At 43.6% G+C, this 144179-nt stretch overlaps 2 protein-coding genes and 1 long non-coding RNA gene across 7 annotated transcripts; 1 reads left to right on the top strand and 2 right to left on the bottom strand.

The window, feature by feature from the left end:
* Positions 1–3276: 3276 nt before the first annotated feature.
* LOC127689080 (uncharacterized) lies at positions 3277–14687 on the bottom strand. Of its 2 annotated transcripts, none has more exons than XR_007978831.1 (5): positions 14575–14687; positions 13453–13605; positions 12612–12769; positions 9965–10092; positions 3277–8026 (listed from the first exon to the last, which is right to left on the bottom strand). It is a non-coding gene; the product is annotated as an uncharacterized LOC127689080 (long non-coding RNA). The 2 variants fall into 2 exon arrangements; XR_007978830.1 differs by having other exon boundaries at positions 13453–13679.
* Pou2af3 (POU class 2 homeobox associating factor 3) lies at positions 7877–17265 on the top strand. 3 transcript variants are annotated; one of them, XM_052188347.1, is made up of 5 exons: positions 7877–7948; positions 9785–9879; positions 13557–13611; positions 14969–15198; positions 16628–17265. In XM_052188347.1, the coding sequence occupies exons 1-5, from the start codon at positions 7942–7944 to the stop codon at positions 17000–17002; spliced, it is 762 nt and encodes a 253-aa protein (XP_052044307.1). In that variant the 5' UTR covers positions 7877–7941; the 3' UTR covers positions 17003–17265. The 3 variants fall into 3 exon arrangements, with proteins under 3 accessions (XP_052044307.1, XP_052044308.1, XP_052044310.1); XM_052188348.1 differs by lacking the exons at positions 7877–7948; positions 9785–9879 and adding an exon at positions 10253–10635; XM_052188350.1 differs by lacking the exons at positions 7877–7948; positions 9785–9879 and adding an exon at positions 12638–12700.
* Positions 17266–51842: 34577 nt separating this feature from the next.
* Positions 51843–77707, bottom strand: Pou2af1 (POU class 2 homeobox associating factor 1). Of its 2 annotated transcripts, none has more exons than XM_052188352.1 (5): positions 77443–77707; positions 58419–58549; positions 57893–57935; positions 57541–57767; positions 51843–53832 (listed from the first exon to the last, which is right to left on the bottom strand). In XM_052188352.1, the coding sequence occupies exons 1-5, from the start codon at positions 77456–77458 to the stop codon at positions 53518–53520; spliced, it is 732 nt and encodes a 243-aa protein (XP_052044312.1). In that variant the 5' UTR covers positions 77459–77707; the 3' UTR covers positions 51843–53517. The 2 variants fall into 2 exon arrangements, with proteins under 2 accessions (XP_052044312.1, XP_052044311.1); XM_052188351.1 differs by having other exon boundaries at positions 57541–57806; positions 77443–77663.
* Positions 77708–144179: the final 66472 nt, after the last annotated feature.

A 144179-nucleotide genomic window follows, 5' to 3' on the forward strand; every position in this document is an offset into this window, starting at 1 on the left:
GATTATACACATCTGTGGGAGTACAATGTGATACTTCAATATGCACGTTCTGATTTGCTTTCTGTTGCCATGATAGCCAAAAGCAGCTTGGGAAGCTCCAGCTTAGTCCATCGTGAAGGAGAGTCAGGGCAGAAACCTGGGGGACCCATGGAGGAACATTGCTTCCTGGCCTTTTCCCCACGGCTCCCTCAGCTTTTTGGTTTTGTTTTTACCACTCAGAACCTCCTGTGGGAGGAGGGGTTGCGGCACTACCCACAGTGGACTGTGCCCTCACACATCAACCCTTTACCAAGAAAATGGCCCCACGGACTTGCCTGCAGACCAATCTGATGATGTCATTTTCTCAGCTGAGGTCCCCTCTTCCAGATGATTCTAGCTTGTGTCAGGTTGACAGAAAATTAATACCCAAACATTATCCAGTGATCAAGTCATGGCAATTACCACACCTGTGGCTTCAGAACATTTATCCTGTCCTGGTAGCAAAACATTAAAATCCTTTCTTCAATGATTACAATAAAAATAACAGGAGCCATCTCTTCTAGGTTTTTTAAAATATTGACTATGTCATTATTGATGTAGTCACTCTGCTGTGCAGTAGTATGCTGAAACTTGCTTATCCTAACTTAAGTTTGCAGCCAAAGACCAACTTCCTTCCTAGCTCCCTTCCCTTCCCCACCTTACTCTCTGTTAATCGTTTCTAACAAGGTTTGTACAATGTATAGGCCTCTATACATCTATACAGTGTCTACAAATGAGGTCACGCAACACTTACTTCTGGGCTTATTCCATTTAAATGTGTGCCCCTGAGTTTCCTCTATATTGTCACAAATCACAGAACACACAGAGAGAAGGGGGGGGGGGGAGAGTTTTTCTTTATCTGTTTATGCAATGATAAACGCTTGGGTTAATTTGAGTGCTGGTGCCTCTTCAATAGCCGAGAGTTCTCAAAACATCAGAAACAGCAGACTCATAGCCCACAGTCCTGACAGACACTATACTGAGCATACACCAGAAGGAAAGGTCAGTCTAAGCTCCACTCTGCTGAGTGTCTGCTCACCCAGGAAAGCTGGCAGCATCCACCACAGCAGAGGAGAGCTGCTCTTTCTGGACTCTTCTGCCACTTAAAATCTCTCTGTTCTGGTTCCCAGGAGCTCTGTAAGACCCTCGGCCATCCAGCTGCTCCTCAGACCCAAGCATCAGGACCCTGCACTGGGAGGAAGAAACCTGGGACTTTTTTAGATTAGGGATCTTCACAAGGGCCTGAAAGTCAGTTTTCTAGATTGGTTGTGTAAATGTTTTAGTAACAATAGTTATGTAGTACCCACCGGGGAAAGTTACTAAGTAGTGATAGTCTAATGTAGTTTCCTTAAATTATGATTCCAGCATCTGCTTGGCTATAGTTTTCAGTATCCATCATCTTAGTTCACTTTGTATTTCTCTACTGGAGCATTTTGTTCATTTATCTTGTAATATTCTGGAGAGACATTGGTTCTTTAACAGAGCCTGTCCACCAGACCTTAGGATGTAGAAAGAAACAGAATGCACCAAGGTGTCTCTGTTCCTCTTAAACTGGCTAACTTGGTTCACACTGTCCACAAGGTTAACCCATAACAAGGAAGACGCATACAGCCCGTTCTCCATCTACTGCCCATCACAGCTGTCAGGACCACAGGAGAGGGGGATGGGGGAGTTAGAATGAGGCTGATAAATTCCAAGTGGTGGGTTATTTGTAAGGACTATGGGTCACTTTCATATATTCTAATTTGGTCCTTTTTACTGTTCTAGAAATGTCTTATTTTAAAAAATGGAAACAAACTACGAAGTGCTGTCAGGGAAATTAATCACATCTCCCCACACTCCCCACACTATTTCCTATACAACATGTGGATATCAACCACACCTTAGGTTGCACAATACCAGAATGTGGAAAAAATGCATTCCTCTCTCTCCTCTCCCCCTCCTTCCCCCCTCACCCCGCCCCCACCCCTCCCACCGTGATGCCTTCTGACTCATAACCTCCCACAGAAGAACCAAAGTAAACTGTGAGCCTCAGCTCAGAATGCCATCTCTTTTAGGCCTTGCCAGGACTCAGGGCATGTTTATGGTTTAAGTTGGTTGAAAATGTTGATGTCAAGTTCAACCTACTTAAGAAAACACCAGAAGTCAAAGGTGAACCGTAAGGACCAGCAGGGAGGCTTAGCGGGTGAAGCCTGCTGCTCTGAGTCCTTGTCCCCAGGTCCCGCCTGGTAGGAAGGGGAGAAGTGACTTCCATGCGTGTACTGTGACATGCTTACACCTCTTAAGCACACACCCCATGCACAAAATCGTTAAGTGAAATGTAAAATTTGCCCGTGCAAAGCCTGCCTTGTTGTAGACAATCACCCGGTGAATCACTGGACACACAAGGCACGTTGTTGAAGTGTAATTCTCTTACGGTGTAATTCGAACCCCAAAGGATGAGAGAAGGAAACCACATCTTTACTTTGTTTGTTTAATAAGCACTTTTAAATGATCATTATGACTTTCCATGGCTGAGTTAATTAAACAATGGCAGGGTACTATTAAAGTGCCCTGAGAATAAGTCCACAAAGAGGACAGAACTACTCACCTCGGCAGTAAGTTACGTGCTCGCATAGAGAGAGTCATAGACACAAAAGAGTATCTGAGGAGCTACCTTTCCAATATGTAAATTTAAATATATAGTCAGGAATAAAGCCATTTATATTTAAAGTACCAAAATAGTAACTGACCTCAAGGATTAAGTCATCCTGCACTCTAATGATACTATAGTGACTCGCCAAAATTAACTTTAGAGTCAACAGCTGGGTTCTGTCTAAAGTGCCTTCTTTATTCAAGCCACTGTTATACTGTTTATCTTATAGAACATATTCACAGATCATGGACTCTAGAAAGATCAACTACCTATGCTCTAAATCAATGATTCTCAACCTGTGGGGCGAGGCCCACCCCTGGTGTTACCTATCAGATATTTACATATCTGTAGCAAAAATACAGTTACAAAGTAGTTAGGAAAATAATTTTATGGTTGAGGAACAATATGAGGAATTGTATTAAAGGGTTGAATTATTAAGGTTGAGAACCACTGCTCTAGACAAAGAGTGATTATCTAGTTAAAGATTCCAGGGGCCCTAACAAATAGTATCAAGATATCAGCTCTTCTACAGTAAGAAAAGTAATAGAACTTTCCCACTAATCAAATAGCTTACGTGGAAGGATCCAGAAGTTCCAATGCTTAGAAAGCATAAAGCAAAACTATGATCACTCAGCCATTTTATTTCCCAACTTTGGTGAAATATTCACAGCTTTGCACGACAACATTCTTGATACATTTTTTTTGTTAGAAGTATGGTGCAATAAAAATGTTATAAGTAAAACAGTAAGTTTGTAAGCAGTATGGTATGGTACTTTTCCTATATAAATAATAAATGATCAAAGGTTGGCTCATCATAACCTTTTCTTAAAGGAAAGTCTAAATTCTGAATACAGACTATGGGGAAAGACTGACTATGTGTACATTACTACACAACCTCCATCTCCTAGTCTTCTTGGTCACTGACACATGGACCCATAAACGTGCTTCCCAAGGACCCATAAATACTTGCTTCTTCTATGTCGTCAACATTTTGGAACTTGATATTTCCCACAACACTTGGTAACAGTGTCCCAACACTGAGGTGACAAAAGAACTTTGCATTACTAAAGAAAATGTAGGGCTATAGTCAAATTTGGAAGGAATAACTACACCTTTTCTTTACACTGAAGGCCTTTTAATATGCACATGTCTACGTTTAATAAAACCTGTTTCGGAGGGCAGAACACAAGGCTGTGCAGTGTCATTTGCATGCAATTAAAAACGTTCAACTTCACTCATTAACAATGCGCATCCACTCACCCTGGGTGCTGCTGAATTTAGGAGGGTCAGTGACAAACAAAAGGATTTCTGAGTTTGTGGCATGGAAAAGCAAAGATCTGAAAAGCTGATTTAGGAAGGATGGGGAAAACTATGGACAGGGGCTTTAAGGAAAGAAGGCTTGGGTGAAAAGGAAGTACTGGATCAGTCAGGGCAATTAACATATGGTGATTGAATAAATGGTGAATGAATGAATCGATGGATGAGTAAATGAATGAGTGAATGAATGAATGTGCAAATGAACCAACAATAGGAAAATGGTAGTGAGCACATGGGAGAATGGAGCCATTGCTGGCAGAAACCAAGGCTTATTATCTTTGTACCCCTGGTACTCATTACTGTGCCTGGCACCCACCTGGTGCTCAAGGAATGAACATCTCAGTGGATTATAACTCATTTAAAGGCAAAATCCGCCTTACAAATAGTGAGACCCATCTCCTCCACACAGACTTTCCTATGAGCCAGCAATGGAACTACAAGCTAGAAAGCCACTGGTCATGATGCTACTCCCTCTCAGCATTTCAATAGCCTCTCCCACATCCAGCATTAAGATAATGTTATAAATGAAGGGGCTGTGACAGAAGACCAGACCCCCATTTTTTTTACAACCTCAGAGGGATTATTGGGCCTTCAGGGAGGCATCCCAGAAGCAATAAGCCACCAGGAAGAGGGTTCTGGTTGGACAACCACAAACTACAGTCAGCATAATGACCAGCTTATCCTCACTATTAGCCAGTTGCTTCTTCAGGACTGCATGTTTCTGGAATATTCTGTCATCAGCATGCTGCAGTCTTCAGTCCCTTGGACACACTGATAACACAGCAAGGGCTTTGGGTGATATTTACAAAAGTCTGAACACCAGTTCTGTTACTATGCAACACTGGCCTGGCACCCAGGATGTGGATTCTGAGCTAGGGATGTAGCTCTGTTGTAGACTGCTTACCCAGCATGCTCTGGGTTCTATCTCAACACCGAGATAGACAGACAGATGGATGCATGCATGGGTGGGGGGGGGGTGAATGCATGGATGGGTGGATGGATGGATGGATGGATGGATGGATAGATGGATGGATGCATGGATGGGTGAATGCATGGATGGGTGGATGGATGGATGGATGGATGGATGGATGGATGGATGGATAGATGGATGGGTGAATGGATGGATGGATGCATGGATGGATGGATGGATGGATGGATGGATGGATGGATGGATAGATGGATGGATGCATGGATGGGTGGATGGATGGATGCATGGATGGATGCGTGGATGGGTGGATGGATGGATGCATGGATGCATGGATGGGTGGATGGGTGGAAGGGTGGATGCATGGATGGGTGAGTGGGTGGATGGATGGATGGATGGATGGATGGATGGATGGATGGATGGGTGGATGGGTGGATGGATGGATGGATGGGTGGATGGGTGGATGGGTGGATGGGTGGATGGGTGGATGGGTGGATGGATAGATGCGTGGATGGGTGGGTGGATGGATGGATGCATGGATGGATGGGTGGGTGGGTGGGTGGATGGATAAATGAGCAAGTGAGCAAGCAATCAAGAAGGGTACTGAGTTTTATAGGCATTTGGAGTTTCAAAGCAAAAATGGCTGGCTGCTCTAGATATCATCACCACACAGACACATACGCGAACACACACACACACATCTCACAGAGACAGAGAGAGAGATACAAAGGGGATCTACTGAGAAAGTATTGTCTCCTTCCTCCTGAAGCATAGCTTTGGCTCTGAAATGTCTGTACGTAGGTTTTTCCGTTACAAGAATAAGAATCCAAACGTTCACCTCCTGAATGTTGAGCTGACCTGAAGTATAGATAGCACAGGGAAGATTCTCAAAATGGGCCTGTGGAAATAGTTTTCTGAAGTTATTTGTCAGCAACATGATCAGACTCTGAACCTCAGGAACTGCACTAGCACATAAATGCCCCCAGGATGTTAACCATGGCTCAGGCAAAGACTTCTGGGAGAAAGGAATACAGATTTCTTTGCTCATTGTTACCTCTGTAGTCACCAGGCTTCTAAAGAGCCTATGTCTTCCAGTCTGTGTTCTCTCTGGAGAACCCAATCAGCTTCAATGTCCTTGATATATCAAGGGAAAACTAGGAGCTCAGGCCACCTATGCTCATTTCTATGTGAAAGGAGAGCTGAAGAAAAATATTTAGTGTAAAAGAATGAGAAAAGAAAAACATTGACTAGAGGAAGGGAGGATGTAGTGCCAGGGAGATGGTTTCTCTCAGATCCTGTGGTCCTTTCTCTGGTCTGGTCCTCAGGCCTATCTTTGCAGAAATAGGTTCCAGTGGCTGATAAACACCAGCTGGACCAAGTACAACAACATCTCCCCCTACTCTCCACCACCAGATGCTACCTCAAGAGTCCCCAGCCCTGACTCTTTCCCAGATATGTGGCTCCCACCTGCCTGGCAGACAGGTCTACCCCAGCATGCATTTATCATCCCCAGAGAACCTTTAGCTGAGCTGTTTGTTATATACTCTATATCTAATATACTATATCCGATATATTTTAATTTTTCAGATATTTTTCTAAAGGCTTTTGAATCTAAAGCTTGCTTTTATGGGCTTTTGTTTGGTTGGTTGGTTTTTTGTTTTGTTTTGTTTTGTTTGCACTTCAGACAACTCGGGGATTAAAGAATAGAGGTCTATACCATCACTTTACCTGCATTCTTGGAAATATCCTAGTTATTTGCAAAGGGGACCCTTTTGTCTCCCTGTGACATCTTGACCTGACATGAAATATTTCCTGATATGGAAATATCACTCCAGTCTCTTCATCCTTCAAATCACAGGACAAAGAGCGACTCAGGCAGAGCTTCAGAAATACACATCAGCACGGGCCTACGTTATCTGTGAGGCGTCCAAGAAGACAGCTTGACTCCAAATTCTTCCTCCCTCTCTCTTCAGAGCCTTCCAATAATAATAATAATAATAATAATAATAATAATAATAATGGTAATAGTAATAAAATTTTAAAAACCCACACCCTTCCTCTAAAAGAAGCAGGAGTTCTATGAGGTAAAAAGGCTGGGGTTCGAGGAATCAAAAACAAGCCAAAACATTGGAATAGAGCTTGCCTCAATGCAGCAGTGGAATCCTGGCCTAAAGGAAGCTTAGATGGTCTAGGCATGGACATCTCAGGACAGCTATGATGGTCCAGAGCTCCGAAGAGCAAAATGAGCGCTGATGTACAAGGACTGCTTGCTGGATCCTCAGTGTCTGTGGCCTAGCATGAGGGAGGATGCAGACAGGGAAACCTTGTGGCCAGGCAGGGCCAGAGGAATACAAAGTGGCAAGCTTCAGCCTCCGATGTCCTCTGGCCTGCAGCCTGGGCCCAAAGTGACTCTTTGCTGTGCCACACCCTCTGTCTGCCATGTTCACTCTCCAAAACTTGAGGTTTCCCCCTTAAACTGGAAACTGGACAAGTGAGATTCAGTGTGGCTGTCCAACCTGGCTCAGGTGGTCCACCGGGCACAGCCCAGGTCAGTGGGGGCTTCTGAGCAGCCTTTGAGGCACTGACATAGAGCATCTTTGAGGACACCTGCTCTGTCTGTGAGCAGGTGGACAAAATGTTTAAAATAGAAGAAAAGCAAGGGTCAGGACCCAAAGGGACCTCACTCTCTGTTTCTCTGGACTCTCTGTGGGGTGCCTGTGTGCAGGATTTCTGCAGAAGATAGTCCATTTTGTTAAGCCTTTGAATATTCAAATTGAAAGTATCGCGCAATCATTGATTGTCAAATCATGGGTTTCTAGAGGTTTTAAATACTTGGCATGAGGGGGGGAAAACTCAAACCTATACCCGAAGGTATAAAACATTAATTCTGTGTGTCTCCTGATCCAGGGACCTGGGTGCTGCCTCGTGTTTTGTGAAACTTTAAAAATGTCGCATCTCTGCCTTTTTCCCTGCACAGGAGCCTTCCTAGGTGCTGAGTCTCTGAAGCTGCAGCATCCAGTCTCCGGCCCAGCTCCTGCTGACCAGGATGTCGGGTAACTCAGATGCTTCTCCAGGGGTCGGGTCATGAGGGCCAGGGGCACTTGGATCCGAGTGTATTTCCTCTGCTTTTCCTGCGTATAACAGAGAGGCACAAAGTCAGGGAATAATAGTCAGGGTCGGGCATGGATCCAGAGAGGACGCGAGCCCGCTGCGTCGTCGGCTCCCTCTGGGTGCCGGCTCCCCAGAGCAGAGGCCCAGAGACCCATAAGGCCACTCCGGACAATCGTGTCCCCCACGCCCCTGCCTGTCCTTTCACTTTTCCACCTTGGCGTCCTGGGAATTTGGAGGCGCCGACCTTGTGAGCCCAGAAGCGGCGGCGCGGGGGAGCTAGAGGCTCACGGTGAGCCCGGGGACTGGAGCAGGACGCACCGGCAGGGAGCTGGGCTGGGGCTGGTTCCGCGTGGACCCCGAGGCGCGCCCCCGCAGCCTGCAGATCCCAGAGCCGACCCAGTCAATGGGGATGGGAGGGAAGGAGCCTGGAGCGGAGTGGGCGCGTCCTGGCACTGCAGCAAGACAACCGGACCGGGAAGAACAGGGCACTAACTTTCCTAGGGGATCCTAGCTCTCAGGATCTGGCTGGTGGCTGGGGTCTCCCTGCTGTCCAGCCGCGGTCCCTACACTAACCAGGCGAGGCGCTGGTGGCCTGGTACTGTCGTCAAAAGCTAGGCCAGGGGCCACTGTGCTCCGCCCCTCCCCGTGCGACTAAAAAGCGCCCTCTCCAGGGTCAAGGTCGGGGTGGGAGTCACACTGGTCAAACCCTATGCGGGTCTAGCCTGGCCTAACAACCAGCCAGACCTACTCACTGCGCTCTGCCGGGGACCCCCGGGCTGTCACCGGTCCCTCCCAGCCGACCCCCGCCTAGCCTGGCGGGCCACTTGGGCTCTCCCAGGCCTCCGGCCCAGCTCTGCCGGCTCAGGGGCGGCCCCTTCCGGAGGGCTGCCTCCAGGCGACTGCGCGGTCCTAGGGAGCCTCAGGATGCCTTTGCTCAAGAGCAGCGGCTGGAGAACTCTCCGCGGCGGAGTTCTCCAACCACCTGCACCGGAAAGGGAGGGGGTGGGAAGAGATGAAGAGAGCGACAGAGTCGAAGATTAGAGGGAGAAAGGGGGTGAGGAAGAAAAGACATTTTTGAAAAAGAGAAAGAACCGACAAGAGAACATTTCCCCAAAGTTGGCCCCTTTTCTGGGGTCAGTGCAGGACCAGGACAGACTGCCCGGACTCCTGCAGCTTGTCTCAGGGCTGGCTTCCAGACCCAGGGCACTATAATTAAAGGTTGTACTTCCCCAGAAGCCATGCCTGGACTGATAGAGGAATACAGTGGGGGAGTGGGGAGTGGGGGAAGGGGAGTGTCGTTTTACAATATGACATTATGGTGAGGTCTGCAAGGTCAGTTGTAAATAGAGAGCACCCCCAGATTCACAAGCTGAGCCAGAATCCCTGATTTTACTATCATAGCCAAAATAGCAGGCTTGTTTGACCTTCCTCCACATTCCAGAGCAGAACAGCTTGTACTGTCCCGAGGATGGGGCCCAGCTAGGGGTGAATAACTTCATAGATGTCACAGGAACTGTTCCCCCCAGGACCCTGAAGTACCTGCCTGTGTTCACATTTTCTAGTTTGAGAAATGTGGGTGCTTTCTAAAGTTATCTTTTCTTTCTTTCTTTCTTTCTTTCTTTCTTTCTTTCTTTCTTTCTTTCTTTCATTCTCTTTATGTGTTCTGCAAAGGTGGAAACTTGGCCTTGGGTGTCCTAGCCTTACCAAGGGAACCCTCACAGTATTCCCTTGACACCCAAGCTTTGGAATTGACCCCTGACCTTGTTACCTCTCCCCAGAAAAACCTAAGGTGTATCAGGGCGTCCGTGTGAAGATGACCGTGAAAGAGCTTCTGCAGCAGAGAAGGGCGCACCAGGCCGCCTCCGGGGCAACAGTAAGCAGCACCTTCTCCATTCAGCCCTGTGTCAGGGAAGATGTGGAGGCCACCTGCAGAGACAGCCCTGCTCAGGGATTCTTACATCTGGTCCCAGCTTCATCCCAGGTCACCACAGACAGCCACAAAAACATGTAGGATCTGGTGTAGGGCTCGGGACTGTGGGAGGCTCATCTCATTGCTCTAGCCCAGTGGGGAAGGCTTCCTGGTCCTCTGCAAGGGAGAGAGGCAGCCAACAGGTTAAGTATGTTTTTACAGTGTTAAGAGAGAGTATAGGCACAGTCCCCACAAACTGATTGAAAAAAAAAATCTCTCCCAGAAACCCACATAGGTTCTCTGTAATTTAAGCTCTGAGGTCATGTATATGAAAAATCACCAGTCACTGGAAGTCTCTAGAAGAAAAGGCCTCTCTATCTCCAGAAAACACAAAACTATTACAGAACTGGTCTGGGTAGTCATAAGGCACCCTGACACCTCACATTCGTTACCTGAGTGCTCGGGGTAGCTGCAGGACCATGTAAACTAGGCGTGCTTGTCCACCAAGAAAGAGTTCAATGGGAAGAGTGTCTGCACGTGACACTGTTATTGTTTGTTGGTAGGTGTGGGTGTGGGGGAAAGTTCAGACAGGATTCCAACCATCTATGTTATTACTGGTCTCATCAGCATATGATCCTGTTCCAGCTCCGTGTAGGACCTCATGAATGGGACTTTGGCACCTCAAGCAATAGGAGGGAGAAACTATGGAGGGATGGTGAGGTAGGTTTCTGAGCCAGTGCCTGGGCTTAGTTCTCAGTAACTCTGTGGCACATGTCCACCAACACATTGACTTACTAGAGTCTTTTTTGTCTGGTCCCCTAACCTTTCAGTTGAAAGCTAGTAGGGTTGTATAAAGGTTAAATAAGTGCTTAGGGGTGTTCTCCACAGTGAATGCTCTACAGATCCCTAAAATAAATTCCGACCAAGGATGGATAGGGAGTTTACACTAATGTATATTATACCTTTCTCTCAGAACTTAGAGTTCAAGTATACTTGCTAAGATTTGATACATACAACTAGAGAAATTAGTTGTCCCTGTTTAGAATTTCAGGCAATAGTAGAATGTCCTTACAATACAAAGGGGGATTTGTAGTGATTATTTGTTCAAAGTATATATATATATATATATATATATATATATATATATATATATATATATATTTCATTTGATTATAATGATCAGATAACATAATAGATCAGAAATCTGTATTCCTCCATGACAGCTAAGATCCAACGTCTTGAAGTTAGTAACAAGATAAAGGTAGAAACAAGATCATCTTATTTTTCAGTGTTGGCTCTCTAAACACATCTTTCTGCAGAGCCATCCACACTAACAGAGGTCGTAATAACCTCAATGGCTCATAGCTATAGCATTAATAAAACCAGGACCAGGAGCTTTGGTAGAACTCAGCTCCAGCTCTATCCAGAGCATCCCATTTCGGCAAAGCAATCCTGTGGCTGTCAGGTCCTTATAATTGGTCTGATCACCCTTGGCTCATAGCGGAGTATAGGGCAAGAGGAAGGATTTCCCCTCGGTACTTAACCAGGCTCTGTCCTGGAGAGAAGTCTGATTTGGCATTTTCTGAGTTCCCCATGAGAATGAAGCAAGCCTTCAGAACCAATGTCTGTCAAGAGCATACGCTGCTTGCTGGAATGTGCTCTACTCTGCTTTCTAGAAAGTTCTCATCACTGCCCTTTCCAGCTCACAGGAGTCATGCACATAGAATGTCAGTAGGAGACCCAGATGTAAAATCTCTTTCTGAGTGAGAGCAAACAGAAGGATTTGGGGATTCTGGGACTGCTGCTACAGTGTACCCAGTCAGCGAGGGTGGTAGATAGCATCCCAGGGAGAATAATGTGTGCTTGCTCCATGCAGACCTTTCTAGCTTAACAGAGACTGCATCCAACTTGGTCCAACATTAAAAGACATCTCTAGGAAACAGTAATCCAAGAGAGAATGAATTGTACCAAATACTGCAAATGAAGGATAAATCTGCCTTAATTTGCTATGAAATTAGAATAATAACTGTTTGAAACTTTAAGAAACCAATCACGAGTGGCAGTTATAGACTAAGGTAGATATCTAAGTCTCAGGTTGTAGCAGAAGAAAGAATACATGTCAGACTGGCAGTACAGTTAATTTAAATTTTTTTCAGCCTTATCAGTACACACACACACACACACACACACACACACACACACCACTTCTTTGCCCTTGGGGTAAAGAGAAACTTGAGTTGGTGCTTACCTAAGATAAAATTTACCTTTCTTCTTTTTAACCACTCGTTTTCCTTTGTTTTGTTTTAATAGGCTTAATGCACTTTTATATATTGTCGATTGTGGATGTGTGTGCTGTTTGAAATAAGAGAGGCGCCATTCTTTGTATTCTGGGAGCAAGGCAGAAAGTGAACCAAGGGCCAGAAAGATAATATCAAATAGGACATTGTAAACATACCTCCAGGAGATAACAGGATAACAGGGAAGCAAGCAAACAGGTCAATGGGGGAAACAGGGGGTTAAAATCAAGCTCTACAATGAAGAAGCAGATTAAAAAAAAAAAAAAAAAAAAAAAAAAAACCTCCTTCCAAGTCCTTCAGCTCAAGCTGCAGCCAAATATTTGCATAAAGAGCTGGTAAAGGCCTCTAGCTTCCTGGTTCACGACATTACAGCCTGGATCGTTTACAAAATTAACACACCTCCTGTTTGAGCAGTGGCTGGCTGTGCAGTGCTTGCAGTGGTTCAGAGAACTGGAGTGAGTCTACCCCTGCAGCCCAACAGAGGAGTGGTGAGCTTCCCTTCCTAGCCCAGAGCAGCAGCCATGGGCCCTTTAAACTTTAAAGCCACCACCTGAAATCTAAAAGAAAAAAAAAGATAACCTGGATTACTTGGTCAGCATAATTGTCCTTTCAACTGGAAATGACAAGCTGCTTGACTTTAAATATTTGAAAGGCTCAGCCCCATGAATTTTCAGTATTTAGGTACTGTAATTTTAAAAAGCAAATTATATGGAAAATAGAAAAAAATTTTAATTTGCAAAGAACTATTTTTCTGGCTATGAATTCAAATGGTTATAGGCTCTGAATCACTAAATACTTCAAAATGTTTTCTTATATTTTAAAGGCCATAAATGTGAATATTTTAGCCTCTCATATTCAAGAAATCTAGGAACAATGTCTAATTATTACTTATTTCTTTAGAGAAAATTAATTCCTAGGACAAAGAAACCAAGTAGTAGGTACAAACTTGAAGAAAATGTATTGACTATAGTCATAGATGGTTTAAGTAAATGTTAACTCTTACTCATTATAAAATAAATTGCTTAATAGAAAGGCTGCTTGCTGGCTTTTCTTGAATTGTCCTATTTCTGTTACAAAAAAAATGACTTACATTAAACCTTATCAAAATTAATAACTTAACATTTTATCAAGGAATCTGATATTCAGGGGGAAACAATGCCCAAGTAAGCAAACAAAAAGGCAAATCTCAACTATAGTGTTGGCTGTGTTTAAAGTCCAGTGTTCTTAGAAGAAGGCTTACCGCAGAACAGAAGCAGCTGTCCCCATCCAATTCCCTGCCCAGCTTCCCCAGTGGGGAAGTGCAGCCCTTCCCATTGCTTCAAGTTCCTCTTCTTGCCTTGACAGCTGTCAGGAAGCAGCAGTATCCACCTTCCAGACACCACCACGCCATCGCCTGCAGGTCAGTACAGCCAGCTTTACGATTTCCTCAAACCCTTTCAAAAGTCCATCTCAGAAGCCCTTCAGAGCCTGATTCAGGGGTTAAGAGAGGCACCACCATTTAATTGGAATCCAACCAATCAGAAGGTGACTCCAGATGCAAGCCCAGAAAGGAAAGAGAGACTCAGTTATGTCTTCATTCTGAACTGTCTACTCTGTACCAAGACTCTGTCCTTTCCATGTATCCCAGTTGCTGGTCTCCAAGCAACTCGACTTCACTATAAAATCAGGGTTTGCTTTAGAATCTTCTCATCTTCTCTTGGTGTGGTATGGGCTGCAATCAGACCATCCTACACAATGCCTTCGCTCTTGCTTACTTAGCTTGTGGTCGACAGAGGCTTCCTTCCCACTCTCTACTTTCTTCCCAGAAAGCCTTTCAAACAAGTGTTAAGTTTTCCCAGCCCCAAACAAATAAGTCTATTACACAAACAGTCCTTCCTATGCCACCCAGCAGCTACGAAGTTAAGGAGGTCTATAGAAGGAAGCCTGTGCCTATGGCAGTCGCCACCAAACGTCACTTTAACTGAACCTGAAAGGAACCTGAGACCTTTAATGGGCTCCCTCTAGACCTCCCCTCCCCACACTTAGAACCTTTAAGGCTGATTATCACACACTGGGGATATTCGGATTAACTGGAAAGGGGGCAATGCTTTTTTCAGATTATCCTAATTGTTCTCTATCATATTTTTCCCCATTGTACCCTCACCTTAACGTGTCCACAAATCAGACAGTTCTGCTCTTTGTACTTCTGAGCTAGGTGCTATTATTAATTTGTACATGCTAAGCTTGTAATAGCTTATGCTACATGCTAAGCTTCCAAATTTAGCATGCACATCACTGTTTATATCATTTCTCAAAACCCTCTTCTCAACAATTTAAGTTCCTACATGAAAAGTTTAGGTAAGCAACAAGAGTGTAGTAGTACCAGAAGGTTTCCCAAAGGTTCCCCACCACCACCAATAAATTCATCAGAGAAGTTTCCTTGAGCTGCAGATGGAGTTTAGTCATTAATGCTTTTATAGCCCCAAAGGCGGAGGCTTGTGCTCTTCCTTGAATGTGGCATTTAGATACTGGCTGGGCCACATGCATTCTTTTATTTCAGCCTAACCATATTGAGAGCTATCTATCATGTTACTGATCAGATTAATTTCTCTGGGCCTTGGATTAACCTAACACAACTCACACAGTCCAAATTCCAAAAGTGTTTACTTATAAGGAATTTCCCAAACTTCCCTCTAGATATAATAACTAGAAGAAAACTCTATCCAAGCCTATTTTGCAATTTTAAAGCCAAAATCATTTCCCTTTTTTTCTTCTAGGACTGTATTTTGAGCCTGAACCAATGTCTTCCACGCCCAGTTATTTTCAAGCCCGAGAATTTTCCACCTGTGTCTCTTGTGAAGAAAGTCCTAGCTGCCTCGACCAGATCTTCGAGTCCTACCTTCAGACAGACACACTCCCGGAGCCTTTGCTCAACTCTGCACAAATTGATCCCCACTATTTCCCAGAGAGCTGTCAAGTGGCCCCTTTCTGCCATACCCAGAGCCTGGTAATTCATCTGCATCCTTCCTGGAGCCTGATACTTGCTAACTGCAGGGTAGAGATGCTTTGTAGAAGTGTTTGCATCATCTCGTGAGAAAGCATACAAATGTTATCAACCAGGAAATAGTCAGGGAAGCATTTTAAAGTTCAATGTGTGGGCACTGTGATGGACATAAACCTTTTGAATGCACGTATTATGACTTCCCATTTAAATGGACGTCTGGCAATAAAAAGGTGCTACTCTTAAAAAAAAAAAAACACATCTGTTAAGACATCTGTTTATTTGGAATTCAATAGTTTCAACAATAGCCCTTAGATTTTTAAGTCCTTGAAATGGATCGAGGCTACTTAGATGTGACACCAACATTGTAATGGGACCTGGCTTAACTGCAGAACTGGCTCTACTTACTGGCTGGTTTGGGCTGCCACAGGCAAAAGAACTTATTTAAGCCTGAGATGGTTAATATTTAAACATATGGTATATGCCTTAATCTAAGCACTTGGGAGGCATGGATAAGAGGACTAGGAGTTCAAAGTCAGTCTCAGCTAAATAAAGAGTTGAGGTATAGCCTAGGCTACATGAGACCCTTTTTCTAAACAAGATAAAGCAATCCTAATCTTTAAAAGAATTTAGATTTTCTCTTCTTGATGGATCTCAAATGATCAAAACTGTGCTTTCTTTAAAATGAGTAAGACTGCTGTTTTTAATGTCTTAGGGATTTATACTTCTTTAAAAAACTTTGTAAGGAAGAAATATGAATACTTTTCTTTTTCATTTGTCAAAAGTCTATTATTAGGGGAACCTGAATTTAGAGAAGATAGGAAAGAAACTCTACAGAATGGGCATGCATATTTTCATAGGGACATAAAAGGCAGTTTCTGCTCAGGTTCCAAGGTTGGCCACTGTAAACGTGCTTAAGATGTGTTAGATCTCTGGCAGCTATCAGGGGAACACACTGGTGACAGGAGGGTGTGCAGTTTCTCATCCTTGCGTGTTGTAGATGCTGGGCCCACAGAAGACTTAGGTTCTACTTCTGTGTGTTTACCTGACTCCTCATGGTCAAGGGCGTGAAGAAACGCCCACGGTGCCACCTGCAGTGTCTACTGTGGCATGCAGCACCATCTGACGTGCTGCAGGTGACCTGAGACACAGTGAGATTTCGTGGTTTAAGAACAAAACATCCTGCAAGGTTTTAACAAAGGAAGGCAGTGGAGCAAGGCAATTGATTGTTGGGAAAGAGAAAAAGAAATCTGGGATGCGGTGTCATGAAATCACAGTCTGCAAATGAGATTACTTCCAAGGACTTAGGTTAAGGGTTTGAGGCTCATTCTTAGCCCTAATTTTCTCACTTTGCACGAGTAAATCCACACTGCTCAATTCCTTTAATCCTGTCTAAGTGACTGAGCTTTTTGTTCCCTGGTTTTCGTTTCTCTAGATTCCAGGATCGCCTTCAGATTCCTCCAGTCTCTCTGGCTCCTTTGACTGCAGTTACTCACCAGCTCAGCTGCCTTCTTACACTCCAGAAAATTACACCTCTCCTCCTTCTCTGGATCCCCTACACTCCAGCCTCCCAGAAGAAGGCTATTTCTGCCAGCATTGGCCTTCTCACCCCCAGGACAACCATGCCTCCCCAGCCACCCTCTCCTCTGTTTGCTACTACGCATCCTGTGAGGCAGAGCATTTGGATGCCCTCAGAACCACAGAGTTCTTCTCCTACTCTGCTATGGACTGTATGGACTTGGTCCCTCCAACGGCCGCCACTGGTGATTTCTATAAGAGGGAATCAAGCTGTGATGCCTGCTATAGTTAATAGAAAACACACTGGAATGTGTCATGAGTGTGTCACTTTCTCTACTACATCTAGATGACACTTCAAAACTTTCAACCCATTCACAAACTTCCCCACATATGGTTTACATTTCACTATTTTCAATCACCTGATAGCTAGCATAGGAATGACACAATGCCCTCAGACTTGGTCTTGTGACACTCTTATTTTATACACTCAACTGTTAAATTTTTTTGTATGGATTTTGCTAGTGCCTTCCTTCTCAGTATAACGAACAAACTCTTTTGTAAACTAATAAATAACTTTGTATAATACACATTGTGTTGGTTTTTTTCAATTTCCAATAATAGTATCATTTGATTTCAATATTATCAACTAACCAGGAAATAACTAACTATACTTGAATAGTTTCATCGTAATTTATTTGTGCATTACAATCATTCTAATATATTGAAAAATTCCAAAATGCCATAAAATAGAGGGGTAGGCATTGCTAAGATGCTGAGAAAGGAAAAGCCTGCTTTGGTTAACCAAGGATGTGCATTTTGGAGCAGCATCAGACAAAAATGTGATGACTCACTTACCTCTCATATCCAGCATTTGTCAATGGAATGTTAATGTGACCAAAAGCACACACTTTAATAATACCCACAGCAGTGTCAACCTCAAGACAACTCTTTTGCATTTCCAAAGTACTGTTCTATCAACTTTCTCTGCAAATATTGAACTTTGTTTCCTTGGCGTCTGTTGTAGAGTAGACCCCGTGCTGGGTTTAGATTCATGTTTATCCCCTCTTTCTGAACTTCTGCCTTAGATCCCTAAATATGTCTTACACATGCTTACACAGGGATTTATAAGACTGGCTGTGATGTTTACAACTGACTTTCAAGAGTCTGAGTCCTCCATCAATCTAGCGAGGAGCCCAGCTGTCTTTTAAAGTCAAGAGAACAAACTTGTACGGTGTCCAACTGCACCAGTCAAACTTCACCCGTTAATCTTGTTTGCTCATGGCATCTGGAGTCCATAGAGGTGAAATCCGGAGTGCATATCCCATGTCCCCTCTTTCAATATGTGGTGCAATACTGGAGCCACAGCTACAGTTCTCTGCGCCCTTGCTGTGTGGTCCACTGTGTGCAAATTGCTCAGGCACTGTCCCATTGGTTCATCATAACAACACTGAGAATACATGAAGAGCCTAGGGCTCGGAAAACTTAATTCAATGGCCTAGATTCTCCCAGACAGGAAGCATTCAAACCTGAGTCTAAAGGAACCCAAAACTGCTAAAGCCCCAGGGTAGCAGGAGGGCCTAAAAGGAGAAGCTGGCTCACTGATCCTCAGGGGCCTTCTCCTTATGAGAAGACAGGGGTGCTTTCTGAATGACACCATATCTTCCCTCCCTGAGGACTTAGCTATGGCTTGGGCAAACATGACAAGTTCTAGCCTGCCTCAAAGAATGGTTGTGCCATGGAGATGGAACAATTGCTGCCTTTCTGAGGTGCCAATAAAATTAGGCTTTTAATGGCTTGAAATTAAATTGATACTGGCCTGAAGTCAACAAATACCTTTTGTGTGGTCCAAAGCTACTTCATACTCTCCATTGAGTATGGCTCCAGCAGCTGACCCCAAGAGAGAGCAGAGGAGCAAACACTGTCCAGTGATTGATGTTAATACGTCTCTGCCCTAGATTCCATTTCTCCTCCTGTTCCTGTTTCTCCTCTTCCCCCTTCCTCTTCCTCCTCCTCCTCCTCCTCCATTTTCCTTCTTTTTCTCCATCAGTTTGTGATATTCTGAATCAATTTCCTTCCAGTATTAACAAAGGATTTCTGTGACACCCTTATTTTCTTTATCTCTCTCTCTCTCTCTCTCTCTCTCTCTCTCTCTCTCTCTCTCAGGCATGCACACATGCTCATCTGTGTGTGTGTCTGTGTGTGTGTGTGTGTACTACTAATAGATATTGACAGACAGATAGATAAACACTTCTCCTTAAAATACTGCTTAAGATTTTAGATTTGAGGCCAGACAAGTAACATATCACTAAGTGGATGAACTCTGCCCACACATCTGCCATAGCTCACAGGGAAGCCCTGAAATGGTGCATTGCCAGCAACACAGGACAGCCTAGACCAGTCTAGAACAGTGGTTTTCAACCTGTGGGTCAGGACCCCTATTTGGTAGTCAGAGATCAGATATCTTCTATATCAGATATTTATATTACAATTCATAAACATGGAAAATTACTGTTATTAAGTAGCAATGAAATAATGTTATGGTTGCGGGTCACCACTACATGAGAAACAGCATTAGGAAGGTTGAGAACTACTGACAGAGACCATCATCAGCATGTGCCTGGAAACATGACAACACGCCTATGTCTCAGTGTGAGAAAGCATGACAAGGTAAGTGTGGGTTGTGACCAGGTGTCTACATGTCCTGCAAGTATATACGTTGTTTATCCTAGCTCTTTGCCTACACTGCATAGTCAATGTCTGGTCTTTTAATGGAAGGGCCTATTAACATAATGCTAATCACTTACTGGCTCTGTCTTCTTTCTGTGAACCCGTGCTTCCTAGATCATCTATAATCTGCACACAGCCACACTAGCATCAGATTCTTAATGTCTCAGTTCTATAAATGATGAGAGTGGAGTTAAGGAGATGAAAAATTTGTCCCATGTCAAAATACTTCTAATAAGAGTTCTTATACACAGGACACCCGAGGATATGGTCCAAACTCCCAAAGTTTCTTCAGTATGTGCTCCATACCTAGCAAAACAATCTTTTTAGAATTTCACCTTTCACCATAAACATCATAGCTGTATCTTAGTTGACTCCTCACGCAGCAAAGATATTTAATGAAATTATAGTTGGAATTATTATTAAATGAATGGATAAAGCTTTTATTCTAGAATTATCTGCCAGTGTGAACCTAATGCTAAGTACATGCTTTCACAGTGCAAAGGTGAGTATTAAAGAGACTCAGTTTTAAAAATCGATATCTGTGAGAAGTTCAGTTTGGATGAACACACACTTGCTTTCAAGTTCTCTGGAAACTAAAATTATGGGTCAACTCTTAAACCCAAGAGAGATAAGATGAAGCAGAATAGAAGGTAGTGAATGTTTGTAAACTCTTACCTCACACAATGACACCTAGAGCAGACATCTCAGTGGCTAGTCTAAGCCTGTAAGGAAACATTTGATAGCCCTCTGTAGATATACAAGGTCAACTGAATGATGGAGAGGAGCTGCCTATTGATACATGCATTTTTATTACTAACTCATTAATCTAAAAAGATTAATATTTAAAACACATTAGGCTACTGTCAATGCAAATAACTTTATGAATAACCAAAATCAAAATAAACACAGTCTCATCATCATTGCCAAATTCCTGAGCCTACACAATAAACCCCTCTGTCTTAGTCAGGGTTTCTATTCCTGCACAAACATCATGACCAAGAAGCAAGTTGGGGAGGAAAGGGTTTATTGAGCTTACACTTCCACATTGCAGTTCATCACTAAAGGAAGTCAGGACTGGAACTCAATCAGATCAGGAAACGGGAGCTGATGCAGAGACCATGGAGGGATGTTTCTTACTGGCTTGCTCCCCCTAGCTTGCTTAGCCTGCTCTCTTATAGAACCCAAGAGCACCAGCCCAAAGGTGGTACCACCCACAAGGAGCCCTCCCCACTTGATCACTAATTGAGAAAATGCCCCACAGCTGGATCTCATGGAGGCACTTCCCCAACTGAAGCTCCTTTCTCTGTGATAATTCCAGCCTGTGTCAAATTGACACACAAAACTAGCCAGTACACCCTCATAGGACACACTGGTAACACTGCTCTGGAAAGGGACCCTACCCTGACACCCCTTCTCTTGCACATAACAGTAAGAGGTGACCTGCTCGGGAACAGAACTTGATCAGTGAAGTATTGTAAAACCTTGGAGATAGATTTTAATGTGACCAGAGGACACCATTTAAAACCCATGTTGTTTAAGGCAGAGTATTGACTTCTACATTTATGCTTCCACTAGACTTTGGCAATATGTGGGGACTAAAAATATGAACAATTTTTAATACAGTTTTGCATGAAAATGAAGCATCAGACTCATTGCAAACAGGAATCTGTGCTCTCTAGGCAAGACATGAAAGTTTGTTTTGCTTAATATAGGCAAAGAACATCTTTCAGGGCTTTGGGAAATATGGAAGTATAGTCTCTCTCTCTCTCTTTCCCCTCCCCTTCCTCCTCCCTTTCTTCCCCTCCTGTGTGTGTGTGTGTGTGTGTGTGTGTGTGTTCCAACTACTGTCACCTAGGTAATTAATGGGGAGGTAGGAGGAGGAGACAGCTATCTGCCCCTTATCCTGTAGATTAGGCATGGAGTAACACAACTCCCCCAGGGCTCTCCTAGTGAGATCACCTCTCCCTCCCTTGTGTACATTTGGCAGAGCAGCACTTTGCAAAGAGTTTTGCTAGGATTATCAGAGTCCTAACATCACCTAATGAGGAGAGATCTGAATTCTGGAGAGGGCTTAGATTGAAAGCAAGCAGTATCATCTCTCCTATGGATTATGGTAAGGAATTTCACTGTGATTGTACAAAGGATCGGTTCTGTGCAAGAACTCACCAGAAGGCAGGAATTGCCATGGGGAATTAGGGTCGTCTTTAAGTAGGCTTCCTATGAGAGGTATAATTCAGGGGTGGTTTTCTTTTGGATCATGAACTCAAGCCTATATTGGTACATTATGTTTGAACTCTTCCTCTCTTGCATCTTATTGGTTAACTCTTTTTTTTTTTTCAGTAAGGTGTTGCTTTTGGATAAAGAAAAAAAAATAAAGTTGATACTAGAAAACAGAACACCCTCTCACTCACCCTCTCTTCTTGAAACCCATGTGGAATCAGTACTGTCTAATTTCAGAGACTCATGATGGAGGGCTCAGAAGAAGGGACCCATAGCCAGTGAGGGGTGGCAAAGGTTAAAGAAATGGTCAAGGACATCAACTAAGGAGCAATAGCTCTAAACCTGCATAGAAGAGAAAGGTGGTCACCATGCAAGAGGTTGGAGCTTGTGTTTTCATGGAAAACATGTGGAGAAGGTTTTTACGGATAGATAAATAAATAAATAAACCCAAAAGTATCCTGCTCCTGTATATTGAACATGGACATTCAAGAAGGGTTTTGATCAATTTGATTGGTGATATATTTAGGACTAGGAAGGGACTTAGAGATAGATCATCTACTTCAGCAGACCCTAACTACTGCAGCACATGATGATCTCAGGGGATCCCTAAGCATTCACATCTAAGCTGAGTATGATGGTGTGCCCTTGTAATCTCGAGCTGAGGAGGTCTGAGCATTGTTGGCCAGCCAGCCTAGTCAGCTTGGTGAGTTCAAAAGCAGTGAGAGAACCTGTCTCAAGCAAGGCGGACAGCACCTGAGGAACAACACCTTGTCTTCTGGCACACACACACACACACACACACACACATACTTTGTTCTATCATCTCACCCAGCCCTAATCATACACACCTCTTTCTAGCTTTCTGAGCTCTCTCTCTCTCTCTGTGTAGTCCCACCTGGAAATCTAACTGACATTTAGAGTCTTAGGACCTACGCATGAGAGGACATACTTTATGTGTCTTTCTGAGCCTGGATTACCTCATTTAAAATATTTTCGGGCTCTACTTACTTTCCTGAAGTTTTCATTTTTCTTCATGTCTGAATAAGATGCCATTGGTTTTTGTTTCTTTTGAAAATTATCTGAAGATCTTAATTCACAGAGCAGAGAACTTGGAGTTCAGTCAAGTCTGGCCTCATTTTACAGATGAAGAAATTGAGTCAAAAAGCAGAATGACTTATCCCAATAGGGGGACCACTCTTCACCAGAGAGGGCAGATGACCACCTGAGTTCCTGTGCATGAACTCACCTCTACTCCTTTGCGGGTTATAGGCCAATAAAAAAGCTGATTCCCTGGTAGGGAGGCACAAGGCGGGTGAACCCAAGGAGTGTGTGCCCATTTTAAGTCACCCAAAGTTTTGTTTTGAACAAAACAAACTTTTAACAGTCATTTAACCCCCCCACTCTCTCTTTTTTAAATTTATTGAGGGGTAAAAGAGTATGTCATACATCTTGGGCTACCTTCAGTCTCTCTTTGTAGCCAAGGTCGATTTTGAATTTCTGATGCTCTTACTTCCATCTCCCAGGTTCTGTGGTACAGCTGTGATAAGTGAACTCAGAGCTCTGTGCAGCCAAGGCAGTCACTGGAGCAGCTGAGCTGCATTGCCAGCCTTCTGACAGACTTAAAGAGTCATGAGACACATGGGCCTTGGCAAAGAGTAAGCACAGTCTTCCTGTGTTATTGTTATTAAAGAGTGGTGGCTTGGAGGGATTGTGGGTCTGAAGTGCTGTAGACATTCTTCTGCTTGCTCTATATTCCAAAGAGACTTCCAGAGACTGGGAACATAGTAAGGCTTGTCAATGTGACCTGACATCCTGCTTTCCCAAGAGTACCCCTTCTGTTCCCACTTAAGCCTTTGGTCAGGCAAGTGAGAGCGCTCACTCACTCAGAGGCCTTCGCTGTCAGCTGTCAGCACTCTCCTGCACTGAGTAAGCCACTTGAGTTTCTTCCTTCCCCACTAGCTTCCTGCTCCCCACACCCTGAGACAGCACATGGGAAATAGCCTGAGGAAGGTCAGGATGGGCTCCCTCCCAAACCTGTCTTGGTCTATCCTTTTACATACCAGCCTCTGACTGAAAAAAAAAAAATGCAGTCAGGACATTCTTCTGAACTGCACTGAAGTCTGGGCCTTGGGGGAGCCATAATAGATGTGGGGAGCAGAGAAGGGGTCCCCTCTGGAAATGGCTGTGGCAGATTAGAACTCTGAGCCCCCAGCTCCATCAGCTTCTTATTCAGCTCCCAGAACCCACTTTTGCCTCATGGGCCAGTTTCCAATGTCAGTGTGAGGAGCCAGATTCCCAGGAGCACCTTGTCCCTTGTGCCACTGAATTTACTAGGTCGAACTAGGCACAGACAGATAGAATCTCAGGACAGCCCCTTTATACTTCTTTCTGGAGAGTTTGAGGCATGCGTTGGCGGCCAAGCTCAAAGGCTAAAGCATTCTTTCTGTTCCTGTGTCCATAAGAAGGCAAACAGAAGACTCAAGGCTTCCATGGATCTGGATGCTATTCTCCAAACCTTTATTTCCCTTCCAGATGGACCAACAAGGGAGGGCCACCATCTTGCTTGATGGGCAGCCATTTTTGCTACCCCCAGGATCTTGGCTGAGAAACAGGAGCTCAGCGATTAACTGGAGGAGGCCATGTGTGGAAGACTGAGTGAGCCTGATCATGTAGTAGCCATGAAGACCTGCACTACAGGATCTGCTCCCACTCCCACTGAAGACCATGGAGGATTCATTTCCGCCCTTCTCAGACCAAGTAAAAGAGAGCAGGGGCTTCACCTTCCCCAAAATTAGCTCTACTTCCACATAAAGCAATATAGTCCAGACCTAGACTCTAGTGCCAGGTTCAACTTGAGTTTGACTCTGACCACTTACTTTGTGACATTGGGCAAGCACCCTAACCTTTCTGGGATATAGTTTAGAAACCAAAAGTACACAAACCAATAAAGTAAAAGCTCAACATTTAGAGCATGGGCTTCACCCTGTGAACACCTATTTAATCCTTGGTGGGGAAGCTGTTTTGGTTTGGTTGGTTACTTGGTTGGCTGTTGCATTGATCAGGAGAAGAGCACATCTGGTATTATTCCAGAAGTCCAAACTCCTTCCCACATCCCAGAGCAACCAAAATTTCCCCAAATTCCCCAAGATGTTGAAACACAAAACTTTATTTGGAAGGATAAGTGTACTGGCTGGTTTTGTGTGTCAGCTTGACACAGGCTGGAGTTATCACAGAGAAAGGAGCTTCAGTTGGGGAAGTTGCCTCCATGAGATCCAACTGTGGGGCATTTTCTCAATTAGTGATAAAGGGGAGAGGGCCCCTTGTGGGTGGTATCATCCCTGGGCTGGTAGTCTTGGGTTCTATAAGAAAGCAGGCTGAGCAAGCCAGAGGAAGCAAGCCAGTAAGAAACATCCCTCCAGAGCCTCTGCATTAGCTCCTGCTTCCTAACCTGCTTGAGTTCCAGTCCTGACTTCCTTTGGTGATGAACAGCTACATGGAAGTGTAAGCAGATAAACCCTTTCCTCCCCAACTTGCTTCTTGGTCATGATGTTTTTGTAGTCATAGAAACCCCGACTAAGAAAATAATATTGTCAATGGCATAAAAGTCTCAGGAAAGTCTTTGTTACTTCACTATTCTGCCTCTACTAATGTGCCCCACACCCCAGCTGTTCTTTCTGGTGTATCAGATCCTGTTAGACTGCAACCAGCCTCTATTTCATTCGTTCCCTATACCCAGCTATGCTGGTTAGTTTTTTGTCAACTTGGCACAAGCTCTGGTCATCTGGGAAGAGGAGACCTCAACTGAGAAAATGTCTTCATCAGATAGGCAAGCGGTGAATGTTGGAGGTCCCAGTACCCTGCCTTCTCTGAGCAGGTAGTCCTAGGTTATATAAGAAAGCAACTGAGCAAGCCATGACTAGTAAGCTAGGGAGAAGTGTCCCTGTGTGGTCTCTACTTCAGTTCCTGCCTCCAGGTTCCTGCCTTGTGTTCCTGCCCTGACTTGACAGATTGCAGTCTGCAAAGTAAAGCAAACCCCTTCCTCCCCAAGTCCTTTTGGACATGGTCTTTATCACAGCAGCAGAAAGCAAACTAGAACACAAGCAATAAGGAAGGTGTTGTTATCCTATTTCCAGATGAGAAACAGATTCCGAGAAAATCAAAGGCCCAAGTTAATAATTTACGTGACCAAAATGCCAACATAAACCTGTAGGACTCCATAGTCTAGCCTTTCCTCCCCTAAGAAAGGTCACTGTTCTGGAATGGAATTCTCCTGCAGCAACAAACAACTGGCCCATTCTTTATCCTGCTCAGGACTGCAGCAGAATAAGAATCATCCAGTCTGACCACCAAATGCTGAAGAGGAAATCTCTGTAGTAAAACACAGTGTAAATACAAAGAGCCTAAGAAATCTGGTAGAATATTATCATGGTCTCTGTGAGGGACCTGTAGAGTCCTGATTCAAATGAAGCCTTTGATTTGTGTGTGTGTGTGTGTGTGTGTGTGTGTGTGTGTGTGTGTGTGTAATGGGTGTATATATGTGTACACGTGGTATGTATATAATCGTGTGTGTATGTATACATATGTGTGTGATATATGTGTATATGTCTGTGTATGTGTGCATATATGGATGTGTGTGTGCTCTATATGCCTAGTTTTTATTGTTGTTTGTTTTGTTTTGTCTGTTTCTTTTTATCATGGCTTCTGAGATTGAACTCGGATCCTTGTGCTAACAAAGCAAATCTCTGACAAATGATTCACTCACCAGCCCCTGAACTATCAGCCTGAAAATCCTGAGGAAAAATTGAAAGGGGCATTCCTGGAAAGGGCTTGGAGTTCCCAGCTGTTCTATACTCACAGGACATTTATTGTATTGCTACCACATACAAAATTCTGTGCTGGTGGAACATTCTACAGGTGGAAAGGTGGTCAGGACTTATTTCATCCCTCTCAAAGAAGGTTTGTGCTCCCATGCCTGTATGAAATCCTTTCTACCAAATCAGAAAAGATATAAAACTGAAACATGGAAAAATTAGAACATAAGCAGAGATCTATCAAGTCTAAGTATTTAATAAGAAGTCATTATCTTGCTTTCCTCTCTAGTATTCACACAGATATCTACCTATTTTATTATGCTGTGGCCCAGCCCTTATCTTGTGGAGTAATTTAGAAAATTGCTGAAGCATTGGCTTGAAGTTGGGCGTTGTGTCACAGGCTCAGTACTTAAGTGTGCCAAAAGATTTGGTTTCAGAGAAACTTTACTGTTCAAAAGAATGGGCTTTTTTTTTCTTGTAGTGTCAACCTTGAAGAGTTTATTTAATGTCTATGCCATTCTCTCCTTTGTGAGAGATGAGGATAAAAAATAGTATTTACCTCCTGGGTTTGCTGTGAACATTAAATAAGACAAAAAAATATTTGTGGGAGTTGGTGATTGTCATCAGTCGAGTGATGAGTGGATAATTTGTTTTAATAATGACAGGTTATACTCCTGTAGAGAAGAATTTAGCTGTAAATGAACTCTCCTTCCTTTCAGTTATTTCTTCTTTGAAAACATAAAACCCAGATGTGTAGGGTCCATCCTCAGACACAGAGTCCTTGCATGTGTCTGTGTACACAAGGATCCGCTGGGGATCTTGTTCGGGTAGAGGCTCTAACCCTAGTTCCCACAAGCTCCTGATTGGTCCTGATGCTGCTTCTCAGCAAACATGTTCATTCGTGTGGCTATGGCAACTCACACTGTAGTCACAGTACCCAGGGGAAAATGATAAGCTTCTGTATGTCTACTCTACTCTAACACAGCCCTAATGCAAAACGTGAGGCTTGTTTTTCATCTTTGAGTTCACTTGGAGTTGGATTGCCTCCATCCAGTCTCTGATTCCTGAAAGCATCCTAAAACTTCGGGACTACGATTTCCTTTTGGATGTAGAAAAAAAAATTAAGGGACAGAAAACAAAAGTAGACAAGTTACTCCCAGGTTTGAATCCTCTCAAGATACATGCTTGAGTAAACTAGCCTCACTTTGCTTGTGTGTAAGTGAGCATGAAAATGGTACTCCCCTGCCTCCTGTGTGCTCCAGAGAACAGTCACTAGGCTCTCAGCCCTATACCTAGTGTGAAGCCACAGAGCAGAGGCAGAGCTATATAACCTTAAGGTTTCAGTTTGATGTTTCCCTGGAGATTTTTTCTACTCTCTTACAACTCTGCATGATGACCATAAGGTATAGTAATGAAAAATCAAGATTTTGGCCTTAGCAACACTGTTAGAGAATTAACGCTCTGCCTGTTTTGTTGGTTGGTTTTGCTTTGCTTTATTTGCTTTATAACAGGGTCTTACTATGAAGTCCAGGCCAGCCCGGACCTCCTGATCCTTCTGTTTTCACCTCCTGGTCCTAGGGTTGCAGGAATGTGCTACCATGTTAGTCTTCATGGCTCTTCAGATGGGCACAGTCAGCAGCTCCAAGTTCTGTGATGAGTTTAGTTTTTCCAGCTACTACAGATTCTTGTTGTCACCGAAGGAATAAAGAAATACCAAGGAAGGGAAACCTGAGACTTGTCTACTTGGTACCCCAAACCACTTCTTCCCTCTGAGAAAAAACTTGTGCAGCCAAAACAAGCATCTGTGGTTGACATCATGAGGCTAAGGACAGAAATCAGCTGATCCTGAGAAACAAGGCAGCCATCAGCTCCCTGAACTGTCCAAGCCACAGCCAGCTCAGAGCAGATCTTAGGGTGGTTCATGGGCAGGGGAGTGAGCTTGCCTCATCTTTACAACAGCATCCAGGAAGGTCAAACCTGGCCGACAAGTGTTTCTGGAAAGTCAGCACCGGTGTCAGGCTACTGTGAGCTCAGACATGGCTCAGGAGGCTCGAAGCACTGTTCAGGACACAAGACTGTTATAAGTTAGGAGCCAAGTCAATAGATAAAGAGAAAATGGAAACACTGGAGCATGAGAAAAAGAGAAATCAGGAAGCCAGGGTAAGTGAATATAACTAAAAAGGGAAAACCCAGGATGATGCTAAATGCATCCCCACTGCCCAGGAAAAAGAAAAGACTCTCCAGAGAAGCTTGATGGGCACTGGCAGTATGTCTGTGGAAATGGCAGAACTGAGTATGCTGTAGCTTAACTGTCTCTCTTCCAACATCTAGTTGTTGCCAACGTGACATAAAGATGTTAATGCCTTTAAGAGACGATGAGGCAATGAAGTGATGGGATTGGGTTCTTTGAAAATGGCCTTGGGAGAAATCCTTCTGCTTGACCTGTTTTCTGCCATGTCCAGGGACTCAGGGTCACAGAGCCACTTGGAGACACAACAGCCTACCACTGCTTTGATCTTAAACTTCTCAACCTTGAGATCTGAATACATGTCTATTCTGTACAAATTGCCCAGCTTTGAGTGTTCTGTTAGAGTAGAACAAACACACCAAGATAGAGCTTTTGTCTTTTCTTCCTTCTACTGACAGTCCATGAAGCTTGAGAAATAGCAGAATCCTCCAAGGGCACTGAAGTGAGGAATAATACACCAGCTTTTATTCCTGAATTTGAGACCCCACCCCAAGCTGCCAATCAAAGCCTCCCTAGGCCTAAGCCATGCATCCACATCTTACATCTTCCACATTTAGAGCTGAGCAAGGCCCAACGGGTATCTCAAGTTCACAAGCAATTGAATAGGAAAGGTTTGCTCTTCCTGGCCTAGGGCACATAACCATGGAGTCCCCAGCCCTTCTTTTTCTTCCTCTTTGGGATGAATAGCAGGCAGTTGCCATCTATTCTTGCTACTAAAGACAAGGTCAAGTGACAAAATGCTGCTAGAGATATATACAGCAAAATATAGTGGTTCTGTCATCTGTGAATTCCCCTTTCATTTTCCAATAGAAAATAGTTCCTATTTGACCCACAGGCCTGCCACTTCTCAGTGATCACCCAGATTTCAGCATCTCAGAAAACAGCCCTAATTAACCACCCCCCACCACCCCACAACTCTAAGTTCTAGCTAGGGGTGGGCTTCAGAACTGGTGGCCAGTCAGCCACTGTTTGAGAATAAACACTGCTTAAGAATAAATGGATTCAAAGTGGAAATCATTAAAATTAAAGCCTTATGCTTCTCTAGTGACTCTCACTAGTCAGACCCTCCCCTCCTAAAAAGGTCTCCGTGGAAACATGTGGCAGTCCATCTTGAAGCTTTCTTGACAATAGCTGCCTAGAGAATTTTTACATCTTAAAATAAGCCTATCTGCCCAATCTGATCCTTGGCAATCAGCCAGCAGTGCCTCATGTAATCAGCCAACTTCTGATAAAATGTGAAGTTTGGACCTGAGATTGTTCTCAGAGATATACTATGCAAATAACCAGCTGGATATCAGCAGAGCCCACAAATTTAAGTTGTGGAAAACACAGTCATTGATGACCCAGGAGAAAAGTTCAGTGTCTCAAGCTAGATATATGGTCCAGACATCTTCCAAAGGACCCCCAGTGGGACCTGACTTGATCTTGGAAAATCACTTGATTCTTCGACTCTGAGTGGTCTTGAGCAAGTCACTTTTCATAATATATGCAATATCACCAACTTCTTAGGGATACTATAAATGCCCAGAGAAAGAGAAGGTAAGGAGAGTCAGTCCTTCTAGCCTAAAAGATCAGCCTTCTGAGTTGTAACAGAGGATGAAAACATGAAGGAACTCGGCTCTTCTCATATAAGAAGCATGAGGAGACAACAAGATACTGTGATTGGCAGCTGCAGTTTGGTCAATCTATGAGCCCCTGAACAAAATATGTAAGAAACACATCCATGACAACCACCATGGGACATGGTTTCCAAGCAGATTTGAACCAAATCCTTCCGCTAACAAGGCTGTACATCCTAAATTGCCCCAAACAACACCATTAACCAGGAACTGGTCTCTACATACTTGAGTCTATGGGGACCATTCTTACTCAAACTACTATAAACGTTTAATGCCATTAAGTATAGTAATGCTTGTTGTTGTAGTTGCTACTGTTGATGTGTGTGTGTGTGTGTGTGTGTGTATGTATACACATACATACCTAGGGTCTTATACATGCTAAACAATTGCCCTGCCACTGAGCTATTTCAAAAGCATATAAGGATTTTTATCAAGTTCCCATCAGCATAGCTCAGGATTTTTCTAACAGCTAATACTCAGTATGGAACAAAGAATATTTCTTTTTAACATTTTTCATAAAAAAATGGCAACCTACAGAAGTAAGTATACCTAACCAAATTTAAGGGCTTAAGCAATGTCAGGAGAGGATTCAAAACCAATTATTCTTCTACAAAATTAGTACTTGGCCCAGGATGTCCTCAGTCCCCAATAGTACATCATCACGTTGAACCAGACAAGGCTCTCAAACATGCAAATTCTCCTGGGTAGACAGCAGTGCAAATGCTCATCTTCCCTGAGGGAGTGCCCCAGGTGGCCACTTCGCTATGGAATGAGTCTAGCCTGATAAGAAGGCAAATTCCTGGTGCCCTGATGACTAAGGATTTTGAACATTTCTTTAAGTGTTTCTTAGCCATTAGAGATCCTTGTTGAGAATTCTCTGTTTACCTCTGCACCCCATTTTTAAATTGGGTTATTTGGTTTCTTGGTGCTGAAGTACAAATCAAAACAGCTCTTAGATTCCACCGTACACCCAACAGAAGGGCTAAGATAAAAATCTCAAGCGAAGGCATAAGCTGGCGCAGATGTGAGCAAGGGGAGCACTCCTCCATTGCTTGTGGAAGTGCAAACTTGTACAACCACTCTGGAAATCAATTCTCACCTAATTGGTTCTGTTAGGATTCTGTCTAAGTTCCACCCCACGTTACCTGGCAACAGCTAGGTAGGCCTGGCCTACTATAAAGAGGGCTGCTCAGCCCCTCCCCCCTTACATCTCTTGTGTTTCTCATTCTCTCACTCTCAGCTTCTCTCTTGCCCCCTCTTGGGCTCTCCTCCCCTCCCGCCTCTCTCCACATGGTCATGGCCGGCCTCTGCTTCTCTCCTCTCTCCTCTCTGCCTTTCTCTGCCTCTACTACCCTCTTATCTCCCATCCCATGCTCTGAATAAACTCTATTCTATACTCTACTGGTGTAGGTCTAGTCCCTCAGAGGGAAGGGATGACTCAGCATGGGCCCATTGAGGAATCCCCTTCCCCCACGCCACCATATACCATATTTTCTAGCCTCTTTCTCTTTTTATGATCACAACAGGTTCTACCTCAAAAAAAAAAAAAAGTTCTACCTCAAGACTCAGATATACCAATCCTGGGCATAAACCCCCAAAAGTGTTCTAACATACCACAAGGACACTTGCTCAACTATGTTCATAACAACTTTATTCATAATACCCTGAAACAAGAAAAACAAAACAAAACAAAAAACAAACAAAACCCAGATGTCCCTCAACCAAAGAATGTATAAAAAAATAAAAAGTGGATTGTTTATACAATGAAATACTATACAGCTATAAAAAAAGATAATATTAAATTTGCAGGCAATGGATGGAACTAGAAAATATTCTGAGTAAGGTAACCCAAACCCAAAAGAACATGTATTCACTTATATGTGGATATTAGCTATAAAGTACAGGATACCCATGCTACAATCCACAAATCCAAAGAAGCTTAGTAACAAGAAAGGCCAAGAGAGGAGCTTGAGTCATCTGAGGTTGATGGAGGGAGGAAACTGAATAGGAGAAGGGATAGGGAGAAGAGTGGGAAAGAGGATCAGGTGTGGGCAGAGCTGGGGGAAAAGGGCAGGAGAGTGAATGGAAATCAGAGGCTGAGGGTTTAGGTATCTCTAGGATGTGCCAGAGACCTGGGATGAGGGAGGCTCCAGTGAGTCTATGAGAATGACCCTAGCTGAGACTCCTAGTAGTGGGGTATATGGAGCTTGAAGCAGCCACCTCCTGTAGCCAGGCAGGACTCCAAATAGAGTGAGATGGACACTAATTCACCCAGGAAACCTGTACAGAGCCATATTGGGGTGTCATGCCACTTGGTAGGAACTCGACATTGATCAAAATGAACTTCCTCTCCCAGACTTTGTTGAGCAGGGATTCCTGTGCTATTCAGGATCCTGCTCTACCTAGGGTGGAGTGCTCAGATTGAAGGTGAAGTTCATTATTCCTCCAGGTCTACAAATTCCTGAATTAAGCAGGTGACCCACCCAGCTGCCTGAGCAGTGGAGCCAAGAACCACCAGAGACTTCCCCGGAACTCAGCCGCGAGTCTTGGGGAAGGGGCTTGCCCAAACTGTTAAATGGTCTGTGTGCCATTAAAGTTTGGGGCCTCGATCGGTAAACTATCGTCCTGGCCCTCCTTCTTTTCGCTATTTCCCCAATCCATCCCTCAGTTTCTGTTCCAGGAACCCAGTTCACAGTAGCTACAGAATGCAACAGAATAGCACCTGAACGTGGGGCTGGATGGGAGATTTCCTGAGGTGACCCTGTCTTCGTGAAGCTTCACAGAAAATAGAAAAAGATGGTATCCTGCGCGTATACTAGCACAGAGACCCACAGCCAAACATTAAGGAGCTCAGGGTGTCTTGTGGAACAGTTGGGGGAAGGATTGAGAGATCCAGAGGGGCTAGGTACTCTATAGGAAGACCAACAGAGTCAACTAACCTGAACCCTTGAGTGTTCCCAGAAACTGAACCAACAACCAAAGAGCATATATAGGCTGGGCATAGCCAGCCCCCCTCCCCACATACACACATATACTTGTAGCAGATGTGCAGCTTGGACTTCATGAAGGTTCCCCAACAACTGGAGCATGGATTGTCCCTGACTGTTGCCTGTCTGTGGATCCTGCTCTCCTAACTGGGCTGCCTTGTCTGGCCTCAGTGGGAGTAGATGTGCCTAGTCCTGCAGTAACTTAATGTGCCAAGGTGGGTTTGTATAAGGACGAGGGTTCTCCCTTCTCAAAGAACAAAGGGAGGGAGTATGGGGGAGGGGCTACATAAGGGAGGGACTGGGTGGAGAGGGACACTACAATCAGGATGTAAAGTAAATAGATAGATAGATAGATAGATAGATAGATAGATAGATAGATAGATAGATAGATAGATGGAGAAAAAGGAGACAGCAGACTCAGAAGTATATCCCTGTTACCTCTCAAAGCCCACCCACCCTTCTTTCAAGGTCAGCTCAGACCTGTCCTCAGTGGAAGAGTTTCAAATGCAAACTCTAGCCTATCTCTTCCCTTTGTCACCTTGAACGACTTGCTTCAAGCTTCTGAACCCTGGCAACCTTCTCTGAATAAAAGGAAAACAAAATTGTCAAGCTCTTTGGAATATGAAGAATTGAGGGCCCCATCCTAGATAAACTGAAAGAAAGTACTCTTGCCAGAGTTTCAATTTTTCTGATCACCTGCCTCACCCAATTAGCATTTTATTGAATACTCAGTTTGATTCTATTTAAACTATCACTTTCCAATAAAAGGTTGTTTTCTTTACTTCTAGAACTCCTCAGAGCTAAGAACCATGGTTGGACTTTCTCTTAGCTCCATATAACTTCCCCCCTCTGCAGACACCGCATGTGGACTGTAATGTGACCCACCCTGTTGTGGGTGGGTTGGAACGTTCCAGTATAGTAGCAATACTGTTCAACATTCTGCAGTAGAGTCTTAAACGGTAGTGTGCTACATTGTTGTGTTTTACACCCTGCCAAAATGGAACAGATTCTGCTTAGGTTCACTCTGCAGGTAATTGAGTCTTATGTAGTTAAGGTTTTCAAAGGTGCAGCATATGGGGGAAGGAAACCAGGCTCTAAATCTACAACCTGTCCAACTCTGAAACTCTTGCTTTTAACCGTTCAATATCTTCATGCCAGTTACGTGGTCAGGGTCCATTCCCCTGGCAGAACAGAGTGTCCCTCCAAACAGAAGAAAGATAAATAGACAAGGAAATACCAAAATAAGCTCTGGGGAGCCAGGCTGGGGTTGTCTTCCTCTATTGCCTAGGACTGACCCACCTCCCCTGCAAGCCACAGCCTAGTTCATTCCTAATAAACACATAGAGGAACTGGTGTGAGATTCAAAAGCAAAACAAACTAAAGTTTCTTATTAAGATTTTCTCCTTGAATACTTCCTTCTCCAATAGCCAACAATGACCACCAGATACAAAAGGCTCCATTTCTATAGGAAAAAATAATAATAACCTTGATTTTGAGCTCTTAGTTGTAAAGGAAGAACAAAGTGCTCACTTTAGAGTAATAATTCCACCTGTCTGTTACACCTCAAATTAAAACCATTTGCATATTTGCTAGAGGGTTTCCTTAATTCTGAAATTCATCTATTATAACTTGAAAGCCAAAAGGGAGGAAAAAAATAACATGGAAGCCAGTCCAGACTTGTTCCTGGGAGATGCAGCTGAAATGTACCGGACTCCACCTCGGTGGCTGTGGGTGCTCTCCCTGCAGACTGTGCCTGTGGTCTGGTTCTTGGCTCAGGCTGCCTTCTTCTACCCAGCCTGCCGGAAAGGAGCCTGACTTGGCTCTGCCACTGCTGCTAAGCCCTAGACCCAAGCTCGGGATTGGCTGCTGGCTGGCTATTCTGTCTCCTTTATGAAGCTTATAGATCCCAAGAAGTCTTTGGAGAAGGTGGTCTCTGGACCTGTGTCACACTCACGAAGTGACTCCAGGGAGCAGAAAGTAGAAGCACCTGCTATAATGCAATTAATTGCCTCTCACTAAGGTAGGCAGCAGATCAGATTTCAGTATGGCCACCTCCAGGACAGGAAGCTCACTTACCTCTATCAGGAGACTCTGATTTCCCCCCAAACATAGGATAACAATCCCTTTAAATGTTATCAGCTTTTAAAACTAGTTTGGAGAAGCATTTGTCGGTGTCTATTATTTTTTTTTCATTTGGATGCTCTATCACACAATTCCACTCCCCTTCAAAAATGTTCATTGAAGTATACAAGGAGTTCTGCCCAAGGATCTTCACTGAAGCATAAAGATCATGAATTGCAACTTAAATATTCACCATCCAGGGAATGACCAGAAATGGGAAAGCAGAGCACATTCACGATATGAAATATGGGGCTGTGGTATAAAGCAATGAAAGAAACTGCTTAGAGTCATGAGAAGAGGGTCAGGATAGATTGTGATGGGAAAGTAATGTCAAGATAGCATCCATATGTGTGATTCCATTTACCACACAACAGCCCGAGAAGCTTGTGTTTCCTGCATATAGGTATGCATGTGTTAAAGTGGAGAGGGAGAAATCAGGTAAGGGCCAATGGTTTCAGTTACTCACAGGGTGGGGAAAAGCAGTAGGAAACAGCGATTGTTCCTCAGGGGCAATGCAGCCTTTTCTGAGTACCATCTTATAAGAATAATGATGTATTTACGCATTCCTTTTGTGGCTGTAGTAAATATAAAATAAAGTCATTGGGGATGGATATGTCAGTGATTAAGAGCATTGGCTGCTTTCCCAGAGGACCCAGGTTGGATTCCCAACATCCACATTGGGGCTCACAACTGTCCATCACTTCTTTCCCAGGGAATCTGAAACCCTTTTTCTGATTTCCAGGGGCACTGCATATATTGGTGTACAATCGTACATGCAGACAAAAGACTCACACACATAAAAAATAAATAAAATAATCAAAAATATTTTAAAATGAAGTTCTTTTAGTCCTTTCCTCTTGAAATGGTGGCACACAGTAGCCAAGGAAGCAGTGCAAACTCAGGTCACTCTTGGTTTTCATCCCAACTTGGTCACTAAGTGGCTTATGACCTTAAATGATTGTTATAGGGCTTGTGCATGTCTCGATCTTCACCCATCAGATTAAGTTACTCAAATAATAAAAGCCCTGAAAATATGAAATGAAAGATAAAGCCCTAAACCCTTTGCTTAGAACACATAGATCAGTAATTGGCATCACTGATTCCTTAAGTCCTTTGAGGAAGTGTGCTTTGAGATCCAGCATGGCAGAAAGCTGTTGGGGATGGCGGAGTACCATCACAGCTCTGAGAGTTCTAATAGAGGGACAACGAGAGATTATGAGACCAGAGGACACATGGGTCAGGAATCCAGGCAAACTACAAACTACCTAGTGCTGCCCTAGTTTGACAGCCTGCAAGAATCCTCTTAGCTCTGAAATCAGAAGATCCACTCCCGGGGAGAGCAGATCCCTAGAAAGAATCTTTTTGGAGGGAGACGGTCACATTTCTGTGAGGCCTTCACTTGGTTGACGCTGAGCACCAGCTGGGTAGAGTAGGTAGGCAGAACAATGGGAACAATAAGAAGAACCAGGAAGGTCAAGTTGGAAAGTAAGGACTAAATTTTCCAGTCATGCTCCCTCTTTTCCAAGCTCAGATTCAATTTCCCAACACAGTATTAAAAACACAGGGACCTGGAGTACTGTATAGCCCAATACATTCATCTGAATCCCCATCACTAACTCTGAGAAAGCAGGTATGTAATCTTGCCCTTAAAGCTCATGCCAGGGACTTTCCTTGACTCCCAACAAGAGCCTGCAAACTCAAGTCCTAAGTGTAGCTTTGAGAGCTGAATCCTGCTTATCCTGATTAAATATTGACAATAGCTCTCCAAGCATCATCTAGAGTCAATGGAAACCCAGGTCCCAAAGAGCTACATGAGTAAAATTTATCCCCTTATCACAATCATCAATTCTGTCACAAGCAAGCTTAGCATATACTGCTCTGAGACCTATAAGATCTAAATCCACACTCCTGAACAAAATCAGCTTTATGAAATTTTAGATGCCCAAACAAGTCTCCTTCAAACATCTGAGGTATGGTGGAAAGATAATATCAGCTGTGGAACTGAATCCATTACTCATTAACTTTTACCAGCAGGTTAACTTGTAAGTTAGGGAGAGGGCTTAGGAAGGCTCCTTGGTGTCTGAATCCTCCAACAAATACATGCCTTCTGGACCAGAGGTCAGGAGGCCTGCACAAGTGCAAGGACGACCAAGAGTCCCAGACCTCAAGGAAAGAATGAGCCTAAAGTGATGTTTCAATACCAAAGAGCGCATGACTTTCAGGCTCTTCTGTGTCATCGAGGATGCCAGCCACTTCATGTCTTTTTCCGGGAAACACAGTAGGTCCTTAATCAAGATTCCAGTCCCTCTTTATTGCCACCAAAGAAACAGGTTTGAAATGTTATCTTCTCCCTGAAGATGAGGAAGGGATGGCTAATCTCCTAGTGAGCCAGAGACAGATAATATTGAGCGTAAAAAGATTAAATAGGAGGCAAGGGGACTGAAGAGACAAAGGGATGTGAGTTAACCAAAATGAAGGGGGTGTGAAAAGTCATATGGAAATCCACTATCTTATAACCCAGTTAAAGTATATAAGAGAGATACTGAAGTGGCAGAGTCTACATGACTAAACAATGCTACTCTCAGAAGCAATGGGTCACTAAACAAAACTCCCAGTGCCAGGTATGCCAGATATGGTATACCTTCTGTAGGAATTGTGGTCAGGAATGTCCCTCAAAAAATACATTCTAATCAGTCTTCCTTATAACACATCAAACAAGAGAATGTGATCCTATGGCTGAAGACATCACACATCTCTGAGAAAACAATTTGGAGCTGGACTTTTACCCCAATTATTTAAAGTGGTGGGAGAAACTATGAAGGTTTCTAGGGTGTCAAGAAGCATCTATGGTCTTATCTGGCTGTGAACCTTATGAACTATGAAAACACTGGGCTAGGCAAGATTTGCCCACCTGAGCAACACTGGTACAGCTGTTATGGGACAACCAAATGCTCTCTGTTTATACTAAGAACTGTTCCACAGGATAGAATCCATGCCTGTACTGTAAACCAGTTAATAATTCATGTCTGGACAGGTCAAATGTCTGACATGGGACTTCTTACTGCTGTTTAGCTAAACTGAAAAGAATTGAATTGTAATCTTAATGTCTTCTGCTACCCATAAACAAAAGCTACTCCCAGCTTTTGAGAAGTCTCTATGAATAGAGAGATTCATAGTTGCCCAAGATGCCAAGATAAGTGACAGATTAGAGTTCAGCCCTAAACAAGGCCTCTCTACCATACTCTGAGCCTCAGGGAACAAGTCCTCTCTACCATACCCTCTGAGCCTCAGGGAACAAGGCCTCTCTACCATACCCTCTGAGCCTCAGGGAACAAGGCCTCTCTACCATACCCTCTGAGCCTCAGGGAACAAGGCCTCTCTACCACACCCTCTGAGGTCCAGGGAACATTGCTGAGAAGAGGATGCGAAGAATGTAAAAGCTGGAAGACAGGAAGTGGGACTGAGACGTGTCTGGACACAACATAGGCATTGCAGTCATGAACTCACAATGGCCACAATTACTGGGACTCCACCTACAGAAAACTGTTCCTGTCAATAATCAATCATGGACCAAGGCAAAATTGTAGGGCCCCACAATTTACTGATGAAATGTTGGTTGAGGATTCTTGGAGAGGATCCTCATCTACTAGACCACATCTACTAATAGTGCCACTCCCTGAACCTATAGGGGCCCTTTTCATTCAAACTACCAAGATTGCTAAATTTTCATGTACTGATTGAGTTCACTAAGAGGCTGGATTTATAAGTGAGGTTGGGGGCTGGAGAGATGGCTCAGTGATTAAGAGCACCAAACTGCTCTTCCAAAGGTCCTGAGTTCAAATCCCAGCAATCACATAGTGGCTCACAACCATACATAACAAGATCTGACGCCCTCTTCTGGTGTGTCTGAAGACAGCTACAATGTACTTACATATAATAAATAAATAAATAAAATTTTAAAATTAAAAAAAAAGTGAGGTTGGTTCCTTCCCCATTTCAGACCCAAGTCTGCTTGTGTGTCACAGTGTTCTCAAAGGACCTGTCATGGGATGGGCTGCCTACTGCTAACTCTGACAGGGAAGAGAATAACAAATTACCACAAGAATAAAGACATTGTGTTCTTGAGAACAGCTAGAAAGTAAACCACTTCCAACAGAAGGTACCACTATTTATCCCCTGCTTTAAATGCCAGAGGAGAGAAAGAGAGGTCAGAAGTTCAGACATGGAAAAGTCATCTGTAAGGAGAAAAGGCTTAATTAGAAACCCCACACGACTTTTTCAAATTCCCTAGCCAGTTTCTATTTCATATTGTGAGCACCCAATTTTATTATGTAATTTCTATCTGCTGCTATTTGTGCTTTATTTGGAAGCCTCATCCAAGGGGACACCTGCTCTCTTAGAGACTCTCTTAGCTGGGAACTCCACCTGGCCATCCTCACAGCATTTCCCCAGTTAGTTTGTGCTGGGTGTCTGTAACCCTCCATGTCTTGAGTTAGCTTTCTGCTGTTAGCTATTCTTTTGGTTGGAATTCTCACTCGGGAAAACTGCTTTGCCAAAAATCCTTCTCTCTATCAAGAACTCTAGCTGACTATCTGTCTATGGCTTCCTCTGTCAATTTCTGCTGGATGTTTATGGCAGCACTTAATTTACATACCTATTTATCTATCTACTTATCTACCTATTTATCTACTTTTTTTTTTTTTTTTACTTTGGCTTACTTTATAAATTCACTCATTCAAAATCACCATGTGGCTATTGTAGATAATAGACTATATGGAACACAAGGTCTCTGTAGAGAAGAAAAACAACCAGAGACACAAATGCACCTTGGCTGAGCCTTCTGTCCAGACGGGTCTCTAAGACTCTTTTGGTAAGACCTCTGGTTCAACAGCATTCTACCCCATACTGCAACAGCTAACAGATGAAGATTCCATATGAACAGACATACAAACACTCCTGAGATAGTGCCAGAACTTAGGAAGGAAATATATATTTTTCTTGGTGTGTGTGTGTATATATATATATATATATACACACTAAGGCCATTGTAGACAATCTTCTGCTCAATTATCAGATCTCACAAGCTCCACAGATAACTCACTCAGTGAACATAGTTTTGGGGTTTGGGGGTTTGTTGTTGTTTTATTTTCATTATTGTCATTATAGCCACTAATTGTGAAAGACGTTGGTTGGTCCCTGTTTTGCAAGTATCATCTAATTATTTTTAAGGAGATCCCTTCAGGATGTGTTATAGATGGAGAGTTGGGCATAAGGATGTTATGCATGGGTTTTGGCACCAGATGTATGAGAACAGGATGTGTTACAGGAACTACTGAGATGACCACTCCATGGTATGGGTAAGAGGAAGGCTTTTACTGTGGATAAAAGAGGCAAAATATCCAGTACACCTAAGGTTTGCCTTGCTATCTCTATGACTGTGTAGCTCATGGTGATGGCCAATTAGCCACCAGAGAGAGGGTCTGAGGATGCACTGGGGTGAAATAGTTCCTATCTGTTGAATATTGACAACAGAGCATCACCCACAGTAACCATAATACAAGTGTTTATTAAATCATAAGATGCTTTCCGGGATCCTGGAGGATGACCTTGTACATTTATGCTGTCAAGAAGCAATAGATGACGTGAGACTGAAGAGTACCTTAGCCTTTTATAGATCACTCAGCTCCTGACTGCATCCCTAATCCCATCTGCTAGGAAAAAATAAGAGTCATCTTCAAGATGAGATTCATGGTAAGTAGAAGAACTGTAAGAACTTTGGGGGTCTTTGGGGAAGACAGAAAAAGGTTTTCTCCTAAAAGACCCCTGGGATGTACCTCAGCTGGAGTTGGTTTGCATTGGGATTTCAGGAAGGGTATCTTCCAGGAGGTAGATCTACAGTATGCAAATTATTTGTTCTTAGATTCTTCAGAAACTACCAAGCCAGACAAGTTGGAAATTGCAGGACTATTTAACTTTCTCTACCCATCTACAAAACAAAAGTTGACATTTCAGGGTCATATAGAGATTTTTTACAGCCTGAAAGCCAGTGAGAAGAAAGTGACCATTTAGGGGAATTGAGGGATTGCCCTTTCCCTGCAGGGTTTAGAAGATATGTCTACCCTATATTCTGAAGGGATTAGTGAATTTCATATAATTCATTCTTAGGGATCTCTAGAAACAGAGTGACCTCTTCCAAGGGCCTTGGGAGTTTAGTCATTTACTCTGACTGACCCAATGATTGAGGATTTTTTGGGAAGGTGGTCATTGAACTGGACATTGAAGATGAATCACCATGGAGCAAGGCCATGTCAAAGACCCAGGGTGGGAAGAGTTGAAGTAAAGATTAAAAGGTTGAGCTCAGTGACAACCAAAAGCACCATACAGTTTTGTTAAGAAAAAAATAAGGTAACAAAAACAGGAATATTTAATAAAATCATAAGTTCATGTCTAGGCATCATAAAACTCAGTATCTGAATGAGAAAACAGAAAATAAACAAAAACTGCTCTTCAGTTCCCTAACTAAATCCCTTTTCTGGTGAGCACTGAACATTTAAGAGCAAGAGGACAGATTTACACAAGTAAAAATTCAATTGCTAATTCACAAAAACCATTAGACATCCTATATACAAATGACAGACTGAGGAAGACAGTACCTTTCACAATAGCCTCAAATCAAATAATACAGTATATCTTGGGGGTACCTCTAACCAATCAAGTGAAAGACTTGTATAACAAAACCTTCAAGTCTTTGAAGAAAGAAATTAAATAAGATATCAGAAGATGTATTGATGTGCTGAAAACTGTTATCCTACTATGGTGGCTATTCCTTGTCTACATCTGGAATGAATTACAATCCAGAAATGGAGAGCACACCTGTGATCCAGATCTTGAGGCTGGAAGACCCAGGCTTCTGAACCCGATCTTGACATGGAGATATTGAGGAATAATAGCTATGAAAATATTCGGCCCAGGCAGGGCAGAACATGCCTTTAATCCCAGGAAACAAAGGCAAGCTGGTCTCTTTGTTCAAGGACAGCCTGGGACAAAGCAAGTTCCAGATACAGGAGTGGTATTCACACCTTTAATCTGAGCCACACCCTCTGCTGGAGGCCTATATAAAGCCAATGGAAAAAGGAAGACTCTTCTTCCCCTGCTTGTAATTACTTGCCAGCACATCTGTTGGAACCTGCTTCATGATTATAGCTTATACAGAAGACCAGCTGAAACAACTAGCCTTGTGGGACTGACCAACTACTAAATTCTTGGACTCCCCATTCACAGCTGCCCATTGTTAGGTTAGTCAGACTACAGACTGTAAATCATTACAATAAATTCGCTTAATATATATAGATATTACAGAAGTTCTGTGACTCTAGAGAACCATGACTAATACACCTACCAAAAGCAATCTACAGATTTAATGCAATCCCCAGCAAAAGTCTAACATAATTCTTCACAGAAATTGAAAGAACAATTTTCAGCTTAATGTGGAAGCATAAAAAGTCCAGGATAGCTCAAACAGTCCTAAATAGTAAAGGAAGATTCTGGAGGCACCACTACCGGAATCTCAAACTGTATTACAGTACTACTATTCAGTAGTAGTAGTAGTAGTAGTAGTAGTAGTAGTAGTAGTAGTAGTAGCAGTAGTACCACCATAGTAATAGAAGTACCATGATATTGGCCCCAAAACAACATTTTGGTCAATGGAATTGAAGTTCCAGTCATAAGTCCACTTAATATGGACACCTGATTTATTATAAAGTAGCCAGTGGTTTGTATATACTCAGCCCAGAGAGTGGCGCTGTTAGAAGGTTTGGCCTTTTTGGTGTAGGCATGTCTTTGTTGGAGTAGGTGTGTCACTGTGGGAGTGGGCTTTCATACCCTAGTCCTACCTGCCTGGAAGTCAGTATTCTGCTAGTGACCTTCAGATAAAGATGGAGAACTCTCAACTCTGCCTGCACCATGCATGCCTGGACACTGCCATGCTCCCACCTTGATGCTAATGGATTGAAGCTCTGAACCTGTAAGCCAGCCCCAATTAAATGATGTTTTTATAAGAGTTGCCTTGCTCATAGTGTCTTTCCACAGCAGTAAAACCCAAACTAAGACAAAAATATTGGGGGGAAAAACACCGTCTTCAACAAACAGCATTGTTCAAACTAGATGGCTGCTTGTAGAAGAATCCAAATAGATCCATACTTAACACCCTGCACAAAATGCAGCTCTACTTATATCAACGACCTCAACATAAGACAAGATGCACTGAATCTAATAGAATAGAAAGTATTCATTCGCCAATTCATTCACATTTTCTGAACAGGCACTAAGAAAAATTAATAAATCAAACTCTGTAAAACTGAAAGCAAAAGGAACCATCATTCAGACAAAACAGCAGGTTGTAAAATGGGAAAATATTTTTTAGCAACTAGACATCTAATAGAGGGCTATTATCTAAAATATATAAAGACATCAAGAGAACAAACAACCTAATTAAAGAATGGTATATGAATCTAAATAGAGAATTCGTGAAGAGGAAACTCAAATGGCTGAGAAATGCTTAAAGAAATGTTTAACATTCTTAGTCATCATGGAAATGCAAATCAAAACTACTTTGAGATTTTTATCTTACACCAGTCTAAATAGCCAAGATCAATAAAACAAATGGCATGTAGTTCATGTTGGAGAGGATGCAGAGTAAGAACATTTATCCATTGCTGGTAGGAGTGCCAACTTGTACAGCCTCTATGGCAATAAGTGTGGCAATTCCTCAGGACACTGGGAATATATCTACCCCAAGGTCCAGTTATACTACTCTTGAGCATATACCTAAAGGATGTTTTACCTGTTCAATTATGTTCATTGCTGCTCTGTTTTTAAATAGCCAGAAATTAGAAACAGACTAAAATGTCCACCAGTGGATGAGTAGACAAAGAAAATGTGGTTCGTTTACACAATAGAGTATTACTCATCTGTTAAAAAAACAACATCATGAAAGTCACAGGTAAATGGATAGGAGCTAGGAAAAATCATCCTGAATGAAGTAACCCAGACCCAGAAAGACAAATATGGTGTGTATTTGTTTGTATATGGATGTTAAATCTTCAATAAGCAAGCTACAATTTATATAATGATAGAAGGCTAGGTATAAAGTAAGGAAAGAGGGGAAAGGGATGAATCTCCCTGGGAAGGGGAAATTGAATAATTAATTATAGGAAGTTGGGGCAGAAACAGGAGGATCAAATGAAGATGATAAAGAGGGGTGAGGATGGGACAGAGAGGGACAGCTAAAACTAAGGGCCATTTGAGGACTCCTATGAAATCCTAATACAGTAGAATCTTCCTAAATATAAACATATATAAAAGTGTGCTAGATTAAATCACCAGATAACGGGAAGACAGAGCCCCAAGTAGACATCTCTCATCACTAAATGAAGCCTTCAGTACTGGGAATGGGTTACATCTAATTAAATTGTTGGCCAAAGGGGTCTCATGAGAGTCCCTATATTGTAAAGACTATTGGTCACTCTCCACAAACTGATGATAAGGGCCTATTGCTGAAGACAATACCTACACAACTCATTGAACACAAAGAAGTCAAGCTGGTGCCCACCTAGAGCTTTTAATGCAAATTAAATGGTTATTATGTTCTGTATATATTAACACTGGAAACTAATATGACGGTAACTATTCCTTAACCAGCTCTTTCCCAGAGAGACCTTTTAATATTTCAAAGCCTTGGGCCTTAGCTGGGTAGACTCTTAACTAGCTCATCTAAGTTAACCCAATTACTCAGCCGCATCTAACCACGTCTGTGGCTAGCTATACCTTCCAGGCCTGTGATCATATCCATCTCCCATCATGTCTCCTGGTGGCCAGGCTCTCCCTCTTTCTTCTTCCCAGAGTTCCTTTCTCTTCTTCAGGAAGTCCCACCTTCCACTTCCTGCCCAGCTAATTGGCCATCAGATTATTTATTAAATCCAATCAGAGACTACTTTAAGTAGGTGAGGAAGGACAGAAACAGAATTTCACACAGCATACCCCAACATTCACACTTAAGGACTGAAAGATATTCTGGTACTGAAAGGTATTCTGTATGCTACCATAGGACAAAGGCAAAATACCAACCCAGTTACAAACTCTGTGTTCTACAATGATGACTTTACTGTGCAATATACAAAATTTGTTGGAATAACCAACCAATATCTGATTGGATTTAAAGCCCAGTCCATGAGATAGAACTCATTCCCAACACTACCTGGTGGCCCAGAACATGAGACCAGATAGGGCAGATAACTAGGGGAAAACTAGATCCTACTTTATACTAAAGGAATATGGCCATAAAATGACTCCTAACTATATTCTGCTGTGCCCTTGCTCAACCATCATAAGAGAAGCTTCTACTGCAGTCTATGGGAACAACTACAGAGACTCACAGAGGGCAATGTGTAGAAAGTGAGAGATGTTGGAACACTCAGTCCTAAATGAGATGTCTCGATCAAACACCTCCCCTTGGGGCTCACAAGAGGGGAGAGATTTTAAGAGACAGGGGAGATAGAGGACACCATGGAAACAAGGACTTGTAAACACAGAGCCAACACCCATGTAAACTCACAGAGATTATATGGCAGCATGTACAGAACCTGCCCTGAGAGGATGAAATCTCTATCCCTATCACAAATCTCTATCCCTAGCCAGGAACTTATCTCCACTTGATAGCCACTGAAAATGAAAAATTAATTCTCCCATTCTCCTTGGGTATACCAACCAATCAAGTGCAAGGTCCCATGGCCAGCAGGAGGGGACCAACACAAAAACAAACTCAATGTCACCTTTGGAGGTTCTTTGTCTCATGTTTTGTCAGGGCCTTTTATTTTTGTTTTTCATTTTTCAGGTCTTTTGCATAAATACTGTGGCTTCCAGTTTTGTGTTTTTATGGGACTCCTGTGTGTATGAATGTGTATATCACGGAATCTGAACGTTTCTCATGCCTTTTCTACAACTTTTTCTATTTGTCTGTCTGTTTGTTGTTTTACCATTATTATTTAGATGTCTATTTTTTTTTCTTTTTTTGGTTTTTCAAGACAGGGTTTCTCTGTGTAGCCCTGGCTGTCCTGGAACTCACTCTGTAGACCAGGCTGGTCTCAAACTCAGAAATCTGCCTGCCTCTGCCTCCTGAGTGCTGGGATTAAAGGTGTGTACCACTACTGCCCGGCTAGATGTCTGTTTTCTAACAAGAAGCAGAAAGTGTGCGTTTTTCAATGTGTGGAGGATCTCAGAAAAGCTGGGGGAAGGAAAACTGTAATAAGAACATATTACACAAAAGAAAAAACTCTTTTCAATGAAAGAAAAGGCAAAATGTAAAAACTCAATTGCTATTTTCATAACTGAGCTCCTGGGTCCAGCTGAAAGAAGTGAGCTTCAGGTGGACCCATAGCTTTCCTACCTAGGACTTAAGAATCCCAGGTAATTTGATGCTAAAAGTCTTGGAAAGAACAGGAATTCAAGGCCCATACCTAAACATAGTAAAACCAATATACAGCAAGCCAACATTAAACTAAATGGAGAGAAGCTTGAAGCAATCCCACTAAAATCAGGGACGAAACAAGGCTGCCCCCCTCTCCATATATTTTCAATATAGTACTTGAAGTTCTAGCTAGAGCAATTAGACAACATAAAGAGGTCAAAGGGATACAAATTGGAAAGCTATCACTTTTTGCAGATGATGTGATAGTATACTTAAGTGACCTACAAAACTTCACCAGAGAACCCCTACAGCTGATAAACAACTTCAGCAAAGTGGCTGGTTATAAAATCAACTCAAGCAAATCAGTAGCCTTCCTTTACTCAAAAGGATAAGCAGGCTGAGAAAGAAATTAGAGAAATGACACCTTTCACAATAGCCACAAACAATATAAAGTATCTTGGTGTGACTCTAACCAAACAAGTGAAAGATCTATATGACAAGAACTTCAAGTCTCTGAAGAAGGAAATTGAAGAAGACCTCAGAAAATGGAAAAATCTTCCATGCTGGTAGATTGGCAGGATTAATATAGGAAAAATGGCCACCTTGCCAAAAGCAATATAGGGATTTGATATAGTCCCCCATCAAAATCCCAGCTCAGTTCTTCATAGAGTTCGAAAGAGCAATTCTCAAATTCATCTGGAATAACAAAAAACCCAGGATAGCTAAAACTATTCTCAACAGTAAAAGAACTTCTGGGGGAATCAGTATCCAGGACCTCAAGCAGTACTACAGAGCAATAGTGTTAAAAACTGCATGATATTGGTACAGTGACAGGCAGGTCAATGGAATAGAATTGAAGACCCAGAAATTAACCCACACACCTGTGGTCACTTGATCTTCAACAAAGGAGCTAGAACCATCCAGTGGAAAAAAGGTAGCCTTTTCAACAAATGGTGCTGGTTCAACTGGAGGTCAGCATGCAGAAAAATGCAAATAGATCCATTCTTATCTCCTTGTACTAAGCTCAACTCCAAGTGGATCAAGGACTCCACATGAAACCAGACGCACTGAAACTAATAGAAAAGAAACTAGGGAAGACTCTTGAGGACAGTGGGCACAGGGGAAATTTTCCTGAACAGAACACCAATAGCTTATGCTCTAAGATCAAGAACTGACAAATGGGACTTATAAAATTACAAAGTTTCTGTAAGGCAAAGGACACTGTCAAAAGGACAAAACAGCAACCAGCAAATTAGGAAAAGATCTTCACCAACCCTACATCCGACAGAGGGCTAATATCCAATATATACAAAGAACTCAAGAAGGTAGGCTTGATCCAGCATTGTAGGGGAGTAGCAGGACAGAGAAACGGAAGGGGGGTAATTGGGGAATGGGTGGAGGGAAGAGGGCTTATGGGACTTATGGGGAGGGGGGAACTTGGAAAGGGGAAAGCATTTGGAATGTAAACAAAGAATCCCAGGTAAGCAACAAAGACAGGCTCGTCCAGGGAATGAATCTGGAAGCAGCAGCTTTCTTCAGGATTACATGAGAAGGGCTGTGGAAGCATGGGTATGCACGCAGTCAACAGCAGATCATCTTACCCATCTTCCCTCTAAGCACAGGCAGAAGCGCATCATACACAGCACAGTAAGGATGACTTGCTAGTCTCTTTAAGTGTACGTGATGTCACAATGGAATTCTCCTGGAATGAGTTTAGTGATTCCTCACTTCCTAACCCTAGCAAGGTCTCGACCTTCATGAGCTAACCAGAAGTCCTTTCTCTTTAGCCTGGGACTGGAGCTCTGGGTCACTTGTGTCTTCAGATGAGTGACCACCTTTTCTGCATCATGAGCAACAAGAAAACTAAGAATAAGTTAAACCTCAAATTACAAGAGTGAAAGAAATAATAAATGCCAGAGTGGAAATAAGCTAAACAGACTTCAAAAAAAAAATCAAAACAGGTGAGTGAACTAAGGACTTGTGCTTCAGAAAGACAAAAGCGACAAACTCTGAGACCAGAGAAAAAGGATGAAGAAAGTATGAAATCACAAATGGACAGGGAGATGTAGAACTCACACTACAGACATGTAAAATATTATTAGAGATTGTCATAGGCCCCCATTCCCTGCACAAACATCATGACCAAGAAGCAAGTTGGGGAGGAAAGGGTTTATTGAGCTTACACTTCCATGTTGCAGTTCATCACTAAAGGAAGTCAGGATTGGAACTCAATCAGATCAGGAAGCAGGAGCTGATGCAGAGGCCGTGGAGGGATGTTTCTTACTGGCTTGCTTACCCTGGCTTGTTCAGCCACAAAACCAGCCAGTACACTGCATTTTCAACATTTCCCCCTTCTCTCCTCCCTCCTACTCCTTCTACACCTGCCCCCTTGCTCCTTCTCAGAATTCATGGCTTCTTTAATTATCACACACACACTCACACTCACACACACACACCCTTCTGAGACACCAAGACCATTTAGTGTTGCTCTTTAGGGCTGACAGCTCTCTATTCAATAAACACTTATGGAGATGGTCCCCAGAGAAGATTGGTTCTCCCTATTTCTACAGTTATTAATTGCTGGTAGTTCATCATCTAGGAAAGGGTATGCCAACACATGGGATAACTTAAAAGAAACCGTCAAATGTCTAGAAATGAATATATAGAAAAATGTAAATAGATCAATCACAAAATGGGACCAGTAATACAAAATCTCCCAGGAACATACAGCTTCATTATTGAGGTTTACTAAATACTTAGGGAACTAATAACAATTTTCTGTTATTCAAAAAAAATAAAAAATCTTAGACCTGTGCAGGTCTTGTACAGAAGGAATGGGTGTAAATTTGGTTGGCTAGGGAGGTGGGAAGAATTTAGGAGTTTAGTGAGGGGAAACCATGATCACAACACACTGTATGAAAAGTGTGTGTGTGTGCAGTTTTTACAAAACAGGGTTTCCTCTTTGTAGCCTTGGCTGTCCTGAAACTCACTCTGTAGACCAAGCTGGCCTCAAACTCAGAGATCTGCCTACCTTTGCCTCCTGAGTGCAGGTCAAAGGTGTGCGCCACCACAACTGAGCAGAAAATCTATTTTTAATTTTAAAGGGGATAAAAAAGGAAGGAAGCTGTGGTGGTTTGAATGAGACTTCCCCGCCACCCCCTGTAAGCTCACAAAGTTGGAATACTTGGTCCTCACCTGGTGGGCTTGTTTGGGGAGGATTAGGAGGTGGGGTCATGGTGGAAAAGGTTTGGCACTGGGGCTGAGCTTTGAGGTTTCAAAAGACTTATTCCCAGTCAGAAACATATACACACTACACACATGTACATACATATTGAAAAAAAATGTTTGGATGCAAAATCTTCAAGGAGTTTTCAAGACTAGTGGGCACTAGCAAGAATGAAAACTCACCCATCAATTTCAAAATTAAACCTTTACATGGAACTGAGGGAAAAGATTTCTCAATAGTTTTCCTTAATTACTTAGCATAGCCAATGATCCACTGTTTTTATTGGATATAAATATCATCTTAAGGCATCGTTTTCAGTTATAGCATCCATTCAAAGTACCAAAATCAAATGACATTGAACCCTATTTCATAACAACACTATGTATACCATCAGTACATATAATGATAAATGGCTAAATCATGATACATTTTTAATGGTTGGATGAATGAATAAAACCTCTCCTATAGTACCCACAGTTGAAGAAATGACAAACAGCTTTAAGGACACTGGCTAATGGATGCTTCTCTCCAAACATGCAGAGAAAACATTTGGAATATTCTGTGTCTGTATTTCACTAAGGAAGGCACCATAGCAATCAATTTACAAGCATCCACATCAGTATTTAGGAACAGCTGACAGAGAACCCTCCAAATTAACCCTAGTTGAACACAAATTCACTAAATTCTTGAAAATTAAGTAAACAAAAGTTAGCTATGTTTTATGGTGTCAAAAATCTCATGTTTGATAATGGAGGCTGAGGAGTGGCTCTGTCAGCCAGCACTTACTGTGAAAAGCTGAGAACCCCAGTTCAGATCCCTAGCGCTGTTAGAAAAAGCCAAGCACTGTTAGAAAAAGCCAAGCACTGTTAGAAAAAGCCAAGCACTGTTAGAAAAAGCCAAGTCAAGCTCCATGCACCTGTAATCCCAGCACTAAAGAGGCAGAGATAAGAGAATTGCAGAAACTTTCTGTGTCTGATCACACCCTTGTCTGCTCCTGGCTCCTCTCACACTAAGGTACATAGCTTCAGGTGAAAATCCTGTAAAATACCAACACCTCTCTCTTCCCATCAAGACCCTTCTGTTCCATGCCTTTCCTCCCTTAAGTTGTGCATAAATGTGCAGAAATAATGGTGCTGATTGTTTGAGTGATTCTGCTATGTGGAAGTTATACAGCAAAATAATGTGGATGATCTACAACGACTCCATAAAGATGGACAACTAAGGCAGTAAACTCAGAAACTAATTAAATGAATAAATACAATTACATTTTTTTTTTCAAAATCAGCCTTCCGAAAGTATTACTTGCTGCAAGGATGGAGTTGGGGTGGGGGATGTGACTGCCCTCTCAGATCTTGTGTCACATGTTCAGGGTTCTGACTGACATCTTCACCAAGAAGGCCTATGGTAGAAGCGGGACACCAAGCATCAAGAGAAGTTACTCATGCAGCACAGATAACAGGAAGAGCAGCAGGCCAGCAAGATTTCCTCGCACCCCCCATGCCCCCACTGCCCCGAAGAACAAGCCCACCAACCAATACACAGTCCACTGTGAAAATTGCCCCACAGACACAGTGCGGACAGCTTTTTCCCCCTTGACCAATAGATCAGTTTGCACTACCGTAAGCTTAAAGACACTTCCTCTAAAGACTCTCTACTGAAAGATAAGAGGGATTCACAGATAAGAAATAAAACACTTTGGCACAGAAAAGTCGTCTACACATCTTTATTGAAAATGTTGCATACAAGTAGAAAAACTCGGGAGGAAATCTGGTTAGACGCCTGCAGCCAATATTTGAGGTCTTAAGAGAAAAAGACACCAATTCAATCCGAGCAAAGGCTCACAAGACTTTCTTTGCTATTTTGTTTGCTTTCCCAGCATTCACTTCTCTGTGCATAGTCTCAAACTCCCAAGCAACTAGGAAATCTTAAATAGTGTTTTTTAAGTGCAACAAGGTCTTAATTAAATAGGCTGAGGCTTCCAGCTCCCTTTCTTGTTAATGGTAACCACCAATAGAAGTGTAAACCTATCATCCAGATCTAACATTTAATCTAAATGAGGAATAACAAATTCAAGATAAGCATATCAGGATTTTTAGATAGATAATGAGAAGTCTGAACCAAAATAAACACTGGGGAAAAAAGAAAGCTCCAAGTTCTCATTGAATGGAAATGAATGGAAACAAAAGCGGATGGAATATCAAAGAAGCTGTCCTTTTCTAGAACATCTATTACTACTATATGGATTCTACAGACTAAAGCTTGTATGTACATAATGATGGCATCATTAGCAAACAGTGGTCCAGTTCCCAAAGACACATCCACTTCAGAAGCAGAGCACCCCAAGACAGCAAAACACTCCACAGCAAATGTTATGCTTCTCCAGAAAAAAAAAAAAAACTGCAAAAAAATGAAAACGAAGTCTAGAGGACCTGCTGACCAGGACTCCAGGACCCCAGAGACAGCCGGTGAGTGGGCAGAAAAATCCATGGCAACACATCAAGATGGCCCTGGGTGAATCACAACAGGAAGTAAAAGCCCACGTGGAACCACTAAGTGCGCGCCTCCTCACTGATAGGCTTCACCTGTTTCTTTTCCTGTTGCTATGACAATATGCTGACAAAAGTATTTTAAGTGCTGGCATCATGTTAGAGGGACTGTAGAAAGCCAGAAACAGGAGACTCGTCATTTATCCTTTTTGCCATATCCAGCTTTCCTCCTGATCGCTGACAAGAACAACAGTTCAACCACATTAAAGTGATTTTTTTTTTCAAAGCTGATTGTTAGGTCACTCCTCAGCCTCCCCCTCCTCACTCCCTCTCTAACCACAGACACACATCCGCATCCCGTTCCTCCTCAGCCCTGTCTCCCATCACTCACTGACTGTCACTACCCACCCAGATAGTCCTGTCCCATCCCCCTGTAACCCGACCACAAACATCCACTTAGTAAATGTGGCCAAGGCTGAGAACAGAACACAAAACAAAACCAGGGTACATTTCAGAATGGCAGAAAGTGTAAGTGGTCATAGAATAGATCTGTAAAGCTACTGCGGCCAGAAAGCAGGGGGCACCCGAGAGATGGGTGCTTCGCTAATGACGTGCCACCAAAGGAAAACCCTGAGCTGCAGACTTGGTGACATTCGCTATAAAGAGTTGTTCATATCACTATCATTTGTCACTTCAGAGGAAGAAAACTCAAAAGAGAATAAGGAAGCAAGATGGGAGTCGGGGGAAGGAAGGAAGTAGGGAGAAAAGAAGGAATACAATTCAGCTTTAGGAAGAAAGGGAACCTATGAAATAGTTACTTCAAACAGAAGTCTGGGCTCTATTGAGCCCTTTTTAAATCTCAGTTTCGGGTGAAAGGGCCGTTAGAGGCAAGCCAACCCTAAAAGCCCTCCACGGAGAGGGTGTGGTTGAGCTCATACGTGCTGCTTTCCTCTTCCTCCAGCAGTAGCTTGTCAATGGTCAGGGAGCTGATGGCCCTTCTGGGGTCATCCATGTCCTGAAGGACTGGCTCTGGGATAGAGATGGGGAGCTGGACAAACTGGGGCCCAGACAGGGTTGGGGCTGGGGGCTGATACTGCAGACTGGAGGTGGGCAGTGTGGAAAGGGGCTGAGGCCACGGGAAATAGGTGAGGGGCGCCTGGTGCTCTGGGCCTTCCAGCTGGGGCCCCATCGCGGGTGTAGCCGTGCTCCTTGGCTGTGACAAGAAAACACAGGAACAATGGTTAGCAGATCTGGGGTGCCCACCCTCATCCTCGACCCATCATGGCCTCCCATTATACCCCACCTGCCCTTGCTGGTGTTGCACTTAATGGGGCTCCACCCCCTCCTGCTCAGTCTGACAAGTTTCAGCTGTGCTCCCTGCTCTTCTAACTATGTAAATGCAAGCTACTACTTTTTCATGAAAGGGGGCACAGAAAATAATGATGTCATCCAACCACTGAGTAAACTAAGGGCTTTATAGGATTCATTGACTATAAAATATATTCCAATTGCAAAAATAAGCCTTAAACGATGCAAAATATATGCTTCATATATAATGAACCTGTCTCAGGCTTATAGCTGTTTCTTGAAGATGACAACTATCTAGCCCAGACAGAAAGGTGACACTGACCCCTGTGATGGTTTGAATAGGTATGGCCCCGCAGACTCATATGTTTGAATGCTTGGCCCAGAGGGTGTGGCACTCTTAGGAAATGTGGCCTTGTTGGAGTATGTATGGTCTTGTTGGAGGAAGCGTGTAACTGTGGGGTGGGCTTTGAGGTCTTCTTACGCTCAAGCTATGCCCAGTGGGGTACATGGTTCCCTTCTGCTGCCTGCATATCAAGTAGAACTCTCAGCTTCTTCTCCAGGACCATATCTACCTACATGCTTCCCACCATGGTGATAATGGACTAAACCTCTAAAACTGTAAGCCAGCCCCAATGAAATGTTTGCCTTCATAAGAGCTGACATACTCCTGGTGTCTCTTCACAGCAATGAAATCCTAAGACAGAAGCTGTTACCAGGGACTGAGGTATTGGTCTGATAGGCCTGGCCATGTTTTTGTTTGGAAGGATGTGGATTCTTAGACTTTCGATTGGAAAAGCAGTTAAATGCTTTAAGAAGGACTTAATGGGCCATACTAGTAAGAACATGAAGTACAGTAGTGCCGGGGGCTACTTGAACTGGGGGAGGGGGGAATGGCTCATGATGTTTCAGAGGAGAAGAATTTTAATATGTTGCCTAGAAATCCTTCTTGTAATATTTCGGTGAGGAATGTGGCTGTTTTTTGCCCTTGTCTGAAGAGTCTGCCTGAGGCTAAAGTGAGCAGAGTTGGATTAATTGCATTGGAAAAGGAAATCTCAAAACAGTATAGTATAGACTCTGTGTGGTTCACTCTTCTGAAGCGTGTTTTGATGGAAAGGAGCAAGCTAAGCGAGAAAAAATACAAAATGTATGGAAAGGGGGCACCAGGAAGTAGAATGGAACTAAATCCTGTGTTGATGGACGTAAACAGATCGAAGACATTAAATGGAATCGAGGGAGTGCTGACCTCAGGGTGAGATTCCACCCATGGGTTAGCATCGCTCCCTCTGCTCTTACCTTTCCAGTACTGACCAGTACAGGAAGCACAGCATTCCTGGGGTACCAGAGGACTGTTGTATCTGCAATCGTGGCCTCTTCCTGCTATTGCCTGGGACCTGACCCAGCTCTACCCACTGCCCCTGTCTCTGAGCCGCTCCCTGTGAGAGGGGGCTATTCTCCCAAGTGCTCAACAAACCATACATCAATTCAAGTACCCACTATTCAAACAAACCTCAAGCCATCGAGGCAGGGCCTATGTTCTTACTATCTTTCCAGAGCAAGCCAATGGATAAGGAAGTTCTCTGCCTGGGCAGAAGAAAGATAGATCCAAATCCCCCTTTCTATCGGCATCTTCCCCTGTCATCTCCCCAGCTGTCACTGTGTCTTAGGAGTAAACTGCAAGAGTCAACTAGAGAAGAATTTTCATCAGTCTCCTAGAGAGTTTCTCACCACATGGATCCTGATCCCAGAGGTCTGGAGTGGGGCCTGGGATTCTGAAAGTCCAGTCAGACCTCTGAGGATGCTAATGTGGCTGGTATGGCGACTACAGTTTGAGAAGCAAGGCTTCCTGAAGTTTCTATATTTGAACAATGGAGCTGGGCACTTCCCACATGCAGGCTGGTGTGTATACCCTAGTGCACAAATGCCTTCTTCTCTTCCAGGGTGAGCCCCTGCTCCCCAGTTTAGATTCCTGAAGGCAGACAGGACCTGGGAGAACCTTACTATCATTTTTTGTCTGTTTGTTTTGTATTTTTGGGTTTGGTTTTTTCGAGACAGGGTTTCTCTGTTTAGCCTTGGCTGTCCTGGAACTCACTCTATAGACCAGGCTGGCCTCAAACTCAGAAATCTGCCTGCCTCTTATCATTATTTTTAAAATCCACATGGAAATCATTCACATTTGACTCCTCTGCCTATATAGGTCAACGGTGACTGCTGGTTCCTTGCCAAGGGATGGAACTGCACACAGGTCTTATCTCTGGTGCTCAGGAGTGCTGAGCCAGTAGCTCAAGCCAGCTTTGATGCGGTAATTTACAAAATCACAAAACAAATCAGTTCTCAATAAATACAGTTTTTTCTATACACAGAACCTTTCAGGGTGGAAGGTACAGATGATAAAAGAGGATACTGAACCGAATCTTCAGTAGTGAGAAGGCTGTGACCCACCGCATGCTCTGCCCCAGGTCCCCCCCCCCCATGGAAATAAGTTGCCTAGGGAAGGTGTTCAGTTAACTCCTTCCCACTCACTGGCATCAAGATCCACCCCCAGATCACTGTCCTGGGTATCCAGGTGGACATGGCAGGGGAGGCTTTGCCAGGAAAGTGCTTTGAAGCAGAGAACAGGGACACTGGAGTGACCCTGGACCTTAAAGGTAAACAGAGGGGACATGGGGACTCTAAGGCAAGCCCCCCACCAGGGTGGGTTCTGACACCACTGGGGAGGTCCCAGCTGTAGTGCCCACAGCCCGATGACGCTGCTCATCACTGCTCCTAGGCCTTTCTCCTCACAAGCCCTTCAGGGATTCCCATGCTTTGGGAGACACAGCCACCCAGCATATAAAACTATAACTCCTTCCTCTACTCGTCAAGGATGGGAGGGCTTCCTAGCCTACCTGACACTTGAAGGTAGTCATTTGTTGACACAGCTGACAGACTATGGCCATGAGGCTAATAACTAACATTTAAGGAGGGCTGTCTCTATGCTAAACACAGTCCCATATGTACCAACTCATCTGATCCCAATAGCAAACACCTTGTTAGTCTCACCCATCTTATAGATCCGGGTGCAGAGGGGTCAAAGTGCTAAGCACATGTCCATTAAGAAAAATGGAAAGAATGATAACCTGATGTTACAGTGAGAAATGAAAAAAAAATTACCCTGTGGGTGGTTCTGACCCAAAAATAGTTTCTTGATGAGGAGAATCAACTTTTGCTCAACCTGGAAGTATTATAGTAGTTCCCATTGCTTAAGGATACAACTAGTCCCTAGATTATCTGAACTGTCAGGATCCCACACCCTACACAGATCTCACCTAATACTTCATCTGCTGAAATCTTCACTCGCTGAGATCCACTGCTTCCAGAGTGCTGGGAAGGTTTGGACTAGAAGCAACAGATCTTCCCAACCCACAGGAGTAAAGGATGTGACAACCCAAGCATACAGTGTCTTTGTGGAGGATAGATAATTTCAGCCAATAGAAATAGGAGCAAGTTAGCCTGGAGGACGGAGTGAACTTAGTTGACCCAGTAACCATGGAAATCAATAGCCAAGAAAACCAAGACTCTTCTCAGAGGGTGCTATCAGCATTGGTGGACAGAGCTCTAGTTTTGTGTGACATACCGTGACATTAGTGATGAGTGGTGGAGAAGCATAGGTCAGCACCGAGGAGGGTCCCACCACTGTATAGCTGGGGCACACAGGCTGCACATACATGTCAGTGGAGTATGGGCAGCTGACAGCTTCATGGGACACATACTCCGTGTAGGGTGTCCATGGAGCCAAGGGCTGAAGAGTCGCCGGGGCAGGTTGGGAGAGCCAGCCAGCACATAATGTCCCCTCCTCTGTCACTGTGGAAGCAGAAACCTCCATGTCAAGGCAGGAAGGACCTGTGGGGAAAAGGAAATTATAGAAGGGCAGGCTCCCCTGGGGGGGGGTCCCCAAAGACACCAATACTGCATAGGAGAGTACTTACCCACTGTACTGTAGGTTGCCAGGGGCTGGTGGGGCAGTACCACCTAGAATGGGGACAAGAAGACCAGAATGGATGTTTGTCTATCTGTATCAAACCCTCTCAAGGACTCTCAAGATCCCAAGATAAGAGAACTATGAGGGGAGGGGAACTCCCATCCCACATTCCAACCATTGCCACCAGCATTTTTGAGGGATTTGTGTTTTGGTTTAGCAAGAAGGCTGTACATTGGAGAAACTTTATGAACTCCAAACTCACACTAGGGTGTGTGCCGTTGACTCCCTGAAACCTCACCAATCGATACTTTCCTATGTATAAAAGCAAGAAGCTCCTCTATTCCCCTGACCACCCAACAAACCACCAGCTTATTGCACACAAGTCCACCTTCTCCATGTAATGCCCCACAGACCGTGCATGAGTCAGGGAAGGACACCCTTGCCTTACCTCTCTGACCACCCTGACAAATCCAACTGCACACACACACACACACACACACACTTCAGTCACACTGCCCATAGTAGCTCCTCACCGCAGTTGGTGGCCCAGCTGCCCCGACAGTGGTATGGCCACGCTTTCTTCTCAGTAGCTCCTTCACCGGCTCCTTGACTCGAACACCCTGGTATGGCCGTGGAGGGGCAGGAGCCTGCTCTGGAGCTGTGGCTGTAAAGTAGAATGTCACTTGAACACATGGCCCTTCTTAGATACTCCCAACTACAAAATGACCACTTTTTCTACTGTCCAACTCTATGTTGTACTTGAATTTGAATCTCCATGAGGCTTTCTAGAGCATTTCTCCCAAGACCCCTGCCCCCAACCATTCTGGGACCCTACTATATTCAAATAATTAAGTGCTCTCCCCTTTGTCTAAAAGGGACAGGGCTTCCCAAAGGTATCAGAATCCTATTTTTCTGGTGCTATATAAACTGGCTCTAGCAAGTCCAGAACCAGAAGGCCTGGCTACACTCCTCTGCACACCCTTTCATGTTTCACCTCTCTACCTTCATTGCTATTCCTTGTAGTCAGAATTCTTTTCTGGAGGCAACTTCTCTGACCCCTGCAGGCCATGGAATTCCTACATCCACCTCTCCAACCATCTAGATCTGACTAGCTTTCACATACGTGATAGATAGTAAGGGATGCCAATCAGCTCAAGAACTCTCAAGTCAGGTATAACTGGATTTCAATCCCCTCTCAGTCACAATCTGGCTATGGCATTCTATGAATTCATCAAATTTCTCTGAGCCTCATAATCTGTAGTTTCTTATTAGATGGGTATTGGTGAAACTTGTTTTCTTGTCTCCTTGTTTTATTGGTGCTGTGGATATAACCCAGAGCTTCAGACATGCTAGGCAAGTTTCTACCACTGAGCCACACCCTCTGTCCCACAAATTCAATAAATCTACAGTCTTCCAGGTAATGATTAGTAATCCTTGGTGAGGTGACTTTAAAAGGCTTTCAACTAGATTAAAAACCCCTCAAGATACTGTGTTGTTTCTGCCCCCTGGAGTGGCAGACATGTCTAGTTTCTCTATAAGCTTAGTCATGGCTGTTCATTAACTAATCAGGTGAGTTGTACTTTCAAATATCCTTCCTTTTGTCTTCCTCTCACTTCTGGATCTTTAGAGTTAATGGACTGAGGGGGAAAAAAACCTGGCTTCCAGGTCCTTGGTTATCTTCAGTACATGAGACAAACATCCAACACTGACTCATGTGTCCTAGAACTGGAATATCCACCTTGTGGCAGCTGGGACAATGTTTCCTTTCCCTTTACTCAAGAAATCCAAGAAAGCATCAGTTAAACCCAAGTCAGGGCATAGGGCTTGTCATTGCCTGGGAGATCAGAGACAACCTACGCACTCGGACCAAAAAGCCCATGGCAGGTAGGCCAAGATCTAGGTCATCCAAGATCAAGAAGCAGTGGTCTCTAGGACTCACACAAGGAGCCCATTATCCTCCACCGATAAGAGCCCAGGGACCCAGGCTTTGAATCAAAGGCCAGGAAGCCGGGGTATCTGTTCAACCCGGATCCACAGGCCTGCCTTGACTGAACTTTGTTCAGTAAACACCCAGCTGATATTGATAACAACAGTGCCTCAGTCTGCACAAGACCTCCTGAAGGATTCCTAAGTTCTCAGTACCCGCATGGCCTGGTCTTGAAAGCCGGAAGGCAGAGAAGCCGTAAGAAGTCAGCAAGTGGAGGCAGAATGAACCCCAGAGGTGGACAGTGAGAGGACCTAGCACCTCAATCTAGGATTCTATATTTGCTATGGTCTCTCCCCTGACCACGGAACAGAATGCAAACTGATAGTAAAATACAGATAGATACCCAGGGTCTTGTTCCCATGAAGTATAATTTGGAGGATCAACTTAAGCCAAGGAGTCTGGCTGTATAAATGTACTTGCAGTGTTTCTGAAGATGACTGGGGTTAGAGCTCTGATACTTCATCACCACCACCACCACCACCACCACCCCCCCCCCCCGACTTAACATTAGAAACACTTTACAGCATCCCAGGAGGAGATGATTCTCATGTTGGCATCTGCTGTCATAAAAGGGAATCTCTCTCCCATACTCATCCTTCCAAAAAGTTTCTTCCAAAATGTCGATGTGGCCCTCCCACTCAAGTGGATTGTAAGTATTCCAGAGAACATAAGCAATAAAATCCCTACCAATGATATCAATATAACTAATGAGAGGTTTGGACTAGCATTTAGAGTGTATATGAGAGGGATAGAGAGATGGTTCATGGAGAGATGGCTCAACAGTTAAGAGCACTGACTGCTCTTCTGAAGGTCCTGAGTTCAAATCCCAGCAACTACATGGTGGCTCACAACCATCATATTGAGATCTGATGCCCCCTTCTTGTGTGTCTGAAGACAGCTACAGTGTACTTACATGTAACAATAAATAAATCTTTGGGCTGGAGCAAGTGGGCCTGGAGCGAGCAGGGCCCATAGGGAGCAGTTCAATTCCCAGCAACCACACGATGACTCAAAACCATCTGTACAGCTACAGGGTACTCATAGACATAAAATAAATAAATCTTTTTTTAAGAAAGTGTGTATGAGAAGAGCCAGCCTGGTAACTGTGCCCTGAGACCATCTTCATCTTTGCTTAAAGCAGCAATGTCAACAGATGTAAGAGCCAGAAATACCCACATTCAAATATGACCTGTCATTTATTAGTAGAAAATTCCCAGATTTATATACTGACTCTAGACCTCAGTTTCCTTATCTGTGAAATGGAGGCAGGTTTAAACATCTCAGTGGCATGCTTCTAGGCCCTAATCATCTTTCTGATTGTGTCAGCCCTGCACAAGAGCTGTTTGCATGACTCGTCTGTGTGTGCAAGACTGATATCTGGTGCTGCCCACAGACCCAATGCATATAGACTGACGTGAGAGACAGTAAAAGCATCTCTCTCTCCACTTCATTCTGCATCCCTTTCTCAGGATCATCCGGACCATATCAGCTTTCTTCACTGATACTTCCTCTGCGTATCTCCTCCTGCCTTTCCTTAGGCACAAAGCCTAGCCTACTCTCAGAAACATAATGAGGCATGAGTCAGAGGAGAGAGAAGGTCTAAGTACCATGGTCACCCTCTGAATTCAGTTGGGGAGCAAGACACATACATATATCTCAGCCAAGGTCAGAGACAGAAATGAGGCTCATGCACTTCTGATTTGCATGTTCAATTCCAAGAAGGGCCTAAAGGCTTCCAGGTCCCGCTCACCCTCCGGAGCTGGACACAACATGGGTTATAACAGGACTTGCTGGGCACTTCCAAATCTTGTGAAGTAAAGGTTTCCTGCCTTCTGTTGTTTTAAAATCTATGAACCGAGAAGCCTTTGGGGAGATGCTGTAAACACAGGGTTATCACTCTTCAATGTCTGGTTGTTTCTGGAAACCGCAGAATTAACAGATGTGCCATGGCATAAAAGAGCATGTGCAGAAAAGGACTGCTCTAGTACAGCCGTGAAACTCCACAGCTCTGTCTCCATAGGCAGCAGACAGGGAGCCGTATAACTGACTCCACCTGAGCAGGCAAGAGTGGGGATGCTTTGGACCATGCCTCTTCAAAGTGCTGGTAAAATATCATAATCCAAATCACTGAGACTTCTCCCTCAGAAGCTCAATAGAGAAGAGTATTAGCAAGTTGACAACTTGTAGTTGGGGCCTTTCTCACTAATCTATGGAGAGCAAGAGTCAGTAAACACCATGACCTCAACTATGACCTGCACCAGCACTATGGAAATTTGGAAGAAGGAAAAAAGTTTGTCCAAAGTCACCATTACTTTGGCTTAGGGCTGCTGAATCATTGAACTGATCTAAGTTTCCAATGACTGCACTAAAGCATTGTGCAACTTTTTAAACAAGATATTAAAATAATTTAAGGTAGCAATTTTAAGATAGTATATGAAGAAAAGAAAATAGAAACTTGAAATAATACTCTACTGGCAAAGAAGAAAGTCTGGAGTGCTGATAACTAGAGAATTTAATAATTTCCTGGTCAAACTGCAGCTCTGGATGGCACACTGGCAAAGGCTTGAAACTTTCTGACCATTCCTCTTGTGGTCCAAGGACCCTTGTAGCTTCTTTGGGCCTGAAGAATCCATCACAATGGAAAATCAGTCTACCTGAACATGAACCTCTGGGAAACTCTTTGGACAGGAGTTCACTTTACTGCTTTTCTTTACTACTGGGCAACAGTTGCCAGTGGTATTCAAGAATAAAAATGCTTTTAAGAAGCCTAGTTGATAGCAAAACCCATACAGTTGGTCACAGGGAGAGCTTCCCTTTTCCAAAATGAGTGGTGAATAATCTGGAGCTATAACAGTCAGCAGAGGGCATTTCAGTTCCCCTACCACACACCCAGATATGCTGTACATCACAAAAAGGCATGGCCCGAGGCTACCATCCACCTGAGAGTGCACAGTGCAACAGGTTGAAGCCAACAGGTCACACACCACAGCCCCTGTATGCACATTGGCATCTATGCTTACTGTCCACCAACCTGAGAGATACAGGATTCTACTGAGCTAAATAAGCATGGTACTCTGGGTTCCTCAATAAAATACAATGAAATCTCACTAAGGAAACATGTAAAATCACAGTACCTATTTATTTAATAACCCCATGCAAACCATAGCACATATGCTACTCAGTTACAGAGCCAGTAGCTGGCCCTAAGCATCTGTAACTTGTCTTTCAGTTTAGCTTTAAAATAGCTTATGTACAGTAGGTATTTTCTGAGAGAAGACCTTGCCTCAGCCATTGTTCTCTTGGAGATTTCCCATGGGTCATCAGGCCAATCAATAGACTGGACAACAATAAAGAGCTCTGCCCCACCCCCCAAAAATAAAAAACCAAAAACGTAATATATAGTTAAGCATGGATTTGCATCACTATGGAATGAGAGAACAAGAGACCTCACATCTATAGGAGCCCTTCCATCCCAACTAAACAGACTGCTCAAGCTTCAATTCACAACTAGTAGAGCCTCACAGCTCAGCCACACGGGCTACTTTGAAAGATAAAAACTACCTAGTTGAGAAAGTCACATGACATGCTACCATTTAAGACTCCCTCTGAATCACTCCAGATTAACACTGGGGAATATTTTCTTTCATTGTTGGTGTTCAATATTATCAAAAAGAAAACAGAACTCATTAAGGAGGAAGACCACTAATACTCTCTTTACTTGTAACAAAACCAAAACAAATAGTCGAACAATAGGACATCAAGCCTGGGGCTAACAAACTTGTCCTAGCTTCTACTGAAAACAAAATCTGAAAAGTTGCTGACACTTTAATATGAAGAATCTTGTTTGTGTTGCTGGCCTGAGATGGCTGAGATCTTCTGGGAAACATGAGTTCAGGTAGGCCACAGGCTTGTTCACATTCTTTATGAAAACGCTACTGCAGGTGCTCTTCTTGGGGTGAAGTTCTCAATCAGAGTTATCAAATATATTCTTTTCATTTATGGACAACGGCTGATTTTTTTCAAACAGGAAGACTTTATTCCTTGGCCAGAAGGACTTGACATACTACAGAAAGACTTTCCCACCCAATTTATAATAAATTTTCTTCTTGTTCTCTTCTTCTTCTCCTCCTTCTTCTCCTTCTTCTTCTTCTTCTTCGTCCTCCTCCTCCTCCTAATGTAAGCTGACAAAAAGATCCTAGGTATATGTGAATGTGCTTTCTATTCACTAATGCTTGGACCAGGAGACTCCCCAGACGGGAATAATAAACATGCCAACAATTCATTCTAGCAATCTAGATGATACTCAAGTCAGAGAAGAAACAAAGATGGGGCAGGGGCAAGGGAAGGAAACATGGCTGTACAAAAGCTGCTCAGAAGATGTGAGAGAAAATGGACTGCACTTGGCTTACAGGATGATACTATTTGTAAGGCTGCCTGAGTGGCAGAGAAGCAGCAGCAATGTCCTGGGGAATGACCTGAGAGGTCTTTATTAAGAGGTCCCAAAATGGTGGTTTAAGCTGTCTTAGTCAGACAAGAGGAACGAACTGGTGGTTTTCTTCCCCCTCCCCGAGACTCCCCCAAAAAGCATGTTCCTTCCTCAACAGTCCTGCAGTGTTCAACATCAGCCACAGGTGAGCCCACTGGGACAAGCACAAAGAGGCCTAGAAAGTCCTCAGAGTAGGAAATGACAAGAGGACGCCCTAGAAACAAGACTGGCACAGTAAGTACCCAGGGCCAGTTCTGATGCTGTGTGTGGGTGACTGCAGTCTTAAAAAACCAAACCTAAGATCAAAGTTATTTAAGCGTGATGCTGTCTCATGAAAACCATAGAGCTCAGAGAAGCAACAGACAGCCATCCCAACAGGCATTCCTCTCAAGAAAGCTCACATATACATGGTTCATCCTGACTAACCAAACTTATGCCTAGGGTATTTCTTTGTGGAAGCCTTGAATTACAGATATCCTACACCATTGCCCCGAGCAAAGCTAGCCACAGGTCGGTTGTATAGGAGCTTTCCGTGTGGCAAGGTTCCTTAACACACAACCCCCCCTCCCCTAGTGCCAACTGCACCATGCATGCCACTTGTCCACCCTCTTTACAATCTACTATGGAGTAGCAGGGTGCAGGAGAAGCTGCTGCAGATACTTCCTCTGTATGTACACCAATTTAATGCTGAATTAATGGGTGGCAATAGGCCATGTGTTTCCAGGTCATATTCCTAACTCCCAGAAACTCTGAAATCCTCACCTACATTTTCATGAAGTTCTGTGGTTGTGGTTCTCGGAGCTTCTGACATAAATGATATCATGCAGGACTGCACTACAATTTCTGAAACAGACAAAGGAAGTAGTCTGCCCACCATCCCTTCTTTTTAGTGATGAAGAAGGTGATACTTAAGAGATATTCAGTGAATTTTCCAAGGACTGAACTCATCAGTAGTGGTGTCATCGACCAAATTTAGGACCTCTGACTCTGAAATAGCCCTTTAATCAATCAATCAATCAATTAATTAATTAATTAATTAATTTGCTTCATAACATACCTTATTCTTTGCCTCTATATGTCTCATTTTTTCTCTATGTGACATTTAAGGTCAGCCATCTAAAGGTCCCTAGGGCCAATCCTAACCATCCTTCCTTCAGTTGGAGTACTGGCTCAGACTATATGATCCTGTCTTTCTTGATGGCCAATTCTCCAAAAAAGAAAATGGTGTTTTCAAGGTCACAAAAAATTTGCCAAAAGTCTACTCACATGAGGAGTGACAAGAACCGAGAGACTCAATTCCTGGCAAGGTTTTATTTTGGGTATTTTTCTACAGAAATGACAGCAGATAGGTCCACCTGAGAAACCAGCTGCATCTGCTTGCCTTTTATAGAAACTAGGGTCACCAGAGCAGAAAGGGTTCCCATCTCAGATACACCACATCTCCGATTCAGGGTCAAGACCAAGAGACATCTAGTAGACCATTTATCTAGCTATATTTGTTGAACAGATTAGACTAGGTCCTTGCTCTTGGGGACTTTCAGTCCACTCAAGTGGTATATGAAGACTTTAATGAAATCATCGCACAAGCAAATGAATAGTAATGAAGCTGTAGCTGCTTCAGAACTGAAGAGTTCTGCCTTCTGCCTCTACCTGACTCATCAATGCTTGAATGAGCAGCAAGATGTCTCTAGAGATATATAGAGGAGAGAGACGAGAAGCATGATGGCTGGTTCTCTCTCCAATGTAGAGAATGACCTGGGGTCAGTGGCTCAGGCCCTACTATGAGTATGAAAGTATGAGTCTCTGCCAAGACAATCAAAGTGATAGACCTCTGTGATTCCTCAAGAAGTTTCACCAACTGCTCCCTGCCCTTGGCTGATCAGCTTATCCGAAGAGCAATTCCATAGACTCATTATAAGATGAACATCAGGATCTCTACTCAGTCTCAAGTGTTAATGTCCTTTAATTCTTTTCTTGTGTGTGTATGTCTGTGAAAGACATAGGTGGCAAGTGCGCGCGCGTGTGTGTGTGTGTGTGTGTGTGTGTGTGTGTGTGTGTGTGTGTGTGTAGATTCACATGTCAACCTACATGCCATCTACCTTAGTTGTTTTGTTTTCTTCTTGAGGTAGGGTCTCTCACTGGCCTAGAACTTACTGATTCAGCTAGGCTGACAAGCCAGGATATCACTAGGGATCTGTCTTGCTTCAACCTTCCTAGAACTAGGATATATGCACATGATACCAAGCCAGTTCTGGGGACCAAACTCAGTACTCATACTAGCATGGCAAGAGCTTTACTGACTGAGCTCTCTCCAATCAGTTTCTCTTCCTGAGACTCAAATTTGCAGTGATGTTTGAGTCAGTGTAGAGTTAGCCTTGATGAACAAATAGCCTATCTCCATCTAGGGTGGACCTATTTCAATTGAGAAGGGAAGGAAAATCCAGTGCCATGCAAGATTCCTTTGCACTAATATTCAGTGTGGTGCAGGGTTAGGACCAGGCAGACCTAGTTTGGTAAGCTTGCTACATTGCTTATCACCTGTGTGACCCTCAACAAGTAACTTATTTGTGCAAGCCTCGGTTTCTCTACCTGTAAAATGAGAATAATATTGTCTGTCTCAAGGAACTATCATCTTGTGTATTAACTAACACATGTGACATATGATAGGTACCAAGTAAAAAGTCACTATCACTCAGCACATCTTGTTACATACTGAAACTACATATCTGGGCTCTCCTACCTACAATGCCGGTCTCATTTTGTCTTTATTATGCTCCTGAAAGTCACCTTCAAGTCCATGGGCCTAAAGTCCCCAAAGAAAGCCTATTTAGGAGACAGGAAATCCAGCAATAACCAGGGATTGGCCAAAGACAGCAATCTTAAACAGGAAACTAAAGCCTTGGCTTTTGTAAAACTTGTATGAGCATAGCATAGTTCTGTCTTCAGAAGCCACTAGATATATGTGAGTTTATGATATATTTTAGGACTTTTTAAAAGTTGCCCCTAAGAATAAATACCTTGGATATTTTTGAGTGCTAGTAGTTAGGTAGGAGACAGAATACAACGGCTTATCCTTACCCTGTTCTCGGCTATTAACCAGTCCTTAAGGAATCTGTAGATGTCTCTAAAAAGACATGGACATAGCCACAGCTGAGTTGTAGCTGGGTTGTAGATATCAGTGGATCTGGATGAAGTATATATGTGGCTATGTATTCAATGGAATACAATTCTAGAATATAGTGTTCAGGGGCTGTAGGTGTCATATCACCTATTAGAGCAAGGCAGACTTCTGGCTCACACACTGGACATCTCAGCTTCACAGAGAGCAGCAGCCTAAAGGTGGGGGTTGAATGGCCTTGAGAACTGAGTATCAGTCCCACATTACATCTAACCATCCTACTGCAAACCTAACCGCTACAGGAAAGCAACCTCACAAGGAGGGATGCAGCAGAAGAAGGGAATACATCTTTACTTACTAAACAAAGACCTGAATCTAGAATTGTTGGGTCTATCTGATATCAGTCAGGAAGAAACTGTTGTTAGGTACCTTGAAGAGGCAGATGGATACTCAGTAAGTTTCTTGACGTAAGCAATATGTTGTTTAGATTTTCAAGACTGAAGACAGTCTTACAAAAGAAATATTTTTTCCCTGAGGTCCTTGCTTAAGGACTACTCTCTTCAAGGATCTTTTAGATGTAGCAGGGGTTGTATTTAAGGGTCAGGTCCAACTACCCAAGCCTCAAGGCTTATGACTAGCATAGGGTTTTGGTCCACATGTAAAGTTAGTCCTGGTGATTGACTCATGAAGAAAAACATAACTTGTAGTCAAGATGAGCTTTTGGGACAGTTCTCGGGTTTACTAACCAGTGGCTCTCATGATATAGGAGACTATCTCATGAGGGAAACTGGGAGAGTGGTTATTAGAATGTCAAGTCTGATAAATATGTCACTAAGTGATTTTTTTTTTTTTTTAGGAAATTGCCTACTCCCTAATTCACCAGAAACTCACATGCCTGAAGACATAACTCTCACAGCTGCAAATCTTCATGAAAATCAAGACAGCTTCACGGTGACTCAGTCTGTAAGCCAAGAACCTGTGACTAGTTATCAGGGCTCTTAAAGAAGTGAAGGGCTGGTTCAAGTCTGAGGACACAACTATGATGCCAGCAAGTGCCCACAGAAGCAAGAGAATCAGGACCTTAACAAACAAACCAAGCTCTAAGCATTCTTACCCCAGAGATCCTTCATTTTGACTTTGATGTTGAACTCCTACAAGAGAATTGATTTGAAGAGCGTGGTGGATCTCAACCACTGGCTTGCAACCCATTTATAGTCACATATCAGCTATCCTGTATATCAGATATTTACACTACAATTCATAACAGTATCAAAACTATAATTCTGAAGTAGCAATGAAATAATTTTATGCTTTGGAATCACGAGGAATTGTATTAAAGGCTTACAGTGTTAGGAAGGTGTAGAGGGAATTACAACATTTATATGCATCAGCCTAGACATCGTTGGATTTCTATTCAAATGCTCGGATGCCATGTATATTTCCCAGAATCTAAGCAATGAACATGGTTATCATCATGTGTCCTCCATGACCTACAAATGTCCCACACCATCATCACTGGTCCTATCTTCCCCTCTGTTGAAGAAATTTTATTCCATTGCTTCATTGCTCTAGGAGTCTCAGCACTAGACTGGATGCCTGTCTGAGTCACACAAGTACAGCACAATGAAAAGATGGGTTGATTTTCTTTCTACACTCTTCTGTCTTGAGCTGACAAAGCTTTCATCCAATATTAGAACTTGCAAGTTTCTACTCTTTTTCTCATTCCTTTCTTTTTCAGCTCCTCGACAGTCGTTATCCTTTATTATTTATATGTATTATCTTTATTCTTATGTCCCCTCCCAGGAAAATCTTGATCCTATCTAATAGATTAAAAGGTAATTAAGCTTTCCTAAAGGGTGGCAGACACCTCTTGGGCTCTAGCACCTAGTCTGAAAATGATTCTGGCTAACAATTCTTTAGCTGCCAGCTTTTCCCAGAAAGTAGTACTAATGAAACCATTACTAAGAACCTGAGGCAACACATAGGTGTTTCGGTTTTCGGTATCATCAGTGCTATTTCTTGACTATTTTAAGTGTTGTTGTTCTCCTCACACCCAATTTATAAATACCTTGGTCCAAATTTGTGAATTAAAAAATGAACGCAAAACGAACACAACTTTACCAGTCACAAGCTTCATGCTACCTGCTGAGAACAGTAAGGGAGTCATGAACAAGTGGGTCTCAAAAGCATCACTTTCGCCATCAGCACAAACCCTGGTCTCAGCAGGAGACCTGTAATTATTAATTACAGGGCCATGTATGTGCACCCTACCCCTTCATTATTAATATCAAACTCACAAATTGTAATCTGTAATTAACCTGCATAGCCTCTGTTCTCAATAAGAGAATACAATAATAGTAACAAGAAATTATTGGGTGCTTACTTACTGTCAAGTATGGTCATAAACACCCACCACAACCCATTAAGGAAGAACCACATCCTTGGTGTGTGCAGAAAGAGCAGGGACTTACCAGCATCACAACCAGTAAAACTCAGATAGGTCTAGGTCTCAAACTCATATCTTCTTGACCCTGACACTGGTCTTCAAACTCCTCCAAGCAAACACAGAGCAGCAATGTCCCTTTGTGACTCTAAATAAGAACCCTACTCACTATAGCCTTCTCTCCAATAAGTGGTCTGCTATATTTCATCTCACCGTTGGCTTTTATCTAACATGGAGAGCCTTGCTTTTCACCAAGTACATCTGCCAAGCCTCAGGAGGGAGCACAGCTCACTGGCAGTAGATCAGGCAGCTCAGCAAGTCAATATTTTGGGTCTGCTTTAGATGAATTTTATCTCATATCTAAGTTACTAATATAATATTTAAGCTTCGGTTTTCTCATCAATAAGGAAGTTCTTACAAAAAGACCCAGGCCATGGCTAATGCAGAGATTATGAGAAGTAGATAAAACAGTACAAAGTATAGCAAAGACTGGTTGTTGTCACGTCTTCTCCCTTGTAGCTGGAGTGGGCTTAATATGCTAGAAGAGGTGAAGGCACAGCTATTAAAAATAGATAGGTAGATAGATAGGTAGATAGATAGATAGATAGATAGATAGATAGATAGATAGATAGATAGATATTTTCCCTATTCTTATTTCAAGATTTGATGATCATCGATGCAGTGGGTCAAGTTACAGTGACAATCGGGAAATTTTGAGAACAAACATCATATGACAAAGACATAAGAATGAAAGACAAAATAAACTCAAATATTCTTGGCAGTTCGAGACCCTATAGGATGCTGGGAAACCTACTATGGACTTCTTCTATGTAGTAAAAGGTACAGTCCACAATCTTACTTAAATTCCTGTTACGTCACATCTCTATATTAGCAATCAAATATCACCCAAGTGCCCCCAAAAATGATTTCATGTTCTGAGTGGCAGCAAGTAAGTGCACATACCCCAAAACTGCCATTTAACACTGTCAGAAGGACTGAGCACTTTCTGTTAATACAAAGAGCCAAGATTCAGCTATCAGCACTAGTAAATCGCCCAGGAAGAAGAGGAGGAAGAGGTTCGCTCATAGTTTTTAATTTCTAGAAATTACCCTATTGGATGAGAAATACAGTGTGATCGAGTATATGCAAGCAAGGCATAATGAAAAGATGATTGAAACCTGCTCCTATTTCTAACTCTTGCCTCTCTTTCCTATCCCAACATTTCCCAGGCCTAGAAAACTTAAACAATCTTTATTCTCATGTCCTTTTCTAGATCAAGCTGTGTTGGAAATTGGGTGTTACCTCCTTGCGGAGCATGGTAGTAAACACCTACCATAACCCACAAAGAAAAACTACATTTCAGTGTATATATAATTCCTGTTCCTGGGCAACTTAATTAGAAGCTCTAGAGTGGGACTAAATTATTGATATTCCTTAAATCTCTCCCAAACATCCCAGCATTTAGCCAATGTTGAAAAGATGCTCTGAATAGATATAAGACTGCTTTCTATTAACTTACAAACCCTTGATTTAAAATATATATTTGTAAAATAGGGACATAAGAAAACTCAGCAAATAGAGATTGAGTTCAATCTGTCTAACCTTAGCTAGGAAAAGACTAGTTCTACGGTGGTTAGGTGAAAATTCCCAAGTCTGTTTATCTGTAGACTGGGAAGTATAATCACAAATGCAGGAATAACGTGTCTGTTCACAGCCACATACAACCAAGGTACTGGGGAGAAGGTTTTTTCATCTAAGGTAGTCCCACTCTAATCAAGTTCTTCCTAAAACTGAGAAACTGGAGGAGTTGCTAAGGATATTGTAAAGGGAAAGTTATGCTAACAATCATAATCAGTTACTCAACTTGGTTTGAATAGCAAGAGAAATTATCCAGCACCTTCATTTAATTGGAAACTAAACTACTATAGAAAGTCAGAGTGAGGGGACCTGATATACCTACTTCGTATTGGGAAAGCTAAAAAGCAAACATTAAGGAACTTCATAATAAATCCAACATCCAGATGGTTAGTGAACAACCATCAATAAAGTTGATTCTTTATTCTTCATAAAATATCAGATTTGCAAGCCTGAACTGAAGGACCATTTTCAACACTTCTGAGTTGGTAAATATTGAGAATTAGGAATACATATTTGACATCTTTCTTCAGTAAATATAGGAAGACAAGGAAAATGTCCACCATGAATATCATTTTCTCTTTTACCAATTAAACTTTGTGTGTGTGTGTGTGTGTGTGTGTGTGTGTGTGTGTGTGTTGTGGAACAGAGTTCTCTAGGCAATAGCACAGCTGATCCCATTTTAGTCAGAACATGTGTGATTGTCCTTGAGACCACAAGACTGAGTCCGTTTACATTTTATCATAGAAGGAGAGAGTAGGAAAGGTCATTGGACCCTCATCTGACTCCTGATCCCTACCCTCAGTTGTATGTAATTCTTTCCCAATTCACATCAGGAGGTACCCGACAAAACTTTTAAGAAGTAAAGGATTAACTAAAGGGGGCTCCACTGTGCAGATTTAGGGAAGCCATTACTTATTCTAGGGTAGAAAATGTTGGTGATACAGATTTGGGGGTGACTCATATTCCTGTAAATAAACCAAATAAACTCATAATGTCTCCAACCTACACTTGGGTAGAACTGTAACTCTTTCATTGGGCTTGCTAAACATTCGATCCTGTCTCCCCAGGGAGTCCCATGGGGACTGCAACAGACTAAGAGACTTGTACCTTCCCTAGTCTATCCCTGTGTCACTTGCATGAGGAACCTGTGACTCTACATCTCTCCTTTGGGCTCCACTTACTGTTAGCATTAAGCGCAACTGACTCCTCATAAACTCGGTAAGGAAGGTCTTTACTAAGCTAATTGAGCAAAGGCTGTATCACAGAATAGAAAAGATAGAGGTTTCCATATAGTTTAAATTACTTCCTGCTATAAATATAACTGAATTTATGCATGAGATTTTAAAGTTTCAAAGTTATATCATATGTATAATTCTCAATCTTTTTTACTACACTTAAAACTATATTTCCTAGCTAGTGGAACCTTAGGTTAAATGCTAAAGGTGGACTTCACTATCAGTGAGAATTGTGGGTTCCTAATTTATCTGTGAAGCCTCTGATCTGCTCCAGTTGTCTGACAAAGGCACATGGGCATAATGACTTGGTAATAACTAGTTCCTGTTCCTAAGGTGCCCCTAACTCACTACAGTTAAAACTTAACATGGCCAACTCCAGGAGACATGAAACAAATAGTCAATGCAAAGAAAAGTCAGTTAACCCTGCCTCTCACTCTCACAGAGATCTTTCCCTAATATAAGAAGCAATGATTAAAATCTCATCTTCCAGTTCACAACACTTCCCAACAAGTGATATTGAATTTATTTTACATTATTCCATCATTTCTAAGAAAGATTTTTTTATTATATTCTTGTCATTAACAAAATATTGAATTAATTGTCTACATGTTTTATCCAACATTGATGCTAACACTATACAAGTCCAAGAGAAACCCAGGGAAATGAATGTTTCAAGTACCAACCAGGCATCTAAGTACAGAAGTGAACAAACTTCTATAAAGATAGGACCATACAAGTAACATTGCAGATACAGAACTCTGCTGCTATAGCAAAAACATTCCTGTAAAATAAGTAAGTCAATAAACATAGATGTGTTCCAATAAGGCTTAAATTGCAAAAATAGACAATAAGCTTGGTTTGGCACATAAACCGTTTAGGCACATAGGCCACCTATGTTGTAGATCTTTGGAAATGTTGCTAGGTTCTATCACCCAAGAATATTTGGACTGGAAGTGTTTAAAGTATAGGAAAAGATGTATAGGAAGGAAGTAGGCATGGCTAATGGGACACTTAGAGGAAAGAAAGCACTGACTGACCACTGTGGCTTGCTTATTGGGGGCTCAAGTTTCACTTCACCTTCATTCATTTCTTTTCCTAAGTTCAACCTTTCAATAAACATTTACATCTAGATAACATAATCTTCTTTGTGTTTCTGAAACCTTAAGAGTTTAAAATATGGCCTTGAACTAAAAAAATACATTTTTTTCACACAACTGATATTGGTCAATTCCATTTGAAGACGTGTGATTCAAATTGAGAAGTTAGTGTTTCACATTTAAGCAAGTTAGTGCTTTGCTGGATTCAGCCTCTAAAACAAAGACTCGGTGTGTGCTGGGATGGCATGGTGTGATTTTACACCATTTTCTGGATTTTTTTTTTTTGTCCCTTTAAACAAACCTATAGCTCTAAAAGTTGTCAGGCAGCTGGCTTGTTAACTCACCTGAAATTTAATTGCCACCGTTACATTTTACAATGAAATGTTCTCCCTATCTTAAAATTTTAATGACAACCATTGTAAGAATTGTGTCCACATCAGTTTAGCAAAGGAAGGGGAATGTGCGTAGGGGCAGAGGAAAACAAAGTATGGTGACACACATGTATGAAGATGCCATGATGCAGCACATTACTTTTTACATGAACCTATCTTTTTTAGTTAGCAGAGGAAGAGTGACTTTATGGAGACTGCTTGTGTACAGAATACAATGGACTCTAATCAACGGTTAACATAAAACCCGATCTGGTGTCCCCGTATGTACAGACAATATTGGCCAGAGGCAGCTGCATTCCTTAAATTGTCACAAACACTTTGAGAGACACACATTCAAATCTCCAAATTAAGAGTGAGAAGAGATGACATTACTCAGCTGCAGAGCCAACTGTTGACTCAACCCTGTGCACAGTAGTTCTCATCTACATGAGACAGGGATGGCCAATGTGAGAGGCCAAATCTTTTAAATTCAGACTCCATTTTAGAGTTAAAGTTTGAACTCAGGTAAACTAACAGGCTGGTACCTAGCACTCATTTCCAAGTTGCCCCCCAACAAAACCCTAGCCTACCTCCAATCTCTAGACTAATCCCCCAAAAGTGTCTCCAGGTTATTCCCTCAACAAACCTGCATCCCCCAGGTTACAAGCCTGCCCTCTGCCTAATGACCACCAATGCAGAAGGAAGCAGAAATTAAGTTTATGATATGATTACCAGCACCAGACAATTATGTTAAAGGCTCAATTAGATGCTTACACACTTACTCCCTCCACCCCCCACCCCAGCTTGCTGCTTACTATAAAGCCTTGCCCGATAGATATTCAGAGTTCCTCTCCACCAAAGCTGTCCTTCATGATGGCAGTGTGCAGGGAGGGGGATTGGCTAGCTAGCTCAAATAGAACAAAGACCCTGCTGTGAGCTGCATCAGATTGGCTCCTGTCTGGGGATGGGGGAGGGTAAAACACTTCCTTGGCACTACAAATGCAGAACCTAAGGAGAAAGTCTGAAGATGGACCAACATCTTTATTTGGCTGACAGTGGAGAGGACATCACACCCAGGGCTGGGACCTCCAGGTTTCCACATCTCAATTCAACAGTTCTGAGCTTTGTCACACTGTTCTCCCATCTTAACCAAAGCCTGTGTCCCCCATGAGTCCACTAACAGAAGTCACGGGCCAAGCAGACAGGAGGCAACAGGGGCAATATGATTGTTTTCTTAACTCTTTCCAACGTCCTGGGTACAGTCATTTCAGCTCATGCCTGAAGGGCGTTTTCTGAAAAAAGGAAAGTGCCTTTTCAGCACTTCCAGTGTCTGATTTCAAACCCTGCCCTCTCTGCCCCTGCTGGCACTGCCTTGGCTTTACTGGTTTCCCATAAGTCTTAGTCAGTCTGGTGGCCGGATGACCAGGGTAAAGGGATAGGTCTGTGGCACAAGGCCTATTCTTGTTTTCCTTCAAGCCCCCAAAGACCAGTTTAAGAGAGTTTATGAGTAAGAAGCAAGACCTCTAACAACTCTCAAAAAGAAAATCTGTTCATCCCTTAAGAGGCAGTGGAGAGGAGAAAATGCAGCAGGTAACACTGGGAGGCGATGGCAGCTTCTCCACACAGGCACACAGCTCATACATACCTCAGGGCTGACATGGAGCCAGAACAGTTGACAACACTCTGGTGGCCCCGTCAGCTTATTAAGAACAGTTATACACGGTGGGATTATTTTTAACTCCAATTTAAATATGCAAACTCAAAAGAGTTTAAAAAAAAATAAGAGCAGCTCACACAAAACCCAAATGATTTCACTCTAAGCAAGATGGCAGACCGGCACTTTGAAGGCCCCAAAGGACATTAAAACCCAATGTGCCCACAATCTCATGGTATTTACAATGGTGTTGGCTACCACTCTGCTTCCAGAAGGATAAGCTTTTGCTCTGGTCACCTTGTGGGATGAGTCCCAAGCTACCCAAACTAGAATCTCTGGTTAGAAATCTCAAATCCAAATCAAAGTTCATCTATTTTTATTTAAACAAAAAAGCCTTGCCAATATCAACAATGGGATTGGTAAACTGAGGCACATTGGAATTACTTCTCTGAGTCACAGTTGAAAAAAGTCAATTCCAGAGAACTTGGGGTTGAGAAATAGAGAAGCAATAGGTGGGTGATAAGGGGACTATGACACATTGTAATCAAAGGAACAATACTATCAGATTACTTTTTATAAATAAAACCCTCCATGATTCTTTTTCTTTTAATCTGGATTATCATATAAGTTTGATTGAAGAATGGTATACCTAAACTAATGAAAGACATTTTAAGGAATTAATCATCTTACAAAGAAAGATAGGGAGAGTCTTTGGTAATAGTTCTTTATTTGAGGAAGTACAGTACTGAGCCTTAATAATGTTCTACTTTTGTGAGACTCTTGAGTTGACTTTGTTTGCCTCGAGAAAGGAATGTTGTAGCGAATGTCTGTATAGCCTCCGTTATCGATAAGGCAAGATTCTTTTCAATCCACAGAATGGAAAAATACAGTTTACAGTTGTTCCATTCAAGTCCAGGGATTAAAAATCAAGGTCAAAGATAAACCCACAGGCCCCCTTTGCAGTGGAACACAAAACCAACCACTGCCACAGAATAAGGAAGAGAGTGATAAGAGCTTGGGCAGAGAGAGAGAGAGAGAGAGAGAGAGAGAGAGAGAGAGGCCACACTTCACACAAGTGAGTTTCCATCCCATTCCAGCACATTCACAGGAGGGAACCACCTCTGGCAGAATTCAGTTAGAAGTAGGACAACAGAACTTAATAAGTCGAAGAACAGGGGTCCATGAAAGTAAAGGCCCTCACGTGAAGAACGGCTCCTAACCCATATCATATGTGGTTTCCGTCTCATGAATCATAATCTGCCCTTCTGTCACCTCAGTGATTCATGCACCGAACCGGAGATGCAATGAGCTGTCCCACCTTGGGACACTGGTTCAGTCCCCCAGGTTGGAAAATGAGCATCACCTCCAAAGGGCTGGCTTTGCCGTCAAGCTCCCTCTCAACCACCTCAGCCCTCCAAGCCCCCTAGGCCCTGACTAGACCGAGTGCTCCCATCACCAACAGTAGCGCTCTATTCCTGGACCCTGCCTCTGCTTACTTGGCTCTGAGAGCCACAAGCAAAGCACTTACATTTTTGCCAGAGCATGGCCTGTGACAGGATGTTGCCTTTTCTCTTTGAAGCAGACAGTTTGGCTTCTTTAATGTGACTGGGCGTGCTTTCCTCCTGTGGAACCACCGTTTACTCTGAGGCTGTTTCTTCAGCTTTTTAAAGGCCCGAGTTCCCGCTGAGTGGGGCCACGTCATCACATCCTCCCACCTCAGGCAGCTCTGTATTTTTTTCTCCAGCAACACTGCCTGTCACCCCACTGTGTGCATCCCAAGGGCCCCCATTGGCTGAAGAGTGCTTTAGTCACTGGGCCAGCCAGTTGGGACTAACTACCACACAGCACAGGAGGGCACGGCCATTTGCACACAACCACGGTGTTGTGCCACATGGGAGGAGCATGAGAATCTGTAGGAACACAAAGGGTGGAACATGAGGTCAAGGGTCAGCGCTCCTTGAACGATGAGGGGTCCAAAGGATCATAGAGACAGCATCAAGCGTTCTCTGGTGCTCACATACAGTTCCACACTATCAGGCATTTACAGGACTGACCTCACCACGGGTCCCAGCTCGACGGGAAACGCGATTCCCAGGGGTCACTAGTCTCAACATGGGAGGAAACACCTGCCCTCTCTTCAAGCCTCACTAACCAGCCTGCCTCCGTCGATCTCTCGTTCTCTCGGTGTTGCTTTTCTGTTTATTCCACTTTCAAATATAACGGCTCCTCCCCTGGCCCCAGTTCACAGCAAAATGGCGAGATATAATATTGTTTAAATATAGGGGTCCCTGTTTCAGATGGCTGGTTATGTACACAGAAAGGGGGAACCAACCAATTCACCAAAGAAGAAAAGGAGACCCTCGGGCTTCTTAAATGAAGCCGGAGCTGATTTCCCAAAGGCGACTTGTGGATTTAGGAGTACCAGCTTCTTTCCTGGGACCCCCAACGTGGCTGACGGAAAGCTCAAAGAAAGAGTAATGGATTCACCGTCCGCAGTACATACAGTATGGGGCTACATTCTGCCACTGTGTGTCTGAAACATGCTCATATGCTCCATTCCAGTGACCCAGTTACTATTGAGTCAAGGTCATATGGTTATACCCCCTGGGGTAGTCCTGGGGTAGACCTTGCTGGTTTGCCTCAGAGTGATCTAATACATTCTGGGTCTGATCCTGCCATTCTCCAGTTTTAAAAGCCTTTTTTCCTGAAGGACTATAGCTCAGTTGCCTGGTGTGTGTCAGCCTGGGCTTCAAGCTCCAGTACCACCAGGAAGAGCCTTCCTCCTCCCTTTAGTCACAGAGCTGAGACACTAAAGCCTTTCCCAATGAGCCTTCCTCTCTCCAGCGCGAGCTCTTTTTAACCTACTGGCCTCACCTGCTGCCCTCTCCCTGTCTTCCCCATCTGAAGAGAACCCCTTCTTTCATCAAGGTCCCACAGATTTTGTGACTCACCCCTGGAACTTCCTGGTCTAGAAAGTACCAGTCCCCTTTTCTCTGTTCCCAGGGCACTATACCCATTGTTTACATCATGGTAAATGGCCACATGACTCTAGGCACCTCAAGGAGACTTTATCTTTGTGCCTTATGTAAGACGGAGAACATGCTAATACCTCCCGCCCCAGTAAAACTTGACCTAATCATGTTATAAGTTACTCCTCTAATGGGTGGTCTGCTTGAGGGCAGGTCTTGAAGAGAAACACTGGTCACACAATACAATAATTCAACAGAGGAGACTCGCTCCTGGATAGATGATCAGCCCTCACTCCAAACCATCCTAGATCACCATGATGAAGGTGACCTGCTGTAGGGACCACATACCACAGCCTGCTCTGCTAGACCAGGTGGGAGTGTCACGGAGCCTGGGACCTTACTGAGAAGTTCCCACCCAGGGCCTGGCTTGCCTGCAGGAGCTGCGAGTTCGCACCAACAGTCTGCTTGCTCACTGGCTGCATTCCCTTAGATATGCCATATAATTATTCTCATCTCAGTTTCTGTGTTTACGAAATGAACTGGTTCTCCAGATGTCCTGGAATCCTAAGGAGGGGACAGAAGGCACTTCCTATATTGCTGCTCACATTTGAGTTGTCTTACTCTGATGCCATGAATTAAGAAATTTGTATTTGTCTTTCCACAGACCTAGCATGATGAGCTCCACAGAGCAATAAAAATGGCTGCTTGCTATGGCAGCGTCCTGCCTCACAGTAAAGTTACAGATCCAGGCAGTGAGGAGATATTTGTAAAATATTAACATGAACCCTGAACCTGTCTCTTTAAAGGAAGCCAAACTGTCATTCAAATGTTGTAGCATAACAAAACTATCACAGGGCCCTCAAAGCCCCATATTAACGTTCTCTTGGAGGAAGTATTCAAACAGGAAGTGCTCCTTAGGAGGAGGTTGCAAGAAAACGCTAGAGCAAACAGCTTTCGCGTACCTGGACCAAGTTTATTACAGGGATTTTCTTAAACCTGGGAAAGACAATTCCTCCAGAACAAGCTATCAACACACTTGCACAAGCTCAAAGAATATAATTTATATTAATCCTATTTTATATGTAATAATGCTTTGTGTGGTCCTGGGGGCACTGTTGCTACTACTGTACAAAGAGGAGCACAGGCCCAACCAATCTTCTCTAAGATGGGTGGGACCAAACGCATTGTAAATCTCGGATTCGTTTCAGATCTTAGAACACTGGTCTATATAACAAACTCTCTTGATATGAAATCCAGGTTCCCTTGCGCCTGTTCTACCTCTTACACATGCCCTGAAGGCAATGTTAGGCAATCTTTTTAGTGTATCTGTGGTGGTACTAAATCTGTCACATGAGCTCAGGAATGACATCTCCCACTTGAGGTATCAACATTAAAAAGTTTTGTGATCTGTGGACATTTTAGATTGAGGATTTTGATATGAAGAATGGTCAACTGGAAGAAGACAGATGAATTTAATAACCCAGTACAGAAAAGAAACCTCAGTTCAACCTTAAAGTAAGCAGGCCACCACTTTCATTCTTAATATGAAAACAGAAATAGATATTTTATCTTTAAGCCAGATAAATTTGGACATCTCTATGGAAAATAAGAAAAGAATATTTTTAAAATATAGAAAACAGAAATGGTTTCTATTTATAAGATCTAACAATATAACACTATAGTCATAGCAAAGAAGACTGATAGGAAGTTTTCAAATAAAAATTAATATAAATTAGATTCTGAAACTAGATGTTATCAGTTTAAGAAGACTATAGGACATTTAACTTCTGAGCATAGGTTCAAAACTCCTAAGTATTATTCTGCATGACTCTATAGTGTATTTAGAAATAATAATAAATCACGATAGAATGTGAGTCATATATCACAACATGTAGGCTTTATCTCAGGCATGCAAGAACAGTTTCCTCTTAGACAACTTACTAAAGTAACTCACCACACTGATGAATCAAAGAGAAAAATCATTAAATTACCTTAATGTATAAAGTAAATTTTATAAGGTCTAACGCAGTTTTATAATTTTAAAAATAATTCTTAGGAAACTAAACTAGAGGCAAACTTCCTTAACTTAATAAAAGATATAGCCAGGCAGTGGCAGTGTTTAATCCCAGCACTTGGGAGGCAGACACAGGCAGATTTCTAAGTCAAGGCCAGCCTGGTTTACAGAGTGAGTTCCAGGACAACCAGGGCTACACAGAGAAATCCTGTCTTAAAACAAAACAAAACAAAACAAAAAAGATATAACAAAATCTAGAATAATGTTATATATAATGGAAAAATAAAAATTCTTTCCAATAACAATTTGTTCTATTGTATGAGATTCATTTCCAAACTTTTTATCTATAATTTTCTGAAACAAATATTGAGCACAAGAACTATATAAACTATACTACATAGTCAGTCACACCTTAAAAATATAACAATAAGCAAAACAGAAATTATCAATATCATATAACCAGGAAATTATTGCTGGATAGACAGAAAATTCAAATGACTTTTTAATACAAGATTTGTCACCAATGTAAATATTAGCAAACTAAAGATTATGTAAATGGCCGGAAATTGGTCAAAATCAGATTTAAAGCAGAGATTTGTTGACCTTGGAGGTGAGTAAAGACACCAGGATAATTTTAAAAAAGAGTCCGTGAATTTCTCATAGAAAATGCTAGCTGTAGGTTTTCCTTGGGAGATACACAATAGAGTTTGTGAGACTCCACAGTTAAGAACCACTGCTTCTTTAACAGAAGTACTATAATAGCACATTTTAAAATATGTGACATTACTTAAGTCCCAGCTAGCATAATGGACTCCAAGACAAAAATGGGTAAATCCACAAATAAAATGCTAAACTCCATCGCTGTCTCTGAGGAATCCCTTCCCTTCCATGCTGAGAGGTTTAACTAAGCCCATTTCTCCACTGAGTGAGTGCTGTTTCATCCTGCTGTGTAATTTCCCAGTAGAGAAGGCTTCAGAGTATGGTGAAATACTACTGCTGTACAGGTAGCGAGCCTGGTTTGCCATCTGACTGCCCTGCAAGGATTGGAGAGCAGGGTGAATTGTTTAAACTCTCTTAGTTGTGGTTTCTTTTTCCAAATGGAAACAAAGTAACCATCATAACAAATGAGTGCACTAATGTAGTGTAGAGTCTTCCATTCACAAAAATTATATCATCACATTCCAATCAAGAGACTATTTCAATGAATTTTCTTTTACATTTTTATTCCCCAAATTCATGCACAGCAGGGAGCCCTTCAAGCTTTGCCAATTTCTATTTTCCCAAGGGGGGGGGTGTCAGGGGAAACAGGTCCTGCTGTGCTTATCAAAACAGCAGCTAGATCCAGACCATATCTCATCTCTCCAATTTCCCAGACATCACCTACAAATATGGCTGACAGCTGCATGGCGGGTCCTTATCTAAAAATGAATTTAGTGGCTGAGATTTCCTATATAGTCACACCTCAAATAATTGGACATTATAACCAGGCATTATGGAAAGGAAATCACATACCCATAACCAAATGGTGATTGAGTCCACCACATGGTCTGGACTGGTTCCAGTGTTCAGAACCAAGGGCTTTATTGTGCACAACAGTTTGGCCTCTGTGCCAAGCTGGAGAGTGCCCAACTCTCTTTATGGCTGTTCTTGAATGGCCTCTGCACCAGACAGATGGCCTCTAGCCACAATAACAGTTTTCCATTGACACAGACATCTGGTAAGTGCCCATGTCCCAATTTGCAGATGAGAAAATCAAGGGCCATGTGATTTTGATTGTTATCTAAGGTCTACGTATGCCATAAATAATCATGGAGATAGTCAAGACAGCCTGGTGGCTCTTCTCTTTGATGTGCAGTTACTGGGGTGCCTTTGCCAAACAGAAAGGCTCCAGGCTATTCTGTCCACTATGTGGTTCTTTCAGTACAAAATGACACCATTTTAGCATAGTCTTTTATCACTCACTACTGAATAATGAACTTTATTTTCTTAATATTTTTGCCATATTGCCAACAGTACCTTCTTCCAACTCTGCACAATCAATGGCCAACTTTGAGATGCATCTTCCAGGATATTTCTGTAATATCCCATGTTGGAACAACATAAACTGTGTTAAAAATTGTGCTGGATACTGGGGTTGCTAAGATAAGGAAAATACAGTTCCCACGTTCAAGTTGATGTGAAAATTTTAGTTTTACTTCTTATGAGCTGAAGATGTGGCTTGACGTTTAAAAGAACTGGCTGCTTTTCCAGAGGAACCTAGTTCTGTTCCCAGCACCCATACCTTTCTCTCTTGAACCCAGACAAGCCGCCACATGAAGGAAAATGCAACACAAACTTAGTTCAGAAACAATGGTAAGTCAATCTCTAGGTGCAAAAACTAAAACCTAATCTTGCAAGCCTTATTAAACTCTGATCCCATTGGGCAGTGGTGGCCCATGCCTTTAATCCTAGGACGTGGTAGGCAGAGGCAGGTAGATTTCTGAGTTCGAGGCCAGCCTGGTCTACAGAGTGAGTTCCAGGACAGCTAGGGCTACACAGAGAAACCTTGTCTTGAAAAAAATAAATATGATCCCTCCAGTGGCAGATCCTTGTGGATCCGCCATGATACTAGTAAACTCTAGCATTTCCTCTTCCCTCTGCTGTCCCAGTTCCAAAGAGCACAAACTCTCTCCTCCTTCCTCTTTCCTTCCATCCAACCCGGAAGTCCTGCCTGCTTGCCCAGTGATTGGCTCCTTTATTCATTAGGGGATTGGTTCACAAGAAAAGCACACCACAATAAATGGTATATTGTTATACCCTTAGATCTGCACAGCACTCAACGCTTATCAAAGAAGCTTCTTTTGCTGTCGATGGTAACTGACACACAGACCATGTACACAGGGTAGGTGACTAATCTTGACTGTCAACTTGACCACACTTGGAAGTAACTAAAACCCAAACAGCTGTGTGCACTGAGAGAGATTTTCTTAATTGGATCATTTGAGGTGGTAGACTTGCCCTAAATCTGGAACATTTGAGGTCAGAAGAGCCACAATTCTGGGCCCCTGCCATCTGGTCACAGCCCATATGAAAGCACTTGGGATAAGGAAGCTTCTGTTTTCTGTCTGCTTGCCCTCACTTCACTGGGCCATTTTTTCATTGGTGTTAGAAAACTTCCAGCCTTATAGGACTCCCCTAGGACTCCAGCACCAGACTGGAATTGTTGAAACATATTGTCTTGTGAACTAAACAATTCTGGAATCATTGACCTTTCCATCAGGAGACAGCCATTGCTGGACCTCTCGGACCACAATCTGCAAACCACTCAAATCATCCTATCATCCTATAGTTCATCCTATCAGTTTAATTCATCCTATCAGTTCAGTTCCTTAGCAAATCCTGACTAATACAGTGAATTACTTTGGACTACTCATCTGTAAATGTGATCTCTATCACAAGCCTCCCTTAAGGCTAAAGGATCAATCCAGAAGAGGCAGCAAAAAGATTATGAGCCACAGGTGGTAAACGATTTCAAAGAAACAGAGTTTTCCAGATACAATGGGGTTGGTACATATATGAACTCACAGACACTGTGTCAGCATGCACACAATCTATACACATTCAGACCAGACAAAATCCCAGCACAGAGGAAAAGTAGGAACAAAGTCTTTCCCCTAGCCTAAAAGCTATCTGAACTTGATAGCTGGTGGAAGAGGGACACACCAAATTGTTTTCAATGGAGTGACACTGGATACATCAAGTATCCTCAAGGGCAGGCCCCATGTTCAGCAATAGCAAGCCAAACACAAATAAGATCCTAGCTTTTTTAATGGGGATTGCAGCTTGGTTTTTTAATTATTATTATTATTATTTCTGAGAGATAGAAAAATATGAATTTGAGTGGGTATGGAGGTGGGGAGGACCTGGGAGGGGTTTGGGAAGTAGGAAGATGATAGATATATTATATGAAATTCTAAAGCAATTAAAAGGTAAAAAAAGGCAAAAAATAAGAACAAACAAACAACAACAAACTCCAGCTTAAGCACAGCATGGAAAGTCCTTAGTCTAGGTAAACATGTCACTACCACTTCCCATGCATAGGAGAAAGCCAGACCTCACAAATGCTCCGCACCCAGAAACAATCTCATTCCTACAGTGTCCGAAGGAATGCTGATCTGGTGACCTCTGCAAGACTCAGACCTTTCAGCCTCATTATTTTTCTAGGTAATATTGAAAGAAGAGAATTTCCTCCAGACCATTAGCCTAATCAGCTTAATGCCCTGATGTCTGTGGGCTGAAGGCTGTCGGGAGAGAAGATAGTTTGTCCGATGGTTGCAGTAATGCTTGTCAATCATACATTCATTTGAAGATGCACAAAGGAATCTCCTCTTCTTCTCGGAACGCCAAGCCCTCCAGTGACTCAGATTTTCACCAGGTATATTTTGTAATTTATTCCCAAATACTATGAAAATGGGGGTTACGACAAAGGCAAAGTCCATTTCCTTGTGAACAAAGGGACAGTTTGCTACCAAAAGGCAAAGGTTCCAACATGCGAGGACAAGTAGATTTGCATACGAGCCAAGCTCCTGAGAGTCTTTCAGTCACAGGTGCAGCTGGAGAGCTCAAAGCTATGTGTTTTGTTTTAATCTAAGAGGACAGCAGCCTGAATCAGTGGGTGGGTGGGTGGATGAGTGGGTGGGTGGATGGATGGATGGATGGATGGATGGATGGATGGATAATATAAAAAGGACAGAAATAGAAAAAGGTAAGAGGAAGGAGATGAAAAGTATGAGAATGAGGAGAAAAAAGGAAAAACTCAAAATTGTAGGTTAAATTACAAAGGGAAAAGAAATGTGCCTCCTAAAACAAAGCAACTAATTCAATTAAGCACGCTACATATGTATCTATTGGCCATGCTGACATCAACATGATATCAGTAAGCCAAGCTGGCCTCTAAGCCCAGAAACAAAGCCAGATCTTAATATCATTCACGACCTGGGTATAAGATGTTCTGCCTCAGGCAATCCCCTGGCCACTAAAGTAAACAATACCTATCACACAGAAAAGGCTCTATAAATGGGTGCCATTACTATTGTTACTATTTTCATTAATAATAAATATGAAAGCTTTTAATTTGAGCCACGTGCCTTCTATTATGAATGAGAAAGAGTCCATGAAAGAGATACACATGCACACACACACACACACACACACATACACACACACACACACACACACACACACACACACCAGTTAATTGAACAAGCACTTTTAAGCACCTTTTTTCTAAAACTGAAATAAATCACCCTTAGTACATGTCCCACAAACAGTCACAGGTGTGCTATGAGACAGGGTTAGTAAAATGGGGAGATGAGTAGTGGTGCTCAAACAACTCGGAGAATTCCACATTTTAGCTCCCCAAAGCCAGCACAGAGAAGGATTCTGGAGCACTTACATTAGGAACTCTTGTTCTCTGGACATGCTAGTTCTTGTAATTTTCTTAATAATCTTTCAAGCATGAGCCTCATCTCACATAACTAGAAGCAGAAAAAATGAGGTTAAGAAACATGGCTAATGTACATTTTTCATAGAGAGGAGAGCCAGAGATCTAACATAAGCTGACTGCACAGCTGTCAAATACCACATCACATGACTTCCCAACTAGAGAAGTAAGCCCCAGACAGCAGATGGTTTACCCATCCATCCAGCCATCCATTCATTCTCTCCTGCATCTATCCATCCTCTCATCGTCAGTTCAACACCATCCTGTTGTCACCTCTCTGCATTTGGCACAGAGGATATAGCACCGCATAACAACACAACCGCAACTCTATAGAATCTACATTCATTCAACAAGAAAATCAGTAGCGGGAGAAACTGATCTTCTCAAACTCTCAAACTCACATCTTAGGCATAATTTTAGAAGACTACTCCACGTTCAACAAATACCACTTGAATGTTCTCACAATGAATAAGGAGAAACCTAGCTCAGAGAGACCTGGGTTCTTAGAGACTGAGAAAGAGATGGTAAGCTTTTCACTCTTTCAGATATCTCTGAAGGCTCGTTCTGGAGTCCAGGGACCATGAAGCTAAAAGTTCAATGGGACTCTTGTTTATCTCTGCTCTCCCTCTTTCTCCAAAGACTCCAGAGCACTCTTGAGCAGCCCCAAGTGCAGCTTAGACAACCAATTTCCTTTAAATAAAATGGAAAAAGAATATTTGTGGTTATCTAAAGGCAAGCAGAAATGGGCCCAGAACGTATCTTCTCTTTGATTCTGTTTCCCAGTGATTTCTGATTTTTATCATGCAGCAGAATCATTTCTGCTGGAATTTCTGACTTGGCAAGTGGAGACAAGGCCAGACAATTGGTATTTTAACAAGTTCTAAATGACTACTATGTCGTGCTGAGGTCACATCTGAGAATCATTACCTCATTTAACCCCTTCAGAGCACTTATCTGTCTTTTTCAGAAAGCAAAGCCTGCCCAGACTCAGCCTTCGCTGCTGGGCTCTGAGCCTTGGGAAAACAGACATTCCGGCATAAGCTGTGGCCACAGATCTTGGTAGTTAAGAACTTAGACCTGTGAACAAAACGTCTCCATCAATCTTATCTCCTCTGGATACCTATATTATCAAATTTTATTAAAAGGCTAGATGACTTAACATGTACCAAGCAGAAGAACAGTGCTGACAAAGTAAGCACATTATTATTTTCTAATCCCATGAAATGGGCTTGAGCCTGGTTCTTGACAATAATCCTACTTGAACCACTGAAAGAAAGAATATACAACAAAATGAAAATGGATGATGTCACACAGTTATGGAGATGCACAGGATATATGTATCAACAGTAAGTATAGAGACCAGTAGGTGAGATATAACTGTGGGCTGATACTATCTAGATCTCCCCATACCTATCCCCTATTATTATGGAACTCTCCTATGGTTCTTCAGGGTCAAGATACCAGGTTAGTAATCCATGGTTTTTAAATATCAAGGAAATGCATACTCTAACCAAGACAGCCATATGTCCCCACTGGCCAGAGACGAGGCTGTCAGCTCCAACTGATCTGCTACTATCCAGGCCTCCAACATCCTTGGGCAGTAACGTTAGTTGACTGAGGGACACAGTGTCCCATGGATGCCATGAGGTTCATATTAAACCAGGTAACCACTAAGTATTTCACCATCCAGAGAAATGTACACTATCAACCCTCCAGATATATGGGCTCAGTATCTGTGGATTCAGTCAACTAGAATGAAAACATTACAAAAATTTAAAAATGAAACAGGATGACTATATTGAGCATATATAGACTTTTGTTGTTACACATAGAAAGTATTCATAGAGCATCCAGTATTCTAAATATCTAGTGATGATTTAAAGTATATGGGAAAATGTATATAGACTATATATGAATATTATACCCTTCTCTAGAAGGGCTCAAGCATCAATGAATTTTAGTGCCCAGAAAGATCCTATAACCAACCATCATTGTCATTAAAGGACAATAGTATTTTGAGATTTTTCTACTCTTGTCTTACATGTTGATACACTATCAGACTCTGAAAACAATTTCATTAACCACTGCGAACCTTGGAGACAGATGAGAAGAGGCTGCAAGGAGAAAGGCTTCCCAGTTACTAATGCAAAACTGTTTTCTAAGGTCAAGCATGGAAAGTGCCTGTCCTCAAGTGTCACATCATGCTGTAATGCTAGGAGCTCTGTGATCTCGTATACAATGTTGTCCACACTCTAAACCTGACCCCCCTCCTTTGAGCAACACTCAACATAGTTGAGATTGGCTAGTACTGTCTAAAAGATTCCATAACAAAAAGTAGTTAGGAATATGATGTGTGAACTCGGATAGGTGTAGGTTCAAATCCCAGCTTTAAAAAGTAAAACAGAACCTCAAGAAAGTACTCAACACTCCGTGCTGCAACTTCACCAGCTGTAAAGCCAAGATAGTTCTTCACTGGGTTGACAAGATACCTCCCACCAGTGCTGCATAAAATAAAAAGAGTGTGTCCAATCACTGCCATTTTATCACTAAAAACTAACCTAAGTAGCTTATTCTAAGAACATGCCCAAGAATGCCAGACACTGGGAAGAAGTCGTGGCAACAATGTCTTTCTCATTCTGTGTACTATAGCTTCTATCTATCTTATCCATGTGTGGAATTGTAATTGATGTGGAATATCTGGCCCACTTCCCCTACTCCTCATATCTACTGTTTATCGCCACATGGACTTACCCTGACAATCTCCTCAAATGTTTGTACATATCCCTAAGTCCTCAAATGACTGACAGTCAAGATGGTATCATCTGATGATGAGACTATTCTCACTCACCAAGAAGCAATAACTCAGGTATCCCAACAGAGTGTGATCACAGTGGAAGAACATGGCGTAGTCAGAATCATTCATTTGGTTCATATCAATGAAGAGCCCACAGGTATCCTATCAGCTCAATCTCTCTCTCTCTCTCTCTCTCTCTCTCTCTCTCTCTCTCTCTCTCTCTCTCTCTGTCTCTGTCTCCCTCTCTCTGTCCATCTGTCTCTCTCTGTCTCTCTGTCTCTCTGTCTCTCTCTCTCTCTCTCTCTCTCTCTCTCTCTTCCTACTTCCCTCCTTCCCTCTCCCATTCTTTCCCTTTCCTCTTCCTCTTCCCTCCTCCCTTTCCTGCCAATTCACCAGGATTTAGTGTCTCTGGCTCCCAGATAATGAGGTCATGAAGTAACTAAGAACTCTAAGTGGCTTGAACATAGCAGAGACTTTTCCTGGAGCTGGGAAATGTTCTTAATCCTAGCCAGGAAACAGAAGAAACTGACAAGGCTAAAAGGGATGCGGATGGGGTAGCCATGCACAGCTCCTACCCTCCTTAATGTGTCCAGAGGATCTGCTGCAGATGTGGTTAGGATAGATGCCAGAGTATGTTGGCTTGGGGTCCCACATGGCTTCCTGCCTAGACAAACATGTCTCCACAGCTCCAGTGACTGTCACCTCCACAGGCCCCTTGAGCAGCTTGCACACTAGCTCATTGTTCTTCTTCCTGCTAGCAGCTCTCTGACTAGTGCTCACTACTCTTGACCACAGTAACCTCCGCAGGATTTGCCTAATCTGTGCACAATGTGTAGGTCTTGGGACCCAGTGCTGTGACCCTTCTGTCTCGGAGACATACTAGAAACAAGGACCCAAAGAAGACGCTGTGAATAGGCCATTCAAATGACAAAGCTGTTCAGTTAGTTTCTATCATTGTCATTTTGGTATTGTTTTTAAAAGTTTTTTTTCAATATTTATTTATTTATTTTAATATTTTTATTTTCTATATTCTTTGTTTACATTCCAAATGATTTCCCCTTTCCCGGATTCCCCCCTCCCCATGGTTCAGGGGCAGGTATGTGTCTCAGTTAATAGAATGCTTTCCCAGAATTCATGAGTTCCTGAGTTCGGTCCCTAGTACTACATAAAGCATAGTCACACATGCCTTTAATTCTAGCACTTGGAATATGGAGAGAGGAAGGTGAAGGATTTCAGGACCATCCTTGGCTACATAGTAGATTTGAAGCTAACCTGAGCTGCATGAAATTCTCCCTCAAAAAGAAGAGATCCAACTCCTGTGAAAATGGAGTTGGTGAGGTCCCTTAGCTATCTTTGGGATCTCTACATCTTTGGCTGCCCTAACCCCATAAGCATCTACAAAGAAACTTCAAAGTTGGAAATGTTCTACTATATACCACACCCCTTTGGATTTATCCTACAGACCATGTCTTCAGGAAGGACAAGCAGACATGCTCTCTGTATTACACTGATATTCTTACACAGTCTCCTCAACCTAACCCATGGCATTTTTCCAGAAGCCACCCCCTTAACATCACCTGTCTTATCTCAAGTCTGGTCAAGATCACAAGATCTGGTGCAGGACAGTTTCAGCACCGTGCCCTCAGCCTCCTCACCAGCTTCTCCCCAGGCTGGTAACAAGTGTCTGTCAAGAAGCAACATGAACTTGAGACTTGAAGGTAACTCAGAGCTGAAGGTTCCCTTCAAGGCCATTTCTCTCCTGCACAAGAATAGACTGTCTCTCTGCTAAGGGGTAGTGACTTTGAGAGTCTTGGGATGGGATTTTACAATGACATACTTCTGATATATGTAATTTTTAAACTTCTTGAGGACTAGGTAATCTTCCATGAACTACAGTGCCCTAGTTATAGAGGGATCATTAAAAGTTAGAGAAGCCACTACACTCCCCATTCTGAGAAATACCTCACCAATTTCTATCCTTCCCAGGCCTCTTCTGAATCAATGCCACATGCCTGTGCAACAAATCTACCTGCATGCCTCATTCTCTACTGCAGTTTAGCAGGTACAGCGGAACACGGTCACTCATTAAGAAGAGGACATATATTAGTGCCCCATTTTTTAACAAAAAAGACCCTAATATGTTTTTCTATATCAATAAGGATCAGTCAACTTTATCTAAATGTCAAGATAAACCACAATGTACCTGCAACAACAGAGTCTGCAGGTCACATCACTTCTGAGACAATGTGCTCCCAGAGAGGCTGGTCTGCTAAACTCCCAGGATCCCTCAGAACTTTACTCAAAACTTGCCTGTTGCACAGAATGAAGTCTAATCCCCCTTGCAGAAAGTTTATAACTCCATTCTTACGTTTTTGACAATTAGCCACATATACGTGCAGCGCTGTTATTCCTATTCCTTAGATACTAGTATCTAGTGTACAAAGACCAAGTCTTCCAAGAATCCACCAGGGTATCCAGTACATCATTGTGTTACATGTGTATGTGTGTGTGTGTGTGTGTGTGTGTGTACTATGGGATGCATTTGAAGGTAAGAAAAACTTGCAAGAATTGATTCTTTCCTTCTACTGAATGGGTCCTAGAGATCAATCTCAGGTTTTTAGGCTTCGCAACAAGTCCCTTCACCTGCTAAGCCATCCTACTAAGCCAGCTTGCAGGCCCTGGCACTGTATTTTATATTATGATTGGCACATAGATAGTGTTCAGTTACTACCTGTTGACTGATTCATGCCCCTGGCAAGGTCTCCAGAGCTGTTAGAAACCTATTTCACGCAAAGAAACAAAACTAAGGCTGAAAAAGAGCACACGATCAACTACACATTTTAATCTAATTTTTAGTTCATTTCATTTTTCCCCTAAGCAAACATTTGTAAATTTAATCTGCATGACAGACATCTCCTGTCCCCAAATACCCACAGTTCTTCCTCCAATTTGCTTCCAAGATACAGCCAAGAGATTTATATTTCATGCAAATCCATCATTTTTTTTCCACTGCGTTAAACCTCTCAGTGGCTTCCAATTGTCACTGGGTCCTGGTCCTAATCCTTCATCTAACTTCCTAGGTTGTCTGGTCCATGCTGGCTGCCTTTCTTAGACCATCTCCTACCACATTCCACTATGCTTTCTAGGGTCCAGCACATTCATCTTACAGCTCATACAACTTCCACTCCAGCGTCTCTCTGTTACAAGTTCTTACTGTGCCCCTCCCCCTCTCTAGAATGTTCTTCTCCTCACATTCTCCTTCTCTCTCCTGGACCCTTTCACCTGATGGTTACTGTATTTAACCTTCAGTTTTCAGATAAGAAATCCTTATTCAACAAGGACTCAGCTGCATCCCAACATAGTATGCAGCCAGTTGCTAAGTGGTCATGCAGCATCTTAGGTCTCCTCCCCATGAGCTGTCTTGTTTCCCTCCTAGACCCCCATGACTATTGATGGTATCTCTTTTACTCATCCTTTGTCTTCAAAACAGAGAGTACACTAGTTAAAGAGAACTGAAATGTAAATACATTTCAGGTAAATGTTTAGGAAATCTTTCCTGTTCACAGTCCTTTCAGGTCTTAAAGTCACTACCTTCTGATGTTTGGGGAGACTACTGCTATGGGATTAAAACTTATAAATAAAAATTAAATACATCTATAGAGTGGGTAAAATTTGACACACACATACAGAGAGGGTGGGGTAGAGAGAGAGAGACCAGAGTTTGAATCACCAGAACTCACATAAATGTAATGTCAGTGCGTGGAAGACATGGGATCCTCAGAGCAAGCTTTCTGGCTAGACTAGCTGAATTGATGAGCCCTGGGTTCAAGTGAGGGTCTCTGCCTCAATATAAAAAGACAAGAGGATAAGGACACCAATACCAACTTCTAGCTCCACTACATTTGTGTGCACATTTTCCTGCACACACATCTACATATATTTATACACACCCTCAAAACACACTAGGCCAAGGAGCTCCATAACCTATAACTCCACACAGTTTAGCTTAGCAAATGAAATAATTTACATCCCCTGCCATGACTTTATCCTCTGCAGTTCCCAGAACCCTCATTTGTGGTCTGTGGCTTGTGGGATGTGAGAAGGAAAGAGGGTGTAGTTATGGCCACGGACATAATTAACTATGTCCCATTAGTACTATTAACAAACCTGTGTTTGTCACATTTGTTAATTCATCCCTTTCCTCCCTACTTCCTGAGCCCTAAGACTGATGCTCATGTATAAATCTGAGACAGTTTCATAGGTTTACAAACAATCACAGTTGGCCTTGTGTATACATGGACGTTTGGAAAATAGCTTCATACTAACCTCAATCTCTTGGCTGAGGAGTTCCAGATACAACTTAGTTCTCTGGTTTAAAGCAGTGTTCCTCAGACATCAGAACTAGGAGCACCAGAGCCATGAGAAAGACTATAATATGCAGATTACTAGCCCCCATCCCCAGGACTTTACAATATGCACATGCTAGCCTTTCCATCCATGACTTTACAATATGCATGTGATTGCTTGCCTCCACCCCTGAGCTTCTGATTAAGTGGGTTTGAAATTCTGAGTTTCTAAGTTCCCAAGTGGTACTGATATTGTATTTACCCAGGAGTCACACAGTGAGAACATGATACTTAAGAATGCTTTATGACCTGTAAGGAGCCATCTGGGATAGGATAAAGGCTGTCAGATGACTTTCCTGGAGGTGGCCCACTGTTTTTTTTTTTTTTTCATGGTCTGTGATGGGTGAGCTCTGAGAGACAAGACCTGAGAAACAGCATCCCAGGATTGCTTCTTGCTGTTGATATAACTCTCCTATCACTATTACATAGTCTAGCAATTCCTGGACGTCAGTCTACCCTATTGGGCAAATTTCCTGCAGATCAACATGAAGATGAGCTTTCGTGAATTAATACTGTTTAGATGAATGAATAGTTTTATAGAATGATTGATTTGATTCAAACAATTTTAGGAAGAAAGTTTTAAGAAATGGTTTTAGGTTTTTTGCTAGAAAAAAATGTAATAAAGTTAGAATCAAGAATAGAATAGTAAGTAAAGGCTTCATAATAGTAAGTAAAAGCTGCATAATAAGAAATACAATGAGCTCTCATAATTATGCTAAAAAGAGATATAAACTTGGGACAAATTTATGTTCAAGGAAAAACATTTAGGTCCAAGCATAAAGTCACAGGTGTGCACTGTGATAAGGCAAGGCCACATAAAAACTGTCGCTTTAAGCTTATAATGAGCTTACAGTGTGGATGTCTGCTTTGAACCTGTTGATACGTTTCTGTAACTCCTCTTTTTTTTTGTAACATTTTATCTATGAAGCAATTTTTCCTTACATAGAAAACTTTTTGTCAAAAAGCTATAAAAATGCTGAAAGCAATAAAGAAAGATGATGTAGCATTTTCCACTTTACTTGGTGTGTGTGTTGTTTGTGTGAGTGACTTCTTTCCTTTCCTTTTTTCTATCTGGTTCAGAGTTAACCAGCTCTGAGCTTCTCACCTAGCCAGCAATAAGATCCTGGCTGACTCTCCAGAGAAGGGAGCTTTAGCAATGATTCCTTCTACTTACTTCTCTGCTGCTAAACAGCCCGTGTTAACTGCCAGATATTTAAGCACAAATAAGAAGAGCTATAGAATTCTAGCACTTATTTATGCATAAAGAGTTACGTTTCAGTGCTTATTTAAGCACAGGACAATAATAAAGAGTTACATTCCCAGCATTTAATAAAGCACAGAGATAAAGAAACCAAAGCTTAATAAAGCATAAATAAATAAATAAGATTATAATAAGGCCAGGGATTATCCAGTCTTTAGCCTTCATCCACCTCTGTGTTCTACCTCAGCTTGAACCCCAAAAGGCTGAGTAGACCTCCGGCAACAACCCTTGCTGTGAATGAGATTCACCCCTCTCCCATGGATTTTTATTACTATTACAGAGTGTAAGTGGAGCCCTAGATTTTATCAATGTATCACAATTGATGTGTGACACACAACCATAATTGAGAACCAATCTATAAGTAAATGTTTATATCTGAATAAAGACAATGGTCTCCACAGAGCACCTTAAAAACATTGATTTATATGCTTCTGGAGAGAATCATTGAGCTTCTGTAAGAGGTTTAATGGAGGGAAAGGGGATAAGTGTTAAAGATTCCAGACCTAGTGTTAAAGCAGTCTATACAGGTAAGGCATACCAAGAGGAAGAAACTAAAGGAACCAAACACTGTTTTTACTTAACTGAGTGGGTGCTCCTTTTATGGAAACCCTTTGCATTAGTTATGCTTGAAACACAACTCCTAATATCGTGGGGTTAGGACTGGGCCACTTGCAAGAAGGTCTAACAGACAGAATATCTATGTCCCCTTCTCAGTGGCTGAGCAAGTAATATATAAATCTGTACATTAGAAAACCAAAATTAAATATAGAAAAAATTATGATATCCCTCTCTCTATTTTCATAATTACTAAGTTAAAGGGTGACCTCTGTGAGAATGCCCACCACTATCCCTAACACCCAATTCAGAGAACACAGCCAGAAATTAACAGCAGACTAAAATGATGTGTTTTTAGAGGCTTGGGAGATGGCTAAGTCAGTAAACAGATGGCCACACAAACCTCAAGACCTAATTTCAATGTCCAGGACTACCCTTCCCTCAAAAAGATCAAAACAGCTTCTGTGGTGGATATCTGATAATTTTAATCCTGGCATTAAGGAGGTACAAACAGGAAGATTCGCTAACCTAGCTTCCACATGCATACACATAGGAAGAAAGGTATTACTATTCTGGATTCTAAACAAGGATAATTGAATGAAACTAAGTCTGCCTTCTTAGAATAAACAATCCAAAAAGATAGAGCTGTATAATTATACCTATATACTATGTATATAAGAAAATAACTCAGATTGTTATATATTATCCATACCAATCTGAGAACTACAAGACATATATAAAGCTTAAGTTTCACTAAAGCATTTATATGGAGCATAACATATACAGATGCATGAGGAAAAGCAGGGCAATCATCAGTCAGTCTCAGGAAACGTTATGTCAGTAGGAATCACTGCCCCTTTTTTGTTCCTGTTAAATGCTCAGCATCTAGAATAGGTTTGGCACTAAGAGAGACTCAACAAATATTTATTCAATGAATGAATGAACTGAGCCTCATATAGCAGCCAAGGGATATGCCTTCCAGATCTTTCCAGGGATAGGATGTAGGCAGAGTGGGGTTACTGCAGAGAAACCCTCAGCCATCCCAGCCTTGAGGCAAGATGGCACACGCTGTGTTTGTGCTCAGTGTTCTGAGATGCTTGAAAGTTTCTCCCACACAACCTTCAATGGCCTCTCAGAATCCATGCTGTACACAAAGGTCTGACTGTGCTTTTAGCCAAAGGCAAACAAAAAAAAGGTGAAATACCGCATCGGAAATGCCACCACACAATCATTTCTAAGCTGCAATTGTGTTGGTTCAGTGAAGAAATTCAACGGAACCAAATACTTCTTTACACACTGGAACTTAACATGAGAACTCCCTAGCAAAAATTCAGATCAAGTCTGCTTGCTTTTCTGAGTTATCACACCAAGATCTTTCCAGGGAAAACCTTCTGTAAGGGGCTTTGAGGTGCATGGCCGATCACCTGGCATTTATATGTCCACCATCCTCCGAGCTCTTAAGTAAGCGTGTCTCTGGCCACACCAGGGGAAATTTCTCTATTTCAGAGACCTTCGAGGTATAGCCGCAGGTTACAGAGATGAATAACAGTTGGGTATGTGACATCTACCTGAGATGCCAAAGACAATTAACTTGTGTTTCTTGTGCTTCTGAATTCCCAACCTCAAACTCCCCTGTGTTCTTCTCTGAGGACTCCTATTAGATAATCCTAAAGTTGAGATAAAGAGTCTTCCCTATGCCATGATGAGACAAGGGAAACAACTGTGGTCTGCTTTATCTAGACAGTGGGGGAATGGAGACTCCTCCATTATCACCTGTTTATCACGGGCAGATCCAGGAGCTACAGAGGATTCCATCTGGGGAGGATACAAAAGTCCATCCTAAAACTAAAACTACTCCCTTCTCTCCCACCACCAGCCTTAAGATGGAAAAGTGCCATCATTTCCACTTTTATGCATCCATTTTATAGATGGGAAAACTAAACCTCAAAGAGATTAAGCAACACAAAAATCACCCAGCTAGGAGAGAAAGGGCTGGAACCTACCAAAGAAGAAAAATGGTGGCCTTAGTTAGCAATTTTGGTGATATTTGGTGATACTGATAATAATGGTGGTGGTAGTGGCTCGGGCAATGCTAAATAACAGGAAAAATCATTTTTTAGAAATATGTGCTATTTACATTGCTACCCTGGGAAGGAAGAGTGTGCCCCAGGTGCCACAGAGGGCAGGGGTGGTGGTTCCTCCTTGTCAACCTGAAAGAATTCAAAATAATTTAAACAATAGCCCTGTGTGAGTGTCTCTAAGAGAGTTTCTAAAGGTTTAACTAAGGTGGGGAGATTTACCCTCAATGTAGGTGGCACCAACCCATGAATGGTGGTGCAAGACTAAATTTAAAAAAGAAAAACCAGGACATATGTAGCAAGACAGTGTTTTGTTTTGTTTTTTAAAGAGGACATGAGTGGGGGTGGGTAGGAAAGAGAATGGATTGCAGGGAGGACTAGGAGTGACTATGACTGAAATACATTGTAAGAAGGTCTCAAAAAAAAACCTATTTTATTATTTTTACCAAAGGAACAAACGTGAGCACAGCACCTGCCTTCATCATTCTCTGCTTCCTGATTGCAGATGCAATGCGACCAGCTGCCTCTTGCTCCTGCCTGCACAGCTAGGGCTGCCCGTTTTTTCCCATGATGAACTAAGCCCTCCAATTGTGAACCAAAATAAACTCTTACTATGTTGCTTTTGTTCATTATCTTGACATGGCAACAAAAGAAGTAACTAGTTCATCAGGCAACCTTCTGCCCTAGCAACTGGCCTCCTGTGAACCACCTCACTTTGACAATTCTTCAAGAGGCAGCAGACCACACAAATTCTCTCCTGACTGGTGATGGCAAACATAGGAAGAAACCAAGGTATCTTAGGTGGATTTTGCAGGAGCCTTCAGATGGAGAATGTTGTTTAACTTGGAATTGTCTCCTTGAGAAGACAAAGCAGGTCACCCATGCTCGCTGGCGATGGTGTCCTGCAGGCACTGATAGCTATGGAGAAGAGCAGATGACTGAGGTACAGTCAGCAACATGACTCACTCATCCCTCATAGTTCCCATCACTGATACGTAACAATTCCATCTGTTAGCACGTAATCACATAATGTAACCATCCTGTTATTCTATACTTCACTATAGGATCTTACCAACTGGATTTCTAACTCTTTGGTGCAGCTACCATTATCTTCCTCTGTTACATATCCTTATCCAGACCCTGCTGTATGCTGTGATGGTACCCATACTTAATGGATATTTGTGGTATGATTTACTGAATAAATCCACTTCTGTCAGGTTCATCTATGATGGAGACTCTGTACATTAAGACATTGGAAGCATGAACCCAGAGAGAGAGTTTGTTTGTGATCCAGTTGAAAACCAAGTTGACTTTCCTGGCCAGACATAATAGTGCTGGTCTATGATTCAAGTGCCTGAGAGAGAGGAGCAGAATGGTCACCAATTTGAGGCAAGCCTGGTCTACATAGTGAGATCCTGTGTTGTGGGATAATATGACACAGGTACACATCACAATTCTACTACAAAGTACTATGCAAGTTTCTTATCCTGAGCACTAGTTTGCTCAGCCAAATTGTAGCAAATATTACCCACTCCTGATATTTGGAAAGGATTATATTAAACAATGTTTATAAAAAGCTTTGGAAGCATCTACAAACTGAATATTTGCTATTGTGACTATTCTGGTTTATAACTATTATCTTTACCGTACCTCAATATAAATAATCACTCTTTTCTTGGTGTTACCACAGAATATTATAAAACATACCATCATTTAAATAATGATATATGTATAATGATATATGATACACAGGAAGTATGTATATTTGCCATATACCAATACTATTCATGATAACCTTAATTACATGCTTAACCTGTGCTAGGCTTTGTTCTACAAGCTATGTTTATGTTAATTCTCCAAATCCTCACCAGGCAGAAGTGAAACAACTCACCCTGGGCTATGAAGGAAGGGACAGACTGGCATCTGAGATGAGGCAGGCTTATCCACAACCCAGCTGGCTATAGATGGGCTAAACCAGCCACCCTGGGCTGTGAGTTTTACAGTCATGCTCCCCTTGTCTGACTAACCCTTAACTCCTCTCCAGCACTTGGCTCCAGGCTTGTGGCTGTCTATGAAAGGCCCAAACAAAGGAGACGCCATCAGCCAGACACACTTGGACATCCAGAGAGAAGATGCCAGCTTTCTAGTGTTCAAGGTGCCTGGGACCCAAAATCCTGGCCCCCTGCACATTTCTGCCTCAATGAAATAGGGCAGAGCAGAGTTTGATGGCTGACAGATTTTCATCCCCTGAGGAAGATTAGTCACTAGGTTAACAGAGCCAAAGCCCCTGGTGGCTCACTGGGCAGTGGGGACATTATACCTGAGAAATGAGCAGAGACACATACGGCCTTGAAAGTAAGCATGACCTAAATGTAGGGTGATCGGTGGATAGAGTGGGTCCTTGCAGATCAGTCCAGAAAACAACCTGTGTGGATGACCCGGACTTTCTTTTCAAGGAGACATTTCCAAATTAAAGGACTTTCTTGAGTCATCAGAGTCCAAGAGCCTACCCAACTTTCCCATCCTAGGAATGCACAAGCTGCCTGTTACATGAAGGTCACTGTCATTAAAAGATACTGGTTGGCCATGAAATGAGTACGGACTTATTCATAAGCCACCTATGACTTCTGGTCTTAGATTTGCTCTTCTCTTAAGTAAGTATAATACTAAATCTGTCTCATGGGTTTGATTGGGGAAAGCAATGTCGTTTCCATTGTACCAAGTGATTAAGAAAACCTCTGCAGGCGGCGGCGGCGGCGGCGGTAGCAGTGGCTGCTCCAGCTGAAGGGCCATCAGCGGTGGAACCAAGGCGACACAGGGTCCAGTTAGGCCCTGCGCCCACGACCACTGACCTTCGCTGACCAGCCGGGCAGCAAGCAGCTGCGGTTCTGCGGAGCCTTTCGCTGCACGGAAGCCACTTCACAACTCGGCTTCCCGCCAGTCAGGAGAGACTCACCTCCATCTCGATCCCGGGCTCCAGAGATCGGTCAGACTGAGGTACACAAACATAATCCTAGGCCCAACACCGCAGGGGTCTGAGCCAGACGGGCGTTGGCCTGCACCCAGGCCCTGGGCTGTTCGAGTGGCCATCGGGGTGCCAACCCAGCCAGGAGTTTTTTTTTTTTTTTGCCCCGGCCGGCGCACGCGCCGCCATTTTGCCTACAGGAGCCAGAGTGCTCGGGAGGGCAGAGACTGCTAACAAGCGTAGCCTGAGGCTAACAAAACGGGGGTCTAGGCCCCAAAAGGCACAGGACTGACCCCAAGAACTGGGCGGTTTGGTGGGCCATCTGTGGGTCAACCCGCCCAGGAGGTTATTAGCACAACAGACTCTCCCGGTGCTTTCGGGGAGCGCGGACGCGCACACCCGCCATCCGGGTCACCTGGCGGACCCAAATAACAGTCATAGCCCTAGGGGAACTTTGCTCGGACCTTGGCCTCCCAGGCGTTTCCCTGGACTCAGGGCCCGGGCGACAAGGCTAACCTAGTGTGCGCCAGCCCGGTTGGGGAAATCAGCTGCCCAGCGGAGTGAGCGGAACACAGGGGAGGTCACAGCAACATACACCTTCGGAGCTCCCTGGGGGTGCACACGGGTTCCATCTGGCCCACAGACACAATCTGGGGCAAGGCCTCAGGCAGAAGCCCTCAGGTCAACTCTTTCCGCTTCAGATCAGCCTGGGTGGCCGCCACATCTCCAGGTCCATCAAGAGGCTAGTGGGGGCTTCCGGGCGGCCAGCTGGGAGAAGTCGGTGTGCTCCAATAAATCCTGCGGGCCCCAGCGGGAGCCTTCAGGTGCCTGCTTCGGAATCTGAACAGCCTGGACAACAGCACCCTGTCTACAGGCAGTGCAGAGTGTAAGCTGTGCACCAGAGGCCAACGGGGAAGGGGCAGCTTGCACTGGTGAGTCCAGCACTGACAAGACCAAGTAACACCAGTGAGAGCTAGATGGCAAAAGGCAAACGCAGGAACGTCACTAACAGAAATCAAGGCAATATGGCAACAACTGAACCAAATTCTCCTCTACCAGCAAGTCCTGGATACCCCATCACACCAGTAAAACAAGATTTGGATTTAAAATCACTGGTCATGATGCTGGTACAGGAACACATGAAGGACATTCAGGAGAAAATGGATCAAAAGTTAGAAGCCCTTGCAAGGGAAACACAAAAATCATTGAAAGAAATCCAGGAGAATACAAAAGCCAACAAGGAGGAAATGCAAAAAACACTTAAAGAAATACAGGAGAACTTTGCTCAACAGGCTGAGGTCATGAAAGACGAAACACAAAAATCTCTTAAAGAAATACAGGAGAACTTTGGTCAACAGGCTGAGGTCATGAAAGAAAAAACACAAAAATCTCTTAAAGAATTACAGGAAAGCACAAACAAGCAAGTGAAGGAGCTAAGCAAAACCATCCAGGATCTAAAATCAGAAGTAGAAACAACTAAGAAAACTCAAAAGGAGACAACTTTGGAGATAGAAAGCCTTGGGAAGAAATCAGGGGACAGAGATGCAAATATCAACAACAGAATACAAGAAATAGAAGAAAGAATCTCAGATGCTGAAGATTCCATAGAAACCATGGACTCAACAGTTAAAGAAAATGCAAAATGCAAAAAGCTTGTAACCCAAAATATCCAGGAAATCCAGGACACAATGAGAAGACCAAACCTAAGGATTATAGGCATAGATGAGAGTGAAGATTTACAACTTAAAGGGCCAGCAAATATCTTCAATAAAATTATGGAAGAAAACTTCCCTAACCTAAAGAGAGAGATGCCCATGAATATACAAGAAGCCTACAGAACTCCAAACAGACTGGACCAGAACAGAAATACTTCCCGTCACATAATAATCAAAACACCAAATGTTCTAAACAAAGAAAGAATATTAAAGGCAGTAAGAGAAAAAGGCCAAGTAACATATAAAGGAAGACCTATCAGAATCACAGCAGACTTTTCACCTGAGACTATGAAGGCTAGAACGTCCTGGGCAGATCTCATGCAGACTCTAAGAGAACACAAATGCCAACCAAAACTACTATATCCAGCAAAACTCTCAATCACCATAGATGGAGAAACTAAGATATTTCACGACAAAACCAAGTTCACCCAATATCTATCCACAAACCCAGCCCTAAAAAGGATAATAGGAGGACAACACCAATACAAGGAGGGAAACTTCACCCTGAAAAAAGCAAGATAGTAACCTTTCATCAAACCCAAAAGAAGTTAAGCAATCAAATTTAAAAAATAACGTCAAAAATGATAGGAAGTAACAATCACTATTCCTTAATATCTCTTAACATCAATGGACTCAATGCCCCAATAAAAAGACACAGACTAACTGACTGGATACGTAAACAGGACCCTACATTTTGCTGCTTACAGGAAACACACCTCAGGGTCAAAGACAAACACTACCTTAGAGTAAAAGGCTGGAAGACAATTTTACAAGCAAATGGTCTCAGGAAACAAGCTGGAGTAGCCATTTTAATATCAGATAAAATTGACTTTCAACCCAAAGTCATCAAAAGAGACTCTGAGGGACACTTCTTGCTGGTCAAAGGAAAAATACAACAAGAAGAACTCTCAATCCTGAACATCTATGCTCCAAATGCAAGGGCACCCTCTTTCATAAAAGAAACTTTATTAAAACTCAAATCACACATTGCACCTAACACAATAATTGTGGGTGACTTCAACACTGCACTTTCCTCAATGGACCGATCAGGAAAACAGAAACTAAACAAGGACACAATGAAACTAATTGAAGCTTTGGACCAATTAGATTTAACTGATATATATAGAACATTCTATCCTAAAACAAAAGAATATACCTTTTTTTCAGCACCTCATGGTACCTTCTCCAAAATCGACCATATAATTGGCCACAAGTCAGACCTCAACAAATATAAGAAGATAGAACTAATCCCATGCCTCCTATCTGATCACTATGGAATAAAAGTGGTCTTCAATAGCAACAGAAACAACAGAAAACCCACATACACGTGGAAATTGAACAATACTCTACTCAATGATACCTTGGTCAAGGAAGAAATAAAGAAAGAAATTAAAGACTTTTTAGAACACAATGAAAATGAAAACACAACATACCCAAATCTATGGGACACAATGAAAGCAGTGCTAAGAGGAAAACTCATAGCCCTGAGTGCCTCCAAAAAGAAAATGGAGAGAGCATACATTACCAACTTAATGACACACCTGAAAGCCCTAGAACAAAAAGAAGCTATTTCACCCAGGAGGAGTAGAAGGCAAGAAATCATCAAACTCAGGGCCGAAATCAATCAAGTAGAAACAAAGAGAACCATACAAAAAATCAACAAAACCAGGAGCTGGTTCTTTGAGAAAATCAACAAGATAGATAAACCCTTAGCCAGACTGACCAAAGGGCACAGAGAAAGTATCCAAATTAACAAACTTAGAAATGAAAAGGGAGACATAACAACGGAAACTGAGGAAATCCAAAAAATCATCAGATCCTACTACAAGAGCCTGTACTCAACACAACTGGAGAATCTGGAGGAAATGGACAATTTCCTTGACAGATACCAAATACCAAAATTAAATCAGGACCAACTAGACCATCTGAACAGTCCCATAAAGCCTAAAGAAATAGAAGGAGTCATAGAAAGTCTTCCAACCAAAAAAAGCACAGGACCAGATGGTTTCAGTGCAGAATTCTACCAGACCTTCAAAGAAGAGTTAACACCAATACTCTTCAAACTATTCCACAAAATAGAAACAGAAGGAACACTACCCAATTCCTTCTACGAAGCCACAATTACGCTGATACCAAAGCCACACAAAGATCCAACAAAGAAAGAGAACTTCAGACCAATTTCCCTTATGAACATCGATGCAAAAATACTCAATAAAATTCTTGCCAACCGAATCCAAGAACACATCAAAACGATCATCCACCATGATCAAGTAGGCTTTATCCCGGGAATGCAGGGTTGGTTCAATATACGGAAATCCATCAATACAATCCACTACATAAACAAACTCAAAGAACAAAACCACATGGTCATTTCATTGGATGCTGAAAAAGCATTTGACAAAATTCAGCATCCTTTCATGCTTAAAGTCTTGGAGAGAACAGGAATTCAAGGCCCATACCTAAACATAGTAAAAGCAATATACAGCAAACCGGTAGCCAGCATCAAACTAAACGGAGAGAAACTTGAAGCAATCCCACTGAAATCAGGGACCAGACAAGGCTGCCCCCTTTCTCCTTATCTTTTCAATATTGTACTTGAGGTACTAGCTCGGGCAATTCGACAACATAAGGAGGTCAAAGGGATACAAATTGGAAAGGAGGAAGTCAAACTATCACTATTTGCAGACGACATGATCGTCTACCTAAGTGACCCAAAGAACTCCACTAGAGAGCTCCTACAGCTGATAAACAACTTCAGCAAAGTGGCAGGTTATAAAATCAACTCAAGCAAATCAGTGGCCTTCTTATACTCAAAGGATAAGCAGGCTGAGAAAGAAATTAGGGAAATGACCCCCTTCACAATAGCCACAAACAGTATAAAGTATCTTGGGGTGACTCTTACCAAACATGCGAAAGATCTGTATGACAAGAACTTCAAGACTCTGAAGAAGGAAATGGAAGAAGACCTCAAAAAATGGGAAAACCTCCCATGCTCATGGATCGGTAGAATCAATATAGTTAAAATGGCCGTTTTGCCTAAAGCACTATACAGATTCAATGCAATACCCATCAAAATCCCAACTCAATTCTTCACAGAGTTAGAAAGAGCAATTATCAAATTCATCTGGAACAACAAAAAACCCAGGATAGCTAAAACTATTCTCAGCAACAAAAGAAAATCTGGGGGAATCAGTATCCCTGACCTCAAGCAATACTACAGAGCAATAGTGTTAAAAACTGCATGGTATTGGTACAGTGACAGGCAGGAGGATCAATGGAACAGGATTGAAGATCCAGAAATGAACCCACACACCTATGGCCACTTGATCCTCGACAAAGAGGCTGAAAACATCCAATGGAAAAAAGATAGCCTTTTCAACAAATGGTGCTGGTTCAACTGGAGGTCAGCATGCAGAAGAATGCGAATTGATCCATCCTTGTCTCCTTGTACTAAGCTCAAATGCAAATGGATCAAGGACCTCCACATAAAGCCAGACACTCTGAAGCTAATAGAAAAGAAACTGGGGAAGACCCTTGAGGACATCGGTACAGGGAGAAAGTTTCTGAACAGAACACCAATAGCGTATGCTCTAAGAGCAAGAATTGACAAATGGGACCTCATAAGGTTACAGAGTTTCTGTAAGGCAAAGGACACCATCAAGAGGACAGATCGGCAACCAACAAATTGGGAAAAGATCTTCACCAATCCTACATCAGATAGAGGGCTAATATCCAATATATATAAAGAACTCAAGAAGTTAGACTCCAGAAAACCGAACAACCCTATTAAAAAATGGGGTACAGAGTTAAACAAAGAATTCTCACCTGAAGAATTTCGGATGGCGGAGAAGCATCTTAAAAAATGCTCAACTTCATTAGTCATTAGGGAAATGCAAATCAAAACAACCCTAAGATTTCATCTTACACCAGTCAGAATGGCTAAGATTAAAAATTCAGGAGACAGCAGGTGTTGGAGAGGGTGCGGAGAAAGAGGAACACTCCTCCACTGCTGGTGGGGTTGCAAATTGGTACAACCACTCTGGAAAGCAGTCTGGCGGTTCCTCCGAAAACTGGGCACCTCACTTCCAGAAGATCCTGCTATACCACTCCTGGGCATATACCCAGAGGATTCCCCACCATGTAATAAGGATACATGCTCTACTATGTTCATAGCAGCCCTATTTATAATTGCCAGATGCTGGAAAGAACCCAGGTATCCCTCAACAGAAGAGTGGATACAAAAAATGTGGTATATCTACACAATGGAGTACTATTCAGCCATTAGAAACAATGAATTCATGAAATTCTTAGGCAAATGGATGGAGCTAGAGAACATCATACTAAGTGAGGTAACCCAGACTCAAAAGGTGAATCATGGTATGCACTCACTAATAAGTGGTTATTAACCTAGAAAACTGGAATACCCAAAACATAATCCACACATCAAATGAGATACAAGAAGAAAGCAGGAGTGGTCCCTGGTTCTGGAAAGACTCAGTGAAACAGTATTTGGCAAAACCAGAACGGGGAACTGGGAAGGGGTGGGAGGGAGGACAGGGGAAGAGAAGGGGGCTTACGGGACTTTCGGGGAGTGGGGGGGGGGGCTAGAAAAGGGGAAATCATTTGAAATGTAAATAAATTATATCGAATAAAAAAAAGAATGAAAAAAAAAAATAAAATAAAATAGTTATCCCACTTGGGGCACTCTTGATAAATTAAAAAAAAAAAAAAAAAAAAAAAAAAAAAAAAAAAGAAAACCTCTGCAGAATGTCCTACCAAAGCAGCAATGAGATCTAGCTCATACACAGCACACATATATTGGTAACACCCATACTCAACATGTGTCATATACCAACAACTGTACTAATTATTTATGTGTTTGATCCTCACAGCAACTGCACAGGTTGAAAATATGTTCATTTATAGATTGAAAATTAAGACACAGAGTGGCTAACTAAATTTTCCAAAGTTACACAACTAGCAAATAGCTTAGCTGCCATTCAGACCCAAGAGCTCTGGTTGCAAGTCCATCTCCTAACTGCTGGGCTACTTTCTGATAAGCTCCATTATGAGTACCACAAAGTATGGCCTCAGGTAGCCACACACCCCCTCCCCCCCCCCACACCTACTCCCTGAACACAGGGAATCCTTGGCACAGAGAATATTTGCTTGTTCTTTTTACTGTGTGAAACCTGTCTCCCTAAGAAAGCTCTTGCGGAGTCTTCCTCAGCAGCAGAGAGAAGTTGGTGCAGAGACCCACAGGAGACATTATGAAGAAAGAGTCTAAATATGAGGTCTTCTTTGGGTTCCTCCCCTCTGAGATCAGAGAGCATAACCCTTCAGAAGCAGGGGAGGAAATACTATAGGAGTCAGAGGGGATGGAGGACACCAGGAGAACATGGCTCACCGAATCAACTAAGTCGGGTTCACATGGTCTCAGAGACTGAATCAGCAAGCATTAGGACCTACAGGGTTCTGCATCAGGTCTTCTGCATATTCATCATGGCTGTTATCTTGATGTCTGTGTGGGGCTCCTAACAGTGGGAGCATGTCTGACCTTTCCCCTACTGTCGAGACTCTTTTCCTCCTATTGGGTTGCCTTGTCCAGTCTCAGTATGAAGGCTTTTCCTTGTCTTATTGTATCTTGTTTTGTCCCATTTAGCTATTATCTTTTGGAGGCCAGTTCTTTTTTGAAAAGAAAACAGAGAGGAAGTAGATCTGTGGGGAAAAGGGAGGTGGGGTAGTCTAAGAAGAGTTGGGGAAAGGGAAACTATGGTTGGCATATATTGTATGAGAGAAGAATCTATTTTCAATTAAAAAAAAAAACATCTCTTGAGTCTGCTATGGATCTCAAGCCCTGATGAAGTTTACCTGGAATTGCAGAAAATTATCAAGCAAATGAATTAGTGTCACAAGGAGTGACGCTAATGAGATCATCATTGTAGTCACACAGATAACCACGATGGGCGTGCATCCATGTCCACCAAAGTCCAGTACTATGAACATTCTCCAAACTAGGTACAAGGTTGAATTCCTCCCTTCTAACCAGGGAGGCTTTGTAAGTAAGCAGATCTTAGACCGTGTCATGCTATCACAGAACAGCCAGGAATGATGTGAAAACGCAGAAAGGGCAGCTGATAGAAGATGGCGGGGGTGGGGGGTGGGGGGGGTGGGGGGGCAGGATGCAGTGACCTCTGAGAAGAGGAAGCGGGATGTGGGGTGTGTAGATCACACATGTGAATGGGCATGCATTACATGTGTGTACATGCTGTAGAATCTAGAAGTTAGCCCCAGGGGTCGCATATTGAGGTTTTGTCTTTTACTGTTTATTGTAGTGCTAAGTGCTGGCCTCCATTTGGAGCCTGAAGGTAGCCCTGAGGGACCCTGACCCCAGTTAATTCTGATTGGTAAATAAAAATGCCATCAGCCAATAGCTGTGGAGAAGAGACATAGGTGGAGGTTAGGTTTCCTGGGCTAGAGACCACAAGGAAGAGGCTGAGGAGAAGGAGAGGCACCATGGGATAGAGAAGGCAGAAGACTCACCATGGATTCTGGGCCAAGAGAACATGGCCCAGAGGGTTGCCTGGCTGGAGCTAAGAGCGGCCCAGATGAAGCACAGTAAGTGGTAACTCAGAGTTACGGGCAGGAAAGTGGAGCCTAACAGCATGGAGGTTAGGCAGTCACTCAGCTATTGTCCCACTGAAGGCATGCTAAAATACAAAAGCTGTGTGTGTGCTTCATCTGGGAACATAAATGGTCTAATCCAGGAAGGAACCCAGTGACGGAATTTTCTAAAAAATATTTTTACTACAGTTGTACTCAGATGCTGCCCTCTGGCCAGAGAGTCCCAGAGATCCTCCTGCCTCTGAGTTTCCCGCACTAGAATTACACTACTGCATTATCACACCTGGCTGTTTCCCTCCACTAGCCCTGGGCTCTGGGGATCCCGTGCAGGTCCTCATACTTGCCCAGTGACTACTATGCTGATTGGGCTTTCTCTCCAGCCCTGAAGTCCTTTCTTGATTCCAGTTCATACTGAGCCTCTGCAAATGCCGTAGAACAAATTTACACAGTTGCCAGCTCTGTCACCTAAGACGGTGGCAGATATGACTAGAGATTCTAAAATGGCCACACAGATCCAACCCATAAGCCCTCTGACCCAAGATGGAAGTCTTGGCAGACAACATCAGAGCTGGTTTCTTATATTTCCATATATCCATAGGCTGGGGGATTCCCCTAAAGGAACAATTCACCTCAATTATTCACCGACTTAGAATTCATCCCCAGAGGTGGCATATGGTGAGAATAAGGACAAACCTAACCTCCATGGGCAACGACATGGTGTCTGTCAGGGCTCCTCACCTCACACACTCAGTTGATCAGCTGTGAAATTAACAAATCACTGATCTCCACACAAGCACTATGGTGTGTGTGCCCACATGCACACACATGTAAATACAAATAAATAAATGTTTGAAAATATACATGTTAGCTGGGCCTGGCACACGTCTGTAATTCCAGCGCTCAGGAGGCAGAAGCAAATGGATCTTTAGAAGCAACTGGGGCTACACAGAGAGGGGTCCTGTCACAAAACAAAACAGGTTAAGAGCTCTTTCTCCATAAAACAAGCTCTTCCTGCAGATGTCAGTGGGGAATCTTAGCCTCTTGCTGTAAACTTTAAAGTCATCCTTGATTCTCTTTTCTATTTTCTCTCTACCCAATCTATCAGAAAATTCTATTGCTCTACCTCCTAGTCTTTCTCCTCTACCACACCAACCTGAGATGTCACCATCTTCCCCGACATTATCATGACTCCTTCCTACCTGGTCTAGCCTCCACCCTTGTTCTGCCACTGACAGTAGCTAGAGATGGGTTCTAAAGCCTAAGTGTACCTTGTGGCTTCCCATCTCGCCGTGTTCATACTCTCCACTGCCAGGCATCCTCCTGCCTCTGGTCATTCTCCTGTCTTTTCTCCATTCCGCTCCAGCCACAATAATCTTGTGCTGTCTGTTGCCCAGACACTTACGTTCCAGTTTAGGAGGGGTCTCTGTGCTCGCTGCCTTCTCCAGTCGACATGCTCCTCTCTCTTCTGGTCACTAAGCAGACAGATGCTAACTTGACAAACATCCTTTCTGTCCATGGCACGTGAAATAGCCACTTAGACAACTCCCTTTCCCTTCATGGCATGAACAATCTTGTACTAACAGCATGTCTCAAATGGTAATGTACATACAAATCACCTGCAGGTCTTGTTAACATACAGACTCTGCATGTGGCCCAGCCATAGGAGTGTAGACTTGATGTCACCACACATACTCACATGCTTACTGCCTGCCTATCCCAGCTAAAAATGAAGCTTGTATGAGAACCAGAACTTTTGATTGTTCCTACATCTCCTGTCATTTCCATTAGGGTCTTGTAAAGGAGACATCCTAAATGTCACTGGACGGCTGAATTGGGAATCATGACAGGATAGGGCAGGCACAGAAGACCCCTAGAAAGATGTCAAGTAAGTGCAAGGAGCTAGGTAGAGTCACACATAGTGATTTCCTGGAACTGACATAAATGTGGTAAGTTGGAGGAGGTAGCAGTGCCAGGTCAGGTGAAGTCAGCCACTGGGGTAAAAAAAAAAAAAATGAGTTGATATAGTAATGAGAGAGAAAGGTCAAAGGTCATGGGTTAGCCGGACCAGAAAGCCCAAAGGTCAAGGTTTAGATGGACCAGAAAGCTACAGAGATGATATAGGAAAAGACAAGGCTCAAGAGATCAGTTTTCGTTGAGACGATACTGCCAAACATCGTTATTTTGGTGTGGATATTATAGGCCCACAAATACACAGGACACAAAGATGGGAAGAACTGATTCTATTTTACTTCAACCACCCAGTTAGACAGTAAAAGACCCATCCTCTGAAGCTTACTCTTGCCCCCTTTAGTCCTGTGTCCACTTCTTTCTAACTTCAAGGATGTCTCCTGTATTCTAATGAATATGAAGGCTTACTAGCATATCATATACTAATGCTGCTGCTGCTGCTGCTGATGACATCAAAGATGATGATCATCACAATCACAACATAATCTCACTTTTCAAAAGGATTTGAAAATTTGAAACAACAAATCACATCCACAGAGGCTTGCCAGGTTCCAAACACTATTCCAAAGACACATTTGATCCCGCCAACATCCTTATGAGGTAGGAATCATTATTATGACTACTGTATATCGAGGGACGTGAGGGTTGCAAAACAGTGATATTTATAATCAAATACAAAATAAAGCATGGAAGAGCCAAGTCTTAAAAAGGATGGTGAATGAGAACAGGCTAATTTTATCAGGAAACTTGGGAGGTGGGGGGCATTGCTATAACCCAACTCAAAGATTAGCTTTGAATTTTCTGGAGAGCCAGAGAAAAAGGAAACGTTGACAGGCTTTAACCAAGGACAACCTACGAGACAAAGCCAGGAACTTTAAGGAGGTTCAGTCAGGGGGAGCAGGGATGGAGTGAGAGAGGAGAGCACACCCAAGTGATTAAAAGGCCAGCAATAACAAGAGTGGGGTGAAGCCAAGACTAGAGGAGGGGGCTAAGAGATCCCACACCACACTGAAAAAGCAACAGTCAGATGAAGCCATCAACACCGAAGAAGGTCAGCCAGAAATGTAGGATTCTCACCCTGGGGGCCTGTCATGCCCTTTTATCCTAGGTGCAGTGCTTGGACCAGTGACCGCTAGATCAGTTGGGAAACTTAATAGAAATATAGAAAATCCGGCCCTACCCAGGTCTGCAAAGAATCTGCGGTTAATCTGAGTGATTCCAGGCACTCAGCGGTATTCTGGGTGTGATCTGAGTTTCGGAGCAATCAAATGGTCGGTCATGGTATCCTTCTCCTACCCACTTTCTAGCTGAGGAAGATAGGGCTTCCCATCACTAGAAGATAATGAGGCTGGGATTTGTTCTCGACCAATTAGCTTCAAATTCAGCTCTCGTCCCTTCAGGATTCTCTGGGCATTCAATCCAGGGGCTGAAGGAAGAGGGGGAAAGCTAACACAATAGCAGACAAACTGCAGGTGCCATCTATCCTGAAGGCCAGAAGCATGCCCTGTATCAGCCTTTGGCAAATAACAGAAGCTCCAGGAATGAAGAAAGGGGGAGGGAGAGGGAGTCTGTGTGACAGAGCCAGAGCTTTCTGAGAGCATGGCCAAGCTAGGACTAAACCCATCTCCAAGTACAAGCCTTGTACATTGTAACAGAAGAAGAATCCAGGTACCCCTGGCCAAGAAGCTGCCTTATCTGAGACAGGCCACCATTCCCCTGCCCCCACTTCAGCTACCTGCAGTGTTGTGACATTTTTCCTGCTGTTCCATCCGTTTAGCAAAATGTCAGTGTGGGAGCAAACTGAGAATGAACATGTTTTTCATTTGCCAATTAGTCATGAACCATTTTATAACGGCTCTTATGTGTGATTTGTGTGTGCGTGTGTCGCATGCCATTTAAACGTTCTCTTTTCTTGTGGTTGGTTTTGTTGGGTGGGTAAGGGCAGCCCTGTGTTTAACTGGATTTCCAAGAGCCAAGGGAAGACAGGCCACATATATCTCATAAACTTTAGGAAGCATAATGATCCCAAGTTCAAGGTCATGGTCACCTACATGGGGAGCTCAAGGAAAGTCTGGGCTACATTAGACCCAGTCCCCAAAACAAATAGAGAGAGGAGAGAGAAGGGGGGGAGAAGGGGGAAGAGGGGAGGAGGGGGAAGAGCAGGAAGAAAGAGAAAGAGTAGACACAGAATATTGCTGGATTGCCCTTTCCTAAAAAGAGACAGTGGGACCCTAGGTTCTTCCAGGGTGACCAGGCAGGGTCCCTTGTCATGGGCTGTCCTCATGTCCCCTGCCTTCCCCACAGCGCTTCAGGGAATCCCTGCTACACTCTACTCTTTCATCTTCATGGGAACTGGCAATTTCACTACCCGTGGGTGTGTGTGTAGTGTGAAGGCACCAGTGGGTGTTCTTGTCTAGGCTGCCGCTCTGCTGTGCTGTTTCCTGGCCCCTTCCTGAGAAGATAAGATCAGGCCAGGCTTGTGGTTCTCTCCCACAGGCCCTTAAGGTGATGTTAGGCCAAGTTCCCATTTCACAGGCCCTCCTCAGAATCACACCCTGTGTTTGTAAAGAGCTCAGGCTCCGCTGGAAAACAGCACTGGGATATGTGACTGCCCAAAGCATAGGACAAGATCAAGGCCTCTGGGTGTCCCTTTTTTTTCCTGAGATCCCAAGCAAAACCTATCCAAGTGCCCTGACAGCCTCCACTTCCCAAGGGGCGATGTGAAACCTTAGGTTGCTAGAGATGCTGCCGCCTGCTCAGCTGATGAGGCTGGGAGAATGAGTGCTTAAGGTTACAAAACACCAAAGTCTTTAGGAAGAATTAGCCTGGTCTGTAAGACTAGCTGGCTAGCCCCCTAAGACCTGGGAGAAAGAAACCCTCCATCACATCTCTTTCCTCTGAAGCTTCCCATCTCCTCCATCCCTCTTCAAAGCCCTTGGCCATTGATTGATACAGTTCCCCTTGATGCTCCTGTATCCTGAGACATCACTGGAGGGAGATTCAAACAGTTCTATGTGCAGGACTCGTAAGGATGGAGGGTGAAGGGCGAGGGTGGTTGCTTCTTTTTTTTTAATATTTTTATTTTCTATATTCTTTGTTTACATTCCAAATGATTTCCCCTTTCCCAGATCCCCCCTCCCCATATGTCCCATAAACCTTCTTCTCTCCATCCATTCTCCAATCACCTCCCTCCTTTTTCTCTGTCCTTATATTCCCCCCCAATGCTAGATCAGTCCTTTCCAGGATCAGGACCCTCTCCATACTTCTAGACAACTTTGGATATAGAAAACCTTGGGAAGAAATCAGGGGACATAGATGCAAATATCAACAACAGAATACAAGAGATAGAAGAAAGAATCTCGGATGCTGAAGATACCATAGATGGACTCAACAGTCAAAGAAAATGCAAAATGCAAAAAGCTTGTAACCCAAAACATCCAGAAAATCCAGGACACAATGAGAAGACCAAACCTAAGGATTACAGACATAGATGAGAGTGAAGATTTACAATTTAAAGGGCCAGCAAATATCTTCAATAAAATTATGGAAGAAAACTTCCCTAACCTAAAGAGAGAGATGCCCATGAATATACAAGAAGCCTACAGAACTCCAAACAGACTGGACCAGAACAGAAATACCTCCCATCACATAATAATCAAAACCCCAAATGTATTAAACAAAGAAAGAATATTGAAGGCAGTAAGAGAAAAAGGCCAAGTAACATATAAAGGAAGACCTATCAGAATCATAGCAAACTTTTCACCTGAGACTATGAAGGCTAGAAGATCCTGGGCAGATCTCATGCAGACTCTAAGAGAACACAAATGCCAGCCAAAACTACTATACCCAGCAAAACTCTCAATCACCATAGATGGAGAAACTAAGATATTCCATGACAAAACCAAGTTTACCCAATATCTATCTACAAACCCAGCCCTACAAAGGATAATAGGAGGAAAACACCAATACAAGGAGGGAAACTTCACCCTGGAAAAAGCAAGATAGTAACTTTCTTTCATCAAACCCAAAAGAAGATAACCAATCAAATTTTTAAAATAACTTCAAAAATGACAGGTTGCTTCTTTACTTAGAAGCATGAAGGCTGCCTGACCCAGAGTTCGGGGCTCAGGCTGAAAAGAGAGAAACACAGAGGTGGGATTTGCAGTTTGCATCTACAAGAGCAGGAGTCTGGCTGTGGCCCCATGTGACCTGAGTTCAGCCTCTACTGGTGGTAAGCCCAGCACCTTCATTACTTAAGTCAGAGAAGCAGACTACACACTATATCCACCAGATCGTGAAGCCAGAAGTGTGTGTGAGTGTGGGGAAGAGGGTGACAGCTCTGGGGCTGGAGGTGTGGACATCTATAGGAATAAGACAGCCCGAGTTTAGAAAAGAGCTGCAAAAACTGTCCTACTGGGCCTTTGTCACTTCCTTTCCTGTTCCCTGATGCAATAAACTAAGTCATAGTCTCAGTCTCTGTCTGTCTGCCTGTGTCTCTCTATCTCTGTCTCTCTGGGCCACCCACTTCTTGCCCCCCTCCCCTCTCCTCTTTTCTCCTCTCCTCAGTCATATCCATGACACTCAATCCTAAGTACATATGACTGTCAATTAGTGTTCCCCCAAATCCACTCACCCAGACCTCAGAGGAACCTGAAGTGACACCCTGAAGAACATGTCTGAGAATTAGTCACATGACAGAGTAGAATAAGATGGGGTGCTTCACACCAGCCCAGAGCAGGCTTTTGTTCTGGCATCCATGACTCTTCCTAGCACAGCCTGGCCCCCAGCCCCATCCCACCCCACCCTGAAGAAAGAGCCCAGGTGTCTCTTCAGTGCAGCGGAAGTGGGACCATGCGTGAGCACAGGCTCTGGCCCTAGCTCTCCTCAAACTGTATTCTAGTTCCACCATTTTCTCTGTGACCTTGAAAAAAACAAGTGGATTTCTCTACACCCCATTCTCTCATGTGTAGAAAAGGGACAGAAGTGATCTTTTATGGGATAAGGGGGACACTCTGTCCCTAGCATGGGGCTTGAACAGATCCAGTGCTCAATCAGCAATAGTAATGCTTAGTTTATTACCATAAAAGTCATTGTCAGGACCCCCGACACTTGCCAGAGTCCCAATAAGCTACTATGAACACTGAAGACATTTGCCCTCTTAACCCTAAGGTGCCCAGAACAGCTGAGGAAGGGTCTGACATTTTGAAGAGCATCTGATGACTTCAGAATTTCCATCTTCCATCTTTGGTTGAAACCAGCTTTTTTCGTTTTGTTTGTTTATCTGTGATAGATGGAGGGGTTTCCTTGTTAAAGTTTAATCAGATCTGACTGAAGGATTCAAAATGAGGTTAGGTTCTGATGGGGCTTCTGCCAGTCACTACTTCACATGGCTGCACCCGCTTCTCTTCCCCTTCCTCTTCCTGCCCTCTTTGCTGATCTGGACTCTGCCTGATATTCTTGTCACAAGGTCATTGCCCAGGTGAGCTCAGCTCAGCGTGAAGCAAAACAGCCCATCTGAAGGCACCACACAGCCCGGGGCAGGGAGGGACCTCCTTCCTCCATCTCCTGTTTTCTTACAAGCAAGGACTTTTTACTTTTCTGCTCCATACTGCAAAAAGCCAGCCAGAAAGGATGGCTGTCTGATCCAAGAATCCCTCAAATAGGGGGCAATAAGCTGCCTCTAAGTCTTCAGATGCTGGGCACCCAGTCTGGTGTCAGCAATCATCACTCCCTGGGGTCTCTCTCTGCTTGGGGCTAGCCACTCAGGTTTAAATGGTGTCTGGGCCCAGTTTGGTCTCCAAAAGCTCACAATGTCTGGCAGTTTGTGGCGTTCCGTTTTCCTATCAGCTTGGTTAGTCTCCAGGGCAGAGCAGCCTGTCTGCATTGACATGGTGTCTTTCTCCTATCCATGCTCACCCTGCTCCCTGCTTTCTGAACTTCTAGGATCCCTGCTGAACCGGCTGCAGGTTTGTGTGCAAGAAGTGTTTTTACATATTTGGGCACTGGGTGTGTTTTATAAACACACAGTTTACACTGCCTGGGAACTTAGGGGCTTTCCTCTGGGCGGGAAACAGCTGTGAGGAGCTTGACCAACCTTCGTTTTGCGGAGAACAAGATGTTACCTTTGACCATCCGTGTGACTATATTAAGAGCTAAGGGCTTTAAAAAAGAGGTATATAGATATAGCCAGCAGCCATGACCAGGTTCCTATTGTTACACCTCAGGATCCTCTCAGAAATCTGAGCTAAGAAGGGAGGCTCACTATACACTGCCTCCCTTGTTTCCAGTTCAATTGCTCAGAAATGACTTTGCATACTGTGCTGCTTTGCGTCTGGGGTCTGCATGCCGCCTTCCTGAAGCACCTCCGGCTGGCTGCTGTGGGCTTCTTAGATCCACAGATTCATGGACTCAGAAGCCTGGAAGGAACTCCAAGAGATCCTTCACTCACTTGGCACACTAGATACTCACTCCTTCCTCTGTGCGAAGAACATTGTGAGAGTACCCAAAGGTGAGAGAAAGTGAGCAAGACCTAGTTCCTGCCCTCAAAGTCCTGACAGACACCAGGCCATCGGCCATCTCTCCAGTCTCCTCAAGTGGGCTCATGCTCCCTATGTCTGCAGATCCCTATCATGGTATCTTACCACACTGTCTATAAAACACAAGCTTCCAGAAGACAGGATCTGCCGTGCTGGTGATACTGATAATCTGTGAGTCCTTTTATGTGGTGTTCACAGAAGAAACTAAGACCAGACTAGATATACTACATTTACTGACCACTTCAAGTAACTACCCAAACAAGGTAAGGTTGATGGCTGGCTGGACAGAAAAGGGTAGAGAAGCCAGAGAGATACGACAATCTTGAGATCTCAGGGAGGAACTGGTCAAAATAGGAAAATGTAGCCCAATGATCTCTTGGCCCTCTGCAAACCTTCAATAATGTCTGAGTTGGAGTTGGTTTGTTTCTTTGTTTTCTAGGACTGCAAAAGCAAAATACCATAACTGGGTAGCTTCAGGAAAGAAATTACTTCCTATCAGTTATGGAGAATAGATGGACTGCGTTCATCTCAAAGTGTCAACTCAAGAAGTACTAGGGAGCTTTTGTTAAAGACAATCAATCCCAGAGCCAAGATACTGAAAAAAAAAAATCCATTCAAACTTAATTCTAATTTGTCAACACCACCTAATGTATACACAACGTATACACTGCCTAGTCCATTCCCCTTTGCTTAGTTAATGGGGTTACCTGAGATATCTCTGTTCAAGACAAGGGCAAGAGTAGTCAACTTGGGACTATGATAGAAAAAAATTATATGGATGGAGACTATCTCCAAAGAAAACTACTGGCTTGTTTCTCAAAACTCATCAGAAGAACATAGAGGAAAGTGCCAAATGCCTAGTGCACTGGCTCTGTGGAGAAGTGCCAGGCCACCAGCAAACAGTACTGGTGGATTTCAGAGTGCCAGCCAGATATATGGTAAGCAAGACAGAACCAACATGGGGCCTGAAGAGATCCAGCCAGTGGCATGGCCTCCCCTTCCTGTGGCTCTTTCTGTTGGCTTCTACAGAGTCTTGAATCCTCAGATGCTTTTTATTAGGCTTGCCAGTTGGCCGAGCATCATTTTGGAAAGGATTACAGGATGTGGGCTCCCTGATGAACTGATGCATTGTAATCGGACTTGGCTTAGCTTGATTTCACAATGCTAAAGCAACAGGAGGGGATGCTGCTGACTCAGTGCAAGAAAGCCCAAAGGCAAGCTGCTCGGAGAGTGACTGGGGATGAGGCAGGCCCACAGTGAACAACTAAAACGGCTGGAGATACTCAGAGCCCAGCACCTAAGTTACAGCCCAGCTGTCTGAGGAAAAGAAAGTTTCCAGTCTTCTCAGCAGCCACACCTGAGTAGACCTCAAGGTGAAAATCCCCGGAGTGCCTACAGAAACCAGCTGCCAATTCCCCCTGGGTGATGTTGAAGCTTACCCCCAAACCATCTCAGCCAGGCTAGATGCCACCTTCTGCAACCTCATCCTGAAATTGCACTAGTGCCACATACACCAAACTAAGATGCTTGATCTCTAGCTGTAAGCACCAACACATCTTCCTGACCCAGGTTATAATCTGGGATTTGCCTGAAGAAAACCACTTTATTTTTTTTCCCTTTAGACAAATACTGTATCAATAGAAAGCAGGCAGTAAGCAGAGTGAGGATTTGTCGTTGTCAGTAGAGACTATGGAACAGACAGAACAGATGAGACCATAATTGTCTCTCAGAAGAGGAGTCTCCAAAGTCACAGGAGATACACACAGGACTACTTATACTATCTATTGTCCTCCCCTTTGATTGACAAGAACACCTTCTACACAACTTGAGGAAATCTGTCTTTACAAGACCAGAAGAGTATTTAGCACTGGCCTTCTGGAGATCCCACTCATTCATTCATTCATTCATTCATTCAACCAAAACATTTTGTACAGTACTCAATTTATGCTAGATACAATACTGGGTATAGAAAAAGATAAACAATAAGTCTACAAGCTCTTCCCCAATGAAGATTACATTCTTTCAAAGGAGAGAGAAATAATCAATTGCACAGCTCCAAATATTTATAAGTGCAGCATGTGCATAAGTTGAGAGTAATGGGGTGGAATCCAACCTAGAAGGTCAGGCTTCTTTGGAGAACTGACACCTAAGCTGGAGTCTGGAAGGTAAATGGAAAGTATCTGAATTAAAAGATGAGCTACAAAAAGAGAACATTCACAAAGGCTTTAAGGTTGAAAGAGGGCGACAAACATCAAGGGATCTAGGAGATATGTTTCAGATGGATCTAAAGAGCATATCTCTCAGGGAGAGCATTATAAACTCTCTAGAGGGTTGCTATTGTTTGAGTAAGGAATGTCCCTTGAAGGCTCTAGTATTAAAGAGTTAGTTACTAACTTATGGGCTTTTGGATCACAAAGGCTCTAACCTCATTGGTAAATTAAGTTCTTCATGGATCTATAACTTGGTGGCATTATTTGGGGGTGGGGGGAGAAGTATTAGGAGGAATCTAATTGGAGAGTGTGAGTCACTGGTGATATGCCCTGGAAAGACATATCTCATCCGTGGCCCCTCTTTCTCTGCTTCCCAGTTTCCATGAGTGTGTGCCTTTCTTTGCCACACCCTTCCACCACAATGTACCTCAGACCCAAGGGGCCCATGGGGCCAAGTTACCACTGTGGGAAACCTCTGACAGCATGAACCAAAATGAACCTTTCCTTCTTTGCATTGGTTTTCCTTGGGTATTTTTGTCACAGCAATGAAAAACTGACTGACACGAAGATTCTTATTTTCATCTGAGAGCAATGCGAGCCATGGAAGTGTGTAAGGGAGAGGGAGTAATGACGTAATAGGTTATGTTGACCTGAATACTCACCTACCTAACTCACTTTGCCTAGAAACAGAGAGTAAACCTGGGCCTTTTGTCTGAGCCCATTAGGATCTGCAAACGCCAAATGGGCTATTTAAGAGGGTACTTTGCTTCTAGCAAGCAGAGAGAGCCAAGGGTTTTGGAGAGAGAACATTTAGCCTTATGCTTTCATAGAGGCAGGAATCCGGATGGGCTCCTATCTGAGTCATACTATAAATGATATCCTGTAAAGCACAGAAAGCACACAGCTTGCAAAGCCTCCCCTCTCATCGTGGCTGAGAAGCAAAGAAAATGCTTGCCTCTATAACAGATGCCCCTCTCCTGAACAATCATTAAGCTTTGAATCCATCAATGGACTCTTCCATTCATGAGGTCAGAGCGCCCATGATCCAGTCAACTCTCAAAGACCTACTTCAAAATACTGCCACATTGAGGACCATGCATTCAGCACCCAGCCTTTTGGGGGACACTTAGAAACATGCAAAAGTAGATTTCCACTTCTTTTCTAGCCAAGTTCCTGTGTTGCTGATTCCTGATTTGTCCTCTTCAGTAGACATCAGAGGATGTTCTTGAAGAAGGTAAAGCCCACTAGCTAACACTCAAGGAGCTTCTCTGACCTCAAAACACATTCTGCACCCAGATTCTGCTAGGAGAGCCACCATAAGTAATGGGGCTCCCCCTACTGACAGCTCATGTGGTGGGGGCACCCAGGGAGAGTGTGGGGATGAGGCTCTCTCCGCTGACTGTTTTCAGGAGTACCTCAAGCTCACCCACAATCCACTACTCTCAAATAGGCATAGCTTCATCCTGAAGATTGTAGGAGCCAAAGTCCTTTCTGTAAGTGCTAGGGGATCCCCCAAACAACACAAAATTTGAAGTAAAGGCCAAGCATGGTGATGCAGACCTGGAATCCAAATACTGAGGAGGCTGAGGTAAAAGAACTGTGAGTTGGAGACCAGATCTCAGCTATAAAGTAAGATCTTGTCAAAAGTGGGGAGTGGAGAAAATTTTGAAATCATAAACTAAGATAGGCCCTGAATTCAGTGCTGGGACACACTGATGGGATGAGTTTGAGGGTTCAAAATATGTCAAGCTCAAAGAATCAAGTGTGCTGAGCAACTCAGTTAAACAGCCATGCTGATGGCCTTCTAGAGAGCTGACTTATATTTCCCCAAAGGTGGTCCAAAACACTGCTCACAACTAAACACAAGCTGACAACATCCAGGGATGTGTCACAGAAGTAACTATATGAAATATAGTATACATTGTTCTCAAAGCACCCTGACATCCAGATAACGCTAAACAAAACCAACACCTCTGTATGTCTGAACATACACATGAACAAGCTGAGGTGGACTGATGGTACACGGAGGTCCTTCTGCGAAGTTCCACCTTTGGAAAGATGTATGAGCTGAGGTCAGAAGGCAAGGCCTTGGCTCCAGAAGTCCCAGAAACCTGAGCTCTTTCTAGAGTCCTGCCAGAGTAGGAACTCAGAGAGCCAGACATCCCTCCTTAGGTGCTGAGTCACAATAAAGACCCTTCAGAGCTTCCCCAGTTCTAAAACCACAACACAAGAACCCCAAAGTCTTGGGGAGAAACATCAGTCTCTGCTACCCCAACCAACACTGTGAAACAGTCAGAAGAGGCCAGGAGAGCATATGGTTGTAGGGAAGATGGAGGCTCTGTGGTTAACCCTAGGGTAATTCCCATTCACAGTCAATTTTATACAGTTTGGTACCAAGGATACTGAGGGTTACAGTAATGGGATGGCTATTATCCCCCATTATCAATATTCTGCTGTACGTGCTATCAGTTACCTTTGATCCAATACAGTCTGAGTAGCCTGCTAAAATCTTACAACATCCTGCTCCATATTGTCCAGAACGTCACTCAAGCTGCATACTAATGGACTATGCCCATTATATACTTAGTATCTCAGATTGACAGGCTTGGTATCACAGGCTTATAATGGAGATAATCCTTACATGTCACCCCGAATGATACATGATGATGCTTCACTCACATCATCAAAGGATGAAAAAGGTAAGTGCAGCATAAACATAGTATTTGAGAGAAAGAACCCACATAAATTTTATTATAGTAGTTTTATAAATAATTGTTATCCTTTACTGTTACCCACCATACCTCATTTATGAATTAAACTTTAGCATAAAAGTATATAAAGGAAAATATATATAGATGCAGTACCCTTTGTGGTTTTGGGAATTTGCTGGGGTTGCATAACATATCTATTTGATAAAGGATGGCTATTATACTCAGTTTGGGAGCTGGCATAGAGGATGGGGCATGCGAGGCAATGACACTGAGCTGGGCTCAAATCAAGGTGAGTCCTGTGATACTACTGACATCATCCAATCATAAGGGAGTCAAGAAGATGCTGCAAAGACAGAGGACCTGATGAGTTGGTACGCACTCTCAGAGGCTGACTTGCCCCTGAGGCATAGGGTAGTCCATCCAGTGCAAGACAGCTGAGAAATCAGGAAGAAGAGAAAGTAAGTAACCAAGCAACAAGGGGAGAGGGGCTGGCTTGTAAGCAATCCTATTTCTTGGGGCCCTCGCACTACCTCTGTTCTAAACCCTTTGGAAAAATGACTTCACTTCCAAAAGCCATAACTCTTCCCCCAGGGAACGCATACCAGAGAAAGCATGTCTATGGCTGGGGATATGCTCAAGTCAGTAGTATGATTGCCTAGTATGTACAAGACTTTGGGTTCAAACCCTGCCATTCCATTAACTGCCTGTGGTCCCAAACAATACTGTAATACTAGAACTTGGGAGGTAGAGACAGGAAGATCAGGAATTCAAGATCATCTGAAGCCACACTGGGTGATTTAAGGCTAGCCTGGGCCATATATGATCTCATGATGGGGAGGTACATCCTTAGACACGTGTGGTGAGCCTGTGGGGAGGGTGCACAATGGCGTCTCACCACCAACGTCCTTTGCGGCGCTGGTATTTTACCTTGAGTTCTCGTCCAACAGTGGCTTCTTCTCCACTTTCTAGAGATCCTAACTCCTTAGCTTTTCCCAGTACTCAAAGGACTAGAAGGGCCCAGCTTCCAAATAATGACCACCACTGCACCTGAAGCTACTTTCTTGCCAGCACCGGTAACTTTTACCACCTCCCAGCATCAAGAGACAGTCATGCCTGGACAGGCCTGACCCAACCAGCCCCTCTCCCCCCGGGCTAGGATGGGAAAGCTGACATCTCCCTAGAGGTGACTCAGAGTGCATGTGTACCAACAGACCAGGTCCTCTGGGCTGTCCCAGAGCCTAAGAGTTTCCATCAGAACAGTTATCAGGGTCACGACTTTCTTCAATGCATGACCCATCAGTGAAGCCTCAGAAACGGAAGTAAAACCAGCCTCCCACAAATAAGTCAACTTCTTTTGAGACCTTAAATTGTGTCTATAGAAGAATGTCTTCATAAAAAGGTAAAGAAAAAGACCCTGCCTATCTCTATGGTTAACTGAAATGCCTCTTTTCTCTCACAATGCTGTAAACTCAACTCCCTACGTACTCTTTACCCTTGCAAAAGGAACTGCTAAACTGAAATAATTGACCAATGATCTGTTCTCTACTCCTCTCCATCTCTGAGGTGAAGACAATTCACACACACACACACACACACACACACACACACACCCCTCCTCTTTTTGAATATAGACCTTCAGGACCTTCCAGGAGAGGCAGGCAAGAAGGGCCAGGTCTGCTCACCCAGACCCCTGCTCATCACTCTCAGAGCAATCCTCTTATCTCAGGCAGGCAATACATGGCCAACACCACATAAGACAACAGAAAAACAAAAAAAAGGGACTTTTCTAATAAATAGTCCTTTTCAGCTAATCCACTCTTTGTAACTGTCAGGCTTCAGGGAGCTGGCAGCAAGCCCATCAGATAACAATGCAGCTGTGACCCGAGAAACGTGAGAAGAGAGGAAGATTAATAAAGACGAAAAACATGTTTGGTAGCTACATCTAAGGGGAGGTCCGAGGGGAGCCCTCAGAGGATGTCTTAGCAGTTTAGAGACCCCACAGCAATAGAGGTCAGTCATACGTGTAAGATCTGAGGGCAGAAAAGCCTGCGTCTCGTCCCCTTCTACACAGACATGCATTCCTTGAAGTGTCCCAAGACAGCAGTGATGAGAATAGCATCACTTGACGAGTCACATGATTTTATTGTCCCTAACCCTCCTGACTGAGGACACACACGCAGCCTGGCAGAGAGATGTCCCAAAGCAATAGAATCACCCACTCGTGTTCTACAAGGTCTAGCGAGTAGCCATGATGAAGCAAGGCAGAGCTACAGGGCACGTATTTTGACCAGAGATCCTATTTTCTTAACCCCCACACACATTCAGGGAGATATTCAGACTAAAATCTTATGAGTTGGTGCTGCCCACACGTATCTGGAGTTTGAGAACATATAGATTAGAAATGCTGTGTGTGTGTGTGTGAGTGTGTGTGTGTGTGTGTGTGTGAGAGAGAGAGAGAGAGAGAGAGAGAGAGAGAGATTGTGGAAGAATAAAGTTTTGTTTTGTTTTACAAAAAGGTGGGTGATTGTCCTTAAAAAACAACATCCAAGTCTGACCTCTACCTTTTACACATAGGTGCACATATGTGTACCCCAACATAGCAGGAAGGGAGGAAGGAGATGGAAAGGCTAGCATAAGCTAAGTGAGCTGACAAGGAAGGAATAAAGAATTTAATTCCTTTATTACATGTCTAAACCCCTATCCAATGGCCTCCACCACCATCTATGATGATATTTCCACATTCTTCTCCAACCAGTCCCTCAGTATGTTTTCAAATCCTGCCCTGTCATTCTTAATACTTTTCCTCCAGTACCTGTAAGACTCGTAGGCCCTACTGAGGTATAGAGCTTTGAAGTGTCTCTAGCCAAGGAACCTCTGTTCTCTCCTGAAGGAGCCAGGGCTTGCAGGCCTTGATCAAGAATCATTTTTGGATATTCTGCCATTCACTGAGACAGGGTTTCTCATTTAAAGCCAGAGCTTGCTGAGCAGATAGATATGATTAATCTACAGCTATATGTGATAGTCTTACTAAGCATCTGGGCCCTGCCTCTACCTTCCAAGACTAATATGATAGGCGAGCAACCACATCCCAACTTCGACATGGGTTCTGAGTATCTGAACTCCAGTCTTCATAGTTGAGTGGCAAGCACTTAACTATTGAGTTGTCTCCCCAGCCCACCTTACATTGTTGCTGAGTTAACATTAATATGGCATATAATCCACTATGTTAGTTACATTGTGACATACAATGAAGTGAATTCCAGTGTTGTACAGCCATCACTGTTATCTAATTCCAGAACAACCCTGTCACTCCTCAAAAGAAACACCAAGCACAGGAAGCTTGCTTTCTACTGACAGAGCTAAGCATCATGCTCAAGGAGAGATTGAATGCACACATAGGACTGAGATTACAGAGCGAGCCCACAGACAATATTGTCTGAGAGACAATAAACAGACAGCTAGAACACTGCTTGAGAGCTATTAGTCTTGAGAAAACGGAGCCTGGGAATTAAGTAACTTGTTCAAAGTCCTACAATGGATGAAGTCACACTGGATGACATAGACTTCGTTATCGTCTCCACAACAGACAATATTGATAAGGAATCTTTGGATTTGTTGATATATCTAAAGATGCTAGAAAAGGGGACAATCTTAGAGATGTTTCAACCAGATGATTTTAGTAATTTGTAGGGAATGAGGGTGGGAGACAAGGGGGGTAGGGGACAGTTATTTTTGTTGTTGTTGTTGTTTTTCAAGACAGGGTTTCTCTGTGTAGCCCTGGCTGTCCTGGAACTCACTTTGTAGACCAGGCTGGCCTCGAACTAAGAAATCCACCAGCCTCTGCCTCTCAAGTGCTGGGATTAAAGGTGTGCACCACCACTGCCCAGCAAGGGGACAGTTAAAAGCAACAAAAGGCAGTAGACTAACGGGACTCATCAGCAGAGGAATCATAAATCATATAGCAAAGCCACAGTTAATGAAGCCAAGAAATCCGAGAGCAATTCATAATCTTTTGCTGATTATGAATTGAAAAAGCACCACACGAGACCCAGAACAGCATGTGAAGGGGCAATGCCCAACATCACACGTCCTTCACCAAGCCCCGCCTACTTCTACCATGTCTTCCTAGACAATTTCTTCTCTGAGCTCCTGGAAGGCATCGAGCCTCTTATCCGCCTTACTGTTTCTTGGATCTTCCTCTTTTCCTGTCTGCTCCCACTGTGAACGCAGTCCCTTATCTAGAAGCCACCTCACCCTTAATTTGTCTTATCCTACCCCTTCTGATGAGCACAGATCTTAACAACACTCCTTATTCTAACAGGAAAAAGTACACAATAGTAAAAATAGTAACTACTTGTGTCTGGAGAGATAGCTCAACAGTTCAGAGCACTTGTTCTTGCAGAGAACATGAGTTTGATTGCTAGTGTCCAGAAGGTGGCTAACAACCATCTATAATTCCAGTTCTAGGGGATCTGATGACCTCTTCGGACATCATAGGGCATCAGGCACACATAGGGGTGCACAATCAAACATGTGAGCAAAGCACTCATACGCACAAAATAAAAAATAAATTCAAAAGGTAGCAAATTCTTCCAGAGTCCTTGCTACGCATCATATACTGCTACACCAGTGACTTACCTTTCTCTGTGATGAAATATCAGACCAGGAACAATGAATAGAAGAGTTTATTTGGGCCCACAGTTCCAGAGGCCTAAGTGTCCATCACCACGGCCTAGAGTAGGGCAGCCAGAGCAGGAAACTTAGAGAGCACATCCTCAAGCACAATTGCAAAAACATAGTAAGGGAATTGGAAGCAGGGCAAGGCTGTGAACTCTCAAGGCCTGTCCCCGGTGACACACTTCCTCCGCAAGGCTGCACCTCCACATAAGCTTAACTCCAAACAGCACCAAAAACTGGAGACAAAGCATTCAAATACAGGAGACTATAAGGGACATTGTCATTCAAACCACCATCATTGCAAAAAAAAAGTATACTATATGCCCCCATTTGATCTTCATAAAAGAATCCACATGAAGAAATAGGCTCAAAGGTCCTAACTTCACTCAAAGCCATATAACCACTAGGCAGCAGAACAAAGATCAAAATTGTGGCTCTTATGAGTATAAAACCCTTTTTACTAAATGTGTATATGTGTGTGTTATGTATACACGTTCATGGAGAACCGACTTACGTGTTTACGTGTGTGTGTGTGTGTGTGTGTGTGTGTGTGTGTGTGTGTGTGTGTGTGTAGGTCTAAGATTGACTTCAGATTGTCTCCCTAGATCCCTCCCATTGTAATTGAGAGGAGCTCTCTCAATTGAACCCAGGGTTCTGATTGGGTGAGTCTGAGTAAGCTGCTTCTGCTAGGATCTGCTGTCCCTTCCTTCTGAGTATTGGAATTACAAGTAGACTACCATCCTCACTTGGCATCCACGTGACCTCTAAGGATCTAGACTCCAGTCCTCAGGTTTGCACAGTAAGCACTTCACCTGCTGAGTCATCTCCTCAGCCCACTCCAGAGCATCTGTTTTACTTCTTTTATGCCTGACCTTATAATATAATTTCATTAAATCCCCCCCTCAGAACCCTTTAACCACTGTTATAAAGACCTTGACTTAACTGAGTGTGCACATCACAAGCAGACCTTCATCATAAGGAGTTAATACTGCTTTCTGGTCATCCCACACATCACTCTCTGCTTTCTGCCAGGTTAGATGCATTTTTGAAAGCAAACAGCTATATTAAAAGCAGCTCACACACCATCTCACATAGACATGGACTGTTCTTCTCGCCTATACCTCCTCAGCATCTGTGTCTGATTCAAAGTCAGGAAGGAAACTAGAGGTTTCATGAAGGTAGGATGTGTCCTCACACCTTGACCCACACAGTGAGAGAGAGTCATTATGCGGTGTTGTAAGGACTGGGGAAGGTCAGCGTTAGAGCTGCTCATATTATTGTGGTCAGCCTAGAACCCAGTGGTCTCTACCAATGTCAACCGAGTAATTACAAGCCCCTGATACATGTCAGGCACTGCTCCAAGAAGTGAGACTGCAATGCATGAGCCCTCATACAAAGGCTCTGAGGTCTTGTACTATTATTACCAAGACTTTGTCAATGAGGAAATCAAGCCCCTGGTTCCAAAACCAGAAGCTCTACAATTTATTTAAGAGATGAAACCTCCTAACTAAGCTCAAATGTGCAAAGTTATCGTGTTAATAAATACTCTCTGTGTCATGAGAACATTGACAGATGCATGGAAGATGCAGTTCCTGTTGCAGAGAGAATTGCTATCTAGAGAAGGGACTGATTGCGGGGAGAGAGGGGAGGAGACACAGGACATGGGACAACTAGATCTGTCAAGAATGAAAGGGGGCTTAATGTGAGAAAGGTGTGGAAGCATGAGAAGAAAACTAAAGGGTGACTTCAAAGCTTTCTTCCAGTATGCAACCAGTACTCTAACGTCAGACCTCTCACAAAATGCAGACCGAGAACCTACACTGCATAGTCTTCAGAAGGAAAGGAAACGCCACTGTTGCAAAGCATAGCTGGGGAATACAGCAGAGGACATGGACGGGCCATAGAGCAGAGCATCAGGAATCTCTCCAAGCTGGAGAGCAGCCACAGACTAGAGGGTGACTCACTGGTGAGTGCCGTGGGCACTGACTGCTCAGCCCTGTGATGTTCCATTCATTAAACAAGTACTGACTGAGCCTCAGTGGAAGCTGGACTGTAAGTAGGGCCTGAAAGGGGGAGGGTGAATACCTACCTACTGGGAAAGCCTTGACCTCCAAGAATTCTTATTATCAAGGCACAGGGCCACTTGAAGATGTTAGATCATGACATCTGCTCTCCAGATACCTGAGGAGAGGCTATGGACACTAAGAGACACAGAGACAGTTAAACTGCAATCTAGTATGTTGTGTGTGGTGGTGGTAGGTGCTGGGCCTCACAATGCAATGCAAGCATCCTCCAAGGAAGTATATCACTAACTCCGTTATGCAATTTTTAAATAATATTTGATTTAAAGAAATCTCAAAGGTGGTGGTGGCGCACGCCTGTAATCCCAGCACTCTGGGAGGCAGAGGCAGGCAGATTTCTGAGTTCGAGGCCAGCCTGGTCTACAGAGTGAGTTCCAGGACAGCCAGGGCTATACAAAGAAACCCTGTCTCGAAAAAACCAAATCCAAAAAACAAAAAACAAAAAACAAAAAAAAATCTCAAGACCTGCTCCAATAATGGTTTATCCTTCCAAATGGAAGGATTATTTGGAAATATGTTTGGAGACAGAGAAAAATGCAGGCCAAATTTAACTATAAATTGCTTTTTCATTGCCTTAAAACATTCAATCCTTATTCTTCAGAAACTGAATCTTATTACCACCATGTCTCCAGCACTACATCTGAGTATCCTAGAAATAATTCTAAAAGGCTTTGCGGTTTCACCCAGTTAATCATATTCAGCCCAAGGTAGAAACATGACCATGATTCATTTTAAATATCCTCTACATTTGCAGGGATTAAAGTTGGTTTTGAAATGTATAGTATAGACAGAAGAGACCTTGAATATCATCCAATCTTATTTCCTTATTTTCAAAATGAAAAACTGAGGCAAGAAGGCATGAGATGGTTTTTCCATGGTGGATTAGTAGTTCTGGCAAGCTCAAGTTCATATATCCTAGCAGGTTTTTGGGGTTTTTTTTTCCCACACTGAGAAAGAGCTATTGGCCAAGGAAGACGCTAAGAGGCCGGGCAGCACTCAGGCCCTACGAGGCCAGTCTCTGAACTGTATATTCATTGACCCACCTCATCCGTCCCACTCTTCTTCTACCAACCAACCTGAACCGGCTGCGTAACAATAAATGTCACCTGACAGCTCAGTGTTCAGACTCTCCCTGGTCATAGGACTTTCCTCCAGTGGGACACGGCTTGAAAAGGTTGGCCCAGTGCTGCCTAGGCTCTCCTGGGGCTACCTAGTTCTGTCCAGAACTCTAGTACAATAAGCCCTCGGGGAACCAAAAGCCATCTCGGTTTCTTAAAGCAAACAGACATGAGAGGAACAGGCCACAAGCGGGAGTTCCTCGTGGGTGATTCCCTTGGCCGGAGTGGACCAGCACCATCTGGGGATGTGGCTGAGCCCCAGGAGCCCTGCCCTTGTCGCCACTGGGTCAGAGGAAGCTCAAGGGCTCAGACCTTAGAGGAGGAAAAGTTCAAGGACAGTGACAAAGAATCCAGGGCCTCTTTGGGGTGGGTGGGAACAGGAGAATGCCCACCAACACCACACTGTCTTGGATGGGGAAGGGATAAAGAACTCGTTTCCCCCAGAAGGCTACACCCTGCCTGAGAAGCAAGCTGTACCCAGAAATGACACTTGAGGACCTGGCTAGAGGCCACAAGTGCATATAGCTCAGGGGTTTTGTTTCCACTTTATAAATGGAGGGAGGCGAGGAAAGGAATTCTTTGGCTGAGTAATACAATACTTCTGAGTCCAGCCCACCAGGCTGGGCCCTGGGAAGAGCAAACAAGCACCCTTCCCTGTCTTAACAGGTTTGTGGACACACGGCCGGCTGCCACTCATCGCATTTGAGAAGTAGATGTGAGGGAAAGTGGGGAAGCAGACCTCCAGCCCCCAGAGCTGAGCCAGAGCCCGGGAAGATCCCATCTACCCACCTCAGTGCTTGCTTTCCTAGCAGACCCAGCCTCAAAGCTGGCTCCTAGTCCAAGATCTCTTCTCTGGAACTTCCCAAATCCTTTCCTACCCTGGCCAATGGATAGAAATGTACTCATGGCGCATGTCTCATGAGCCAAGAATGAGCACTCAGACCACTTAACAAGATCCAAATAGTTAGACACAAAGAATAGATACAAACAATCACCGTTCCTGTTGAGCTTTGCAGAGGGGAGGGGTCTATCGCTACTATTTTCATTCCTGTAACAGCTGTCTAAGTCAGGCCTTATCTGCCCATTGAACAGATAGTGAGCAAGAGGTATCTACTGAAACAACCGCCAGGTCCTGAATCCACACTGTTCACTTCCGCCTCACCCCTGCACAGTCACTACAAATCCAGCAGCCTGGTTTTCCTCCATACTGGAGATGAACAGAAGTAACGTTGGCTTTTTCTTCACCGGAGGTCGTACCAACTCATGGCACTGCAGCCCAAGATGGTGAACGAATAAAAAAGCTTTCACCTGGCAGGCCTTAGCTGCCCGGGCTGACCCTTAATCGGGGCAGCCAGCCCAGGCACTGCCCATCCAGGGCAGGTGCCCTCTCTCCTCTCCTGCCTGCCCCGCCCATCCACACACTCATGCCCAGAGCCCTCCTCTCTCGCTGTTTGTTTTGCTGAGAGTTTCCGTTGGCTCGCGTGTGGGTGTTTGTTGTATTTCTCCTGCAGATGGCAGACAGCGTGCCCTCCCCAGCATTGCCCCACCCCAAGGGCTGTGTAGCAAGCAAGCCCGGCAAAGCCAAACAAAAGCCTAGCAGGTGAACAGCCCCGTCTGCCGGCGCCTTTTATCCAACCCAAGTCACCGACAATATCTCTACAGAATTCTTTTCAACTCTACCATCATCTGGAACTTTTTCTGCCTGGCAGGAACCCCTCAGCGCCCTCCACCCTTACAAAAACCAGCTGCTCTTCTGATGGGGCAAGGGATACTGGGTTCCAAGAAAGCGATTTCCTTCCTTCTTTCTTCAATCCATTCCACTTCCCTCAGAACTCAAAGATTCCGATGATCTCAGAAACTCTGGCAAATGCTGTACTGATCACTGAGCTGTGGAAAACAAAAGTGGCTCCAGTCCTCAGCAGGAGGGTGACCCTCAGCCTCAGCCGTTTACTGAGAGAGGTCATCCCTGAGAGAAGGACTCCCTGGAGATTGGAGATGTTTGAGATCATGTGACTCAGTCCACAGTATGGATTCTCTGACCTGGATCTAGTCTGCTCATCTGGAAGAACAGCCTCAGTCTCAAGTCTGTTTCCCTTCCCCTCCTCCTTCTCCTCTGTTCCTTCCTCTCTCCCTCTCCCACCTAACTCCCAACCAAGGAACCAGCTCAGCTACCATTGGAGACAAAGGGTAGAGAAATCTGATGTCCTCAGCACCCATGCCTAAAGTTGGAGTCACAACTAATGACTCCCATTGTGATGCGAGTAACCATAATCACCCCTGCCTCCCAGTCAACTGCCTGTCTTTATGACTCTACCTGGTCGCCCGCGTTGATAGCTTGCTAGTTGATAGATTATAGTTGAGTCAGTAGGACATACTCAGCATGGTAGGGCTTTCTGGTCAATTCAGTGGTCTTTTGTGGCCTGAGTAACAGGTCCTGTAGGTAAGGAGCCACGCTCATTCTACCATCTTCCCTCTGTTCTCATTCCCACAGGACCTCAGGAATACCCATTGTCCCCCAACAGAGAAAATTAATGGCCATGACTGCTGATCCTGCTGGTCAATTCTGTGGCTATCTGCAAGAAGGGGCTTGGAGATGTCCAAGCCAACCCCATTGGCAGAGAAGGCATACCAAAATACCCATAGAGGTAGAAGACAGAACTTTCCAGGAGTGTCCTAATGGCAGCTTTGTGGATACTAACACTGGGTCCTAAAATCCCTAAGACTCAGGATTAGACTTCTACTCCAGTTTGACAACTTCTAACACAAAATTGAGAACTTGAGTAATAATGTATACAAAGTCCGTCCACAGTCCCAACAGAGTGTAACCCAGGTCAGGGCCAGCCTGCATCCTACCTTTGGCTCCTGTGACACCTTCCCTCTTTGCATATGACTTCTAGACCTTCAAGGCCTGTCTCTGAATGTTTCTATTTCTGTGAAATCTCTAGCCCCTTCAGTGAGTCCTAATTAAGAACCAAGCACTTCTGTGGGTCATCCCCCCCCCACAGGGCATACTAAGTCCTACTAGGCATTTTAATAACTTCTGGACTCCAGGAGCGTCTCACTCATCTCTGTTCCCAGAGATCTCTCATCACCTCCTCTTTCAGCACTCTGAAAGCATTGCCAAGAATGAACATTGAACTACTACTTCCTGTGTCAATATAGCCAGGATAATCTTTGAGCATCTTTCTGATTAGCTACTAGGGATCCGAAGTCAGACACTCTGGAAACAGGGAAAACAAAACATGGCCCCATCTCCTTGGAGACCGCACACACATCACTCTAAATTTCAAAAGAGAAAAATACTAAATAAAATACTACAAGAGATGTGGGCAAAGGGATATGAGACCCTCACTGGACACCCTCACTGGATGGCACCATGAATTTCCAGTAATACTTTCACAGTGCCCCTCTATCCCTAACTTCTAGCCATCCATCAGAAACTGGTTAACACATTAAGCATAATTTTGAGTCCCCAAGCCCCTGAGCTTCAGGGAATGCAGACCTCCCCACTTGGCATGCTCTATAAAGCTTAACAAGCTTGTGTGGCTGCCCCTGCTGCACACTCACCCCGGCCATGCAGCTAAGCCTCTGTGGTCAGGACCCCAGAGAGGCCTCTCCATGATTTGCATATAATCACACAATGCCAGGCACAACAAAGCCACTCAATACAGGAGAGTCTTCTCAGCTGAGTTTAAGGTTTAATCTCCTTAATACAAAAGTTTCTGCTTTGCTTTGCAGGGTTCTGGGACTCTTGCTAATGATGCTAAACAAATAATCACCATTTATCCGATGCCCCCCTCCTCTGCCAGAGCTTTTACCCAGTGCCCCTTGCTGTTGTGGTTTACGGGCCAAGCCTGCACCTGCTCTGTGTGTGAGCTCATTTGGACAGCCAGCAGGGCTTTTTAAAGACAGCCAGGCATAGGAAGAGCAGCTAGAGCCAGGAAGAAGGCACCACCAGTCCTGGCACTACTGCAGACAGCTTCTCTAGGCTGCCTGTTACAATTGTAGACCCTGCAAGAAACACTATGGAAACACCTTCAGATCCTCCTCCCAAAACCGAGCCCCTTCTTTATGAGTGGAGCTGATCTTCCTCTTCCTGTGACTGCCCATCCTCCACATACTTCCCCTCCCAGACTCCTCTCTTCTGTTTCTGCACAATGATCCCTGTATTCTGGTGTTCTTTCTAAGTCAGCTTTCCTGCTTGCTCCTGTAGGCCTTACCAGGTGAGTCAGGGTACTCCAAAATGATAGCCTCCGGGACCTTCAGAACCAACATGCTCAGAACTTTCTGTCTTCACTCCAAGTCAGGGTGTTTTCAGAATGAACTAAGATCCCCCGTCTCTTACTTTGATGCTATATTTGGATATTGGTAGGTACTCAAGCTTTTAGTTTGAATTGGGTGGCCTGGATAGCTTGGTTATCTGTTTATCTTAGCAGGTATCAAATAAGACCCTTTATTATGTCTCATGATGTTATAGTGCAGAAATCTGTTCAGGGCTCAACTGGGCAAGCCTATTTAACTGATGAGGGTTACCCTGTGGTCTCTGGTTGATGAATGGAATAACCTAAGAGTCTAAAGGTATCTCCTATTCATGGCTTCCAAATTAATAGAGGTGGTGAAAGTCTTGTCTTAGCTAGGAACCCTCTCAAGTGTGACAGTCTCCAGACAATCAGGGTCTTTTTGCACAGTATATCAAGGCTCCCAGAGAGAGTAGTCCAAAAAAACTCTGCAGAGGCTGCAAGGTGTCAGAAATCCCAGAATCTCACTTTGTTGGTCACTGAAGACATCTTCCTAAAGTCTTCTCAGGGGCACTAGCCCTAAAAGCAATATAGAACAGAGTTTCCTGACACTGCATAGCCTAGCCTTGTAAATATAACATTACTGTTAGCAACCTACATGTTCTAGGTGTGGGTATCACTGTCATACTTTTCCCCAAAGACTCAAGCTAACATCCTACCTACCCTTGCTCTGGCCTACTATAGCATCCCTAGTTGGCCCAGTGCCTGGCCTGCCTCTTATCCTCTCAGCTGTCAGCAAGGCCTCACCTTTCTCTTCACTGCCACAAGATCCCAAACTCATATTTTTTAATATGAGGTTTTTTTAATTTATTTGAGGATGGCTTCAGACTGAGAAATAAAGAAAACTTGAGTCAATTCAGAACAGACACAAAGATACCACCACAAGGTAGACAGTTAATGTTCTAGACTAGAAGTCTCAAGGCAGAACTTTCCTAAATGGCTCTAGTTGTATGTCCCGCCTGTTATCAAGGGTTGTCACAATGTCACTGTTCTCAGGTTGTCTGAACCATAGAGACAGGATGACCAGTGGGCAGGGCAATCTGTTTTCCTTGGTCCCAAGTCCCATGAGCACCTAGCAACACTTAATCAGACAGGCTTCAGCCAACTCAAGTCAGCTGCATGTTCCCGGGCTCCAGCCTGGGAATGGCAGTTGTCTGGCAGGGAAGTCCCTGCTCTCGAAGTGGGGACACTGCAGAAGCTAGAAGGTGTCATATGATCTGGGTTTAGAAATCCCAGAATCTTGCTTTGTTGGTCATTAATCATTGAAGACATCTTCCTCACATGTCAGGGACATAGACTTCCTTACTTTTGTGCTTCATAGATATGTTTTGAATTTTATTATGAAGTGTTTAATCCATGCCAGAAAAAAGGGGGTAACAAATATAATAACAAACGGCCACGTACCCAAATCTAACTTAAATAAATGATTACTAAATGAATTCTCAGAGTTCAGAGGAGTTGAGGGAAGAGTCGGGACTGCTCATTTTCATGAGGGAAGAAAGAAGCCCTGATGGGGAAGAGAGAGGTTACCTCAGCATTGATGGTGACTGCTCTAGTCGTAGAGGGAGCACTGGTCAGGTGCTACAGCTTAGAGGGATGTTCTAAACTGGGAAACAGGATGTGGAGACCACAGCACGATCTTTCTAGTCCCAGCCCAGAGACTCCCCAGATGGCATGGTCTGAATTAGTCACTAGCTCCTTAGGGATTCTCTACATTTGAGTTATTCATGTCTACATGTCTCCCACCCTTGAATTCCATGACTATACTCTATTGCCTTTACCTCATATGCATTTGTATAGAGTGAGGGCTCTGTTATTGAGTTGAAGGTGGTGCGATTTAGTCTTTGAAACCTCCATAATTAATGGTCTGAGGACAGAAGAGTTCATAGAAAGGGAAAGGAAAGGTGAGTTAAAAAATGAGGAGACCAAAGCAGACCCATCACCCAGACCCCTGGATGCTAACTGATGTCCTTAAAGGGAGTCAAAGCTCCTTGGGGAAATGGCTGATTGAATGAAGGGCTACGGCAGGAAACAGACAGGAAGAGCTTGAGATCTTGTGATGCCAAAAAAGGTAAGGAAGAATACACACACACACACACACACACATACACACACACATACACACACATACATACACACATACACACACACACACACACATACATACACACACATACACACACACACATACACATACAAACACACATACACACACACACATACATACACACACACACACACACCTGCTAAGAGCATTTCCTCTCCTCCCTCCCTCACTCTATCAGATGCCTACACCCCACTGCTTGATCCATGCCCAGCTCACTGATTCCTGCAAGCTCACAGTGCCACCTACTGGCAAGACAACAGCAGGATGGGGAAGCCAAGCCCCTCAGAGACACAGTAGCTGATAGGAGTCAGGTACCTATCAAGGGGCACTCACAGGCTGAGGGACTCTGCCAAGCAGGGCTCTACAGGAAGCTCTCAGCCCGGTTCCCCCTCAAAAGTGTCTCTACAAGCAGCCTTTCTCTCTATACCCCTTAATTCTCTTTCCAGCCCTGACTGCAAAGAAGCATCTGAGCTTCTAGGACATCCTTTTAAGTATCGTCATGCCCAGAAGGGAACTCAGAAAATAGGTAATGCACAAGATATATCTTCTGATCAAAAGACCGAAACTGGTTAAGTGAATGGAATCCCCGTGAACTGGGGTTACCTTTCTGGATGTCAAGGGGGCAGATCTCCTCCTTTTTTTAAAATTAGGTATATTCTTTATTTACATTTCAAATATTGTCCCCTTTCCTGGTTCCCCCCTCCCCTGAAAATCTTATAAGCTGTTTTTCCTTCCCCAATCAACCCTCCCCCACTTCCCTGTCCTGGTATTCCTCTACACTATGGTATCAAGTCTTTCCAGGGCCAAGACCTCGCCTCCTTAATTCACCTATCAAATGATGCCCAAGAAGTAGGAAGAACAAAGTATGGATCCTTGGATCCTTTGTAGAAAGGCAAAAAAACAACAAACAAACAAACAAACAAACAAAAACCACCCACAGAAGGAGATACAAAGACAAAAGGTTGAACAGAGTCTGAGGGAAAGACCATCCAGAGACTACCCCATCCAGGAATGCAACTTATATACAGTAACAAAGCCCAGACACTATTGTGGATGTCCACAGTGCTGGCGGATGTAGCTATCACCTGGGAGGCTCTCCTAGTGCATGACAAATACAGAGGGGACACTCTCAGCCAGGCATTGAACTGAGCACAGGGTCCCCAATGGGGGAGCTAGAGAAAGGACACAAGGAGCGGAAGGGGTTTGCAGCGCCACGGGAGGAACATCACTGTGAGTCACCCAGTACTCCCAGAGCTCCCAGGGACAAAACCATCAACCAAAGAGTACACATGGAGTTACCCATGGCTTCAAAAACATCGGCAGCAGAGGACGGTCTTGTTAGATCTCCTCTTAAAAGCATCAATCATAAATCATTTGAAGGGAACATTGATGAATAACACAGGGTAAATCAAAATCCATTTCTGCTTCCTCCTCCTCTTCCTTCTCCTCCTCCTTCTCTTCATCTTCCTCCTCCTTCCTCTTTTTTTAAAATTAGGCCTCACTGCAATGTGATATATTGAATTTTTCTGAAGACTTCTAAGCAACCATACATCACAAGTACAAGAGCACTGACCCTGACCTGGGTTTATGCTTTTTCAAATACTTCTGGTCTTGTGGGCATCAGTGACTTTTCACAGCAGCCATAAAGAGAGCTTACCCACTATCACTTTTTATAAGCAAGAAAGCGATGGATTATTCTATTTAGAAAGTCTGCTTTTCTCAAAAGCATCCACTGAATGTCTTCTCTGGGGCATCACCTGGTTGCACGAGGGACTCTGGCGCAGTCTCCGGTGATTTCCTGTATGCATGGTCTAGGACCACTTGCCTGGTGTCACTGCTCTGTTAAAACTGGATGCCAGTCCAGAATGGGGCTCTGACTTGTTCACTGTAAATGAGGGGAGAGAGACCTGGAGGGCTCCCTAAGGCTTTGTGGGTGTGTGTTGTATTGTATGGTGGGTAGCAGAGACAAAAACTGTAATCCTGTGGGATTTGCACACAGAATACTTAAAGGAATCTGACTATTTGGCCTTGTGAAAGGAAAGTTCTGGAACACTTGTCTTCTCTATGCCCAGTCTTAAGCATGCTGCCTCACGCCGCTCTGAAAGGAAAGGTAGAGGAGAAAGAGAAAAGGAGCTGTGGACCAGCCTTGTCTGGCCAAGGCTGCCCAGAGGACCCTTATCTCAGATTTCATCTTCATGAATTATTCAGTGACTGACAGCTATCGCTGCCACCGGGCAGAAGCTGTCCTCCCGAGCCCAGATCACTCTGTGCCTCTGTTGCACACCCTTATCTTTACTTCTCTTCATGCTTGTCACCCTCTCTGTCACATTGCCTCCCTTATCTCTCTCCCTCTGCCTGAAACCTTCTGCGGTGCCTCGCCTCCCCCACCTCCCCTTCTGCTTTGTGCTCTGCTGCTGCTACCCCTGCCCACAAGATGAAGGTTCTCTTCTTTGGGAACCTCCCAGAGGTACCGGTCCTCACAGCTGTCTTCTGCTTCATCCTCCAGAGCCCCACATGCCTGGTCATAGAGCATCCTCGGGCCTGCCAAGGTGAGATCGCCTGTCCAAAGGGAGATCTGGGCCCACTGGGATGCCCAGAGTATAGAGACTTAAAGTAAATTTGTAAAAAGAAGTTTGGGAGTAAAATTGAGGAGAGGGGACAGCTGTGAGGGGAGCTAATGACTCTGAAAGATACTTAGATTAATATTGGGGAAGAGGAGCCCTGGGAAATCACAGGGACCAATAGCTCTTGAGTGTTAACCCTTCCTGTCACCCCCACCCCATAGGTGGGCCCTGCTCTAGGTCAACACCTGCCCCTTGTCCCCCTGGAACTTTCCTCTCTGGAATGGGTCCCCACACTACCCCTTTCTGCCACCTCTGCCCTTCGGAGTTCTTCAACCCCTGGCATGGTCAGAATGCTTGTCTCCCGTGTGGCTCTGAGGCCACCCAGCCAGAGGAGGGCAAGGACACCTGTGTCTGTCAGAGACCTGGTCAAGTATTCCAGGTATGTCTTCCAGCAGTGGGACTCAAAGGCAGGCTGCATTTTCAGGGCTGTTTAGATTCCCAGTCAACTTTAGCTCAGGTGTAACCTGACCAATGTGGGCTTGGGTTTCCAAAGGACTTGGGAGTAAGGTTGTAAGGTACAGGGTTACAGGGTTAAATATGAATTCCAGGTAAATACTGGAGAGTGTTCTAGTGTCTCATGAGACTAATAAAAAGTATTCGTTATACACCTGAAATTCAGATTTAACTGGTTGTTCTGTGAGGTTAGTTAGTTGGATAGTTAGTTAACCTGAATTTTTCCTGTAAGCCAGCAAGTGTTCTTGTAAGCCCTGAAATTCTCCTGCCCCCTTAACTAAAATGATAGCATACCAGTAACCATAGCAACCATGCCCCTGTGCCACTCCTCACTTCACCTCTCCTGCCCTCTCTTCTGGTACATCTCAGAAATGTACCAGGGTCGTGAGTGGTCCATCATTACCAAGTATTAACCAGCCAACCTGAAATGGGATCCCTCCCACACACTCTTACCTTCAGCCCAGTGACGGTCAGTGTCATTGCCTCCCCGGCCATGAAGACACCGGTGAGCCAGTGGGCTGTGTCCAGAGGGAACAGAACGACTGCAAAGATGGAGCCACTTGGAACCAGGAGGGGAAATGTCTGACCAGAGAACAGTGGAATGACCACTGTGCCCAGGAGGTAGTGGATGCTCAGAGATTAACCCTTGTTGCTGCACCTAAATATTGCTATTCAAAGCGACCCTGGCTGCGGTGGCTGGGCCACTTCTAAGCCTCCATGTGGCTAACATACTCCCTCCGATATTCTTGAGTTACTACTTACTAAAACCTATATTCTGTCTTGGCTGCCCCAACCCAGCCCTGCTGCCCTCCCAGGCTGAGTTCCCCAGCACCTACACGATGGCTGTGTTCTCTGTCTGACACACCTCAGGTTTGGACTCTATTCCTTTCCAAGCATGGCGGCTCTCTCTCTTCCTGCTCATTCCTCAGTCCCTTGCCCAGTTCTGCTTCTGTCTCCCTGTCCAGCCATTGGCCCCTGGAAACTTTGTGAATCAAAACTAACTGGGGGCAGGGTCCCTCAGTGTCTTACACTAGAAGTGCAGGTTCTCACAAAATATGGAGGGCCAAATTAACATAAATTAACATAAATCAACATAATATAAGCAGCATTAGACCAAATCCACAGCACACACTTTCCTCCTGCACGTCTTTCTACTATTCCAAGCCCAGTATGGGTTGTTCTACCAGGCAGGCCCTCCCTGGAAATACAGAAGGCTATACTCTGCCTCGGACATAGTTCCTATAAAAGACTGAAGACTAGTGAAGAGTCCCTCCTCCTCCGGGGGAGTATCCCTAAGAAGTCGGAATCTTTGCTCAGGTGTGTCCCACACCGGGAGATGCTCGTGGCTATGACCCAAGCTTGGGGCTCTGCTTGTGCTGGGGACCACAATCGAGTGGCATGTGTGGACCCCTCTGCTCAGGAGAACAGAGGCAGATCCTGCGGCTCAGCTGCGCTCAGGGCATCCCACAGATCTCGGTGACTGAAGACACCAGAAGCCAGGTATGGTGTCCTGAAGGCCAAGCCTACATTAAGTCATAGTGTGACTACCTGCCCTCAAAGATGGAGCGTGTGGGGTGACTGTGCATGAATGGACCCAGCGGCCACTGTGCCAGCTCACATCGCGTTGTAACCTGCCCTATATATAAGGCTCCAAAGCAAGAGAAAAGGCCTTTTGGGTAGTTTCATTTCCTCTCACAATCTCATTAAAGATGCAGCAGGCCTTGTGTGTGCTAAGGAGAGATGTCTCTGGGAGAAGTGATCCAAAGTTGTTTCTGATCAAGGAGTTCTTAGATCTGCTATAATACCTCCTCCCCTCCATCTCTCCAGACAGTCATACGGGGCTCCCCAGGAGACTCTCCACACCTTCCTACCAACTGTGTCCCTATGGTATCTTCAGGAAAGAGCTAACACTCCCTCTAAACCTTCACATCCTCATTTCTAGGGCTTTTACCTCTTGGACAAGCCTTCCTCACCACGTGCTGTGGGTCATCCCTGCAACTTGGACCAAGAGACGAAGTCTGTGCCTCTGTATGTGATCGAGGTGAATGGTAAGAGATCTCAATGGGTAGAGGCCACAGGGACACCATGACTCAGGACCACACATGCATAAACCTAATGTTTTGCATGTTTGCATACTCTGCCTCCTGCAGAAGTTGGGGAGTGGTGGGCAACACCTACCTAACATTTGTCTTCCTGACAACTGCAAATCAACTTTGGTTCCTCTGGTGTCTTAGAGGGTAGACTCTTACAATGTACAAGTCAGGGCTTCCTGGCTTTAGCTGTAGGAAAGTCTCTCACCCCAGTGCTCACAGGGTCAAAGCTTTCTGTCTCGGCTTAGAGCATGGCTTCCGGGGTCTGACCAGACCAGGCCCTGAGCTTTTGCACACATTGGGCCTGCCTCTCATGGATCCCAGGCATCCAGACCAGGGACCAGGTGAGTCTCAGCCTCACTGTAGGCTCTCCTCTCCCTCCTCGCTGTATCCCAGGCTATAGTTCAGGGACATCTGAAAGTAGCTGCCATGTCTCATGCTCAGAATCCTTCCTAGGGAACTTAACAGATGAACATCAGACCTACCCTTGGTCACTGGGTCCCAATTCCGCAGACGCTGGAGACATGTTGGGTATCCAGAACCCTATAGTCTGCCTCCAAACCAATGATACACTGGCTTTCCTGGTGACTCGTGAGCACTACCCAGAATATGACCTGTGAGTACCCAGAGTCATGGCCCTATACCACAAAGGACATACATGCATCTGGCACTACCTGCAAAAGGTAACATGCCCTACTCTCTCCGTGCCCAGGGGCCACTTCTACAACACATTGCTGCAATTTGACTGGGGACGTTTCCGGGCCCTGGCTGAGGAGTCTCAGCTCTCTGAGCAAACCCCGCGCCTCTTCCTGCAGCAGTTCCAGCTACCTGGAGTCTATGTCTTCCATCTGAACAGCAACCGGCATCGGAAGATGGTTAGTCTGTGAAAGTCTGCCTTGTTCAAGACGTTGTCCACCATTTCCCCTGAAAAACAAAACAAAACAGAAAAACCAATGACAGGGAGAGACAATCTGGTACCATCAACTGTTCAGTCTCTCATAAACCTAAGAGATGGTTTGGGGCTCACTGAGGCTCCCATCACAGTAGCCTGACATACGATGTGTTAGGAGGGGTGATCCGCTCCGTGGGTATAAGTATAGGGTACTGCCTGGTTTAGGAACTCTGCTTATGCCTCACAACCTTCCATTTGATCTGTGCTGCCCACTGTCTTTCATCCTTGCACATCCTAAGTCAGTCTACACATTAACTTATCTTTAGGAACTACATACTATGTCGTTACACTTCTGGCTACCTTGTCTGTGTCACAAGCGATTTCGTATCTCATCCTGTGAGACGGAGACCTTCTAAGAGTCCCATGGACCAAATCCCAGAGCATGTAGCCACTTCCCTTTATATGGAGAGTCATCCGATTTCCCAGGAAATTTCCCAGGAAACCCCAACTTTTGCCCACTAGCCCCCAAGGATGAATGGTTATCTGGTTGATATTGACATGCCTGGGTTGCCTCCCTGCCTCCTGCCAGTCTCTGGGAAATAGTGGCACAAAGACTGAATAGACATCTTTCTACCTAGTACCTCCGAACTCTCCCCCCTGGGGGCCGGTGCTTTGCGGATGGGCCCTTTGCCTTGACGACACCCAGGAATCTTATCCAGACTGGCATTGCCAAGATGCCCAAGCCAGTGAAGAAGCCTCACTGGCCAGGAGTCCTGGGTGAGATGCTGTTCCTTCTAGGGCTCTGCCTGCTTTTGTTGGTGAGTAAAGGTTACAAGCAGCATTTTGCCAGCCAATCCTGCTTGTAGGAGCCATCATAATAGCTGAATATAATGCCCTGAATAATACCCTGAAGCTAGAGGGTATGATCAGAGGCCTCAGGGCACCAGTGGCATGCCCAAGAGAAGAAAGAATATTCACAAGAATGAAATATGACAGATCTGAAGTAAAGCCTGTACACAGGACAAAGCCACGCAAAGACAGGTCTGACCATTCTCTCTGGGAGGTCAGGATAGATTTTCTAGAAGATACAATCCCTGAAACGGACACAGAAGAGCATGGTCCCTGTACTAATGAGGGGATTAGTAAGTCCAGAGAAAGAAGTATCTTATAAATCTAATCAACTGCCAGCCAAAACATTCAGGAGGGGCTGGAAAGGTAGGTTAGTGGGTTAAGAGTCAGGAGGGGCTGGAAAGGTAGGTTAGTGGGTTAAGTGTCTGCCTTGCAAGCATGAAGACCTGAACTTGGTCCCCAGTGCTCATGAACAATTGAGCAAGTATCACATGCTTGTAACCCCAGCTTTAAGGAGATGAAGATGAGTACAGCCCTGGGGCTTGTTGGCCAGCACGCCTAGCTGAGTTAGCAAGCCTCAGGTCTCAGTTAAAGATGTAGTCTCATAAAACAAGGTGGGCAGCAACTGAGGATCGACACATGGAGTTGACTCTGGCCTCCACATGCATACACAAATACATACATTAACCTCATTAACCCACACACACACACACACACACACAAAATGAATTGCACTTAGACAGAACAAGTACAGATTTTTTTCTCTCACCATTATTCTCTAAACAATA

This window comes from Apodemus sylvaticus, chromosome 7 (genome assembly GCF_947179515.1).
Source record: "Apodemus sylvaticus chromosome 7, mApoSyl1.1, whole genome shotgun sequence".
Lineage (NCBI taxonomy): Eukaryota > Metazoa > Chordata > Mammalia > Rodentia > Muridae > Apodemus > Apodemus sylvaticus.

Coding starts and splice junctions, on each gene's coding strand:
- Pou2af3 (XM_052188347.1), top strand. Junction 9,880..13,556: donor AGGCCGCCTCCGGGGCAACA/GTAAGCAGCACC, acceptor TTGCCTTGACAG/CTGTCAGGAAGCAGCAGTAT. Junction 15,199..16,627: donor TCTGCCATACCCAGAGCCTG/GTAATTCATCTG, acceptor TCGTTTCTCTAG/ATTCCAGGATCGCCTTCAGA.
- Pou2af1 (XM_052188351.1), bottom strand. Junction 57,936..58,418: donor CAGCTGGGCCACCAACTGCG/GTGAGGAGCTAC, acceptor TCCCCATTCTAG/GTGGTACTGCCCCACCAGCC. Junction 53,833..57,540: donor CACTCATCACTAATGTCACG/GTATGTCACACA, acceptor TTCTTGTCACAG/CCAAGGAGCACGGCTACACC.